At 39.6% G+C, this 144,179-nt stretch overlaps 2 protein-coding genes and 1 long non-coding RNA gene across 4 annotated transcripts; 2 read left to right on the top strand and 1 right to left on the bottom strand.

Moving 5' to 3' along the window:
* Positions 1 to 49,749: 49,749 nt before the first annotated feature.
* Positions 49,750 to 74,181, bottom strand: LOC109453090 (uncharacterized). Its single transcript, XR_012495459.1, has 9 exons — positions 73,573 to 74,181; positions 69,507 to 69,592; positions 68,530 to 68,663; positions 65,504 to 65,981; positions 65,250 to 65,364; positions 64,676 to 65,130; positions 52,708 to 53,452; positions 51,702 to 51,901; positions 49,750 to 50,044 (listed from the first exon to the last, which is right to left on the bottom strand). It is a non-coding gene; the product is annotated as an uncharacterized LOC109453090 (long non-coding RNA).
* On the top strand, positions 74,160 to 113,819 carry OBI1 (ORC ubiquitin ligase 1). 2 transcript variants are annotated; one of them, XM_019742584.2, is made up of 6 exons: positions 74,160 to 74,292; positions 84,251 to 84,386; positions 86,688 to 86,779; positions 89,637 to 89,885; positions 93,158 to 93,246; positions 111,102 to 113,819. In XM_019742584.2, exons 1-6 carry the CDS (start codon positions 74,221 to 74,223, stop codon positions 112,612 to 112,614), a joined length of 2,151 nt encoding a protein of 716 aa, XP_019598143.2. In that variant the 5' UTR covers positions 74,160 to 74,220; the 3' UTR covers positions 112,615 to 113,819. The 2 variants fall into 2 exon arrangements, with proteins under 2 accessions (XP_019598143.2, XP_074185518.1); XM_074329417.1 differs by having other exon boundaries at positions 74,167 to 74,292; positions 86,536 to 86,779.
* An 8,859-nt stretch (positions 113,820 to 122,678) lies between these two features.
* On the top strand, positions 122,679 to 128,278 carry POU4F1 (POU class 4 homeobox 1). The gene is given in 4 exon segments (XM_019742552.2): positions 122,679 to 123,204; positions 123,859 to 124,243; positions 124,246 to 124,341; positions 124,344 to 128,278. Coding segments are annotated over 4 exon segments (1,257 nt in total). The 5' UTR covers positions 122,679 to 123,081; the 3' UTR covers positions 124,997 to 128,278.
* Positions 128,279 to 144,179: the final 15,901 nt, after the last annotated feature.

Raw genomic sequence — 144,179 nt, 5'->3', positions numbered from 1 at the left:
TTGTAAGACCATGTCCTGAATGCTAAAGCTATTTGAATAAATGGGCTGCTCTGTCATGAGGAATGACACATGCAAATGTAACTGAGTTCAGACTGATTCTCAGAAAACACAGGAGCCAAGACAGTGTGCAGAGATCTTGGTGCGGAACAGTCTCCTACAGAGGCGGGTGTCAAAATTATTCTGCTGCAACCATCTTTTCTCTTGTATCACTCTGTTCAAGAAAAATCCCCAAAAGATGGGGTAGGGCTAAGCTTGGGACATGGACTCTTCCCTTGACCAAGGAGCAGGAATGGGAGGTAGGGGAGAAGAGAACTATTACTGACGTTTTCACTAGAATCACAGAGAATGAGCAAGGGTAGGTATCCATAAAGGAAAATAAGGTGCTATTATCAAGAGAGAGGGAGAGAGAGAGAGAGAGAGAGAGAGAGAGAGAGAGAGAGAGAGAGAGAGAATATAAAGGAACAGATGCTGAGCTGCCAAAAACACAAATTTCTACTTTGCCACATAAAAGATCACCTCTGATCAATTTAGTGGTCTCTCTGTTTCCTTAGAAAAATAAATTGATTTATTTATTTTCTAATTAGTTCCAATTATGATCTAACATATCTAAAATGCAGTGGGACTCATCTACCTTGTTTTGGCTTGGGCCTAAAATTGCATAAGCTTTTTTGACCGCCATTTTACATTATTTGTTCACAAAGTCAGCAGAAGCACCTAAGTCTTTTTCATATGAATTTTATTTAAGCCAGGACTTACTAGCATCCTTATATATGCACAACTGACCTTTAACTTGAATGTAGAATTTTACTTTTATCCGTTTTATTATGTTGCATCATTAGTTTCTGTCCACTAAGACCTTTTCAAAATCCTAACCCTGTTATTCAGTAATTTGCCACCTCTACAAATGTGGAACGATCGTGTGTAGATTTACAAGCTTCCATAGAGAGTGGTGGTTTAGAAAAGGCTGGGGAGGCAGATGGCCTTGATTTGTATCCACACTTCCGCCCTTACTAGCTGTTCAAACTTGGGCACGTTTCTTAATCCTTTTGTGTCTCAGTTTTCTCATCTGTAAATTAGCGAAATTACCTGCCTTGTAGAGTCTTTTTTAAAGAAGATTAAATGAGTTAATTCATGTAAAAAGCTAAGCACATAATTCATGTGTAGTAATTCTCAGTTACTATAATGTTGTCTATGTACACCTAAGTCAGTGATGAAAACGTACAGATTAGAATCCTGGCAGAGCCTTCCTTCTATAGGGAATATTCTTTGCTTATCACTGAAAATTATTGACACATCATCCTCTGCTTTGTCAACCCAAATCTGAAAACAGTATCAATATTCAGCCAAGTTTCCCCATGTCTTTTGAATAGGATACTGGTCTGTGTATCTGATTCCATTGCATCCAGGGCAATTTCTCCACAGGCTGTTTATAGACACAGTCAGAAGTGGCTGCTTCCAGCCCTCACCCTTCAACTCTTAGCTGAATGATTACAGGCCAGTCACCTAATCTCTCCAGACCCCATGGGCCTCACCTAAAAAAAAAATGGAGTCGTTGGATCAGATTTGATTTTTTTTCAAGGTTACTTCTTAAATTCTTCCTAAAATTCCTTCATATCTAAATGTAGCCCACAATACTCTTAAATCCCCGTGGCTGTGTGTCCCTGAGCAGGACGTCTCTGGCTAGCCTTCTGTGGGGTTTTCCCGTCATTTGTGTCACTGGTGGGGGCCACTGAGACTCATGTGGCCATTGTGATTGAGTGATTTTCAGTGATGAATTTGCACTGTCCGCACAGCACTTAAAACAGTGGTGTAAGGGAACCTAGGGTGTTTCTGAACATCTGGAGTGAGAATCCGATTCCTAAACATGACCCCAGATTTGCTGAATCAGTATTTCTGGGGACTGAATGGCAAAATTGGTGATTTCATCAGCTTCCAGATGATTCTCATGCACACCAAAGTTTGAGAACCACTGACTGACACAGGGTACATATCCCTCACAAATGCTTGTGAGATGAGCTTATCCTCTGCCTGTGAAAAGGAAGCCTGCCAGATATGTTGTTAGGAACTGGACATGATCACTTTGTGTCTGCTTACTCAGAGCCACACAAAGTGGATAACACATGAATATCCATTCACTCCTCAGACAATGCATCTGTGATATCTTCAGCAGAGACTCTCAAACCACAGAATCTACTCTTAGAAATTAGCCTTGGAAAACACTTTCCAAAATAGAGATGAACGTCCCCATCAGGGATTTCATAAGTCACTTCTGCTTTAGAAAATAGATTATCTTTTCCCCTCTGGCTCCTGAAGATACATTAGAGACCCTGCAACTAAAGCGAAACCATTTTCCAAAACCTCAGCCAAAGCACCACACAACAGTGAGTTAGTTACCCACATGCTGTACATGAAAGCAAGCACCCCAGGGGATGATGAAGGGGCTGAAGGAGAGACCCCTCCCAGGAAAGAACTGGTAGTTTGGGGAGGGGGGAGGAGAGGAAAGCATGGAGAGACTCTATAAAAGCCTAGTCAAAAGCTGAGAGTTGTAAAAACCATGTTGTTTATCCAATCCCTCATTTCCCCCACTTTGATGATCTGTTTCCTCACTTTATAATCAACACTCGAATATCATGAAAGGACGTTAAGTGTGCTACCTAATTGCTTTGAATGCTCAGTTCTACTGTACTTTTTTTTTTTGTACTTTTGAGACTGTTCTGTAGAGAGATGTCATATTTTCAGAGCTGTCAAAAGGACATTTCCATTCACATTACATTTCATTTTTTAAAAATTGCTTAGTAAAATTTTGTGAGCCTTTCCAATGGGTAAGAGAGGAAAAATGTTTATGAGTAGTTACTTCTTAATTCAGTCTGGGTAGGCAACCAATAAAGAAAATTGAACTCGGGACACTCTCTTTTAATGTTTTATTTTTTTAAATCATGCTAGTTAATCTTTACCAACACCCCCAAGTTCTTATATGCCTTTTCTCAAGACAGATTGCTCTCTACTCAAATTCTATTTTTTGCTAGCATGCAGTCATGCCACGGGACATAAAAAAGGGGCATTTTTTTAAAAGATGTTTGCATAATGAAACTTTGACTCTATATTGTTGAGTGGTATACAAAATTGAAATAATTGAGTGGATTACCTAACCATAATTGTTAAGTTTTTAGGAAAATATTTAGTTTTATTGCTTTCAAGTAGATATAATAGCTATATTTAACATGTAGGCATACTTCAATGAATAGATGTGAGATGTTTATCATGTCTTCCTCTCTTTTAATAGTTGTTTGTATTCTTAAAAGGGTTCTAAATGGCACTGTCTGATCCTGTTTATACTATCAATTTTCTCGTTAAACAATTCATTAGTAATATAAAGACAAATTTAACCCCATGTACAATTATCATAAGTTACAAATAATTGGAGGAAATTTTTGAGAGAAATTTTGGAGCTTTCTAAGCCTTATCATCTGCCTATGAGGATACATATTATAACAAATTATTAGGTAAAACGTGTCAAAAGTTTAGATGTAGAGTCTTCAAAAGCTCAGAGATGGAAAGAAACTTAGAAATCCACTAAACTGACTGTGCTTCTTCACAAATGAGAAAACGAAAGCTCAGACAGGTGAAACTAAGTGTACGAAGTATAATAAGCAGGTTCCAAGTGACAAAGGCCCAACTGAAACTATGGGGAGGTACAGCCTAGCATGGAAAGGTATGCCCAGAATGACCAACTCCAGGGATTCAAAGGTGTGTCAGCCAGATCTGCTTCTCTCCGGGCATTTCTCAGGTCAGCCTTCCTCTGGGTTGCCGTTATGTGGCAAAGATAGACATGAACGGCTATCACTTTTGATTACCCTTTCAATTCATAATCCCATTGAAAACAAGTGCCTCTTTGCTGATAGTTTCAGCAAAATCCCACTGAAGACCCTAACTGGTCTTGCTTGGTCATATGTTCATCTTTGAGTCAATCACTGAGGCCAGAGAGGTAAGACACTAACTCATGTGCCATACATTTGGAGCCCAGCCATAGTAGAGGTGGGGTTAGGGGGCTATTCCCTAAAAAATAGGTGCTGTCCAGGCAAAAAAGTAACAAACACCTATCACCCATGGTCACACGGTTAGCTAGTGACAGTCAACAGTCCACTGTGTCCCTGACTTCTGGACTTTCCTGCCACAAAGGTTTTGTTTTGTTTTGTTTTGTTTTGCTTTGCTTTAATTTTAGAGCTCATTTGGCTACTGTTTCTTTTGGCTTAATTTAGGGACTAGAAAAAGGGTACGTCTTAATATCCTCTTGTGCTTGGCAATATTTCTTATTTTTATTTTGAAAGAGTCAAACTGCCTCTCTCTGAGCCTTGCAGAAATAGATGCTCCTTTGAAGATGGAATGTCTCATGGGAGAGACATTCAAGAGAAGATTCTTAATGTCTGTTTTTCTGGTTTTCAACATATGGTCCAACATGTGGCCAAAGAAATGCTGAGGGTGTCTGGTTCCCGACCCTGGCCTGCTGCCTGAAGTGGGGGAAAACACTGATATATGTCCCAAGTGACCCAAACCTTTAGAACCTTTTAACTCTTCTTCCAAAAGCCTCTTACAAAAGAGTCCATATTTGCCCTAAATGGGGCCTGTTTGAAAAGGGCCACCTCTGAGATCTGGCTGGTTTTCCCTGAGGCTGGCACACCGACTATTCACTAAGAGTAAAAGGGAGTAAGTGCTCTCCATCAGCCTTCGTCTCTTTTCTATCAAATGGAAGTGGTGTTATAATATTGATATGATCAAGACTAATGAGCCATTAATTCTAATTCAAAAAAAATGAGGTAACTGAACATGATCTTTTACAGTGCATTGATCTGATACGCTAGACGAAGGCAAGGTTACATTTCCTCTTGGAAATATGCCTGCTCTTCACAAGCAATTTTGAAATGTTCCCCATATGGATGTGTTTTTCTGCATGCCAAAAATAACTCTAATAGAGGGAGACAAATATAATGTCTGAGGAGAAAATATGCCCACCTTTTAGCATTTCTTCATTCTTCTCCTCCTTCCTCCAAGGGTCAGGCCTTGTGGCAAGTCACTTTGTGAGTTACCAAAATGCGTTTGGGGGGAGGCACTGATTTCTTAATGAACAAAAGTACATGCAAAGGTCAGAAAACGTGTACACCTCTCCCCACCCCCACCCCCCATACATACAACAGTGAACATGGGAGAATTGAGTTTTAATTAGTGGCCGATAATATCATTTAGGGGATAACTTCACATGCATGTGAGTTAGGGTGGAGCTAACAAAAAAGACATTTTATTCTGCTGTGTTTAAGAGGTAATTTGCTATGCCAACTTGAGGCTGCAAAACAGATTTGGGCGGCATTTTCCTCTTTTGAAGGAACTAATAATTATTTTTTAAGGAAAAAATATTTTTTTAAGGAAAATGTTTTAAGGAAAACAACAAAATACAGTGTATAAATTTGAAGATATTAGTTCTAATAACTAAAACAAGTAGAATGCTGAATGTTAATCCCATAAAAAACAATATTTTAAATGACAGTCACACTCTGACCTCCAAGGCACTCTGATCAAACAACCTCACACATACTTGAATAGCAACTTGAATATGTATACGTTATGAGCTGAACCTTGTCTCCCAAAAATTCAAATGTTGAAGTCCCAACCCCCAATACTTCAGAATATGACTGTATTTGGAGATAGTGTCTTGAAAGAGGTAACTGAGTTAAAATGAGATCATTAGGGTGGGACCTAATCCAATTTAACTGGTGTTCTCATAAGAAGAGAAGATTAGGACACAGACGTGCACAGGGGAAAGGCCATGTGAAGAAAGGGAGAAAGTGGCCCTCTACAAGCCAAGGAGAGAGACCTCAGAAGAAATCAACCCTGCAGACACCTTGATCTTGGACTTCCAGCCTTCAGAACTGTGAGGAAATACATTTCTGTTGTTAAGCCACCCAGTGTGCAGTACTTTGTTATGGCAGTCCACGCAAACTAATACACTAACAGAACTTTAATGTAGCCCTAAATCTCTTACTGACTATCTTTAGAATGGGGATGAAACATTTTAAAAGAACCAAAAATGAATCATGTCAACAATACAGTGATTAGAATTATCTCTAAAAGTAGAAGAATCTAGTCTTCAAGTGTCAACTCTACTTTTAAGAGCAAAAAGTCATTTAAAATACAGAAATGGATTACCCATGAATGTTTGAAAGAAAAGTTTAGAGAACCAAAGCTTAACAGTAATACGGTCATCTACTAGACACTAATATTGGGGACATATAATTAACAACAAAATTTCCTAACCCAGAAATCCTTTCCACAAAGGTAGTAGAAAAAGAAACCGCTTCCATTATTGAATAAGCATAAAACCAGAAAGTGGTCAATATCACAGGCAATCTGCTAAGACACTGCAAAGGCAGAAAGAAATCTCACCCTTTTACATAGTTGCACAGATACAACCCATGACATACATGTTCACAGAATAAACAATAACTCGTCCTCAAATCAGAGGACTTGATAGCACCATTTGTCACATATAAACCATCCTAACTTTACCTGGTAATTCGGGTGACTATCTGTGTTAGCTCATTGGCTTTATCCATTGGAAAAATAAATTTCTTACATCTTTATGGCAGGAGGTAATTTTTTTATTAGTTTCAAGTGTACAAAACAATGTAACAGTTAGACACTTACACCCTCACAAAGTGATAGCCCTCTGCCCCCAATCTATTGCCCCACTGACATCGTGTATATCTATTACAATTCCATTGACTCCATTCCCTATGCTGTTCTCCATATCCCGTGACTATGGAGGTAATTTTTAAAGTTTGAGCAACGCCCCCACTAGAAGTTAGGCTCCTACCCTCCCACAGAAACCAAAGGATTGGGGCACTAGCTCTCCTGATGTTTACGTTTCAAAGAGATGGTTCTCAAGGCCTTGAAAAAGATATTCCCAAGTCAAAAAGCTGGGAAGACTTAATACCAATTAAGTCTTCAAAAGGATTTATAGACATTTTAAAAAGAGGAGAAAGCATGTACAATTATAAGTTTTCTAAAGTAAATGCTGGAAGAAAAAGGAAGGGGGTGGATATATTTTCCCATATCTTTTAGCAGGGAGAATAAAGCCTCTTGTTTTTAATTTGTATTTATCCTTACACTATCACTTGATAAATAAAATAGGAAGAAATAATTCATGTTTTCACTGTTTCCCAGAAAGCACAATTTTCAGTGCATAGAAATATTCAAACACTTATTTTAAAAATTCCACATGGATGTGGCTATCATTTTCCAAACCTAAACAAAGCTTGGATTTAGAGACTCCATAATTGAAAGAACCAAGAATTCAACTTGAAAACAAGAGAACCCTGTTATGGCAAAATCATCTTTACTCTGAAATTCTGCTAATTCAAAATGTTACATCAACAACATAGTAGAAGACACACTCTGGATCCATTAAACATGGTATGTATATATTATTCCATGTAAGGGATTCCTCAAAATTCATAGATGGGTCTCAGTCACTTAAGATGATTTTTTTTTTTAATCCTGGTGTTAACTATTCACACAGTTTCAGGAATCAGTAAATACTATCGCCTGATAGTAGAGCCAGAGATTGGTTTAAAAATAAATGAGTGAAATCGAACCAAATCAGCCTTGAGGGTAGGAGAGCCTCCCAAGACAGAACATCTAGGAGCCTGTCTCCACATCTTCTGGAAAGCAAGCTGGGTGAAGACCCTCATCAGGCCTGCATGACGTCCCCAGGACCTAACACTCTCTTGGAGATCTCACCGAACCCCAGAGCTTTAAATGCCCCCTGCTCAATGTATATCTCTAGGACAGACCTCGCCCCAAACTACAGACTTCTATATCTAATGGTTTGCTTGACATCTCCGCTGGCACACCTCATCTTTCAAATGCCCAAAATTGAACTCCTGATAGTCCCCCCAAAACTTCTCCATTTGCAGCTTTCCCCATCTCAGTTAATGGCAATCCCCAAATGTCCAATTGTTCAGGCCAGAAACTGGAATCCTTTTTTACTTCTATGTTCCTCCCACATCAAGATCGCCTTTGATCGTATCCAGATTCTGACCTCTTCTTATCACAGTTACCACATCATCCAAGCAACCTCTCTCTCAGATTATTGAGTAGCTTCTAAATGTTCTCCTTGTTGTGACTTTTAATCCTCTATTCTTAACACAGGAGACAGAGTGATCCCCTCAGAACATAACTACTTTTAAAACAAATAATTCCTCTACTCAATTCTCTATTCTTCATTTCACTCAGAGTTCAAGAGCCAAAATTCTCATAGTGCCTCATAAATGGGATCTTTTCCTTTTATTCTATTACTCCCTCTCTCTCACTTACTACAGTCTAGCCACACTAGCCTTTTGTTCTGTACACACTAAGTTTGTTCCTGCCACAGGGACTTTGCACTTGCTGTTCTGAGTACCTAGATGAGTTCTCCTAAATCTTCACATGGCTAGTTCCTTTCCCCCCTCAGATTTCACTCAAAAGGCATCTCTAAGAGAAAAATTCCCTAACCACCCTGTCTACATTTGTCCTCTACTCATCCTTTGTCACATCATCCTATTTTATTCTCTTTATAGCATATTTTTATTTAATGATTTACCTGGTTATGGTCATTTCACCCTCCTCACCTCACTCAACTAGAATTGAAGCTCCATGAGATTAGAGATCTTGCCTGTCTTTTTCACCACTGTACCCAACACATCACAGGCCCTCAGTGAATACTTCCTGAACTGCTTTGTGATGCCCTTTTGTGATACTAACCTGAAACACTGACCCATATAGCACAACTAGTCTGTGGTATCGTAAAAAAGAAAATCTGGTTGCCTAACTATATATGCAGGGTGTTATATGAGGCCTGACAATTAAGTTCGTGAACTTGTTGCAATGATGTTGCTAAACTTTTTTTGATATCAGAGGGATTATTCATTAGGAATTTGTACCTTTGGGACAAACAGTTAACCAAGTTTACTATGTGAAGTGTTGAAAAGGCTGTGTGATGAAGTTAGATGACCTGAACTTTTCACCAACAATTCATGGCTCTTGCATCATGACAATGCACCAGCTCACACGGCACTGTCTGTGAGGGAGTCTTTAGGCAGGAAACAAATAGCTGTATTGGAACACCCTCCCTACTCACCTGATCTGGCCTCCAATGACTTCTTTCTTTACCTGAAGATAAAGGAAATATTGAAAGGAAGATATTTTGGTGGCATTCAGGACATCAAGTGTAATACAATGACAGCTCTGATGGCCATTCCAGAAAAACAGTTCCAAAATTGCTTTGAAGGGTGGACTAGGTGCTGGCATTGGTGCATAGCTTCCCAAGGGGAGTACTTTGAAGATAATCATAGTGATATTCAGCAATGAGGTATGTAGCACATTTTCTAGGATAAGTTTGTGAACTTAATTGTCAGACCTCGTAGTTTCTTTAAGTTTTTACCTAATTCATGTGTCTTCTTCTCCTAATTATCAAACTTAGGAAAATTCCCAAGAAGTTCCGTCAATCCTCAATAAACACTCCTAAGAATAAAAATGTCAGTTCCCCCTGGATCTCACTTACAAAGAGGACATGGGTGAACACAGGGGTGTCAGCCTCACTACACAGCTTGTCAGATATTTCTTGCCTCTCCCACCAGCAGACCAGAAGCAAGTCACTGATCTACTTTCTCCAGGTTTCCCACTGGAGAAATTCAAATTAAAGCACCTGGCTCTGTTTCATGTATGTTTGGATAAATTACACACCCTAAATAGTTTTAACAATTCAATTAACAAAGAATTTAAGGGAAATCAGCATTGCTGGAATTTTTAACATGTTTTTGTTACCACTAGATTATAAACCTCTTAAAGGCAAAAACTGTTCATTACTCAGACACTACAGGTTCATGATACCTATATACTGACATGTTTGACTGGATTCCGGAAGTAACCTGATATTTTCAGACAACACACTGCTCTTAAGGTGGCAGGCATATTTTGCCTCAAAATCTTTACCGAGATCTGTGAAGGGCAATAGGACAATCCATCTCCCTGAGACAGAGTCTGATAAATGAAACTTAAATAGGACTGATAGTAATGCAGAAATCATCCCCAAGTCAAAAAATGAAAAGATAATTTCTATAAGTTCTAATTAATATATTTGGGACACTAGAGAGCTAAAACAAAAGAGGATAGCTCAACTATACTGGTTGTGGTAGCCAGAATCAAGGATATTTATCAGAGCAGCATACAATACATCCTTAATAGCATTTGAAAGACTTGAAGGCATGTCACTTGGTGAAGGGAAGCCTAGAGCATGCGATATACAAACAGTGGGAAAACATGGGTTTGGGAATGAAGTGCAGGTAGAAACTGTAGTTCTACCACTTACCAGCTGTGTGCATTGGCCAAATTATTTAATATCTCTGTTCCTCAAGTTTCTCATTCACATGAGGATAAGGACCCTGTGTTGATACCATGACTGAACAGAGTGAGGGAACTAGAGACACTAGGGCCCTTCACAAGTGACAAGTAGTAGATGTGTCAGGCTGGATTTGGCTGTCCTGGGAAGCAGGGTAATTAGATGATGGAGTTGGAGGATGTTTTGTACCCGAAGCTGGAAAATCTATTTTGATGGGACTGAAAGCTAAGGTAGAATCTTAGGAGTCACAATATCAAAGTAATAGCTTGAGAAGATAACGCCTTGCCCATAGGAGAGGCCGAGGTACCTAGAGGCTGCAGGAACGGGACTGACGTGGTGCGGAAGCCTGGATGCATAATGATAATGGTGATAATAGCCCATGACTAATAGGATATGGCTATTTATATTACAGTGTTTTAGAGCAGCCAACTCGTGTCAGTCCCAGGGAGTCTTGGCACAGACTTTTATTGATGTGCTCAAGTTTGGGCACTTATGAGACACCATTTGTCTTTAGCTTTTAGTGACTTTTCTCTCACTATAGGAAAACATCACATTTAATTGCCAAAATAAAATCCCTGGCTAACACAAAGTCTTACTCAAAAAAAAAAAAAGTCAGGATTTTCCATCAGGTAACCAATTTCAACCAGCTCCTAAGTGAGGCCAAGAATGGATACAAGCCCACCAGTCTCCCTCAGCCCTTGTCTTCATGCCGTTTCAAGCCAATACTTTTCTCATAAGATAAATTTCTCCTCAAAGGCACTAAGACTTTCCTCTGAAAGTTTGGTAATGCCTCATTATGCCTCAGACCTATTCTATATAAAACAACATCCCTTCATACAGTCCTTTATGGTTTAGAATTTCAAATAGAGATCCGACTTTTCCAGAGTTTGGAAAAACCTTCATGGGCATTCTCTTATATGGAGACCCACTTTTCCAGAGAGGAGGGATTTCAGAAAATACAAACATAATGATTAACTTTTGTCAACTGCTCACTATAAGCCCAACAGTTATATTAAATGGATTCGTTAAAGCGCCACACACACACACACACACACACACACACTGAAGTATATTCCCTATACCCTAGATGAGGAAGCTTCTCTTAGAACAGCAGCTCATCATTTTGGCTGCACAGTTTCTTACTAATAGCTCCAGGCCGGGCTGCTCCTCAGACCACTGATGGAGAATCTCTCAGGGAGAGACCTAGCCATCAGTTCCTTTTAAAACTCTGCAGTTGCTCCAGTCAAAGCTGAGCACCACTTTCATAATATTTCACCCAGGGTCATTCAGGTTGAAAGTTTTAGAGGACAGTCATTCTAGTCCAACGCCCATGACCCATACAATTATACTTGCCGTTCTTGAAACCCTGGCAGCACAATTAGAATCATATGGGGAGATTTGTAAAACTATCAGCAAAGATCCCCGGCCCCAGGGATTCTGAGTCTATTGGTATAGACTGGGCTCAGCCATGGTATTTTTTTAAAATCTTCCCAAACTATTTTAATATGTAGCCAGGTTTTAGAATCATTGCTTTATATTATTCCTATCGGTTTAATAAAAAACAAACAAACAAACAAACAAAAAAACCCTGTAATGTTTATTTTCCTACATACCTTGAAAGTTTTCCCAAACCAATCTATATTTCTACAAGTTCTCTCATTGGTCTTTTCTTGCCCTAAGGGAACGTATTTACAGTTTTTGACCTCTATCTGCTAATTAGTATGATCAATGACTTTAATAATTATTACCAATATATATTGAATATACCCAATGTAATGCATATATCTGAACATCAGAAAGTGCCTCAAAATGTGGATGCTTATAATAGAAATAGTTCACTTTTTTTTAAAATAATATACAGGTCTAAAAAAAAAAAAGTGAAAGAAATAGCCTAGGCCCAGTCTAAATTATTTCTGGAAATGAGCAGGCGAATGACCAGCATTAAAGAGAACACTCAAAACAGAAATGTAAATAAAAGACAAATGTCTCATATCTAGAGGGTCTCATAGAGGACCAGGCACTTGAGGTCATAAAGGCACTTTTATAAATGGAAAACATAACCGAAAGGAATCCTAAGATGGGGACAAGATTCTTAGTTGGAAAAATATGAATAAGCTTATAAAGTGCTAAACAACTGAAAATACTATGATATTTTTCAAAAAATTATTTTCCTGTTAATTTTTAGCCTTATTTATACTTTTGTTTGGGGAGGTTAATGACTTTATTGAGGTATTATTAACATATAATAAAGTGTACATAGTTAGAATTTATAACTTGATATAAATTTGATGTATCTATAGTCTGATGAAACCATAACCACAGTTAAATTTCCTCAAGAAACCCCCAGAAGTTTCCTCATGCCCTGTTATAATTCCCCTCAAGACAACTGTTGATCTGATTTCTATTAGTATAGTTTAAAAACTTCTAAAGTTTTAAATAAATGGAATCATATAGTATGTTCTATTGCATGGAGTCATTCAGCATGTACTCTTTTTGATGGGAGGTTTTATTTCACTCAACATAATTATTTTGAGGTTTACCCATTTTGCTGCATATATAAATAGTTTATTCCTATGCTTTGCTGAGTACTAGTCCATTATATGGCCATTACCATCACTTGTTTATCCATTCATCTGTTGATAGATATTTGGGTTGTTTCCAGGTTTTTGCTATTACAGATAAAGCTACTATGAATGTTTGTATAAAAGTCTTCATATAGTCATATTATTTTCTCTTAGGTAAATATATGAAAGGTAAATGGCTAGGTTATATGGAAAGCATGTGTTTCACTTTTTAAGAAACTGCCAGACTCTTTCAAATGGTTGTACCACTTTACATTCTCACCTGCAGTGTGTGGAAGTTTCTGTTCCTCCACATGATATGGTCAATTAACTTGACTTTTTAAAACATGGAATACAGCCACAAAAGTTTATTTTAATGTCCTTGTCTGTTATGCTAACATTTGTGTGAGTTCTGGGTTGGTTTTGATTCATTGACTTTTTTCTCCTCATTAATGGTTGTATTTTCTTGCCTCGCTGCATGCTTGGTGATCTTTGATTAGATGTCAGACATTGTGAATTTCCCCTTGTTGGATGTTGGATGTTTTGTTCTCTTATAAATATTAAATACTCTTGAACTTTGTTTTGGAATAAAACTAAATCACGTGGAAACTGTCTGATCTTTTCAGGTCTTGCTTTTTAACATTTGTTAGTTGAGATCAGAGCTCTGTTTAGTGTTAGGCTAATTTTTCCCCACTACTGAAGTAATCCCTTCTGAGTGGTCTACCGCCATCTCATGAATTATAATGTTTTCCAGTCTGGCTGATGGAAACAGGCACTATTTCTAGCCCTGTGGGTGTACAAAGCATTTTTCCCTCTAATCCTTTTAGATGGTCCTTTCCCACTTGTGGGTAGTGTCTTCATATGCATGCAATGGTCAGTAGTCAGCTGAACAGTCAAAGAGGACACTCTGCAGATCTCTGGGTCTTTCTCAAATACTCTGTCCTGTGAACTCCAGCTGCCTTGGTCTCCCCAGACTCACAGCTCTGGCTCAATTTGGGGAGTCTGTCAGTTACAATCTGAGTTCCTCTTTTCTGAACCATAGCTTGGAAACTCTCTCCAAGCAGTTAGCTGAAGCAATCACAGAACTCACCTAATTTGTTCCCTGTCTCATAGGAATTGTGTTGTCCTTTGTTATTTCAGACATTTTGTCTGGTTTATTTGGTTTCAGGTGGGAGGATAGAACTGATCCCTGTTACTCTATATTGGCTGAAATCAGAAGTATTATCTGGTTATATAAAATTCCCAATTCTAGATATTCTAAGCAATCATGGAGCTAGGACTGCACCGAGGAGATGGCAAATGTAAAATACCTAAATAGAAGCACAATTCCTCTTGCAGTATACGGCATCCACACTGAACACACATGGAGATGTGGTCTATGCGGCTGCCTTATAAGTACCGCAATGATAAAAATTTTGTCTTGCATTCTTCACGAATCCTTCCACTGTCCCTTGCCTGTACCCTGCAGAAGCAGGATAAATGGTGGTACTTACTAATTTGCATTCTCCTTTCACAGTTTAAGTCTGTTTCTTTTGCCTTAGCTAAGACAATGACCATCACAGATGTTCACTAATGTGCCTTACTACATATATTTTGAAAAAATTTCTTCTTTAGCATTTCTTAATAGGAAAAAGCAAATCTTAATAAAAGACCCCATGTTTGGCTCCTTTTCAACCCATATGAAAGGATAGGAGCTAACTCAAATGCCTTTAAAATTCTCACTGTTGATCTGAGAAATGTTATATATATAGGTTGATTGGAGGACTCAAACATTGGTAATACATTGTGAGGTTTCTTTTGGAAGACAGTGGAAAGGACATTGAGGCACCGTGGAGTTTCAGTGCCGCCTTGGGAGGAGGTGTGCCTCCGTTCCAATCCTGGTACCACAAACTGTGGCATTGAGCAAGGCTCTGAACCCCACTAAGCTTTGCTTGGATCGTCTCTAAATGAAAAGAGCAACACTACCTTGCAGAATTGGTGTGAGACTCAGAGAATTTCATAAAACACTTAGCAATGGCCCTGCCCCTAGTAGGACACATTTCAGAATTTGGAATCAGCTTCTGTTGTTAATGAGCTATGGGGTGAATAGTCTTTTCAACGTGAGGTTTAGTTCCTACTCATAGAGCTGGTGTGAGGATGATATAGGATAATAAGGTGAAAAGCACTTCGTAAATTGTCTGTAATAAATACTTGTTGATTAATCTCTGACTAGTACCAAGCACTTCGACAACCCATAAAACCTCTGTGGGATTCTTGAAGAAAATTAAAACACTTGGGGGTGAGAGGAGGTGACAGCTGATATTTCAGTCTCCAACCAAGTCTTCATTTCTCCCAAATCAACAGTACATTCTCCCCAGAACCAAAACACAGTTATTCAAGGACTGTCAAGATGAACACCCCAGTATTCATCAGACCTAATTAATTTTTGCATTATTATTTTTTAAATATTTTATTTATTTTCAATACAAATTGATACAATAAAAACCAAGCAAGCATACAGCATTTTGCATTATTATTTTATCAGGTCTCATGTTTTGGCATTAAATAATGATATAAATCAACCAGAAAACAGCATGAAAACACCAATAAAGACAAATATTATCTTAACTTTTTCATATTGTTCTCTTATAATGTCTTGTGTTAGAAATGGTTAGGAGGAAAAGAAAAATACTTCTTAAAATGATCCCTACCATAAATATTTAAATTTTGATGCTCTTCACACTAGACCAAAAAAAAAAAAAAAATCTAGGAAAGGAAAATGCAATACTGTCTTCACCAGTGATGTAGAGATAAACAGGAATAACAGCAGTGAGGCACCACATAATACATAGAGAAATAAAATTGATAAAGAATCAGAAAATAAAAGTCCCTCAAGAAACCTTTTCATAGAGTACATATAAACAGAGATTCTGGAACAGTTAGAAATCTTCTTTTATTTAATCCCATGGTGACTATACTCAGAACTGTCGTGAATGTGAAAGAACAAATCGTTTTTTTCTCTCACAATAGCAGTCACAGAATAAAATAACCCAAATATACTAAGTATTACAAATACCAATTTCAAAATGTAATTTTAAGGTATTAAGATAGTCTGCTACTAATTCTTGCGAAAGAGCCTCTGACACAGCCAAACCTAGGTACAGAGAGCTAAATGCATTCAGAGATTTTAAACCAAAAAGAAATCACTTGATAATTTTCCAATAATTTACAAAAAAATTGAAAAAATTTGTGTTAAAAATACGACTGACACACTCACCAGCATTTCTACTTCTTATTCTTTGAGTGTTGACGCTGTGCCGGGGTGGAGGGGAGGGAATGTCAGAATTCTTGGGGGAACGGGATGGTCAGTGTGTAGAAAAAGCAAACAAACAAAAAACTTATTTGAAAGATCCTAATTTCCACCTACCTAATTCTGGGCTGTTTCTAAGTAACTGTTAATATAATTGCTTTAGTCAAGTTAATTATTTACACTTTGACTTTGAAATGTTCCATATTAAAGAATGACCCCCCTCCCTTCCAAGAAAAAAGCTCTGTGCGTGGGCTGGAGGGAGGTGGGGGGACGGGTGGCGAGCAGCGTGAGCTGAAATCCTGGGCAAGCACAACTTCAGAGTAAAAACAAGACAGTGATGCTCAGATCCTGAGTGTCTTGAAGCAGAAAAGGAATACTGAAGTGAGAGGAGGGTGACGGGGAAAGCGAGGAGGACCGGTTACACGGGACTGTCCATGCTTAGGTACCAGAACTATGACGAAGAGTTCTCAGCCTCCCTCCTTCTCTTCCTTCCCTCAACATATTCTCCCATCTCCAAAAAACTAGCATTTCCTAATAGGACAGAATCTATTCCGGTTCTAAAAGAGACTCTGTATTATTAAAATGACTACTATTGGGTCAGTCTTTAAACAACAGATAGAGAGGAAGAAAGGGAACTATCAAAGAATATTCTGCCCTAGAAGGCAGGAAAACAAGGATGACATAGCCTGATAGTCAACATACATTTTTGCGGATCTGCTATGTCCAGACACTGAGCCTGATTTTTTTTTCTTAACACGAATAACATTTATGGAACATGCTGGCATGTTCCATAAAAGTTCCTAAAAGTTCTTGAACCATCTCATTTATCTTCGCAACCCTATAAGGATGACTCTATCATTATTCCCATTTTATAGATTGAGAAACTAAGGCTCAGGAAACAAAAGCAACGCACCTGATATCACACAGCTGTTAGTGATGGAAGGCAAATTTATACCCATATAATCTGACTCCGGAGCTCTGTCTTTATCCACTATGGTATAGTGCAAACTAATGCTTTATTACAGAGCTTGATAAGGTTTGGGAGGATTGGATGGGTAATACTGACATCTTCCTCCATGTATGTGCTTTACTGTGGCCCTTGTTCTGCCCTTCTGATTTTCTATAGCTTCATAGACTAGATGTAGGTTAAGTTTCAATGTCCTTCATGTGGTGTTTCTCTGTATGTATCTGTTGCACACACATACTCAACTTTCACATAGCTATGCTAATGAAGCAGAGGTGATTCGAAAGAAGGGATCTGAGTGTATTGTGCAGGTTAGCATCAGTAGTTTCCCTCCTAATTAGGTATTCTTTATGGTATTGCTAAAAAGAACTTGATTCCCTAAGGCCATAGCAACTGATTATCGAGGAAGCCGCATGAGCACCCCACTAGGCAGCAGAGAGAAACCAGCATAGGGCACCATGCAGGGAGCTGGGGTGTAGTGGTTTGAATCTCAATTCTGTCACTTAATTCCTGGGTGACCTCCAGACAGTCACAAACCTCTCTGAGGTTATTCGCCCATGCATAATAGGAAAGGAAGACACCTGCTCCCCTAAAAGTGGGGACTAAGTGGAACAATATATATAAAAGAACCTTAATGATGCTATGAGCCTGTTAGCCTGATTATTTCTTTTCCTCTTAAATTAAATGCAAAGACTGTTTGCAATGTGAAAATTCTATACTGGTATATCTCATATTTTATTGTACATAAGTATCAACTAGGGATATTGTTAAAAGATTCACTAAGCTCTACTCAGAGATTCTGATTCAGAAAGTCTATGATGGCAACCAGGAATTTGCATGTTTGGCAAGTCTGCTTAGAAAAATATACTTTGAACATTTACGGGTATATCAACATATATTATATATCATCTATATCTTTAAAGTCCTCCATAAGACGTTATTTATTCAGTGTGCACTGGTGCTGCTGTTGCTGCTAAGCCTCTTGTTGAGACTCTATCTTTAATTTCTTGATGACAGTTGAGAAGGAAGGCCACAGAGCCCATTAAAATGCAAACTATACTAACAAAGGATTTCAGAAACTTAATCTTGAAATAAGATATGATGAAATGTGGACAGTATCGTTGGGAATCTATCAATGTATAGGAAAGTATCAAAAAGTAGCTACCTAGATTATCACAGCATTTTTTTCCTTGAATGTGCTTTGGAAAAGGAACATAGGTAAACAGTTAACTCCGAAGGAAGTTTACACAGAGGGAAAGCCTTCATTCATAAAAGATGTCAATGCAATTATAAAAGGAAGGCCAAGGAACCAGTCACTCGAAAGAAATTCTCAGCCCTTAACTATGTTTGGAAGTCTCTAAAAACACTTAGGTATGATCCTTCATTTTCAACAAGTATTGGCAGAATTTTGTTGGCATTTCCGTTATAGTTTTTCTGGACAGCTTTAGCGTTCTGCAGTTTTCCTTGGACTATGCAAAGATGCGTCTGTGTGGAAGTCACCAGCATTCATTAGAAAAAGATTTTACTTGTGTCAAAGGAAATTATATTGAATAAATGATGAAAAAAGTATCAAGTTCTACTAAACAAACCTGTCCACATGGAGCCAAGTGCATGAGCAATACTTACAGAAGGTTTGGCCATAGATAGAAACTCTCCCAAGAGTTTAAAAATTTGAAATTTAAGTGGAGCCAATACAAGAGTGTTAATTTCCTAGGCACAGAAAATCAGCCTTCAACCCATCAGTACCCATTCCAGTATTCCTACAGACATGATGTTCTGAGAGAATCCCCACTAAAATGTATCACTAAATTGTCCCATAAATTACAGAATAGACAGAGATTCATTATGTAACGCTGAGAAACTCTGCACTAAAATGTTTGCATTACATCCCCACTTCAGTCCCTTGATTTGCATCATTCACTCTCCCCCCAGAGTTGTCATTCCTGTCCAGCTCTTCCATCGGAAACCTGGCCTGATATGCCAGCCCATGGAGACCACCCTGGTGTCCTGTAACCCTGGATATCTGTGCCTCTCATTCAGAATTTGGTAATTTAGCTTAGACTTTACCCTTATTTATCTCCCTAACAAAATAGTACGGCCCTCTGAGGGCAGAAACTGTATCTTCCCTCTCTTCTGAATCCCCCATAATGCCTAGCCCACATTTTGCACATAACAGGCACTCAATAAAGATCTGTTGACAGGAATTGAACATGCTTAATATGAGTATCCCCCAAAGCGGCATGCTATTCCTGAAAGCCACCAGCCCCATTTGCTGGTACTGAGAGCCACCATGACTATCTAAGCTCAGTAGAGTGGTTTGGCAATATTGGAATCCTGCATTTTGTATGATGGAAATCCAGACCTGAGTCTGGACCCAATTTTATCCACATGTATCTGTAGGTAGTAGGGGAAAGAGAGAAAAATATCCTGCAGCCACTGTTGGTCTTTATTTTCCTTGGCTTGGCTCCCACGAAGTATAGGCTAGTTCTGCTGCCAGGCAGACAAACACCTGTATTTGTAATACATAAAAAATATGACCCAAAAAAGCAATCTTCCATATTATTAAAACTTTAAAGTAAAAATAAGTAGAGTCTATCAAATGTGGAATATCATTTCACCCACTCATCATTAATAAAGCACAAGAACCAGTAGATCAAAGAAATAGGGAAGCAAGCCTCTCCTTTCTCAGGGCTTCATGGTACCTACATTCTCTCACCAGTAAAATCACAAGAGAAATTCATATTACCACCACTCATTGTAGCATGACATTATGTATAGAGGTGTGTGTGTGTGTGTGTGTGTGTGTGCGCGCGCACGCGCGCATGTGTTGGCCTCATTCAAAAGTATTGGTTGCTTAACAGTTGACTGGGCTTATTATAAAATTCTTTTGCCTACAAACACTCTCCTACACCAAGAAAGCACAGGAAGAAATCATTGAGAAAAGTACTTGTTTTCTAAAATCAAAAGTTGCTTTTTGTTCAGTATCTCAGACATTCAAAGAAACAAACTTGAAAAAAAAAAAAAAAAGAAACAAACTTGCTTGAGCCCATGTGACAAGAAGAATTAAAAGGACAGTAACACAGCGCTGTCCTGCATCAAGCAGTAGAGGCTTGAAACAGACAAATAAAAAGTTCCCTAGTAACATCAATCAAGTTGAGTATTTGTTTTCTTTTTGACTAAACAATGAGACAGTGATTGCAATAATGAGAAACAACGCTGAAAAACAATAGAGAATTGCTGGCTCCCACCCCCACCCCCCTCACTGCCACTTCCAAATAATCGCTATAATTCAGTAAAGATCATAGAGGCTGGCATTTATGTTGAACATCACTTCCTACCAGCCTTTTATTTACTAAACTCCTCCTAAATGAATATCTAGCTGAGGGGAGTAAATTGTATGTGAAGGTCCCTATCAATAGCAAGCTAAAATACATTGGCACGATATCGGATAAATATATTAGTCTGGTACAGGACTGCACATGGTGAGCTGCCTTATAGGTTTGTGGCAAAGGACTAGAAGACGTATTACAAATAAATGTATTGTCCTTAATTTTACTGTCTCATGTGAGAAGGCTCAATCTCACTAAACCAAATAAGAATGTAAAGGAACGATTTGAGCCATAGTCCTAAATTTTTGAATCAGAAGGTAGCCCTCTTTCTAAGGAGGCAGGATTTCACATGTGAACGAAGAAGTTCAGTTGACACCGGCTGAAATAATGAAAGCTGAATCCAAAAGAAAGAGTTGTAGATTCTCTACAGAGAGACGTGGAAATGTTTGCTGATGAATAAATTTAAATTCATTATTGAAAACTAAAACAGCACAAAGCTGTTAACAAATAGCATTTATTAAAATTAGCCTACATCTTTGAATTGGTGGAGAAACTTTGTGCTCTATTAGGGGAAAAGTGCTAATTTGTGAATTATTGGCATTTTAACTCTCTCTTTACATGGTATGTCTTCAAAAATCCGCAATAGATGTAGAAATATGAGTCGTTTTTTGTTATTAATGTTTCCAGAAAGGAAGTCAGACAGAAGGAAAACATTTTTTCCTCAATTCAGAAGGCTTTTAAGTCTTCTTGCCTGAATTTCACCAATGCCTCATTTTGCCAAATCAATCATGTTGCTCTAGTATTGTATTAAAATATACTTCAATAACAAATGTTTGAAATCAGAAGTGACATTTTTCCTAAGATGCATTACTAATAAAGTAACACGCATTTTCATCCTGCGTGAAACAGCTGGACCATGACGAGATCACATTAGCACTAATTAAAATGATATTTTTTGTGCAGTTTTTGCTAACCCAGCTTCATTGGACTCAAAAGGATTTTTGAAATCCATAATAAAGGCTATTATGTAATCTTACCATGATTCTCTTGAATCAGGCTACTGTCTAATTTCTCTTTAACGATATTTTCTTAAAACTCTCAATAAAATCAATATTAAGTTTTTACTCTTATAGCTCTTTTTTCAATATATGATCCTCATTTAATTAAAAAAAATTAAAGCTTTAATTTATTTTGCTTGATGAACAAGAAAAATATAATATTAAAGGCAACATTTTGCAATGTTTCTCTTTTTCCTCACTTTACTGGGTCCCTGTTGTTCCCAACGTATAATTTGCAAAACATATTGCTTCAATACTTACAATGAGAGAGGCGGCCCAGCTGTGGGAGGGAGAGGACAGCAGCCTCCAATATTACCATAATAATCTGCCTAGAGTCCCATGAGCCCTCTGGTATATACAATTCTCTGTACTGCAGGCCCCAGCTGGAGAACATTCTCTTGACATGTATGCCAACCTTTGCCTGCAGGCAAAATAAAAAAAGGCAGAGAAGTAATCATGAAAATAAAAAATCTTGTCAACTGCATTAGGATGCCGTTGCCATGTTTTTGCTCACGTAGGCAGGCATTGTGCTAACAAAATGATAGGAGACTTTAAAAGACTGCAGCTGGTATGTATTTAGATCTTTTTTAAAAATGGGCTATGTTAATTCTGCAATCCTAAAACTGAGGGGGGGAGGGGCTTGTGGGCAGTGAGAGTTTAGTTATTACTGTCAATGTATATGACAACTTTATTTACCAACTATTACTCAGAAGATTGCTTATTACAGAAATTGAACAAGAAGCAGTAGCATTCCGGTATTGAGGTTAACCATGGATGAAACTTTCAAACAATTATTATTTATACTCCTTGGCAAACGAATAGAAGAGGAACTTAAGCAGTTGCTGATTAATATCCTTTATAAATAATCCCACAAAAATGAATGCTATTATGTCTGCCCCTAAAAATTCAATCTCAAGCCAAAGAAATTATATTCACCTTTAAAATCATAAGGTAAAACAATCCAAAGAACATCTTGAAGAAAATGTGTATGTTTTGAAACTGAAAATTCAGATTGGGTTGTTAAATTTTACTTTAAAAAGCCAATAAAACTTACTGGCCTTAAAATAGTCCACAGTTAACATTGAAAGATCTGATATCCTTGTTATAGCACTAAAAGTTCCCAAACTTATTTGTTGAAATAAGCAAGACCTCTGAAAACAAATTAATCCAGAATATTTCTGTGGTCACACACATGCTATGCACTTTAATCTGGGTGACATCTCACTGAATAAATATTCTGAACAGGTAAGAAAATGCTTTTATAAATATAGGATCTTACCCTCTTTGTCAAATCCATTTTTCCAAATAGTAGACATATTAAGAGAGGGTAGTATAATGTTCTATTAGCTCTTAAACATGTCTGTTTGTCAGGAAATGTTCAATTTTATTGTTTTTACCAATATAGTTTTGATAAGTCTCTTTACTTTGCAGATTAAGAGACAGATTTAGACAATTAAGAGTTTAAAGGGTAAAGTGGGCTGTTAGTATTTGTTGATCACTTACAAGGACAGGATACAGGCATAGGGTTTGTAATCACATATTTATGTGACTCTTTGATTAATTTAATCAAATGTAAACTCACTTCAAATATGAACTACATGAGGGCAGGATCATGGAAATTTTATCCACCATTTCATCCCTAGTGAATGGCACTACTACCGTGTTGCCCCGAAAATAAGCCCTAGCATGAATTTTCAGGACATTCCCCTGAACATAAGCCCTAATGTGTCTTTTGGAGCAAAAATTAATATAAGACCCGGTCTTATTTTTGGGGAAATATGGTAAGTATTTGTTGAAAGAATGAGTGCAAGCATTTAATTATTCATTCATTCATTCAACAAATATTTACTGAGAGACGGGATACAGCAATGAATAAAGCTAACAAAAATCCCTGCCTTCAACGCATAGGCAAAGAGAGATAATAGTTAAGAAAAATAAGTAAAATATATACTGTGTTTGATGATGATGAATATTAAAAAGAAAATTTAGCTGAGAAAGAGAGCAGAGAGTGCATCTGGGTGGGAAGCTGTTATTTTAGAAATAGTAGCCAGGGCATGCTTCCCCTAGAATGAAAGTGTGAAATGAATTCGTTCTCTCCACTGGGTGAAATTCAATAGGTTCCAGGTAAAAATCCAGGAAAAAAGCAAAGAAAGCAAAAACTCAAAATGCTGACCCTTTCATCATTTATGTAAATACCTGTAGTTTGAGATATTTACCCTCAAAAGGCTGTATAACCCTCAAAATTAAAGCCCTCAAAACAAAGAGAGCAACTCTTTTTTGATCTTGTCTATAGCACTTGGTACAGTGTCATACATATGTGTGTGTGTGTATATATATATATATATATATATATATATATATATATAGAGAGAGAGAGAGAGAGAGAGAGAGAGAGAGTAACTTCTCTACCAATTATGCTGAATTGACTTGGATTCCTATTAGAATAAAAGGACAACAGTAGAAACGTCTTCTCTGCCCCAGGAAGTGGTAAAACAGCCAAGAATGGAGGAGAACCACCCAGCACATTCTGGGGGGCTACAGAGCAGTAGAATGAGGCTGAGCAAGCACCATTGTGAGGTGTTTAGTTTGATGCTGCCTAAAGCTTTCTACACTCAGCTGCCCAGACCAGAGATGACCACCTTTGATCCCAAGAAAAAAATGCAAGTTTATAAAGAGTTTTGCACCTGTACCATTACAACTAGGAAAAATTATTCAATGCCCTTGCCCTACTATTGAGGGCTCACATTGGGTTCATTTTCATCTAAGAAAGAGAGCACACCTACATGTGCTACGTGAAAACAAGTAACAGTAAGAAACAGATGCAAGAAGCACTGGCATAAAAAGAGGACGACACAAGTACAGGTCAACGTTGTAGAAGAACGTGCAGATGGCCAAGCAAGAAAAAGTTACGACTAATACAATACAATGGAAGAAAGTTGTAATATCATGCTCTTCCTTCACCTCTCGCTGAATGCACAGGTTTTTCCTCACCTCCAGCTCATTGCATATGTTCCCATTGTCTCCTATTGTCTAGTACTGAAGGTGGAGGCTTTTCCATCACAGTGCTGGGGTTCAAAGGTCTTTACCATTGAATCCCACAATCCTGGAAAGTGTCTGGAAAATGTAGCAACTCAACAAATATGTGTTGCTGGGAAGAAAGTCTTTGATTACATTGACCATTGACCTGGGTCTTTATCAAGTCACAATACTCACATGTATTAAGGGTAGGAAAAAACACACATCCAATAAGTAACTTTTAAAAGTAGATGTTGGTTAACAGTGAAGATAAACCATTAAGCTAATTCAGTAATATGTGCTTTGTTATTACCAGGAAAGTATAGATTGGCAGGTCACATCATTGCAGAGAATAATGCAAAACAGGGTAAGTGCATATAGTAAGTATAGTGAACAAGAAGTGAGTTAATTTAATTACTAGTTAGAAAATTGTTTGTTATTCTAATGGGACTAAAATATTCACACATGCCCCAAGGCTCCATTCCTAGTGAATTACCACATAGGATGTAACCTGATGTGCATATCGGTGTTGTTACTGCTCTTGATTTTCCTCTACTCTTTCTGGGTGTCCCAACCACACCCATGGTTATAAACAGCTTCTCTCTGCTGAGGTCCCCCATCTCCTTCCTGCTCACATGACTCTTCTGAGCGCCACATAGACTGCTTCCTGGACAGCTCCAGTTCTGATCCCTAGACCTTCAAATTCAACATACTCATTATCCTCCGCCAAAACCTTTCTCTCTGTTCTTATCTTAGTAATGGGACGGCTGATTACCCAAGCCAGAAACATGGAATTGATCTTTGACTTTACTGTCTCTTAAATTCTCTCCCTACAATATCATCAGCCCCCAAGTCCTAAAGAATTTTCCTCCTAAGTAACTTACACCTATCCCGTTATGGGCAACTCATTATTAGTACCTCGTCTCAAAAACTCTTTCTATCTCAGCTGGATTGCTACACATCTGACTGATATTATCAAAGGAAGAACTTCCTTCCAACCGAATCAACACACCCTCCTCAGCCGTACCCGAGTGACCTTTGGAAAATGCAAATATCTCCTCACTCACCTACTTAAAATGCTTCCATGCCCGCTAGTTTGGGTTAAAGTCCTCCTTCCTTTGGATTAAGTCCATTCTCATCATGCAAGGCCAAGATGATGATTCTTTTCCACCTCATCTTCCCTGACCTCATGTCCCGCCAATGCACAGCCATACATAATGACCTTCCCTCATGTCACCTGCCTCTACCCCTTTGCTGATGTTCCACTGCTGACCTAAAATATGCTGTCCAGTCTTCTCCACCTTCACTAAATCTCCCTCATCCTTTAAGACTTCAGCTGAATTATGACCTCTTTCTTTCCTGATCCCCTCCCTCCCTTGGCTAAGTTATATGGCTCTTTCTTTATGTTCATGAAGCACTCGGTACATGCATCGGGCATAGTACTTAACACACTGAATTGAGATTTCTGGTTTCTTGTCATCGGCCCCATTTGACTATGGTTTCCATGAGCAACAGAGAGCATTTTTCATGTCTATACTTGCTATGTGTAGCACAATGCTTATTGTATTGTAGATGTTCAATCAATGTTTGTTTAGCATATGAATAAGAGAATGAGTTTCCAGGGATAGGACTAGATGAGTGAAAGGAAAATACACCACCTACATCTACATTAAAAATAATTTGTGAGAAAAGTTAAGTATATTAATATTTCCTGTGTAAAAAAAAATCTATACAAGTGGACACTTTGGTCAATGTTGCTCAAGCAGTAGTTCGCAGTAATCAGAAGTGTCTAGATGCTGATGGTAACCACTTTGAGCACCTCTTGTAATTGCAGAAGTCAAATGTGACTTGTATTCACCTTTAGTTATCAGTATATATTGAGTATTACAATTGAGTGTACAATTGTACAATTGAGTGTACAACTGAGTGTACAATTACAATTGAGTGTACAATTGAGTGTTCCTTACTTAAACTGTGTATACATTTTTCTGGCATCCTCTGTGTTTATATCCAGCACTGGATCTATTGGTTAGGAACTCAGGTGAGAGAAAGAGATAGAGAGATAGAGAAATAGATAGATGATAGATAGATAGATAGATAGATAGATAGATAGATAGATAGATAGATAGATAGATAGAAGATAGATAGATCTATTTGTACCTCATCATTTGTTTACATGTTCCAGAAGTCTCGTGTACAAGACAAGATGGTTAAGAACAAATCCAGTGGAAAAGGGCTTCATGGAGTGAGTACTGCTTAGAATCCAAAATCAGCAGATTTTAAAGTGGAGCAGAAATCCGTGATTAAAAAGGAAACCGAACTGGGTACCAAAACAAATTCTCTAAAGGCCAATATACACTTGCTAAAACTACCTGGTGTTAAGTGACATATTTTCAAGGTTCTATTTTAGAAAAATAATTCAGATTTAGCCTATGATAAAGTATGTAACTTTGCCAATTTTTTAAAGGAAAAATAGAAACCAAACTAAAATATTGCTTGTTTAGTCAAAGGAACATATCACATACGAGTATGTGTTGAAACCAAGAGTGGTTCTAAAGCATTTGCAGAGCCTAATTGCAGAGCTAAAATTGTTCGAGTCAAACATTTTTAAATAAAAACAATTCAGTCCCATCCCCAGAATCCCTTGCAGAATCCCTGCCCTTTTTGAAGTCCACCGGACAGACCCTTATGCTTATATGCCGCCAATCGCTTTTCATGAAGATACAGCATTCAGTCCTGCCTTCCTGAATAGAATCTCCTAATTCAGATCGCAGTCACACTGTCGAAACGGACCAGTTTTGTGTTCCATTGCCTCAGGCTGTTCTAACTAATGGCTTCTAAGAAAAATTCAGTGGACTTCAAATCATAATTTGTAAGTAGCAGCTCTCTCTACCCTGTTTAATTTCTTAATGATTATGCTAACTTTGCTCTTTCATCTTTTTCCACAGCCATTCTCTTCTAACCAAACTCATTCTCAATTTAGCCACGCAGGCATTTGAAAGAGCATGTTAGTCCTCTGTCCACTGAGCTTGTTCCTAGGCACTCTTCCTAACCTGAGCTACTCATGTGTTCACACGACTGTATTCATATTTCTGTTTGATCAGACCTAGGTGAACCCAGCAAGGGTAGACGAAAATAGCAGAATAAGACAGTCTTAAAGAGCAAGCCAATTAATTAAGTCTGACTTCATATTTGGAAACTATTTGGGGTACTTTAACAAGTGGCCCCAGACTTCACAGTAGCAATATGCCTCTAGACAGTTAACTGTTTTCCCAATGTTAATCTTTAGATCATGTTATCTCTCAAATATATCAAATAACTGGAAATTACAAAAGCTACATGATATTTACAAGCTGAAGTTTTACTATCTGTAGCTTTCCTCCACTTTCTCAGAATAATGAATGTTGTTTTTCTCTTGTTTTGCCTTTCGAGTAAAGAAAGGCAAATATTTCCTGTCACTCTTCTTTCTGATCACTTCACTCTCCTAAGAAATCTTTAAGAAGCTACTATTACAATACACCAGGCAAACTTGTCTTGGTTTTATAAGTTGACTTTTTAAAAAAACTGTGAGGACTTCTTTTTTAAATTTTTCCAGAAGCAAAAGATCATCAGTAGAGTTGGAACACAAGAACAATCATTTGCCTAAGGAAACGAAAGGTCCAAACTCTATTTGAAATTATAACATCCTAGTTTCCAAGTATCTCAGGCCCAGAAGGTTGGCAGCTCATGGACTCAGCCTGCAGACTTTGGAAGAAAAATTACACTTACAAGCCCTGAATAAGATAAAAATTTTAAATAAAAAAAAAGGAAGAATACCATAAAATGCTTTCAGTGTCAACTTAGAGTTTTTTCTTAAGAAATATTGCCTACATTTTTGTCATGTTAATTTTTGTGTTCATGGTTTGAACAATTAGTTTCATTTTCAGTTTTATTTAAATATTATTATATTTATATGAATCACGTATTCACATTTCAGTATCCATAGAGAAAGTGGTCAATAAATATTTGTTGAATTAAATGGGCTCATATTATAATGTTACTGAGGAATAAACTTGACCTAAATTAGGCTAAATTATCTATACCAGTCTTTCGTTATAAAGAGAGATACTTCATATTATTTCTGAGTAAGAATTTAAAAATTGTAACAAATAATTTTTCCATGTTTTCTGCATTCCTTCCTTTTCTACCAAAAAAAAAAAGTGACTTAAAATGATAGAGGAAATATGTGAAAGGAAAACTAAGTAAAAGCTGATAAAGATGAGTACCTAGGAATCTACATGGCCTTCAGTATGACCCATCTTCTTCCAATTCAAAAGAAAAAAAAGGTAGGTTTATCCTCTATATGGGTCCCCTCTTTAACTTGTGTCCTTCTGAAGACATGGGCAGTGTCTGCATTATAATGCTAAAATCTAAATAATCCTAGTGGCTCTGGCAGCCAGTGCCAGCACTACCCCTCGGTTTCCCTATGGGCAACAATCTCTCAGCACGTTTCTTGGCTGCACAGCTTTGGAAGCTGGCAGAGTCCCCATGGGTGAACAGCTGCAAAGGGAAGTTTAAGCGGAGGAAGACTCACTCTCTCTGCACTGGGAACAAAAAAAAGAGATACGTGGGAGCTCTTTTTCTGCTCAATTTCTTAGTTTATCTTAGTCTTTTTGTACATTCTTTGGAAAATATATTTACATGTTCAGATTATTATACTGCAAGAATAGCATGTATTCATAACATGATGATCTGATTGAATACTGAGAGGGAAGTGCTAGTGATTCTGCAAAAAAAAAAAAATCGTTGAAGCCAATCACTCAATTAACACTGACTCATTCATACATAGATCATGAGTTGTCCAAATGCTTGGTTATGTGCTGAGGGTATAGTTTTGAATAAGACAAAGAGCTTATGGTCTAATGGGGGAAATGAACAATTATGCAATTTAACATAAACATGTGACAAGATATTACAAAACGACCTTTAAAAATGTGGAAAGGGGAAGGAAAGAGACTAACAATATTATCATGAAAGAGGATACTAAATGAAAAATCAAGTGAAGCAAAGCAAAGAATCTCTCTTGGTGTTCTCAAAATCTGTTTAAGTGAAAGAGAGGACAAGAGTCTTACAAGAAACACTTCTCACTTGGATGTAGTTTTGCATCTACTGTAAATCACAGCCCCTGTCACTGGGCAACAGTAAACTTCCTGCTGTACTTGAATGTATGTTCTCTGCAAAGCTAACAGGTGATGCAGCAATAATATGTAAATTAACCAAGAGAAATGGAATACAAAGCTATATTTGAAATTCTATGTGCAGAGCTAGTTGCCCAGTGACCTAACTGAAAAAAAAAAAAGCAAACATTTCCTCCTCAGAGAAGGAGCAATGCACAAACCAAAATAATCCACGCTACTCCATCTTTTTTTGATCTGGAAGAAAGCCCTCAGAGGGAGCTAGACTATACAGTAAATGCTACATCAGAAAGTCAAAATGGCATCGTGAATAGGAACATCAAAACGTGCAATGTTGTGTAAAGATAAACTCCCTCACACATTTTAGATTATGCAAAATGAAGACTCTGAAATGCTTTTATCCTTTAATAAAGAAACTCCATTTGCTATTGTATGGAGCAAGCCAATCCCTTTTTTTTTTTCATTAAATAACTTTTCCAGGGGCCCAAACCTAGCTATTTTATGTTTCATATCACTTCTACATTTTTAACCAAGTTCTGAATTAGCTGTATGAGTTGAAGTGAAGAAAATGAGAGCCTCCGTTCTTTCCTCTACACAATGGCCAACATAACTTTTACAGCCCTAGCCAATGTACAAGTCAAGGAGAAAGAAATGGGCTTTGTAGTTAGATAGACATGGGTGTAAAGCCAACTTCTATTACTTATTACCATGTAATCTTGAGCATGATGCTTCAGTTTCTTAATCCATAAAATGGGATGGAAAATAACTACCTAATTCAGTAGTTGTGAGAATTAACTGAGATAACGCAGGGAATATACCACGCACAGTGCACGGCGTATGGTACACATTTAGTATGTGGTGGCGACACTTACACTGCTGGTGCTTCCACTTCTTTTTCTTTATTCCTTTTTGGGCTGCTTCTTCTTCCTCTTTTTAAGGCTGCTCTTATGATCATCATCCGATAATTGGATTTCATAATCTATTAATCTACTACTAATAATCTAATAAGTACCCAGACTACTTTTTTTTTAAGGTTGAGCTAAGTGCTTTAACATTTTATCAACGTTATTTTAAAAGGTCTTTCTACATTCTTTATGAATAAGGTTAAGAGAATGTTACTTAGAAGACTAAATTTAAATTTGGATTTCATCGAATTATAACAAAGTAAGAAATAAAATGGCTGCAGTTTTCCAGAAAAGAACACAACTAAAATGGCTCAGCAATTAATCAATCAATCATTTTAATACTCAGAAATTGTCTCTTCTATCAGGGATCAGGTGAGAGCGTGTTATAAATGGGGTTTATCAGATCCTTGGAAAGAGAACAAACTAAACAAGAAGCAGTCTGAATTTGGCAGTAGAAAGACATAGTGGGGCTCTGGGTAAATCCTACAATTTCCTGACAACAGCAGAAAGGAGGTATTCAGATAATATGATTGGCATTGAACTAGGCAACCTAGAATATATTCCTACAAATAAGTTTTGACCTTAAAAAAAGCAACCTGTGGAATTATAAACCTATAAATCTATATAAAGCAACAAGGATGTTATTATGTTTTACTCCCTGGTCATTGAGGCCAGTTCAAACCCAAATAAAAGTCTATTTCGTCACATCAGAATCACATCTCAATCATCATAAAAATCTAGGCATCTATTTTGTTACGAATTTTACCCAATAGATTTACTTGCCAAAAATGTTGGCTATTTCCAGAAATCAAAGCCATCCTAAAAGGTATAAGCTGAGACTCCACGGAAGAGATGTAGAATAATATAATGAAGGCGTGTTCTGAAAGAAAGCTCTCTAGAAAAGTTGTTAGAGTCACGTAAATTCTACATAGATGATTGACTATCTTCAACAGCACAACCCTTGGTTATATGCGTTCCAGGGTATTTGTTTAAAAAAAAAAAATAAAGCTGTCAGATAAACTTTGCTCCTGATGTTATCCTGCTCTCCTTCCGACACCTGTAGATGGGAAGGAATTTTACGTATCCTGTGATAGATGTCCCTTTCTGCTCTGCTCTGGGCTTGCTCTCATCAGCATCCTGGTTACACTGTAGTTTCTGTGGTTGTGGAGCCAAATCAGCTTTCTGAGGGAACAGCAGCCAGCTGAGGAACAGAGGTAGCCATCTGCAAAAGCTTATCTGTCTGGGGGAATGAATATTTATTGTCAGTCGAGTCGGGAATGAATCACAACATACATCAGTGGTGGTGGCAACGTTATTCATATAATATTTAATAAGTTTATGTAATTGGACTAAGTTTCATCAGGACTTGTTGCAATAAAACAACAAACATTTCTGAAAAAGCAGGGCATCCAGCTGGAGGATGTAGACTGTTTATTTAACGTTGGTGAATACATAGCCACAAGAGACTAGAAGGCAAAACAAAAATAAGCTAGAGCAGTAAAAAGTGCAGCAGCCAAAAGAGGGGCTGAGTGGGCAACAACAAAAACAGGAAACCTAGTAGAAACTCATCTTGCATTCATTTAATTCACAGAGGTCCACTGAGCAATCCCTGTTAGCAAAACAGTTGTGCTGATCTCTTTCACTGTTGTTTTTTTTTTTTTTTTTTTTTGCCCCCACCAAATATTCATTGTTTTTAAATTAATTGTATGTGTCTTTGACTTGGTTTTTCTCACAAAATATGTCTTGAATACAAAGACCAGTTCTCCCAATATTGCTTCTCTGTTATAACACCTGACACAGTGCTTTGTATTCCACTTCTTATCAGTTTTTTTTCAGGTCTTTGTCAAATGTTGGAAAGGTTCAAATGGAAAGAGTACTGTACCTTAAGTAAAAAGACATGGGTGCAAATCTTGTTCTTCTATTCCATTGTATAATTTGGGTAGGGTATCTAACAATTCCAACCCAAGTTTGTCAAATCGAATGTAAGGATAAATGTGCAAAGATAGACCAGCAATAACCAATTTGAAGATACAAGGGGGGGAAAAGCTATGAAAACTTTAAATAATCATTAGTTACCATGAAATAGTCCAAATAAAAATATGTGTGATTTATGTAGATAAAATCTGTAAGTATCTATTAAGAAATAAATATAAAGAACTAAAAGAAAATAAGATAATTACTTTTTCTGTTTGGGAATATCTGTTCTTTGTAAATTATTTTATGGATCATCAAAATTCTAAAAAACTCTCAATGAATTTTTAGGACAACTTAACAAAATATTTTATTTTATTTTTTTTTATTTATTTTTTAGATTTATTGGGGTGATAATTGTTAGTAAAATTACATAGATTTCAGGTGTACAATTCTGTAATATATCATCTATAAATCCCATTGTGTGCTCACCACCCAGAGTCAGTTCTCCTTCCATCACCATATATTTGATCCCTCTTACCCTCATCTCCTACCCCCCAACCCCCTTACCCTCTGGTAACCACTAAAAAATATTTTAAAGTTCACTCAAAAAATAAAGTAAAAATAGGTGGAAATTTTTATGAAAAAAAGGTGTTATGAGGAAGTTTCCCTACCAGTTATGATAAAATATTATAAAGCCAAAATCACTAAAATAATTTGTACCAATAATTTTGTAGTGGGAATATGAATATTATAATATTCTTTGGCTTTTTAATTTTAAATTTGCAAATATAATTTAAAGGAACTAAAAAAATGTATAATTATCATTTAGAAAATAAATGGATAAATCAATATAGATAGCCCATATGAAGCTTAGTATATTTAAAAATTTGATATGTGAAATATCATAAAACAATGGAGAAGAAAAGAAATATTCAAATTATATCCCTGAGAAAACTTAGTATTTAGAAACAGTTATTTAGATTCCTCATACCATGCACTGAAATACATTTTAAGTTGCTTTCCAAAATCTATGTAAAAATTAAACTATTTTAAAATATAAGAAAATTAAAAGGAATATCTCATTTCTGCAAGAAGAAATGCTTCCTAACCGTAAAACTAATGGGAGAACTAAAAAAAAATTTCAATATATTTTAAATAATTTTATATTTAGAACTTCTGTTTATCAAAAATATAAAGTTAAAAGACAAAGAACATATTCAGAAAAATATATGCCATGATATTGTAAAGAAGGAGTATTCTCAAAATGTAAAGAATTCATGAAAATTGAATAAGGAAATCATTCTCTAAGAATCAACAATAACATGAGAAGTGAATATTGTGAAGTAATTAAATAAGGCCATTAAACTGAGGTGGCTCGAATGCCTTGGCAGCCTACTAAGCAAACTGAATGAAAACTAAGTTAGAGTCAATTCCTATAAATGCCTCAAGGTCAAGAAATCAAAACTTAAGAGCAACCAATCGCAAACAGCCAAACAGGTTTTCCCAGATGAGGTAACCTTAAGCTAGAGCCAATTAAGTCATTTTCTTGCTTTGTTTCCATGTCATCTCTAGCCTTTCCCTTATCTCTTGCTGGTGGGGCATTCCTAACACTTTCTGTTTGGCATTGCCCAATTTGAATCAATGTTTGCTCAAATAAACTCTTCAAAATTTAATGTGCCTCAGTTTATCTTTTAACAATACAAATAGCCAATTTATGGAAGAAGAATTTCATGTGTCTGATAAAAATGAGAAAAATGATTCCATCTCATTAGTCATTTTTAAAAATGCAAATTGAAATAACAATATATTATTTTTGCATAGTGAATAACAAATGTTAATTATCTTGGTAAGGGGGCAGGAACACACATTTTCATACAGTGTCTGTGGACATATAATTAATATAACTTCATGGAAGCAATTTGTCAGTTTTAAGAACCTTATACTCCTGCTCAAATAATAACTTATTCTAGTAATCCATTCCTAAAGAAAAGGTCAGAAATGTGGTGAAAGATTTATATACAAAGATGTTCACTGCAGTACTACCTACCATAGCAAAAACCATTCAACAGTGAGAAAATGGCAAATTAAATCATGATAAAGGTATAACGGAATACTAGTCATTATTTTGAAATGTAATCATAGATGTACATCTTTTGACAAAGAAAGGCAATCACATACAAAAGTGAAAATAAGAGTATAATCTCAACCATATAAAGATATCCATATAGAAAAATGATGCAAAGTGCTGTCCCAAAATATGAATAGTGCTTATCTCTTGATTGGCAGAGTCACAGGTGAGGATACAAGTTCAACTTCTGCATAAAGCCCCAAAACTGAGCATAAACAGTTTTTGGCTGGTATAGTGGCTTTACACTTCAGGGAACCCAGCTCCTTACATCTGTTTCTCCAATATCCCTACCATTGCTCACATCTTCTTGACGTGAATGAAAAGTGTTGCCTCCATTCACATCAAAATGGGCTCAGCCCCACAATCACATTCCAAATAGCAGGAAGAAAAACAGGGGAAACATGATGGTGACACTCCTTCCTTTAAGGGTACAACTCCAAGATTCCATACATCACATTCACTTTTATCTTATTGGCCAAAGCTTAACCACAAGGCCATATTTAGGCGCAAGTGAGACTGCAAAATAAAGTCATAAATTGGATGATTTTGTGACTAAATTGAAAAATCTTATTGTTGTGTAAAAAGGAATAACTGAATACTAGGAGACAATTTCTGCCATGGCCCACCTCTTTGGCCACTCAAAGATCCAGGTGCTCCTTTCTTCACATACATAGAACATGTTCACCCACTTATCAAAAAAGACAACCCCAAAATTTCATCTAGTTTTTAAATGTAGTGTAAACTCCAGAAATTCTGGGATATTCCCAGTTCTTTCCATCACATTGATATGAAGTTCCTCTTAGTCTGACATCCTATAAATAAAACATAAGCTCTCTGCCCCCTCCACCCAACACACATAATATACAATGACGGGATAGAAACACGATAACTTCACTAAAAAATCCTGTTCATACAATTTCTCCAAAGAAAGTAAAATACTTTGGTATAAATTTAACAATACATGTATACAATCTGCAAGCCAAAAATGACATGTTCATGACAGAAATAAAAGGAGATGTAAATAAATAGACTGTGTTCATGGATTGAAAGACTCAACATAACAAAGATGTCAACTCTCCCTGGATAGATGTATAAGCTTAATGCTCCTATCAAAATTCCAGCAAGGGGATTTTGTCTATGTTTTCATGGACATAGACAAGCTTTTTCTAACATTTATATGAAAAGGAACAGGCACTAGAATAGCTAATACGAGTCAGACAATTAAGTTTGTACACTCATCCTAGAAAAAGTGCTACATACCTCATTGCTGAATATCACTATGGTCACCTTCGAAGCATTCCCCTTGGGAAGCTATGCACCAATGCCAGTGCCCAGTCCACCCTTCAAAGCAATTTTGGAACTCTTTATCTGGAATGGCCATCACACCTGTCGTCATATTACCCTTGATGTCCCGAATATCATCAAAATGTGTTCCTTTCAATATTTCCTTTATCTTCTGGGTAAAGGAAGAAGTCATAGGGGGCCAGATCAGGTGAGTAGGGAGGGTGTTCCAATACAGTTATTTGTTTACTGGTTAAAAACTCCCTCAGGGACGGTCCCGTGAGAGCTGGGGCATTGTCGTGATGCAAGAGCCATGAATTGTTGACAAAAAGTTCAGGTCATCTAACTTTTTCACGCAGCCTTTTCAGCACTTCCAAATAATAAATTAGTTAACTAATTTGCCCAGTTGGTACAAGTTCACAATGAATAATCCCTCTAGTAACAAAAAACGGTAGCAACAGCCTTGCAACAAGTTTGTGAAATTAATTGTCAGACCTCATACATTCTTAAAAAATGAGAATAAAATGGGAAGAATCACTCTGTGCAATATTATGGCTGACAATATAGCCATATCATCAATTTATGTGGTGTTGGTGGAGGGATGGACACATAGATCAATGGAAGAGAATAGAGAACTTAGAAATAAACCCACACAAATATGCCCAATTCATTATTGACAAAGACACAAAAGCAACTCAGTGAAAGAAAGGGTATCCTTTCAACAAATGGTGCTAGAGCAACTGGACGTCCATAGACAAAGGGGGAAAAAAAGAAAGAAAGAGCTTTGACTTAAACCTCACACTTTACACAAAAACTAACTAAAAAATAGATCATGAGCACATCCACTGGCCATGTGGGCTGTTTAAAAACACAACAGAGATTCTGCACAGGATGCCCAGGCTGGAGAAGAATGCCAAAGATACCCAGTCTCGCAGAAACACAGAATGAAGTTTTCAAAAGCTTCTTTGCCTCTTCTCTCCCTCTTTTATTTTCCTTTCATTGTTCGCTTTTGATTTTTTTCCCCCTTTACAAAACAATTTTGCTCCCAGCCTCTCATTTCCTGCTTTGAATTTAAAACATTTTAAATATCATAAAATAGAAGATGGTGGATTAGGTCAATGCTATGCCTACTACATCCCAGGATCACACCAAAATTACAAATAAATTATAGAACAATCAACCTCAAGAATCATCTGGAGACAAACTGAACAGAGCCCCTATAACTAAGGACATAAAGAAGAGGCTACATCGAGACTGAAAATAAAATAAATAAATAAATAAATAAATAAATAAATAAATATCATAAAATAGAAAAATTTTTTAAAGTTGTAAATGTCCTTTACACGGCTTTACTCCTCTAAAAGGAAGCACTGGTATCTGAACACATATTCTTAGTAAATACAACCATATAAGAAGGGTCTCAACATGAAAAGAAAGCACAAAATACAAATTTTGACAATAAGACAAATTGGGGAAAGTATAGGTGAGGAGAAATGGTGACTTTCTGTCAAAGCTTAAAAATGAGAAGTTAAAAGGGGTAAACTAAGCAAGGCCTTCGATAGCTCAGTTGGTAGAGCGGAGGACTGTAGTGGGTAAAAGGATAAAACTATTAACATCATTGCAAACAATAAGTCACGTTCTGGAACTGTAGCAACAATGACACATTACATTAAATGTAATAATACTAAGTTTTAAAAGCAGAGGTAATATTTAACAACAACAAAAGGCCAATGAAAACTATGAGCCTAATATTATCAGTAATTTCAATAGGTAGATGTAAAATCAGATATAATTAAGTTTCAGGAAACAAATTTCAGGGGGAAAAAACATGCCAAGACATTGCTATAAATAGTAATTTCTTAATACTTGGCTTATTTGCATATTTGGAAGGTAAGCATTCCCATATAAAATGGCACAGGGTCTTAATGACTTGCTTTAATGGTTAGACAATAAGTGAATCATAAATAGAACCTAGACTTTCCAGCTCTTGGTGTAGTGGCCTGGCTGCAAACCAAAGAAATATACCTGGTACTTTAAAAGATACTTTTGTATTTAAGAGTTCTCCAAATTATTTCATGGATCACCTCTAGCTAAGAGCAATTTAAATATCACTTCCCATTGTATCAAACTAGCAGCTCTTCTAAGCAATACACGTTTAATAGTTGTTGCTTATTTCTCATTTGACTCAAAGGAGATCATTTAATATTGAATTTTAAAAATAATTTTGTGCTGTTAGGATCCCTGTCATGAATTCAAGAAAGATAAATCAGCACATTATTTTTGAAAAAAATCAGAAGCTTGTGTTTTAATATGTAGAATACAATAAAGCCATTCTCAGATCATAATATCAGTATTGATTTATGGATTAGTTGTTGTAGATAATCATCCAAAGAGCTCAGAGACCTCCAAATCATTCTATAGGAGGCAAACTGTCGGTTTCTTTAGAATCCACTCGTTCCTGCCCAGCAGGAAATCATGCCCTAAATAGGGACAGAAAGCTTCCCTTAATAAACGCAATATTTCATATAAGCCAAAGATGGGATTATTTAATTTAACAGGAAACAAGCGTTACAATAATATAGGAAGCTAGCACAACCTGCGATATTGAGTGTGTGACCATTCATATTAATAAACAGAATTTTGGTCCACGTCAAACAGTGCCAGCCTGTAACAATGGTGGCATAATTTTGAAACTGATATACAATGGAAGACACCACTTCATGGGAAGGCTTGCCCAGGTGAATTTCATCTGTCCCTAAGGGTTTTTATTTTTCTCTCTTATCTGGAAACACAGTAAGTATTAAGAACTGTCATCCAGAAGTTGGTTTACTAGCATTTCTGAGAGAAATCCACATAATTATCAATAAAGTACATAAATCCATCAAAGGTGTTGATGTGGGTAACTTAGGAAGAAAGAAGGAGCTATAAGTATCATTCACATAGATGTGAATCTGTTCTATGCTATCCCATTTTGCCTTAAGAGTGAATAAACTACTTTTATTATTAGGGAATAATCTATTTTTTAGTAATTTTCTACTTTAAAAGTCCATATTTTGTAAAGTTTTAATAAGAATTGAAAAATATGGCTACATAAGAATGGCCAGAAATTGAAAGTGCTTTTTTACATCCATAATTTCAGAAAAATGAATATACTGCAGCTTTGTTAGTAAATTAGCATGGACACTCTACAAGGCAGAAGATAGAATAACGACATTGCCAGGCAGAGGAGGGCAACGGTAACACATATAAGATGCTTAAAATACCCTGTCCAAGAAGTCTTCCTGGACTAACTCTAACTCAGGTTAATTTTTCTAGAATCCCATCAAGATTTACATATTAGTCTATAAAAGCTGTGACTATGACAAAATGTCTAAATGTACTCGTATGCTTTCTTTCTAATGGAAAAGGTTTTGATACAAGAGACCTGAGTTTGAATCCTGGTTTGCCTCTAATAAGCTACGCAATTTTGAATGACTTTTATGAGGTGCAGCTTTTCCATCTATAAACAGAAATAACAATTCCTACTTCAGAGGCTTGTTGTATGGCTTATTTGGGATAACATGAATATAACCTAGTGCTAAGTGGAAAGTAGATAATTCATAAATGGTAGTTCTCTTTTTCCCTCAGGCTAGGCATCAAGGCTTCTTTAACTTTTATGATTCCTCCACAACTTAAAGAATTCTACATACAATGGACACTCAATAGTTACTAATGACTAATTACTCATCAAAATATCTCAGCAAGACTATGAATACACAGGTTTTAATCACCACTTCCTCCATGTAAACTGGTTTTCTACCTGATTGCAACTATCCACATAAAAGATTAACAATCAAATTAAAGAGCAGTAGATATTTATGGCTTATATTGAAATAAAGTTTAATGGTTCTAGAAAAAAAATCTCTGAATTGGTTATATAAGATCAAGAGCTCTCTTCCCATTATATCTAAGTTAAATAATGTCCAAATATACAAGCATACAGTCGACTAACAATAGAATTCCATATTGATTTGTTTGTCCAAAACACATGAAAAGCAAATCTTATGGAGAGCTTTATGATGTTAATAGTTTGCCTAATCACATCATTTGGAATACAACACTTTCTCTCTCTACTTTAAAATGAGTGTTAAAAAAAAAAATCAATATTGTCTCCCTGCACTATCTGTATGCTGCCACCACAGGATGCGCTCATAATTTTCTAACAGTAAATTCAAATAAAAATTGCGCCAAAGTGCCACCTACATTGGCTTCAATTTGGACCTGCCATGAGATTATTGTTACAATATGAACTATATTTGCATACGTTAAAATACAGCAGAAAAAGTTGCCACTAATGCATGCTAAACAGTTGTTTCTCCTAAACTTAAATATCTCAGGTGGCTCACTGTTATTCCCCAAGCCCCTAAGGGCATTTTTCTACATTAAAAATTGCCTGCATCGAGGCAATTATTTGCAAAAACTCAAATCAACAATACCTTTGCTTATTTGTGATATTGTCTCTATTTTTCTATGTCTGTTTTCAAGCTGCAAGGCTGCCATGAAAGCTGAATCTTTATGAGTTCATACTCTCCTGCTGTTTCCCTTTCACCTCAAGTCAGCCTCCCCTGTTGCAAAGGGCATGTGTTAATGATCCAAGTCACATGTGAGTATATAAAAGAAAAATATGAAAAGGCTGTTATCACATTAATGAAATGAACTAGGGAGGTTTTAGACAGGAAATCTACCAGGCTTTGAGCAGTAGCCGTTATTCTTCACAGTAGCTCTTCTGCTCCTTACCTCTACCTGTCTTCTATCTGCAGCCTGGTTGATTCACGACCACAAGCTTGTAGATGCTGCTAGCCTGAGAGAGCACCAAAACTCACATGTGGAAGTTGTTATTCATAAAATACGCAGTTCTATTTTAAACCACACCTCTGACTGGAGGCGGGTATTTGCCTGAAGGTAGGTCATTGAGAGTCAGTGCAAATGAAGGCAGTTCACCAGCAGGGGAAAAAAAAAATTAACTTAGGGATCTTTGTGGACATAGGTCTTTCCCAAAGCAGCACCAATGGTGCTCTTCATGATGGAGCCCCATCAGCCGCGTGCTGAGCCAACGCCTCCACACTGATTACTGAGAGCGGAGGTTCTCAGTAGACAGTTCACCTGATGCCTTCCACTGACTCTGGGCTGCCATCCTTGTAAATGAAAATAAGGGTTACAGTGAGAGACACAGGATACACTGTACAATGTGGTAATTGCATTGCTAGTTACCCTTCTACCTACAGTAACATTCACTAAAAACTCTCAAACACAAATCACATTAGAGGAGATACCATCTCTAACTTACCCTATCATGAGTATTTTAAAATCATGGAAAATACTTTAAAATCACAGAAAGGGTTGAATGCCTGAGTCTCTGGGGAACCTGGGTCTTAAGTTCCATAGAGAATGGCACCTCTTTTCTCTAGTCTTGGTGGCTTCCAGCTAAGATACTGCCCTTGCTCATAAACTCCAACTTGAAAATGGTGGTGGCAGGGGGTGGGGGTTAGGGAGTGTTTCCCTTTGAAGATTTCTCAGCTGGCTCTAGACCACTGGTTCTCAAACTCTGCTGGAATCACATAAGGAGTTTTCAAAAATACAGAGGTCTTGGGTTCCACCTTCAGAGAATCTGGTTTACTTGGTATGGGGTTGGCTGGGCAAAGACTTACTAGACGATTCGATTGTACAGAAAAGTTGTTCAAGAGCCATTGCACTAAACCAGTGGTTCTCAAAATGTAATGCACATGTGACTCACCTGGGGGTCTTGTTAAAATGCAGGTTTGATTCAGTAGGTTTTGGTAGGGGTCTGAGACTCCACTTTACTGTTGAGATCCCAAGTAATGACAATATTCCTGATATGCAGACCAAGCTTTAAGTAGCAAGACTTTAGACCTATTGGTAATGCAGGCAATATCATAAATCAATAACCTGAGACTATACCTTTAATCACAGCAGCAACCCATTCTGGTGAATGCATAGTAATGGATATGCAAATTATATGTATTGACATTTGCATGCACTTGAAAAAGATACTGGATCATCATTGCGAGTCACTACATCTGGCACTGGGTGTCATCTGACACTAAATATGATTCTGTTCTTCATCCAACTTGACATATAAAAGAAAAGTATTTATTATGATATCAGGCAATCAAGAACTGTCCCTCTAGGTACAAGAGTTTTACATATATATATATATATATATATATATATATATATATATATATAAAATCAAATTGTGTGGCTGCTTCCCCACCTCCGGGTTTTCTAATTCCTATAGAACCCTTCAATTCCAAGTGGAGAGGAATCAGAGAAGATTTAGCTGGCTACAGGATTTCTAAAACAGTTGGTATCAGCATTTCCCAGATTACTGGGAGTGGGAAGAGGAGTGGCCCTTGGGCCCTGAAAAGCAATAGAATAATTGTTCTCAGAGATTCTTAATCCAAGGGAAGGGAAGAGAGTCAAGGCAGGAGTACTTGGTTCTCAGGTGTTCTGCCAAATGATAGAAATAGTAGAAGCCTCTGATAATTGAGGGACTTCATTTTCTCTGGAGCCTCTGGTGAATGTAGAATTTTCAGCAGCTAAAGTCTGGATTGATTTTTGTGGTCTGGATATACTGCTGAAGAGTACAGAAATACCAGATAGAGATGCCAAGTTAATGGCTGCTTCCAGCAAGAATTCGAAGACATGCTTAGAAAATTAAACTTAATGCTTGAAGACCTATCCTGGTATCTAGGTGCTGAAATTTATCAGAATCAAAGATTAGTGGTATTCCTATTCAAATCAGGAAACAGCCATTCCGAACAATAATTCACTGTAACCTACAAATAGAAAGAAGCACTCTCACTGAGTTAAAAGTTTATTTTAGGAGCTAAGGATAAAGATCATTCTAAATGATAAAACACTAGACCCTTGGTAATTAAACACAAACTAGAGAAATGCTAACTATCATTGCTATTTTTAACAGTGTTCTGGAAATCTTAGCTAACATAAAAACATAATAAAAAACAAGATGTGTACACACATTGCAAGGGAAAGAAATAGGGAAAGCGAAAACTGTCCTCATTTGAAGATGACAAGATGATGAGAAGGAATCTACAAATCAATAGAAAAACTCTTGAAACTATTCAGAGATTTCAGTAAATGATAATATTTACTAAATAAAATGTTAAAATCTGTTTATGCTGCATACTATACAAATAGCAGATTAGAGGAAAACAGACAAACAGGTATTATAAGCCTTAATATATAAAAAGCTTTTACAAATGAATAACACAAATAAAAGCATTTTGATAGCATAGACCAAGTAAATAAACACAAACAATACAATTGAGTATATAAGAATCTCTTAAATAGAAATAAAAATGTGAATTTTAAAATAGGAAACAGATTTCTGGTCAGGATGACAAAGTAGTTCAACGATGTGCTCATCTCCTTTCAGGACCACATCAATTACAACTAAACTACAGAACAACCATCATTGAGAATCAGCTGAAGTCTAGCTGAACCGAAGCCCTACATCTATGGACATACAAAAGGAGCCACCTCGAGACTGGTAGAAGGGGCAGGGACTCAGAACAAGCTGGTCCCACACCTGCATGTGACCATTAAAAATTGGGAGGGATATCTTGGCTGAGGAGTTCCCCCCCTTGAAGAACAAGGGGTCCCAGCCCCACACCAGAATCCCTAGACTAGGGTTACAGTGCCAGAAAGAGAAGTTCCCATAACTTCTGGCTATGAAAACCAGCAGAGGCTGTGGCTGAGGGAGACAGAGGAGGGCTGTATTCCTATGCACTTCTCTTTAAAAGCCCACAAGCAGATTTACTCACCCGCTATGAGCTCCAGCGCTGGGGCAGCAGCTCGAAAGTCGCCAGGGACAGACAGGGAGGAGTTGAATTATCTAGCTTCAGATTGAGGGTTAGAGAGGCAGTTTTTTCTGGGATGGAGGAGCTGGTGGAATCCATTATTTCTTTGTTGAGCCCTTCCCCTCCTAGTGTGCAGATGCACGCAGACGCTAATCTGAGTCTCCATCAAACTGGCTATCACCTTTCATCTGCCCCATCCTACGGATTTCCTGAGACCCCTCCCCACCCAACTTTTGGGAACACCCAAGCTGCTTCCAGTGGCTTTTCTATATAAAAAGTCTGTCTTAGCTCATAAAATCTCTCCAAAGTTCACAAAACCAAAACAAGCAGCATCTGGCTCCAACATGTCCCATACGTCTGGCTCAACAGCCCTAAGCCCAGCACTAGTGACAGCTGGCCTTGATTCACAGATTGGCCTCTTGAGGCAACTCCAAGCCCAGTGCAGGTGGTGGTCATCTGTGAATTGCTTTACAGCTCATACCAGCTGGCCCCACGCAGGACACAGATTGTGGCTAAACTTGACCTTCAATGTGGCCCCTCTCAGCTGGCTCCAGGGCTTGCATGCCTGGTGGCCAGTTTTGGACCAAGCTGGAGCATTACCAAGCCACCTCCAAGGACTAGATATCCAAGTACAGATGGGGCAGGTACCAGAGCCCCAGGAAATTGAACCCTGCTCTACAGGGTCAGCCCCTGCACCACAGATCCTCCACTGTAGTCACAGCCAGTCCTCAAACAAATCAGCATTAGGGTCAATCCCTCCCATTGATGCGCAAACAGCTACCAAAACTGAACTACAATAGGAGGGCACACACAAGGAACACACTTGGAGCACCTGATTCTGGTGACCAGGGAGACTGCACCCCTGGGTTGCACAGAACACTTACTACATAAGTCTACTCTACTAAGACGGGGAGGTATAGCAGCCCTACCTAATACATAGAAACAAACACAGGGAGGCAGCCAAAACAGGGAGACAAAGAAATACGTCCCAAATAAGAAAACAAAACTCCAGAAAAAGGACTAAACAAAATGAAGACAAACAACCTACCAGATGCAGAGTTCCAAACACTGGTTATAAGGATGCTCAGTGATCTCAGGGAGAACTTCAACAAAGAGATAGGAAACATAAAAATGAAGATAGACAACCCAAAAAAGAAGCAGTCAGAAATGAAAAATATAATAACTGAAATGAAGAATACATTAGAGGGAATCAACAGTAGATTAGATGAAGGAGAGGATTGAATCAGCAATTTAGAAGATAAGGTAGCAAAAAGCACCCAATCAGAACAGCAAAAAGAAAAAAGAATACAAAAAAATGAGATTAGTTTAAGGGGTTTGTGGGACAACATCAAGCATGTCAACATTCATATTGTGGGGATACGAGAAGGATAAGAGAGAGAACAAGCAATTGAAAACCTATTTGAAGAAATAATGACTCAAAACTTCCCTAATCTGGTGAAAGAAATAGATACAAGCCCAGGAAGAACAGAGTCCCAAAAAAGATGAATCCAAACAGGCCCACACCAAGACACATAATAATTAAAATGCCAAAGGTTAAAGACAAAGAAAGAATCCTAAAAGCAGCAAGAGAAAAGCAGCTGGTTATCTATAGGGGAGCTCCTCTAAGACTGTCAGCTGATTTCTCAACAGAAATTTGGAGACCAGAAAGGATTGTCAGGAAATATTCGATCAAAGCGATGAAAAGCAAGAACCTACAACCAAGATTACCCAGCAAAACTATCATTTAGAATCGAAGAACACACAAAGAGCTTCCCAGACAAGAAAAAGCTAAAGGAGTTCCTCACCACCAAACCAGTATTATAAAGAATATTAGAGGATCTTCTTTAAGACGAAAATAAAAATAATAAAAAATATGAATAATAAAATGGCAATAACTACATATCTATCAACAATTACTCTACATGTAAATGGATTAAACGCTCAAATCAAAAGACACAGTGTAGCTGATGGATAAAGAAAACAAGATTCTTACATATGCTGCCTACAAGAAGCACACAAGGACGGAAAGTAAAGAGATGGGAAAAGGATATTTCATGAAAATGGAAACAAACAAACAAGCAAAGCTGAAGTAGCAATACTTACACCAGACAAAATAGACTTTAAAACAAAGGCTATAACAAGAGACAAAGAAGGGCTCAGTAATCCCACTTCAGGGTATTTACCCAAAGAAACTGAAAAAGCTACTTGGAGAGGACCTGTGCATCCATATGTTCATTGCCGCATTGTTTACAATGGCCAATATGTAGAAGCAGCCTGGGTGTCCTTTGATGGATGAATGGATAAAGAGGAAATGGTACATTTACAGAATGGGATATTGCTTGGCCATGGATGGGAGGGAGTTCTTGCCATCAGCGATGGCATGGATGGATTTGGAAGTATTGTACTAAGTGGAGTATATCAGACAGAGAAAGACAGATGCAATGTGACTTCGCTTATGTGTGGAATTTAAAGAACAAAATAAACAAACGAAATAGAAACAAATTCATACAGAAAATATTTTAATGGATGCCAGATGGGAGGGGGGTGGGGAGGGTGAGTGAAAAGTGGGAGGGAATTAAGAAGTACAAATTGATTCTTACAAAGTAATCATGGGGGCGTAGGGTATAGCATAAGAAATATAGTCAATAATTTGTAATAACTATGTATGATGTCAAATGGGTACTAGATTTATCAGGGTGATAGATGGGATGGGGGTTGGGTGACAGGGTGAAAAAGGTGAAAGAATTAAGTACAAATTGGTAATTATAAATTAGTCATGGGAATGTAAAGTAAAGCAGAGAGAATATAGTCAATAAAATGGTAATAAATATGCATAGTGCTAGGTGGGTACTAGAGTAGTCAGGGAGATCACTTAAATTATATAAATATCTAACCACTATGTTGTACACTTGAAATTAATAAAAAATAATATTGAATGTCAAAATAAATAAATAAAGTATAAAAATAGGAGACAGTAATACCAATTTGATACAAAAATATTTTTTAAAATATAACATTTGTCAACATCTATAGACTGTACAGCACTAAGAGTACACCTTAACATAAACTATGCACTTTGGTGATAATTATGATTCAATACATGTTCATTGATTGCAACAAATGTACCACTGTGATGCAGGATGTTGACAGTGGAGGAGATTATGGGTGTATGAGGACAAGGGGCATGTGAGAACTCTGTGCTTTCCCTGCTTCCCACTCAATTTTCATGTGAACTTAAAAGTGCTCTAAGAAAAGTTTACTGATTAAAAGAAGAGATCATGACAAAAACACTCTTATACACTGATAAAGTTATTTGGCATCAGCAATTTGAAAGATATTAATACACTAGGATACTACAATTTGCTTCTAGGAATGAATTTAATTTGTTAAGAATTAGCAAACACTTATGTATGAGAATGTTTAATATGACTTAAAAATAAACAACAAACAAACAAAACAAAACAGAACCTAATTGCCAATGAGTATTCCAAACTAAAGGAAGTGCAAAGTCGCTGAGGCAATAGCATGCCTGGAATATTTAACAATTTAAAATGGTCAAGGTAAAATATAACATAAAAAAAGGATGATGATATGGTTTTAATCTTAACTCTATAAAAATATAAATATATAAACTCTTCTTAAAATGGATGGAAGACCCTCAAAAAATTAAAAATGGAACCACCATATTAGTCAGTAATTCCACTTCTGGGAATATCCAAAGGAAACAAAAACACTAACTCAAAAAGATATCTGCACCCCTATGCTCATAGCAGCATTGTTTACAATAGCCAATATATGAAAACAACCTAAGTGTCCATCAATGGATGAATTGATAAAGGAATTACGATATATATACCTTGACCATTTTAAATATATATAATATTATATATTATATATATAATAATATATTATATATATATATGTTTCCCTTGAAGGCACTACACTAAGTGAAATAAGTCAGACAGAAAAAGACAAATACTGTATGATCTCATTTACATGTGGAATCTTAAAAAAAAAAAAAAAAAAAAAAAACCATAAAGAAGGAGATCAGACTAGTGATTACCAGAGGTGGAGGGTGGAGGAAGGGGAGGAAGGTGGTCCAAAGTACAAGCTTCCGGTATAAGATAAATAAGTACTAAAGATGCAATATAGCTAATAGTGCTGTATGATATATAGGAAAGTTGTTAAGAGAATAAATCCTAAGAGTTCTCATCACAAGGAGAATATGTTTCTCCTTTTGAATTTTCTTATTTTTTTTTCTTTTTATTGGGCCCGTATGAGAAGATGAAAGTTAGCTGAACCTGTTGTAGTAATATCCTCGTATGTTAATCAAACTATCATGTTGTATGCTTTAAATCTGCACAGTAATGTATGTCAATTATTTCTCAATAAAACAGGGGGGTGGGGTAGGGAATAGAGTCCTGGACAGGTGCTATAAAAAAAATGTATAGCATTGTACAAATATAGTAACAATACTATTTCTGGGTGGTGAGATTTTGAGTGATTTTTACATTTTTTTTTCTTTTTTCTATTTTCCAAATGTTCTTCAATAAACATATATTACATACAGAATTTAAACACAAAATAAATATTATTAAAAATGATTACTCAAGGCTAGCTCAATATTTTTAAAGTTGATCAATCTAATTATCATATTAGCAGTCCATAAAAAAAGAAAAAAAATAACTGCATGCTTATATCAATTCACGTAGAAAAAGTATTTGACAAAATTCAGCATTTCTTCATCGTTAAAACTCTCAGCAAACTATGAATAGAAGGGAACTTCTTTAACTTAATAAAAGGTATTTACAAAATAACTACAGCTAACATCATACTTCATGGTGGAAGACTGAATACTTCCCCCTAAGTTCAGGAAGAAGGCAACTTAAGACTTCTACCATATTTGTTAAGGGAAGCAACGTAATACCTTGCTACTCAAAGTGTGTTCCAGGAAGCAATATTATGGGCAACACCTGGAAGTATGTCAGAAGTGCAGAATTTCAGGCCAAGTCCAAGACTTACTGAACCAGACTTTATAGCTTCAAAGTACCCAGACAGTCCATATGCACATTACAGTGGGAGAAACCCTGTGTGTACCAGAACAAGCTTTGGAGCTAGACAACCTTGGGTTTCAACCTCATCTCCACTAGTGTGTGGCTTTGGGCAGGTCACCTAATCTATCTGGGTTTCAGATTCCTTCCTCCTCTAAAAAAATGGAGAAAACATCTGTCCTGCCAGGTTGTCATAAGGGTAAAGATAATGGACCTGATGAAATGCTCAAAATATGCTAGTGTTATCAAGAATGTTCCTTTAAGAAGCCTGAGACATATCTGCTACTCCTTTATAATAACCATAGGTTGCTAGTGAATAACAAGTATAGAGATGTAAAGGCAGAGACAGAAAGCTATCATTGTCCAAACTGATAGGAAAAGCAAAAACAAGAACTCAGCTCTCCTGAGTGCCAGACTATCTATCACACACTGTGTTTGACTTGGCTGGGCCCTTATCATGAAACTCACACTTCCCGCTCCCCCAAGCTGTTTCCAGAATTGCTGAGTTGTATATTCCTATGATATATAATATCACAGTCATAGGTAATATTAGCCTGTGTGTATAGAGACGTAGTATTGCTGTCATTTCTAAAGGCCAAATTGAGACGTAGGTAGGACATCTCCCTTCTCAATCTACCGTGTGTTTCCAAACTTTAAAAAAGGAAGTTCCTTATTTCAATCTTATAGATAGCTTGTTTGGTTTGCAAACTGGCCTCCTTATACACAGAGGGCAAGGAGAGACTGAAGAAAGAGGCAGACCACTCCAGATTGGTAAGATGACAGTTTAAATAAGCAAGGGAACTTATGAGGATTGTCTTCTGGCCCCCACTGCCAGAACCTTCAATGTTTATATAGTGGCTCAGTCATATACATAGTCCAAATGGTTGCAAAAACACCTTACTCTCTCAAGGCTAAGTCTTTAAAACAGCTCCTAGTGTGGGAATGGTGGGCAGAATGTGCATTCCAAGAATGGGGACGAGGTGAGAAGCTTCCAGTTACCCGGGTCCAGCTCTCGAATCAACCAGTGGTCAGATCCCCTTGATGACCTCTTCCAACAATAGCTCTGGAAAAAAACGTAAAAATATTCTATCGGAGTGAAAAATGCAAAGTGGAAGTGTTAAAGACATGTGCTAGAACTCGTTTTAGCTCTAAATAGCAATGAGAAGATCAGAAAAATGAATTCCATCCTTCATATTGGTCAACAGCAAAGAGTTAATGAGGCTGAGTCAGAACAGGGCTTCTTACTCCTAATTCCAATATTTCAGAACCTTACTGTCATCATGTGCTCATGTCTGATTTATTGCCTTCCTGCTGCTATTTTAGCCAATGTCCCCTTTTTGTCCTTAATGAGGATATAGAACATTTGGTCACCAGTTATCTTTGCAAAAAGTTCCCGTGTCCTTATTCAATCATCCCTCACGTTTGTCTTCATCAGCTTTGCTAAATTTTATCTCATGAACAAACCATTTTTCCTGTTGCCTTTCACTCAAACAAGATGTCAAATCCATCTCTTCTCTTCGTAGTTGCTTTAAATCCCTTTCATCCCTTGCCGTCTGTGCTCTGGGCGTTTGAATAATGGTGGTTCTAGGAAGAGCTGTATAGTTCTCATCAGCTACTCAAATTCTGTGTCTGTCTATAATCCTGGAGCATGTCCTCCTGTAGGGCCTGACCTCACATCCTGAGCAGGGCCAGTAGGTACCAGGGCTCTTTATCCCTTCTCAGAACTGCCATGTTGCCACACAGCAATCCCAGACCCACGCACATCAGACACCACCCACCGTGACAGGAGAAAAATGAGGGCACTACAGAGAGTTTTCATAAAACTGCATTTATGTCCATGGAAATAGTTGCCCTATATTCTAAGATTACAGCTGTCTGATTTCTGGTTTTTTTTTTTCCAAATATCTTTCTTTTGTTGTAATAACATTGCCCTTCTTTTCAGTCTTACTTTGCAAAACTAAGTTTGTGGCAGCCCTCAGTCAAGCTCTTCATCTCTGCTATTGTTGTTGTTGTTTATAAGGTTGTGAAGAGCACACACCTCCGTCTCTATGGTCAGAGCTGGATTCTTTCTGCCCTGCTTTCTGTTAATGAAGTAACCATAGACAAGTTGCTAAAGCTCTCTAAGCTTTTGTTTATTCGTATTACAATGGAGATAACAGTACCTACATTGTCAAAAAGGTAATAAATAAGATAGTATATGTTAAGTGCATAACATAGTACCTCGCTCAGAGTAATGAATCAATAAATAGTAAGTATGATAATTATTATAATACTCCCTTGAGGGTTATTTGGCCAAACATTTAAAATAAGCTCCCATCTGTTGTCAAGATCTCACTTTTTCTTCTGAGAGAAAGACCAACATCCAACCAACCTCAAAACCTCACCTTGCATTGCAGGTCAGACCTACAGAACAGAGCTGTATGACTGAAGCAGAGCCAGTGTATTAATCATGATTTTTATTTTCTATATTTTAAGATCCCTTGCCATCTGGGAGGCTTTGTGGACCAGAGAAGGGCCTACCTTTTGCAGAATCCGCCAATTCTTATGCAAACCAACCAATTCAAAACCCATAACTCCAACCACCTCCTTTAACTAACTCTCCAACACCAAGCCAATATTTGCCCTGAATCACCCCGGGGCCAGGTACCTGAACACTAGACCACCCTTACAGCCTCAAGCACACTGAAAGTATTCAAAGTAGCCAAACTTAAACTGCTTACCTTGCCCTGCCTTGTCATTCTTGCAGAAACCACAATAAATGCTTGTGGTCATGCTCACCCTTTGCTCCTTCAGGCTCCTGACAGACACAGGTGCTTCCACATGTGGTCCTGTGGGCTACACCTCCTTTTTCTAGGGAATTGTTGAGTAAAAGCTTCTTCCTTCTTGACAGCTGTCTCCTGATCTGTTGGCCTCATCATACCTGATTAAAACCAATCGAGGGTATATTTTAATGCAGTCAGCAAATCAGACCTGTCCCAGATGATTTGGGGTGGTGGTAAATAAACACCCCCTTAAATATGTATAAACCAAGGTATCACTATCAGAGTGCTACTATATTCCTTACTGATAGATCCCTCCCATCTCCATTCTAAATCCACTTGGTACTAGATGTGAATATCCAGAATGGCTAGAGAATTGATTTGGCTTCCCAAGATGACTTCCAGGATTGAATATCATCCACGTGATATGTGAGGCCAGGTTCAGACCCACTTCTGATTGCAGGAATAGGGTATTCACTTCAGAGAATTTTTAAAAACCAGGCCTCAGTTATCTTACAACTGTCCCTTTATTTTCTTGGAATCAATAACAGGGCAGAACAAGCAGCATATAATTAAGAAGAAGCCTGGCCACTGTTTTAAATACAAGCTACAATGGAGCAAAAATCATGTTTTGCTTGTTTCCTGGGAAGAAATTAATTTCTTATTATTTACTTTCTATGCTTTGATGATAGTAAAGGTTCCTTTCTTTGAGTTCTTAAGTTATATGATTTCATATCTATTCCCATCATTTTATTTTCTCACCAATTTTGATATAGTTCACTGAGATACTAGGACACATGAATTATTATTGCTAACTAACAGATGGGACTAAACAAAGTATGTGTATTTGTTCCATACAAGAAATAACTCTGTGAAGTTCAGAAACTTAAAGCTTTGTTTCTTCTTATACCACCGACTCCCCTAGAAAAACGTCTTCTTGGCCAAAAAAAAAGTTCCTCGCAATCACCTAAGAAATTGCTCATTCTCCAGAGGGTCAAATCTCCCCACCCTGCATCGCCATTGAGGATGATAAAATGGAGCACAGACTTTCAGTGGCTCTGAATTCCTCACTTTCTTGATTCATTCTGGACATTGGCCAGAATAACCTGCTGGGAGACCCCAATAAAAAGACTGCCTTTACAAACACTTTGCCTTTCCCTTCATTTATAATTGAGGTTGAGCTTGTCAATAAAGCTTTCCAAAGGCCATTCACCACAATACTCTTAGACAAGTATTTACATTCTTTCCTCCTCCCCTATCGAAAGCAAGACGATTTCTGCTACCTTAAAAAAAAAAAAAAAAAGAATAAGAGTAGAAGGCAATTGGAAGCAGAGCTTAGCTTTTCTATCCTGGTGTTGGCTTTTAAAGATTCCCACTACAACAGAAATACATCTTGGACAATGAGAACTTGTCCCACTTTTTATCCCTACTGTAGCTCTTAGGATGTGGTCTAAAGGAATTTCTAAAACGGGGTCCTGAAGTCCTTTGCTCCTTGCTTCTCCTGCTGTGGCTATTCTGTTGAGCATTCCACGGCTTTCTTGCTCTTCTTCTTTTTTCTTCTTCTTTTTCTTTTCTTTCTTTCTTTTTTTTTTTTTGTAACAAATGCAATGAGAAATTACTGGACATAGACCAGCTATGTTCCAAACATCCGTTTTTCTTATTCAGTTTCTGTGCTTGTGTTTACATTTCTGAAAATGATCCTTTGTAGACGCCTGTAAAAAAAAAAAAAAAAAAAAAAAAAGTAAAGTAAAAGAGAAAACAGCTACACTAATGAGAACATTCCTGTCCCCATCTTGTCGGTCATTATCACCATTTCCCACTGCACGCCTACTCACCACATACTGAAAGTAGCTCTTTTCTCTACTTGTAATATTTACTTTATTTTACCTCACAACTTATGCAAATAAAGATTAATTGTACCCAGACTATGTAGATCATTTTTTAATTAGCAGAGTTCACTGTGCTTAGAGAATATGGTGATTAAATTGGACAGCAAAATGGTTAATTCATCATAAAATTTATAAGTTCCTCACCCCCCAAAATTTCAACTTAAGATGCTTTTATTCATTTGAACAACTCAGCCTTGCAGTAAAAGACACGAAGGCAACTAATGTGAGCTAAAGCTGCATATTTGCATTAGCATCAGTCAATGGAAGAAAACAACACAACCTATGTTTAATTACATCCAAGGTGTTTGTCCTATTAATCTGAACATTAAACATGCAAAAGTAAATTTCATTGATGAAATATTACTTTCCAGTATATTAGAAAAAGAAATAAAATCACTCTGGATATAAAGCAATGTGTGGTGAACCCTTCTTACAAACTCTTGCATGGTGGTTTCCCGGGAAACCAAAACTCTGCAGATGTACAAACTAAAATACAGAGGTGCGCGTTTCAAAGAACTAAATCCAGTTTTCATTCCTAATGAAGCAATTCATTTTCCGTTTTATACAGAATACTGTGTCCCTCAAAATTAGAGTAAGACTCTGATCTCCTAAGTATGAACATTGATGCTGTTTGAAGATTAACATTTATTCAATCAAACTTGATTTTTAAACCCATATAATATATGGGTTAATGTATTATCTATGTAATATATAATATATGATCTCCATAGACTGGCAACTAGTGAAGCACTAGGTAACCTTGCTCTTTCGTATCTCACCAGGGGCCCTGCTGAATCATCACCTTACAGGTTGTGTGCCAACTCTGGCACAAACACAAATGTGTATTTCCCCTCCAAATGCTCCACTTATGCCAGGAATCTAACAGATGCACCAACAAATGTTGCAAGTCTGCCTATTAAACGTGGAGCTCATTGAATTTCTATTGCATTTCTCCAGCACAAGTGCATTTGGAGCAAAGAAAGAAATTAAAATGAAGTCAGGTGTCATTCAAGAAAATTACAGTCCCACGGAGGATAGTTTTGAGTTGCAGCTTTGAGTTGCCATGCTGTGCCTTTCACAGCTGCCTACCGTTCTTGTCATTAATAATCAGTAAATAAGATCTGCAGGTGGGCCTGGAAGGCACCCCAGCCAAGAAGATGATAGTTAGGGCTTCTGTCTCTAAGATGGGTGGCCAGACTCATTTGCACAATCCAGCTTATGTTTCCACACAAAAGTGCAACCCTACTTAGCATAGCTTCAGGGAAGCTGCCACAATATAGGGAATGCTAATTACTGTAACCAACTGGCAACGATGCATCCAAAATTAAATGGCCTGTGACTGAGCAGATGAACAATTTTTATGGCCCAAAGATCAGGGAACAGGGATAGTTTGTTAAATTAACTGACAGCCTCTTTGGTCTAAGTAGGTGAGTTGAAGTCATTTGAAAGCTGTGTTTGCATGCAGTTACATACCAGAGTCTCTCCTGTGTAAGTACAGTTCCCCCTGCAGTTTTATGTGGGAGTATGGCTACATTGAGTACATAAAATTCAAAAAGTTCCCCAGTTCAATTCATAACTGACCAGGAGAAGCCATTCTGAATCTCTGTGGGATTGATTTTTTACACACAAAGGCTTGATCTTTTAAAATTTACCTGAAACGAATTCAAATAGTTGCAGAGAGAGGTTTTTAGTAAGCCTACAGAACCCTGCATGAACAAAAGCTTTTAACTTCTAATTTCCAACATTGATCACACTTAGGAACCAAGCCGTTTCACTAGCATATCAGAAGTTGCTGTTATTATAAGTTCATTCCCAACTGTTAATGCATATCTAAGTCTTCCTGAACAAATAAATCACAGAGATGAGAGCATAGCCTTGAAAATTTCCAAAGCATTGCTTTTAGCAAATAATACTTCTCTGTACCACAATTTAAGCCAATATTTCTCAACTTCAGCATTATCAACATTTTGAAGTGGATAATTATTTGTTCTGAGATGCGGGTGGGCGGGGGGAGGGGTGGGAGACTGTCCAGTGCATTATAAAGTGTTTCTCAGCATCCCCGACCTCTACCCACTAGATACCAGTAGCAACCCCCTCCCCCAAGTTGGGACAATCAAAAATCTTTTCAAGCACTGTTAAATGAACCCTGAAGAACAAAATCACCCCCTGGCTAAAACAGAAGTATGGACAGGGTGCTCTGGAAACACAGAGGAGAGGCAACTCAACTCCTACTGGTTGTGATGAAATTTCCTAGAGGAAACTGTGAGCTGGAGCTTGAAGAATGAATTGATGTTGGCCAAGTCATGAAAGAAAGAGCATTCCAGAGGGCACTGCATGAGCGAAAACACAGACATGTGAAACAGCAGGGTGTATGTGAGGTACCACATCCTGTTCTAAGCAGTTCCATCCACTGACACTAGTTTCAAAAGCAGGATGAAAAACAGAAGGAAAAGAATGTTCAGAGGTAGGAATGGAGCATATCATGTTTTCTTGATGCTATAAGAAAGTTCCTAATCATTAATTCAGCAAACATTAATTCACTGCCAACTAGAAATTCAAAGATATATGTGAGACTCTTTGCCCTCTAGATGCTCACCATCTGGTGAGATATGAGAAGCACAGGTATGACTCAAGTATGTTCTACATTGCAGATTAGAATATAAATCTGTGTGTAACTCCAGCCTCTAGAACCTTCTCTTCATATATTTAATTTCACTAGGAAACATTAGAATTGCCAGATTTCTATGACAGCCTTATGGGGTAATGTGAAGAAGTAGAAGACATATAACCTGCAAGAAGCTTACAATTTGGTTGGGAAGATAAAGCTCATGAAAAGATAATGAACCATGTAAATTATGGAAAATTCCAAAGAAGAGGTACAGACTCCTACAGTTGCAGAAGAGGCAGATAACGGTAGACTTCCATGGTCAGGCAAGAACTTGAGAAAGACATGAGATTTATTCTGGATCTTAAAATATAGGTTGTATTAAAATAGCAGAAGAGGGAAAAACCATTTTAGATAATGGGAAAAATAGCAAATCTAAGAAAACAGATGTTGGCCTCTGCCTGGCATTATAAGGACAGCGACGAGACATACCTGGGCAAAGCAATGAGTTCCCACAGGAAGAAAGAGTTCAAAGTAGACAGTAACAAGCTGTGGAGAATCTTTAAGCTGGAGGATGGAGGAGGGGAATAGGGATGAGGTTAGACAGTACCTGGTACTTATGACTACCATTGAAAGATGAATAGAATGTCCCTAAGAGTTAGAGGAAAATACACAGACAAGGGCAAAGAGTTGGAGAATTACAGTGTATCTCCAATATGGCTGCAAAATTCCACTGACTTTGGATGGTCTCACGTGGTGGACGAAAGGGATGTCTTACTTGCCCACAGTTTTTCGTATTTCATGGTAAACATTTCTTTTTGAGCATTGTGCTAACATACTAATTACCACAAACAATTACAAGGTTTGTATTTTGTTAGGGAAAAAAATGTAAAAGTCATGCTTCAATATGTGTTATACCTCTGCAACCCAATGCCAAACCTCTCGGAAATGACTTCTGCCATTCTCCCCCCCACATTCGGACTTCAATAAAATGACATCCACTTTTCTCAGCCCCACAGAATAGGCAGTAAATAATGCCTCCCAACCACAGATGCCTCGGTCCCACGCCCCTTAGGGACTCCGTTGCCTGCAGCCAATAGACTTAGGTGCGTTCCTGCCTAGAGCAGGTAATAATCTAGCCCTGCTACTTAGCATTCTGCAAGTTAACTCCTCCTCTCCCAGAGGCAGGCATGTTTTCCTGACGTGTTGTTTGGAAGCACCTAATTTTGATTGTAAAAGGCCAGAGATGTGCTATAAATTCTGCCTTCCTATGACCCTTTGGCCCCAGCACGGAGACCAGCATTAGTATTATATAACTGATTGAACATATAAAACAGACATTTCTGGCCATGGTTCTCAAATGTGGGTGTACATAAGAATCACATAGAGACTCGCTGCTAGAAATTGTGATTCAGTAAGCACGGGGTTGGAAACAAATATCTGTTTTTACTTAGTTGGTTCTGACACAGGAACACATTTTTATTATTAGAAGAGCATGAAGTATACTTTTTTAAAGGATATTTCAGATATCTTTCTGGAAATTAAGGCCAGTTGCTCTTAGCTTTGAATTTTTATCACAAGGCTCAGAATCAAATCCTCCATTTCTATATTAGTCACGTTTTTCAAGAGGTACAAGAGACTCCAAAAAGACACTTGTCAAGAAATCTGCTTTCGTTGAATAGAAAATCCTCAAAATCTTTTGGAGTGGGTTGAGCACCAGTCTTAGGTAAACTTAAGATCTGATGATAGTTCCCATAAAACCTCCACCTTACCCAATCGTCTTTTACTCTATCTCTCCATTCTTTGCCACAGAAACCATGGAGTTACCAACCATAGAAAATGGAATATTGAACTAAACTTGGAAACAAGTTGGCATGGCCCTGCTTGAACATCAGCCAAGGTGGGCCAAAAGAATCTGCCTCACTCCTGGACTTGAAAGCATCAAAGAGATCAGGGAAGGAGAAAGCAAAATCTTCATGAAAATTAAAAATGTTTCTTCTTAAAAGATAGTTATAAAACTAAAAAGAGAAATCACGAACTAGGGGGACAAAAAATATTTGCGAAGCATATGTCTGACCACAGACTTGTATCTAGAATATATAAAAACTCTTACAGCTAAAAAAAAGAAGACACTTCTAAATATGGGCAAGAGATTTGAGCAGATACTTCACCAAAAAAGATGTATGATGGCAAATAAGCACATGAAATGATCCCTTAGGGAAATGCAAATTAACACCATAACAGATACCCCAACATACCTATTAGAATGACTACACTTATAAAAGCTTAACCATACCAACTGCTGGAGAGCATATGGAGCAACTGGAATTCCAACACACTGCTGGTGGGAATGTAAAATGATAAACCACCATGGACAACATTGTGGCAATTTCGTAAACACAAGCATTAACAAACCAAAGACTGTGCATTGCAGGAGGGTGGCCGCGTACATAGCAAGGGCATATAAGACCTAAGAAACTCAAAACAGAGCCTCCTAATCTTCTTTTGAAGTAAGAAGGATAATCTGCTGGCATTGTTCCTTCCTGGGCAAGTGAGATACAATGAGTCAACCAGCAGAGTCTGCCTCTCATGTGTGTCTCGGGATTGGCCTGCAAGGCTCAGTGCCCCGGTGCTTAGCCTTGCAGATTTCATGTCACTTCTGCTGGTACTGAGCAGGCCTGTCACTAGCAGCAGCATGCCAGCGGGGGCTGTCAGTTGCAGCTGCTTCGCAGCTGTTTACAGCCGATCTACATTGCTTCAGGCAGAGCGTCTGTGCTTTGTCCAGCCACCTGGTCTGATTTCTTCCACCTATTCTCTATACATCTAATGATGATTGTTTAAGTTTCGATGCTATTGGGAACACCATAAAGTCTGATGTTCTCATTAAGAGTTGAATGACAGTGTCGCGGTCCCAGACTGGTGCTAGGCATCCCCCTTGGCTTAAACTTACCCTAAGATTCAGTCTTGCAGCCCAGGAAGCATACCTGGCCCCTAACTCTGCATCCTGGGTTGATTGCAGAGCTTTCTGAACCCTTGGATTCACTCTGGGGCACTCCTGTTTATTCACTTTGCTGTTCAAAGAGTATAAATCTTTTTATTCCTAAAATGACCAGAGCCTTGATGAGAGTGAATGCTAAAATCTCACTCAGCTTCATCCTCATCTACCAAAACCTCCGTTTAGCAAATTTGACCATTCTTCCAAGCCCAGACCAAGTCATGCCTGCTCTAAGGAATCTTTCAATATTCTAGCCTATAAAGATTCCTCTCTCTTATTCCTGCTGTATGCAGCATGCATAATATTCTGCCCTTCTTATTCCACAATCCAGTCCAGTTTATATACGGTTGATAGGTCAGATTTTCTGAAGCATAACTGATCACGCACACCCTTGGTCAGAAATTTCCATTGGCTCCCAAGAGCTTACAGAGCAAAGTTCAACAGCCTGGGGAACTCGACCACTGGCCTCAGCCCACCTGACTGACACGTCTGCACGGCTGCCCTTACCCAGCTAAACTGAGCTGCGGGCTGTTTCTGAGTGCTTCCCTGTTGGTATAATTTAGCGTGTGCTATCACTTCCACCTAGAATTCCCTTCCTCCTACTCCATGCATCTATATATGACAAGCTCAAATGGTGTTTTCCTATGAAGTCTTCCCTTTTATGCCCATTTAAAATAACCTTTTCCACTAACCGCTTCCCATTGTCACATATTTGAATCTCTCTTAAGACTCTTACCATTTTCTCTCTTTTTAGGAGTTCTCTGTCCCCCTGCTGATCTGCAAGTGCTGTAGGAACAGTTGGACCCACGTTCCATGTGTCTTTGTTCATAGTGTCTTGAATATAGTAAGAGGTTAATAAACAACTCTTTCCAAGACAAGCTCAACCGTGTCCTCCAAATAGAGACAGCTGGGCCAGAATTTGTGAGAATTTGAGTCTTTGTCCCAATGTGTGTAGTTCTGTGTCCTAGCGCAGCCCCTTAGCCTGTGTCTTCAAATGTAAAACTGAAATAATAGCATCTCTTCAGTCTGCTCACTGGGTCCTGATGATGAGCTAATCAGATAATATGTTGACAGAGCTGTGAAAACTATAAAATTCTGCACAAGGCTTACGTTCCCTAAAGTCAGCATCTGGTATATGCTTTTGGAGTGCATGCATTTTTATACACTGCATCTTAAAGTTTTAGGCACATAAAACTATTATGACATTAGAGTGACTCAGTGACATCTTATCCAGTAGCTGTAAGGCGAGAGAAGCCTGGGAACTCGCCCCTACATAGCGTCAGAGACACAACTAAAGGTTGCCTAACTCTCAGTCTTGTGCTAGTTCCATGCACAATAGACACCCAGACACTTACTGAACCATAAATTCTGAAACATAAATTCTGTGACATTTTGACTTAAAAGCTCAAAAGGCACTGTAGGTTGAAGTTCTCCTTAGAACTTCCATGACTGAGAAAATAATGCCGGAACAGTAGTTAGGAGCACATGCTCTACGTCCCACCCCACGATAAATGTCCTATTTTTGAACAAGGTCTCAAAACCTCTCTGAGCCTCCACCGGAACATACTCGTAAACTCTAAGAGGACGGGGACTTTAGGTCTATTTTATGCGTTGCTCTGTACTCAAACCTAGATCAGGGCCTGGCACATAATATGTGTTTGGTCTATATTTGTAAAATGAATGAATGAATCTCCATTTTCTCAAAAGTAAAAGAGTAACAATCTCACTGGGTTGTACTACGGTGAATTAAGTGAACAGAAGCACTTATGGCTCTTAACAGTGACTGGAGTCCAGTAAGTGGAATCCAGTAAACTGATCATTTATTACCCTCCTGAAAACAAATCTCTTATCATTCCTTCCAATTGGGGGTGGGAAAAAGGAGAGGGCTCCAAAAGAAGGGGTTCTCTAATCTGAACACTCAATCTTGGTTACTAGGGATGGCAAATCTAGAGAGAATTAAAAAGCACATTCTGGCAAATGTTGATTGCCTAGAGATGCCTCTACCAAACCAAGCATGATCACTGAAGGTCAGAACTTGGAACAGCTAGAGACACACAGAGTCACAGAACAAAATCTAGAGAACGAAACTCTACACTGGAGAATGAAAAGGGCTCACTGATGCCCTACGCTAACAGTCTACGTCAACTTTTTTCATAAAGCAAAAAAAAAATCTTTTTTCTACCAAATACCTCAAAAATTAAATGTAGAAGCAAACATACAAACGAGGCAGCAGTGGGGCATGTAGATTATGTTGTTTTTATATTAAAGAGACATTTTATTAAATGCCACATTTGTACTGACAGCTAAAGACCAGTTATGAAATCAAATGTGCATGTTAACTCACTTTTTCACAAATAGTCACATACAGAAAATTAAAACATAGTCAATTAACCGTTTAGGTCAAATGATAGCAACAATGTATCACACAGAGGGATAACCAATATCCAAATCATAAAGAAAAATTGAATTAACAATAATATTGACCTTGACATAATTTAATATACCCTTCAGGATGCCACAAGCATCTCAAGATCCTTCAGAGTCACAGAATCATCATTAAAAATTTCAATTATAATCATGTAATATAGATTCTGGTTATCCAAGCTTTCTAGTTATTTGAATTTTGTACAATAGATATTTGTTATACGGGTATATAAAAGCAGGCATGTGGATGGGAAGGGGGTGTATACACATACAGCATAATACAGTGTGAATACAGAATGTGTACATTTCCCTAATGCCTTGCTTTCCTTTTGTAGAACATTGCCTCCATTTTTCCATAAAAAGCCCAACATATTCTAAATAAAACATTTTCATCAGTTTAAAAGAGGACTTTAGGTAATACTTCAAAAGTTTCCCATTTAGCACATGCTTTGATTCTTAAAAACTTGTGGCTTTCATACTTCTTTTTAAAAGTTTACTTTAAAACAATGATGTTTTATCCTTTGTAGATCCATCCAAATAATGGTTAAAAATGACAAAATAATGACTGAGCTACAGAAAGATCAATGAATTCAAAATGTACTTTTAACAGTATCCTGTTATCTCTCAACAAGATTGCATTTTCTGGTGATCACCTATACACTATCCACACACTGCATTGGTTTCTCATATCTATATAAACATTCTAAACCTGAACTCTCCTATTTCATTAATTTTTAGGTATAGATTTTAAATCGAGTCCTTCATGAAAAGATTTGCATATTGAAGTATACTGAGATATATTCTGTTTTTCCAAGATAAATTCCTGCAAAAAAAAATACCTGATTTTAATTCAGTCAGCTTTTCCCACAACTTAGTCATTTATGACAAATCCAAACAGTTTAGGAAGTGTTCATTCTTCCAGACAGAAAGTATCTATGTTAACATCACAATTCTGAATCTTGAGTGAACTTATAAAATTCGGTCATTGCCTGTCTATTCCATACCACCCCCTTGTTGTCCAAGCTACAAATTCTGGAATATTTCTGTCTCCCTTTCCCCCCTTCCATAGCCAAACTCTTGCACCCATCCTGATAACAAAAGACTCTCTTTCACCCAGTCGGTTCCTCTGCACACACACCACTGATCTAAGGGGCTGTGCTCTCCCTTCTGGTTGCTGAATATTCTAACTATCCTTTCTCCATGATGGAAAAACCTAGCTGATCCCTGCCTGAAAGCAACTTTCTCCTTCGGGTCCCCATAGAACAGTGCAGACCTCACACCTCGCCCAGAATAAGTGCTCCATCAGTGGTGGCTGTTATGGCTGTATTGTCTTGCTATATGATCACGTTTTAAATGTATCTCTAGCCCCAGAGTGATTCAAGCTCCTTGAGAACAGACACCATGTCTTGTTCACTTTAATATCCTCCAGGTATAATACATATTTTCTGGAACATAGTGTAGTCTTGACAAATGATTGTTGAATGAACAGCCACTGGAACACAAGTTAGAAAATCCATTACAGCATCTAATAGCTGTGTAGTTTTGCTGTCTCTCTGACCCTCAACTTTCTAACTATAAAACAGGAAGAATGGCAGGCTACAGGGTTTGTTATAAGGAACACATAGTACACACTCCAGAAAAGTCTGCTGAGCTGATTACTATTCTTATTGGGTTACTTTTTACAGCTCTGCTAGAGTTACGTGTCTGAGAAAGAAATTTCCATAAAAGTTAGACCCTTCCCTTTCGCTTCCCCTTAGTTTTTGCAAAGCCAGAACTATGTTGATATTATTTTTTGAAAACATAAGATATTTAACTGTATGCTTCGGTGAATGGGGTAAGAAGAGGAGGGAATGAGGGCAGACAAGAAAAGCATTCATCAAAGCCCCTTTGGGTTGGTAACATCCCTTCTGGCTTAGCGTGGGTGACTGGGGGAGGACCAGAAGACTCTTTTGGCCCAAGTCTTAAGTTTATCATATGACTGAAATATTGACTATTCACATTATCTCAGAAAGAATGTAAATATTTCATCATAGACACACTGATGATATTAAAAGGAGACATCCATCATTCAGCCTAAGCATGTATATTAGGATACTAGTTCTCAAACTTTTTAATATAAACCTCTGGAAAATATCTATCTTACATCACAATCCAGCACAAAATAATATTTATCATTACCATATGCAATGTATTGCGTATTTGTGTTCAGTTGAAAATTTCTTAAAGTGTTGGTTGCAACCAGGACAGATGGAGGTGAAGGTGAAGGGATGGGAAAAGAGAAGAGTCAGTATAAATTACCAAGACCCTGTGGGTTAGAAGTGGGCAAACACAAATCCCACAGAAAGACGTTTCTCCAATTCAACCTGGAGGGAGAAAGAGAAGGTGCAGGAGTTTTTCACACCTTGGTTGCCCTGCTCGTCACCCACTAATTGGTTTCATGACACACTAATGGTGACGAGACCCATGGATCAAAAACAAAAACAGAAAACAAAAGTTTTATACGACAACATTGCCTATAGTGCCAGGAATTAATATTCTATAATGAATTCTATAATTATTTTGGGTAGTGAAAGTAATTGTATTGTATTTGTGTGCTAAAGGAATTAATGTGTTAAATGTAAATTTTCAAAATATACCACAGTATTTGTGAGACTCTATTGGCATTTTTTCATTTTTTTAATATACTGAAAAATGTTAAAAAGAAATAAAAAGAAACACAAACAAAGTGGTCTAGCCTCTTGACCTCTGAAAGTTCTTTCTTATACCAGTGATTTTAAATGAAAAAAACTAGGTCACCCCGTGAAAAGTTAAACTTGCACATTTGACATATCCACTGGAAAAAGGCAGACGTCTCTGAGGCCCACAAGAGCGAAGTCTGACTACAGCTACTTGGCATTAATGGCATATTGACTGAACAAAACGAGGAATGGGAGAAGACACCAAGGCACAGCGAGCCATTGGCAGTGTATACGAGGTCAGACAATTATGTTTGCGAACTCATCCTAGAAAAAGTGCTACATACCTCATTGCTGAATATCACCACGGTCACCTTTGAAGTACTCCCCTTGGGAAGCTACGTATTGATGCCAGTGCCTAGTCCACCCTTCAAAGCAATTTTGGAACTCTTTTTCTGGAATGGCCATCAGAGCTGTCATCTTATTACCCTTGATGTCCTGAATGTCATCAAAATATCTTCCTTTCAATATTCCCTTTATCTTCGGGTAAAGAAAGAAGCCATTGGGGGCCAGATCAGGTGAGTAAGGAGGGTGTTCCAATATAGTTACTTGTTTACTGGCTAAAAACTCCCTCATAGACAGTGTTGTGTGAGCTGCTGCATTGTCATGATGGAAGAGCCATGAATCATTGGCGAAAAGTTCAGGTCGTCTAACTTTTTCATGCAGTCTTTTCAGCACTTCCAAATAGTAAACTTGGTTAACTGTTTGTCCAGTTGGTACAAATTCATAATGAATAATCCACCTGTTGTAAAAAAAAAGGTTAGCAACAGTGTTCCAACAAGGTCGCAAACTTAATTGTCAGAACTTATAAGTGCGCGTGTACACACACACACACACACACACACACACACACACACACACCTTATTTTTTTTAAAGATAGACATGTTGCTGCAGGCTGGGTTCTGTGGCTAGAAGCCTCTGAAACAGAGTTGAGCATGTAGGAGGTTTGTCAGGAAGTGCTCTTGTGACCAACACCTGTAGAGGGGAAGGGAGGAAGTAGGGCTGGTCATAGGAAGAAGTCAAGCTAGATGCAGGCCCGTCAACACCTCAGCAGATCCCATGGGGAGCTCTAGAGCTGAATGGCCACCCTCAGTGTCGTCCTTTATATCCCTACCTCCATCAGTAAACAAATGAGGGCCAGCCTTGGAAGACAGGACCTCGGTTGAAACAGTTGTCTCTCTGTAGCTGAGGCAAACCCTGAAGGGACTGAGCGCTGAAGGATGTCTGCTGACAATACTCTCAACAACGAGGACTGAAGATCCCTCTGAAAGGGAGAACAGAGAGGGTTCTCTCTGTGTCTATCACACATGTAGTCCCACGAAAGGGTTAGCCTGTGCTGTGTGCACAGACAGACACCGCAGAGTCTCACACAAAGTGAGCCCTTAGAGAGCAGGGCTGTTGTATCTGTGAGGAAGGGCTAGGATTTGCAGCTATAAAAAAATACTCCAAAATCTCAGTGGCTTATAACAACAAAAACTTATTTCTAGCTCACGTTTCAAGTCTATTGTACATGACCTGAGGCTCTGCTCTGTGTTGTCTTCACTGCAGGACCAAGGCTTAGAGAGCAGTTGCCTCTGCAAGACGTCCAGTAGCTACGGCAAAGGAAAAAGAGGCGTGAGGAAGCAGGGACAGCTTCAGCATGGAAACAGGCTATGTTACTCCTGCTCACATTTCATTGGCCAAAGAAAGTCACCTGATCAAGCCCAACATCAATACAACTCTAAAATACAATCTTCTCCCAGGAAGTGGAGGGGACATTGATTTTGGTGAATAGTCACACAAATTACCACAGTTAATCACCAGTGAAGTTCATGAAGTACAGAAATGATATGTACTATCATTAAAAGTCTAACTGCAGAAAGGGAAGTAGGAGGTCTGTGCGAGATCCTTAAAATAGTGGCCGAGAGAGCAATGGATGGACACTCAAAACTTTTCTATGAAATTGAATTGAACTGAGATTTTTCCTTTGAATTTAGTTCATTATAAAGACAACCTGGGTAACACATCCACTAAAATATACGGTATAATGATGCATGTTTTGAAGGATATTTTTTAATGTTAAAACTTTTATGGTTATAAAAGTATTACGTTTTATAGTATAAAAAAACATAAATAAGAAAACTCATAAGAAAGTCATCTAAATAAGTATAAGTAAGAAAATATAAGCATTAATTTTTTTAAAAGTGTCTTAGTCTGCAGGTTGCCATAACAAAATGCCATAGACTGCATGGCTTAAATAACAGAAGTTTATGTAATCACTGTTCTGAGACTAGAAGTCCTAGATCGGGGTGCTAGGTCTAGTTGGGTTCTCTTCCTGACTTGTAGGTAGCCACTGTCTTGCTGTGTCCCCCACATGTGGTGTCTGTGGGGAGAGAGACAGAGAGAGGGAGTGAGAATCTTCTCTTTACAAAGCCACACTCCTATCAGATTGGGGTCCCACCTTTATGACCTCATTTAACCTTAATTGCCTCCTAAAGACTCTCTCTAGATACAGTCACATTGAGGGGTTGGGGCTTCAACATGCAAATTTTAGGAGACACAATTCAGTCCATGGCAAAAAGTATAAACAAAATAAAAATAAATCATATCACCCAAAGTTATATCAGGGGAAACTAAATTATGCTATGATAACATCCCTTAATCACATATAATAATAAAGGTTTAGTTCCCTTTCAGGCTATTTGCCTATCAAGAGTCAAGCAGGGGCTTTGCCTCATATTGATTCACTCTGGAACTGAAACTAAATAGTGAAGCATGAACTGTCTTAAATGTTACTGGTCACCACGGCAGACGAAGAGAGCTCTCAACAACCTCCAACAGGCAACAAAATGCTTCCGCCAAAAGGTAACCAGATTATTTCTATTGCATCTTATTTGCCAAACTACCAGCTTGTAGAACCAGAGCCCTGCCACAGACAAGAGGGCCAGGCAGGACAGACCAACCACGTGCTCAGGAGGTGGGACTTGGACATCACTATAAACAGGATTAGTGGCTACTGTTATAGGTTGAATTGTGTCCCCGCTCCCCAATTCATATTCAAGTCCTAACCCCCTAACCCCCAAAATGCGACCTTTTTTCAGAAATAAAATCATCACATATGTAATTAATTAAAATGAGGCCATACTGAAGTAGGGCAGACCCCTAATCAAATATGACTGTTATCCTTATAAACAGGGGAAATCTGGAAACAGACAGGCACACAAGGAGAACACAGTGTGAAAATGAAGACAGGGATCGGAGTGATGCTTCTATAAGCCAAGAAACACCAAAGATTGCCAACAAAGCAAGAAGAAGGTTCAGTTAGGAACACTGAGAAAGTTTTCGTGAAGAGGTGACCTTTAAGATGGAGATTTAAGGGTGGATAAAATTTCTACTGCTATAGATTAGGGAAGGCATTTTATGCAGAGGAAATAGCATGAACTCAAGTTTACAGGTAAGAAAACACAAAGCTAGGAGAGAAGCATGGAACTGATTCTTCCTCACAGCCCTCAGAAGGAACCAAACCTGCCGACACCTTAATCTCAGACTTCCAGCCCCCAGAAATGTGAGACAATACATTACGATTGTTTAGATCACCCAGTTTCCGGTCATCTGTTATGGAAGCCCTTGCAAACAAATACAGCTCTCATTAAGTTCAGTCTCGGTGAACAGTAATACTTGTTCACTGCAAAATGACCTTCAATTACACTATTAATTTATGGTGGATTAGAGTGTGTATTTGTTCATGCCTTTGCCCCCACTGGATATCATCTTCTCTAGTCACACAAGTTGAACTCTAATAAAATGGCCAGACCTTCACTATTAAGCCATGCCGAAGAAGGAGAGAACTCTAAGTTCTCCTAGATACTATGATTTGACCACCAAACTACCACAGCTTCAGAATTGTTTTGTGTATGTGATAGTTCTAAAGTGATCACATAATATCATGCCTTCTTTGAATGGCAATCAGACTCAGCTACTTAGAAGGAGTCCACTGGCCTTGTGGAGGCCACTTCTAGCCACTTTCTGGGGCTAGAAGGCCAGCACTCTCTAAGGCAGGGGAATGGAGACAGTGGAAGCAGTTGGTGGAGCAAGGGTGAAGGAAAGGTGTTTTGATGCTACAATCCTCCCAACTGTTTCTGAGGAAACATCGCTCATTACCTGTTTTTTGATGTGGATGCACCTTTTCCTCTAAGTTGAATTTAAATGCTGTACAGCAGAAGAGGCCATTCCCCTAGCTTACCCCACAGGGCTCTTGACCATCGCCTTGCTATTCTGGACACATCCTCCTATTTCTTGCAAAGAAACATAAAATTGTTTGATGGGTTGAAAATATCATTCTTAAGTAAGAATACACACACACACACACACACACACACACACACACTTGTTCTCTCTAATCCTAAAAACTGCTCAAATTAATGAATATACATTCTAAAATGATGATATGGCAATAGAGATAGAAAGACCTAGAGACAGAGCTAAAGAAGGGATAGATTGCCAAACAGTCAGTCATTATTTGCTGAGATCCCCTGTGCGCTCAGCACTATGCCACCCATGGACCTTCTGTCTGGTCAGGGAAAGATTTTTCAGACATGGAGAGCCCAGTAGAGGTGTCTGTGCCTCTGTGCATGGCGGAGGTAGGTGCTTTCCCTCCTACTCCTGCACGAATTAACTCACGACATAATTGGTGACTTTCTCATATTTTTGTTTTCCTGCATTTAGACTATAAACTTCACCAGGACAGGGCTGGACCTTCCTTTCAACTTTTTAGCTTTAGCATTTGTCACAGTGCTTGACCCACAGTAGATGTTAAATAAGGGTTTGTAGCATAAATGCATAAGGTAAAAAAAAAAATTAGTTCATATAGAGCCTACATGATAAAGAATTTGAAAGGCAAGGGGATTAAGAGGAGGCTGGAGTGGACAGGAAAAGTATCATGAAAGAGATGAAACTTGAGACTTGGTCATAATAAATTGTGTGAGGTGGGAAAGAAAGAAAAGTCATAGATCAAAGTGTTGAGGATAGTGATGTGAGGAAATGAAGCCATATCTTACATAACACTTGTAATAAATGATTCAGCTGCTAAAACAATGACTGGGGGTGTCGAGCGTATAAAGGAGGTGTCGATGTCTTACCTAAAAGAGGTAATGCAACTTGGCAAGACTCCAGCCAGCTGCCATAGACATGGTCAAGTGTAGGAAGTCTTCCTGGGAGAGGTGCCCTGAGAGAGAAGGCAAATATTTACAGGGTTTCAGTAAATAGGATGCAAACAGGGGCCTGACTTTAAGATCCTACGAGAGGATCTTACTTTGGAAGGTCTGCTCTCACCTACACTAAGAGCAGGAAGAAGTGCTCTGTCAGCAATTTAAAGACAAAAACAGTCAGGATCTCAGCGCTGGGTTCCCTATTCTGCTACTCTGGAAAATCCCAGCCCCTCTCTGTTTAAGTGGTTCCTGTTATGATATTCCAGGAGGAGATATTTGCTTCATTTATTCTCTAGCAATCAACAAACATTTGTAAAGTACCACTTAGCCTTAGGCGGAACTAAAATATTCTTTCAAAAATTACCTAATTTAAAACAATCATCCAATTTCAACATTTTTAAATATTTAAAATTATAACTTGCTGTGTCACAGTCCCAGGGGCTAACCAACAATAAGAGCATCCAGAAGAAAAATTACTGTAGAAATAGACATTTTATGGTGGAAGAGAAGAGTTGGGTCATTTATAAGGTGGCTCATTAATAGTACAGTGGCTGGCACATCATTGGTCGTCAATAAAATATTTTTTGAATGAATAAATGCAGGCAGTGACCCTGTTTGTCTTATCCACAGCTGTATATAACCAACCATTAGACCAGTGCTTAGCACATAAAAAATATTTATATTTTGGTGGAATAACAAATAACTAATTACATGCATTTATTTCTTCTGCAATCACTTATATTGTGATCACATACAAAGCTGATGTGCAAATTCAGTATTAAAACCGTAAGTGCTACTCAGGAGGCTGGGATTTGGTGCCAAGCCAGTGCAGCATAACTTTTCTACTAGAATGTATCCTCCATGAGACAGAACTTTGCCTGAGTTAGTTGTTCCTTATTGCTTTTAATAAAAATACATTAAATGAATGAATGCTAACTTTTGGCAGTATATTAAAAAGAAAAACTGTGCAAGAAAAAGTCAAGCTACTCTGCTATAGTAACAAGCATCTTTCATGCCATGATCTTCAGACATTTTAGCTCAGAATTTACAGCCTGTGAGAAGATGGTACCATGCCTGATGTCCATGCAACTGGACCAGAACCTCTGATTAATTTTTAATACAACTTTTATGAGTTTTCTCAGTGTTAACCACAATCCAAGTGGGGGTGTATAAATTCAAAACAAACAAACAAAAAAAGATTGTCTTTCAGGAATGAAAAATAAATGTAATCTGAAATCAATATTTATGAAGTTGTGATTAATTGACTGATGACCAAATGATTACAAAATGTCTGTCTGAAACATCTACTCAAATTTATTAGCTTTGACCAAAAAAAAATTAAAAAAACAATCTGAACTGGGTCAATGAAAGAATAATGCATTCCTAATCAATTTTTAATAGCACTTAAGATTTTATATTTTTTTAAGCTTGCTTTTAAATAATTTATCATAAAAATGAATCTGATTTAAACAAGGGGTAAAAGGTGTTCCATAGCTATTTGATGGTTTTCTTAGGAAAGAAATTCAATTATGACTGACTTTTTTATTACTGAATTACTTTATTAATAACAATACATCTTGCACTTACATGAAGGCATTGGGCCAACTATCTCAGAGAGCACAAGCAAGATCAAGGATTTAGCTCTAATTCCACCATTATCTGGCGGTTTGCCTTATCTATGCCTCAGTTTCCTCATATGTAAAATGAAAGTCCCACATAAAAACCCCCAAGATCCTTTCTAGTTCTAAAAGTTCGTAATTCTAAGGATTTAGGTGGGTTTAGCCCATTCCAGGTGCAATATCTGCTGGAACTCCACAGGTCACAGGACTCCCGCTAAAGCTACTAACAAGTTGAGAAAGAAATGAAGCAGAAAGTTAGGGAACCATGTAATCTTTGTTTTCCTTTTAGAGTAATGGCAACATTATTTAACAGTTTTGGCCAAATAATGACTAAATGAACATGATTTGTCAAAAGAGCAAATGCCCTTCATAGAGCAGAGGGAAAACATAGTTCCCGGGCTTAAACCATCTGCATTATTCAAAGCAAAGCCTGGGAATTGCCTTGGAATCAGTCTGGATCTAGAGAGAGTCCTAACCAGCTGGTATTGCTAACAATATCATTTAGGGGTGTGTGTGTGTGTGTGTGTGTGTGTGTGTGTGTGTGTGTGTGTGTGTCTGTGTGTGTGCTTATCTATAAAGCATTAGTGAACAAAGCAAGTATGCTATTGTATGATCCTATTTGTGCTTAGGCACACAGTATTGTATCAATTAAAATGTTTGTAAGGATATGCTCTAGAATGTTAATAGTGATTACCGTGCAGGACAGAGAGTTGAGGCATAAGTGTAGAGGAACTTCTACTTACTATTTTATATATGTATAAATGGCTTAATTTTCTTAAGATGAGCCTTATTATTTTTACAATTAGCAAAAAGCAATACAGTCTTCCATTCTGAAGTAAAAAAAAAACAAGTAAAGACAATCAATGTTTAAAACAGCCTGGGTCTGTAACAAAGGTACTTTATAGCTAAAGAACATATTATGGTTTGCGGAATAGTCACTTGATACCAGATACTAGATAAATCAGATACAATCCCTGACCTCAAGAAACAGACAGGTCTGTTGTAGGGACAAACAGATAAACAATAAACTCTAATACAATGTAATCAGCACAGAAATATATGGATCAGGTAGCTGTATGGACAGAGCATTAAAACAGCTCTGAGAAGCTGTGACAATGACAGTAAATGTGGAAAGAGATGCTGGAAATAGTCTAGATTTTAATATTCTACTTAAAGTGTTGGTTATGATTTTTAAAATTTATCTTTGTGACTGAGAACACCAATCACCAGAATGGTTAACAAGAAACGAACTTGCCTCAGTAGCAATGGATAAGTCTTTCAAAGGAAAATTGTCTTCAACGTGTCTTCCTCTGCACCATTTCCAGGGATGGATGTGAGAGGCAGGACATCCTCAATCCTACATCCTATTCAGAGGATGGGAATGACAGGCCCTAAAATACGACCTTAGGAATAAGCAAGGTGAGAACAGGGAATGGGCAAGATGAGAATAGGGGAGAACACACTGAGATGGGGAAATCTGAATGGCACTAGAGTTTTCTCCTTCTGAAGCCTGAGTTCTACAGCCAGGAAATGTGAAAGACGCATTAGCAAACATGTGTATTCTAGTCCCCATATAAATATGACTTCAAACAGCCAGGAAATAGCCAAACCAGATGACTTTTATGCCAGGCATTCTGAAAAAAAGTGACCATTAAACAATCAATATGACTATTTTGCTCAGTTCTCCAATTCCAAGCACATGATAGTCTCCAATTCCTAGGAAATGAAGTTATTGAGCTACGTGGAAGAATTGTTACTGTCGCCGGTGAGGACTTGGACTTCTTCAAGTGAACTACTAGATGCTCCAATCTTACTGTCTGTTCCTTTTATAGACATGGTAGTAAGCATGCATTGACTTCATTTAACACACGCATGTTTTACCAAGGAGCAAGCTAAAAAGCAGAGAGGTTAAACAAATTGTCTGAAGCCCGGAGAGCCAGAAAATTGTTCCGACAGGGATTTCTACCCTCACAGTCCAGGTGCAGACCCTATTTCTTTTAACCAGGAGGCTGCTCCTGTGATAATGCTGCCTCTTTTCCCAGAAAGATTAGTAAAAATAGTTCCGTTGGTTTTGTTTCTAAATCTCCCTACTCCTAGATTGTATTTGTTTGCATAAAGTGATCACATTGGCTCTTCCTCACTTAAAAGGTGCAGTTAAATTCCTAATCTGTTATACTCAAGATTCATTTAGGAACTTTTATTAGAGTTTTCCTTTTTCATTGGTAGGACATGGGAACTTACAACCTCATATATTCCCCTTCGGAGTTCAGCAGCACAGTGGTACATTTCATATCCAACCTTGCACCTTATGAAATAAGAGCTTTAAACTCGAGTGCTTTCGGGGAGTGTGGAAGACTCACTATTTGCAGCTTCCTCACCTGTGGGTGTTAATCAGTCTGTGGTCCCGTCCCTTAAACCTCATCTTGGATGGAAACCACAGACGGGCCAACAGCGAAAGCGTGTCTTCAGGGAAAGCTGCGAGGAGTGTCCACAACGTCTCCTGAACAGATAAAGGGGGACAATCACAATGTGTTGTTTTTAAATGACATTACATCACTGAAGGTTACGAAGAGAGCTGAGAGTGGCCAAGTTGTTTTGAAAAAATAAAATGTAGAGATCGTCTTTTCTCTTCCTGTTTTGACGGCACTGTGTGTCTGCAGTGTGTGTAGGGAGAGATTCGGGAATTTAAAAACCAGCTTTCCTTCTCTTCCTGTCCCCTCACCACTACGACGCTTTCATTTAAAGTTTGAAGATGCTCCACGGCTGTAGTGAACCGCCTTCCCTTTCACTCTCAGGAGGCTTGCAGCTCCCGAACAGCAGAAAGTTTTGTTTTTTGTTTGTTTGTTTTTAATGAAAAGAACGCAGAGCGGGAGAGCCCCGGGCGACCGCGCGCCCCGAAAGCGCGTTTCCGTGTCGGCCCGAGGCCGTGGCCCCGCCGGGTTGCCGTAGCCGCCCTCGCGCGCCCCCGTCGCAGCCGGATCGGCCGGCGGCGGGACTTCCGTGTTGGCGGGCTTCTGAACGCTGCCATGGCTCAGGCGGTGCAGAACGTTACATTGTCGCTCACTCTGCCCATCACGTGCCACATTTGCCTGGGGAAGGTAATGGGTGATGCCGGGCACCGCTGCGCAGCGGGATCGGGTCGGAAGGAGCTCGCCGGAGCCGAGGGCGGGCTCGGGGTGGAGCGGGGACGCGGCGTGCGGCGCGGACATGGGCGAAGACGCCGCACCCGTGTTCTCCCCGGGCGACGGGAGGCCGCATCCCGGGTGGGGGCTGGAGGCAGCGCGCAGGGATGAGTGGGCTCCTCTGTGCGCCTCTCGGAGGAGGATGACAGCGGCCTGGGCTTTGCAGGGAGGCTGCCGAGGCGGCTCTGCCACGTCCAGCGCCCCCGCTCCCGCCCGCGGCGTCAGCCGGCCCGCGCCGACCTCCGAGGTGGCCTCGTCAGGCACGAATCGCGACGATATTTTACGCCTCTGGCGCAACCCCGTATGGCATGTAGTGAAGCCCATGAAAGCACGTTTCCCAGGGACCTCACCGAAGGTTCTTTCGTCCCCTGCACAACTAGGAGGGTCATGGTATTGGGCCTGCAGTGCTAGGCAGGGAATCTTCCAGGTCCCGGATCCTTCTTTTTGCTTCCCCCGACCTTGAATGGCCTTTGCTCTGGGTGCAGAATTTGAAAAGTAAATAGAACGTGTCCCTGAGTGGTGGTTAGCATGAGAGGTGTGGTCTTGGATTCCAAGAACGGATGAGTCACGCGATGGAATACCCTCTCTTTGTGATGCAAGAGGTGCCTAAAATGGGTGTGAAACAAGGTGGGGAAAGTTTTGAATTAGAAATGGGAGTTTGGAGTGTTCTGCTGCATTCCTCTCTCCTTTCCGTTTGTGCCTCCCATTCGGTTTTCAAAAGAGCATTTCTTTACCATGTGCATCAAGAATGGAGAAGATACTGTGAACAACCAGATTTTTTTTTCCACTAAATTTTTCTTACGTTTGGGGTGTGTCAGTGTCCCCCCCCCCCCCGCCCCCCAATTGCAGACTGAACCTACAGCCGCAGGCTTAGCATTGAGAAATACAAACTTCATAGAGCAAATGTTTGAGTGCCAGCCAATACGATCAACTGCCTTAGGTGTTTGGGGTTCTGTGTGAATTTACTAAGTTCAAGAAGTAGTAGGAAGTCAGGCATGAAAGCAGCTAATAACGCTTGATACCAATCAGAATGAAACGCCAACAAAATGTGCTGTGAGAGCATATAGGGAATGGCTTGATCAATTCCGACTGGAGAGATCAAGGAGGGCCTGGGGGAGGGTGGTATTTGAGCTGGCATTTGCTACCACTGCCTGTGTACATGGCTGGGAGCAGGAGGAGATGATATATCTATTTGCTACAATCTACATTTGGCCCTTGCCATGAGTACCCACACGTATGTGTTAAATTCTGAGTGAATTTCCTAAAGGCTGATAAAAATATCCTTGAGAAATAAATTTCATTCGGTCTTAGAGTGTACCTTATCTCTAGTTTCCATTAGTTAATAGGCTGCTTTTTTCAGTTGTGTTGAAAATGTGTTCTCTCTGGTTGATTTTCCACACCTATGCTTTTTGTGTTTAACAAAAAAATGATACCTAATAGAATATAGTGATTTGCAGATTACAGAATGCTTTTGTATGCATTTCATTATTCTTTCACTCCTGTCACCAGTGCTATAAGATAGAGGGGGCTGATTTCCCCATTTTTAAAATAAGACTAAGACTTAGTTGCCGCCATTTGAACCTCTATTGCTACCATTGTCTTGAGTAGATTACGTCTCAAAAACTCACTTGAGCTCATCCATGACAGCAGACCCTTTTGGGGTCCTATTTTTTTCTTCCTATATTAGTTATCTGTATTGTCAAATTAAATATGATAATAAAAGATGAACAAATTGTAACCAGGCATTTTTATCTGTCTACTATGAAGGCAGAATGGTGTTGTGGTTGAGGGCCGGCCTGAGTTCTGTGTTCGTACTGCATGAATTCTAATCTAGGCTCTTCCACCTGTTAGTTGTATGACCTTACATAGGACAAGTTACTGATCTCTCTCAGAGCATTTTCCTTATCCATAAAATGGGAATGGCAATAGTATCAATACCCATCCTTGTGTTTGGAGGAAGATTAAGTGAAGTAATTGGTATGTAGTGCTTCGCATAAAGTCTGGCACATAACAGTGTTCAATCAATGTTAACCTTTACTACGGGCACTGAGGCAGGCCCTCAAACTGAGGGAACCAGCCTCTTCTAGTAACTGTTCTTCCCCTTTGCTTTGTGAGGCCATTGCACTGACTGGATGACTTGCATTCCTGACAGTGGGAGACCTGGTTTGTTTGGGAATTGCCACAGTGCAACCCGGGGTTCTCACTGGTTCCATATGACTGTTGCCTGTGGTACAGTTGAAGCAAATCTGATTTGCTTGTGCCCCTCACCCTCCCACACACACACAGCTGTAGGGTACTGGAGACGCCATGGCCTGGAGTAGCGCCATGTTCCAATGTCACTTCCACTTCTCTGACGTACAGCATCTCCAGCCACCTCTGAGGTCTGCTGTAAGGTCCTTCTTGCCTGTCCCCCTTCCAGATAATTGTTGTACTGCCCTCAAGATTTTGCTGTCCCCAGATCTTGCCATCAGCAATCTTCACTTTTGGTTGTTCAACAGAATTAGGGGCCATTATTTCTGGAGGGTCACTATGGAGGCGGGAAGGTGTATATTACAGTAAAAGAGATGGGGGTGGGGGGCACTGAATCTGAAGAGATCATCTAGATACTGATGGGATAGGGGGTGGGGGAAGAATGAAGAGGAGGTAGTGGAGATAGCAAGTATGCATTTGGTCACTGCTTTGTTTTTTGAATACAAATGTAGGACTTAAAATTGGAAAGTTGAAACATTTTGCATTTACTACTTCTGTCTCTACCTTAGTCATAAAGGTGAATTCTCTCTGCCCATTAATGTTTATCAATCTTGCCAGTGTTGTAAGAGCTCTATGTGGCCTGAAGAAGTTAGACACAGATCCTATGGGATGATTTCTGTATGACATTGTCTTGCCTCTTTCTCCTTAATTTTTTCCCATACTTTGCATTAGTGAGCCAGCAGAAATAAAGGAATGGTCTAGCCCAGGATATCTGTTAAGGGACATTTTGGTACTGCCACCAGAATGCTGGCAGACCAGTTTATCTCTAGATAATTCCAGGCACTTATCGCTTCAATTAGGATTCAAGCTGAAACCAAATTGTTGTTACATGGAATACTTTAATTGACCATGTCTGTGTTTTGCCATGACAACCAAATGTGGGCCAGTTTTATGAAAGGATGAATTACAGATTATAGGGTTAATCTTTCTGCACCTAGGACTGCCCCCCTCAGGCCCATTCCAGTGAGAAGAGCCCACTTTCGTACCTGGCTTTCTCTTCTCTCACAGTCCTGCTCCTTCCCTCCCCCACTCCCTCCCTCACTCCCTCCCTCCTCCTCCTCCTCACTGGCCTCAGGGGTCATTACCTAGGATATCATTTCAGCCTGCTTACTCCAGATGAGTTTGGAATTGTACATGTCGCTTACCCTTGCCATTGTCATCTTGCATTTTTATTTCGTAAGAGTACTGTTTTATTACCACAGCTCATCTGAGATTAAATTAGATATAAAGTCTAATAACATAGGCAAATGATGACTATTTCCGCTATAATTAGATCTTATTAAAATTATGTGTGTATTTTGGTGTTGTATACAGCAGAATCTGGGTCGAGGGAGATGGGTGGACAGCAATTGAGGGAGGGCTAGATTTTTTGTATTTTGCTCCTAGAGTCAAATAAATAACAAGTGCTGTAATTTGGTTTAATAGTTCTTTCTCCTTTATAGGTTTCTGTTCTCCTAAGCTAAATTTAAACCTAAAAATCATCATCTGATAAGTACTTGGTCCAAAGAAATGAATTAGTCAAGTGTTTTAGAAATCTGATACAATGACAATACCAGATACTGAACAGTGAAAATCATTCTCCTGTAGGTGGCATTGCCAGTGGCTGTTCGATTCACGTAGTCTGTCTGTGGTGGTTCTTCTGTATCATTGTGACAGATTAAAGGGAAAGGTTCAACTTTTGCTTTTTCAGTTTCACAGTGGCCGTTGACCTTTTGCTTCTTGAAGTGCTTTCAGGAGCATTATCTTAGCCTTTCATTTTAAAACATCAGAATTCACTTTTATTAATGTTAGAAAATGTGCAAGGCATGGTACCAGGAGCTGTAGGTGGATACAAAGCTGCGCAGGACACTGCCACTGCCCCCAAGGAGCCGGAAATCCAGTAGGGAAGGTGGGATGTAAACTGTTTTCTAAGCCCAGCACAACACAGAAAGCAGTGAACGTTACGTTGGTACAGAAGGAGTATCCTTATGAGGATCAGACAAAGACCCAGTCGCCTCTAAAAAGCATCAGTAAGGCCTTGCAGAGGAGATAGCATTTGATTTTCATCTTAAAATGTAGGAGAGATTTTGTTTTGATTGGGGAAGCTGGAGATAAGCAGAACAAATCAAGCTAAGTCTCCACTATTCATATTCTTTTTGGTGAACATCAACTAGGCCTGTGCGGTTGCTCTAGGTTATGTCAAGTATTGAAATAGCAGATCAAGGGAAATAGCTATTTAAGAACAAGAGTATGTTGCTCTTTGAGTGCTATACTTAAAACTGTGAGTAGGGAAAACCATTGCTGTTTTGCAGGAGAGCGATGAGAGCTGCTTATCTATATTTTAGGACGATAGCTCTGGCATCAGTATGAAAGGCGACCGGAAGTGAACATTTGGAAGCAAGGAAGCTTGGGAAGGGGTCATTATAATAGATGAGAGATAAAAGAATGAGAACCTGAACTCACTGAGGTTAAGATGGAAAAGAAGGCATTGATGATAGGTAAAAGAGCATTTAGAGGTAGATTTGCCATATTTCAACTCTTCTGGGATGTACTTTTTCCACATTGTAACATCTCTGAAGTCTGGTTGTATGCTACAAGTGATAGCATCTTACACTTCTAATTGGCAGCATTTTACATTCATTGTACTTAGTGATACATAAGATACTGTCCTATCTTAAAATCTCTTGATGGATGATACCAGGATTTGTTGACAGATTGGATGGTGAGAAGTAAAAAGGGTCAGAGACAGCTCTGAGTATTCTAGCCCAAGTGGTAAGTGGGCGGTGGTGCCATTAACCAGACAGGAGGGAGTATAGGAAGAGGAGCGACCATGTGGAGGCGGCTTTGGTTTTGGACATGTGGTGGCTAAGGCAGTTACGGGATCCTCCTAAGGAGGATCAGACCTACTCTCCAGCAATATTTCAGCCTCACCCAGACCCATCTTTGACTCTGTGACTCTCTCACTTTTTCACTGTCATTACTATTCAAGTGCTCATTTCCCTTATTAGCCATGGTCATTTATTATCATCAGTCCCTTATCTCTTTCTTCCTCCGTGGCAAAACCCCAACTCTGGGTAAACCCAGCTACTCATTTACTTCCTGTCTGAACCTGAGCCCCTAAAAGTTGGTAAGAAAAATATACACCTATGTTACTGTGTTTCCCCGAAAACAAGACCTTGCCGGACAATCAGCTCTAATCTGTCTTTTGGAGCAAAAATTAATATAAGACCCAGTATTATATTATATTATATTATATTATATTATATTATATTATATTATATTATACCTGGTATCATAGTAAAATAAGACCGGGTCTTATATTAATTTCGCTCCACAAGACGCATTAGAGCTGATTGCCCGGCTAGGTCTTATTTTTGGGGCAACACAGTAATTGGTCTTATTTTACCGTCAAAACCGCAGACCTCAAATAGGAACTCATCAGTGTTTGGCAATCCTGCTACATATCTCTAGTAGGTTTATTTTCTCACTTTTCAAAATAACTGCTTTATTCTCCTATTTTTTTCAAGTTGATATCCCTGTCCACTTCTCACTTTCACCTGGTAACCTCACCTCATATTTAATGAGAAAATATAAGCAATTGAAACAGCTGCAACATGAGTTCACTAATCTTTCCATCAGCAGATCTTCCAGCTCCTCCCTTTGTGTTAATTATCATTCCCTGCGTCTTCCCTTCTGTTACAATGGAAAACAGACCCTCATCCCTGTACAAACCAAAATCTCCCCTTGTGCTTTACACATCATTCCACCTCTTGACTTAGGAACTTGGCTGTGTGGCTCTCATCCCTCCCCTCCTTCTTTCTCCATCATTAATAGCCTCTCTTTACTGTATCATTCCCATTGGCATTCCTTAACATGGCCTCATTTTTATGTTTTCTCCTTTACAGCAAAACATGACAGAATTGTCTATATTCTCTGTCTTCATCTCCAATCACGTTTCCATCTCTGCCATTCACTAAAACACTGCTTGTCAGTGAGCGATCACAGTGACTTCCATGCTGTTAAGTCCCATGGCCACTTCTCTGTCCGCATCACCCTCAGTCCGTCCTCAATCTTTGACATTCTTGGCCACTGTCTGCCTCGTAAATTTTCTTTTCTCTCAGCTTCTGTGAGACCGTACTCTCCTGTCCTCCACCACAGGCCCCGCCTTAGTTCCTTTCCCTGCTGGCTCCTCCTCTTCCTCTGCTTGCTGGAATGCCCTGTCTCAGCTTTCTGCCCATGCAGGGGCTTTCCTCCCGTCCTGTGGTTTAAATGCCATCATTTTTTATGCCATTGATTTTCAGAACCCGCCTTGTCCACTTGAAAGTCAGCGTGGCCTCACAAATTTAACATGGCCAAGACAGAATTTTGAGTTTCACCATGTGTCTTTCTCACCTTAGTTAATGATGGCACCAACCACAGAGTTGTTCCAAAAACCATGTTTTTTTTCAGACTGAGAGATATTTAACCTTTGTTGTGGGCGCAGTTACATAGAAAATACTGATTGCCTTTAAATGAGAGCTTCTCATAAGGGAATCCTGCATGGGGTGGTAGAGCATCTTGAATCCCCTTAAATAATATGCACAGTTTTAGGTTTTCAGCATTGACTTTCATCCATTTTCAGATGGGTTCGTGACTTAAAAAAAGAAATTAAATCACTACTCTAATAGTCCAAGGAGATAAGTCTTCTTCCTTTAGCTCAGCTTCTTAATTTTGGGAGTATATGTACTTCTAAGAGTATTGTGGGAATTTGGTGTGTGCTTGTGGGGATACATGCACGTATTTGGGGAAGCTATGGGACAGACACAACAATATCTTCTTGGTACTCAGTTTGAGACTTTGTTCTTAAAACATCTCATGACTTAAAGATGAAATTAAAACACACATGGATATATATGGTCTAGACTTTCGAATCACATGAATTTTTAGGGGAAAAAAACAGAATCTGCAATGAAAATTCAAGCTTTCTGCCTCTTGAGACTCTGACTAGGAATACCTCCCTGAAAGTTCCCAGACCTAATTCCAGCTTCCAGCCTGTGTGTGTGCGCGCACATGTGTGCTTCCCCACACCAACAAGCCCTTCTCAGAAGCCAGTAGGTTGTCTGAGAAATCAACTCTCTTCTGGCACTATCTACCCAGAGATAAAATCAGATGCCCCAGGTAAAGGGCTTTAGTCCCACAAAACCACCATCCACTTTTTAGAAGCCAGCCCCAAGCCTGGGCTGTTCCCTGCACTTCTGACTGACTGACTGTAAATCAGAGGTTGCCATGACCCCCTCCTAGGGGTTCGATTAATTTGTTCGAACAGCTTACAGAACTAAAGAAAACCCATTTATCCACTAGATTACCAATGTATTACATGGAATATTAAAGAATACGAATCAGTAGCCAGGTAAAGAGACACATAGGATGAGGGCTCAAACAAAGGAGCTTCTGTCCTCTTGGAGCTTGGGGCCTGGCACAGTGGCACGTGGAAACGTTCTGTTTCTCTGATGTGGAAACTCTCCAAAAGAGGCCAACAGGCTATCCTTTGGGGTTTTTATGGAGGCTTCATTACTAAGTAAGTCATGACTGACTGAGTCATTGACCATTGGTGATTAACTCAACCTCAAGCCCCTCTCCCCTGCCTGGAAATCAGCGGGTAGGACTGACACCTCTAACCATAAAGTTGGCTTCTACCAGCAGCCAGCCCCCACCATTGGGTGGAATCCGAAAGTCTCTTCATTAATAGAGACGCCATTGTTGCTCTCATCACTTAGAAAATTCCAAGGATTTTGGGAGCTGTGAGCCAGGGCCTCTGGATGAAGACCAAATATATCTGAGGAATATGGTACTTAGGTCATCTGAATGACTATATATATATTTGGTATATACACGCACACATGACACACACAGACACATATGTATTTCTTATAAATCACACTCCATTCACTTCTGGCTGTTGGTAGGAATACTTTAGAAGAAGAGTTTGAGAAGTTGTGCTTCCTGATCTGTCTTATTTATTTATTTACTTACTTCAGTCCTATCAAGTCAGTTGAACTGAACGGATTAGAATTGGTTTCTCCAAGAGGAAGTTTAAATCCATGTTGAATTACCTTCTTTGTTTAGTTTCTTGTTAGAGTTCGTAATCCAGGAAGCATCTAAATGTTTGGAAAGGCAGACCAAGACCAAAAGCACTTTGTAGTGAGACGTGAACTGCTTACGTGCCTGACATGGGCCGCCATATGTCTGCGATTTCTGTGAGGGTAGGGACCTCTTTAACATTAATGACTACTCATATTCTGAGTGTTCACATACTGAGGTGGGCATACAGCAGCACGAGTGTTTTCATGTGGAAAGCAGTCTGTGGTGGTTCTGTCTCTTCCTCCTCCCTTTGCTTCCTCTGCTTTCCTGTGATCGTCCAGTCGATAGTATTATTACCATTAGGACAGCAAAATACTGAAAATTCCTATAAACGTTTTTAAGTCCTACAGTAAAACTACCATAAATCAAGTGAAAGCCTAAGCATTTCTGTCTTTTTTTTGCTTGTTTTTATTGTTAAATTTGTGCTATGCGAAGAACGTTAAGTCATTATTCCCTCTGTCAAGTTCCCCAACTAACTGAATGTTAAGTACTGTCTTAATCGCAAATTACTTCATTCACCAAACCTTTATTGAGTACCTACCGTGTATTAGGCTGTCTTCTAGGCACCAGGAATTGAGGAATGAATGAAACTAAGGAAGGTCTTGCCCTCATGGAGCTTTCATTCTAATAGGGGAGATAGAGAACAAATATGTAAATAAATATATATCAGGTAGAAAACTAAAACAACTTTTCTATTTTCCTTCGGGGGAGATAGATAATAACTATATAAACAACCACAGCATAATATCAGGTACAGAACCCAAGCAACTTCTTTTCTGTTTTCTACCTAGATAACACTGAGCGAGCCACTATTTAAAAACAACACACAGAGAGAGAGAGAGAGAGAGAGAGAGAGAGAGAGAAAATGCATGTGAAGGCCCTTTGTAAAATATAAGACTATATACACATAAAGTATTACTAATTTGTACTTGGTTAAATGGAGTCAAAGATTTGTGTATTTGATGTATGTCAATATTTCTGTCAGCATTGTTTGCTGTTTAGATTATATACCACTTGAGAGTGGGACTCATGTCTTTTAGGGTTGTTTTAGCTTTCATGCCTCTGGTTTGGGGGATTTTCTGGTAAGATGTGAATGCTAGTAAGATGTAATTTGCTGTTGCTCTGTAACATACTAGTAGAATGAATTGAGGGAAAGATTCAAGCATCAGAAGGTGTTAAAAGACCCTTCCAATCCTCATTCGTAATTCTAAAATAGAATAGTTAAAGGAAAATTGTCCCAGCCTTAATGGAACAAAATGTATTTTCTTTTTGGCTATGAGTATGGTTGGAATAAAATAAAACCATTTCATAATATGTCAAGAGTTTCAGTCTCTATGACGGTATCTCAGGTAGTATCTCTGTTAAACATAGGTAAGAAACAATGTGGTAGCAGAAGCAGCTACTCTGCTTCTAAACTTACTCTGCTGTACTCTAGAGAAGCAATTCGTTTGCTCTTAACTAAACCTACTGGGATTCTAGTTACGACTGTTGCTCTGTATTAAAAATAATGTTCCTTTTTTCAAAGGTGCGCCAGCCTGTCATATGCATCAACAACCATGTATTTTGTTCAATTTGTATCGATCTGTGGTTGAAGAATAATAGCCAGTGTCCAGCTTGCAGAGTCCCCATCACTCCGGAAAATCCTTGCAAAGAGATTATCGGTAAGGGCCTATTTTATAAACACATAGAAATAGATGTGAAACAGTCTGTAAATAGTGTGTATTTAGAAGAAGACCAAAATAGACAACTTTCAATGATGTTATTTTGCAATATCATACTGGATGGATTGGTCATTTATATCATCCGTAAGTGGAAGAACTGAGGAGCACGAGTCAGTATGAGAAATCTTAGAGCTTCTTGGAACTTACATTCTGGTAGAGGTTGTGCACGCAGACCAAAATATTAATAGTTTAAAACAGCAAATGTTTAAAGGCCAAGAAAAGACCCACAGAGTTCAGGCAAGCAGGTTCAATTAGGAACATCGAGAAAAACTTCATGAAGAGGTGGCCTTTAAGATAGAGATTTAAGGATGGATAAAATTTCAACTTCTAAAGATTAGGGAAGGCATTTTATGCAGAGGAAATAGTGTGAACTAAAGTTTAGAGGTAGGAAAACATAAAGCATGTTGTTGGAAATGATCAGTATAGTTTGGGTCTGACTACTGAAATAAGACTGAAAAGGTAAATTAAGACTTCAGTGCAGAGAATCTTGAGTGACAAATTCAATCGGGGACTTGCTCTATGGGTGAGAAGGATGAGGTGGGCATGATGGTTTTGAGCAAGGAAGTGACATGACCCAAAATATGCTTGAAGAACCTTACTCAGGTGATGGTATGTAGGTTGGGCTGTAGGGGAGAGACAGGATGCGAGCATTTCAGGGAGGAGGCTCTTGCCTCGGTGAGGGAGAATGTGAGTCTGGATTAAGGTAAACAAAGAACATTCAGGGCCATGCTGTATGGGTAAGGGGGGATAAGAATTGAACTAGAAGATCCTTGAAAAACATTGAAAGAGCTTTTTTAGTGTTGGATTTTTGTTCTGCTCATCTAAATTATTTTTCTTAGGTTGCAACAATTAAAATTATTTTTATTTGTTTTTGCTTTAGGAAAAATTGAAAGTAAATATATCATTAGCTATGTATAGAAAACACTTTTCTGAAAACTTAAATCATTGTAGTAGTCCCAAATTAGGGGAAATAGACTTAAATAAGATTTTCACAATGGAAAGGGAAAAGAAGATATAAACTAGAATAAAAGAACCAGTGGGACTTTGGAACTAAGAGCTCTGAAGGAGGACGCAGAGATAGCTCCGAGGTTTCTTTCTTGGGTGACGGGGTGAAGTCTGAGAGAGGAATATTTCTCTGTCTGCTGCATACTGCAGTGTTAACCTCTCTGCTGCGAGTTTTTTAAGTGATTTTTCATAAATTCTTTCAAGTAAAATAGTTCCTCTACCCTTGCATTTGGATAGAACATCCTGAAAAAGAACATCTGTAAAATGCCTTTGGTATGATGATGCTAAGAAGCATAAAGAAAGTCACCACAGCATAAGTGAAGAGCTCTCAGGAAAAACTCATTTTGAGTGTTTGTAATGAGTCATTACTGGTAGACGATAATGCAATAATTTATAATCCATTATAACTGAGTTGTTAGAATCAGTGAAAACACACATTAATCTGTTAGTGTGTTACCAGTACCTAGATATGTTTAAATGAATATATTGGTTATGATAATATATATATGTGAAATATATAGAAATATATATTGATACTATTGATAACATTATTTTTGTAATTATTGGTATATATAAACATATATACATATATACACATATAAATATATATACATATATACACATATAAATATATATATATATATATATATATATATATATATATATATATCATGTTTCCCTGAAAATAAGACCTAGCTGGACAATCAGCTCTAATGTGTCTTTTGGAGCAAAAAATAATATGAGACCTGGTCTTATATTGTGTTATAGTTTATAAGATCCGGTCTTATTTTACTATAAGACCGGGTGTTATATTAATTTTTGCTCTGAAAGACGTATTAGAGCTGATGGTCTGGCTACGTCGTATTTTCGGGGAAACACGGTATATACATATAATCATTGGTTTTATCATTATTTAACAATTATCTGGTATTAATATTTGCAGTAGTCTAAATGTGATAATTAATAAAATATAGTATTTGCCTTCATAAGTTTGCTATAATAAGATGCATAGGTAAGTAAATTCAACATGGTATTTGACTGAAGGTATTTCTCATGATGTTATTTGATATTTATCTTTTCTTAGGTTTGAGATAGAGAAAAGGCCAAGATGGCAGCCCGAAGTATGCATATAAGTAGAAATCAAGCTGGAGAACTGTATAAAACAATAAGAAAAGGGTTCATTTTTATTTTCATTCTGCCCAAATGAGAATGAAGTTAGATTTTTTTTTCCTGTAGGAGGGACCAGTGAAAGTGAACCTATGCTGAGCCACATAGTCCGGAAGCACCTTCGGAAAACTAGGCTTGAGTTACTCCACAAAGAATATGAGGTAAATAATAATGAAAATTTAAAATGATGACAACATTGAATTCAAGGTAAAACCGAGCTGTCTCAGTTCCTGGACTTCTTAAACATCCAATGAAATCTTATTTTAATGCCAATTTAAAAATGCCTTATTTGATAAATTCTTTTTCCCTTTTCTGTTTCAAATAGAGGAAAGAAACAGATAGAAGCATTTTCTTTTTTTCTTTCTTTTAATTTAAAATTTGTCCTCAACAGATAGATCATTTTGTAAGTATTTACTCCCTCAAGAAGTTGGGAGATAAAAGAAAACCTCTTATAAAAGTCCAAACCCCACAAGAAATTAGGAATGCTCTGGTAAATAATGACTACAGTGCTCATTCTGTTTTTGTTTTTGCCTATAAAGTCACTGGTAATTATAATCCACATCAGTTCTGAAAGTAAATATATTTATGTCAACTACCAGCAGAGAGAATTTTTTGTGTAAAGTACGGTATTTTCTAATTCTTTTTTTTTGCATGTAAAACTGTGTTTTTTAATAAAAATTGTATATTTTTAAGGTATATAACATGATGTTTTGCTATATATACACAGAGAAATTATTACATCAGTGAAGCCAATTAACATGTCCATCCCCTGACAAGGTTACTGTGCTTTTGTGGGTGTGCTTGTGCGCATGTGGTTAAGAGCACCTTAAATCTCTTAGCAAATTTCCAGTATACAACACCATATTGTTAACCACAGTCATCATGCTGGATATTACCTCTCCAGACTTATTTGTCCTACATAATTACAACATTGTACCCTTCAACCCCACCTCCCCATTTCCCCTCACCACCCCACCCCTGGTAACCAATGTATAACTCTCTGCTTCTATTTTAGACTTTCTTAGATTCCACGTATAAGTAAGATAATACAGTTTTCTTTCTCTGAAGGTGATATGACATGGTGATGGAATTTTTCCAAATTAGCCTCATGCTGGTAGAATACATATACTTTTGAATAGTAAACATTAAGCCCAGTTTTCATTTTATGTAGACTAAAAGGGGGACATTATTAATCTGTTCTTTTGATATTAAATATCTTTAAGTTAAACTACATACATGAAAACTACTTCAGGTGCCTCAAATTTTTTTTGAATAGAGTAGGGCATAAATAAATGACTGAATAAATGTTCATTCATATATGTGTTTTTCTGCTTGTGTTTGTTTATTCATTAATGTATTAATTCAAACGAATGAAGTGATTTTCTCATTTTATAATTGTATTTAACTTGAAATGAACTATGATTTAAATAGTAAGTAGTACTATCTGTGTTAATTCTAAAATGTATTCTTACAAACTTAATGAATATTTATCATACTTAGGTACTAATCAAATTAATTCTTTAGAAGATCACTGGCATATTGAGGTACTTGGAGTTTATTTTCTAACAACAGAATTATTCAGTCTTAGTTTAAGAAGAAGTATCCATTATAGATGAATAGGTGGTATCACAGAAAAAAATTCCAGTCCAAATGTGTAATAATTGGATTTAAGATAATATGCATCTACTGTATGGTGATGGAAAGAGAACCGACTGTGGGTGGTGAACACACAATGTGAGATATAGATAATGTATTACAGAATTGTACACCTGAAATCTATGTAACTTTACTAACTGTTGTCACCCCAGTAAACTTTAATTAAAAAAAAAAGATAATAAGCAGTTCCAGATGGGGAAATCTAATACTTGGAATAGTCACGGGAGTAATTGAAGAAGCAGAACATAGAAAGTTAAAAATTAACTACAGGTATTCTGAAATGGAAGATGGAAGGAAATGGTGTATGGTTTCAACTCGTCAACTATAGAAGCAAAAATACAAGCATGAAACAAAACTATAATATAATAGATCACCTTCCTCAGCACTGTATTTTTAAATTTCCCTCAATAAAGCAATTAAATACACCTCAGAATTTTTTTCTGAGGAATCTACTTCCTTGTTGAATTCATACAACTTTCGTTTCCTGGACATTTTAAATAGAATCAAAGAGTTGACAGCTTTATTTTTTTTATTTTTTTATTTTTTCCAAGTCAAGTTGTTGTCCTTTCAATCTCAGTAGTGGAGGGTGCTGTTCAGCTTCAAGTTGTTGTTCTTTCAATCTTAGTTGTGGAGGGCACAGCTCAGCTCCAGGTCCAGTTGTCGTTGCTAGTTGCAGGGGGCACAGCCCACCATCCCTTGCGGAAGTCGAACCAGCAACCTTGTGGTTGAGAGGACGCGCTCCAACCAACTGAGCCATCCGGGGAGCTCAGCGGCAGCTCAGCTCAAGGTGCTGTGTTCAATTTTAGTTGCAGGGGGCGCTGCCCACCATCCCTTGCGGGAGTCGAGGAATTGAACTGGCAACCTTGTGGTTGAGAGCCCGTGCTCCAACCAACTGAGCCATCCGGGAGGCAGCTCAGCTCAAGGTGCCATATTCAACCTTAGTTGCAGGGGGCAGAGCCCACCATCCCTTGCGGGACTCGAGGAGTTGAACTGGCAGCCTTGTGGTTGAGAGCCCACTGGCCCATGTGGGAATCGAACCGGCAGCGTTCGGAGTTAGGAGCACGGAGCTCTAACTGCCTGAGCCACCGGGCCGGCCCCGACAGCTTTATTTTTTAAAAACCACAAACTATCACTGAATCTAAATGAAAAAAGCAGTGGGAATGCCAGTTTTTCTCAGAGTCAAAATACATTTTGAGAATTTCAACTGTGTGTGACTTTCTACCTACAAAACTGTTCTAATGCATAAAGAATCTGTATCTACAGAATTTTGAGTATATAATTTAAAAACACATCGGCCTCGGATTAGCTTATGTATGTGCTTAATGTCTGTGTCTACCTAATGGCTTTGCAATGCTTTTTCAGGACGAAATAGATTGTCTGCAGAAAGAGGTAGAGGAACTCAAGAGTAAAAATCTCAGCTTGGAGTCACAGATCAAAACTATTCTGGATCCTTTAACCTTAATGCAGGGCAACCAAAATGAAGACAAACATCCAATTGCAAATAATCCAAGTAAAACTGATCCAGAAACTGTAGCAGAGTGGAAGAAAAAACTTAGAACAGCTAATGAAATCTATGAAAAAATGAAAGATGATGTAGATAAGTTAAAGGAGGTAAGTTGTGGTTGTTTATAAAATTCTATTATAATTTTAAAATTTCTATTATAGTTGTTTTTAAAATTCTGTAATATTGTAATTTCCTTCAAAAGTATAAATATCCATGTTATCTTGACTCTCATCATTAGATGATTTGTGGTGAAAGGACAGAATCTCTGGATGAGTATTTATAAGCAAGAGGAAAACGTTTTCTCCTTAAATGTCATTAGCCGCCAAGAAATATCAGGTGGTTCAATTTGTGACTATAATTGGAGACTCTATAGTGCTTCTGTATGAGTTTGCATCTTGTAGGAGAGTGACATCAATTTAAAGGATGTGTTTCTATTTCCCCTCTTTGTGGTTTACCTTAATTTTTTTTTAAGCTTTTCTCAGTGACTGCCCTGTATGCATAAAAACAAACACATATCCATTTCCCTACCTATAAAATGAAAGACTTGGACCGTATCTTTTCTAGCATTACCATTCTCTGATTTTTCAGATTGTAAGTAGTTAAAGGCTTAATGAAGAATTCCAAGAGAGCTGTGAGTAGCCTCTTTAGACTACTTCATACAAAAGGATATTGTGGCTTAAGAGGCGGGTTCATTTTTTTCAGTTATTCTTCCATCCATCCAACAAGATAGAGAAAGCATACCGTACGTGAAAAAGCCAAATCTCTAGAATTTTCCATTCTAGAAAAGGAGATAAGCTCCATGCAGTCAGCACTAGAGATTATAATCAAGTGCTGTATGTCTTTGTTTGCCAGAGGGACCAGCCTGTAGCTTGCCTTCAGGTTTATCTACAATGGAGTCCTGTTGTGCTGAGTGGAGATCATTTTGTGGTATCCAGGTCTACCACCACGCATTCAACCTATCTGCATTCCCTGAAAATACTGTACTGAACTGAAAATACTGCACTGAATTACTAAATCCTACCTGCTAAAATCATTAATGAGCTCCATATGATACTTTAAAGAAGTACCACCACATACTGGCCCTTTGATCCTCGTGTGGTTAAGTAGCAGAGAAGTAGCTGCAACTTAGTGTAAATACTAAGCCATTTTCAAATACCTACATATAAAAGAAATGCCATTTGGGCTCAGAAAAAAGAAAAAACAACTGCAGACATAATTGCACTGAGTTTGTTACAAGTTTAGGGGAATTGAATATTAATGGCCAACTTTAGCATGTTGGTTTGTCTAAGAAAAGGACGCAAAAAGGAAAGGCAGCTGGGAAATGACAGTATTTGTCTCTCTGCCATGTCCCAGTTAACTTCCCTTCCTCTTCTTGAGCCATCAGTAAGTTTTATATGGCCTCCTTTATAGTTATTAAACTTCATTTAAGTTTCTGGCATTACATGCTTATTACAGCATGTGGCTTGGTCTCATAAGAGTGGTGTAGGGGATGTATGTAAAGGGAAAGTACATAAAGCACAGTTTTTCTTCTCCCTTTTAAAGGTCACGTGTTAAATTCAATGTCCAAAACTACCCTGTGACCTCAGAATTATTTGGGATATTTAATAAGCCCATTTTGGGTGCCTAGTGATGGTATTAGGTAGTACTGGGCAATAAACTGGGGCACAAATGAATTAAAAAACATGGTTTGTAGGGCAAAATTTGAATGTGAAGGACAAAATAATAACATACTATAAATTAGATACAGGTGTTCAAAATTCAGACTAAAGGAGTACTTAGAATGAGAAAAATGGACCTTTTTTCTGATGTTTTCAGGGTTAAGTGAGTTTTGAACCATTATGAGGCCATACCCAACAGTGTTGAGAATGCAAAATAGCTGAAGACTTCATTACTCTTTTAGATGCAACAAATAGACAGAACTCTGCCCTTTGTAGTCTTTATGACCCTAACCCTCCTGAATTTGAAAATATCTCCTGATAGTTGAGGAATTAGCCAGCGCTTAAAGAGAATGTTAGAGAAACCCGGGCCTGGTGAGAGACCTTGAAATGCAGTGATATAGTTTAGAGGGGAAAAGAAATCTCAAATGAGTTTCTAATTTAAGCTTCTCATCATCAAAAAGTATTCACTAAGTGCCTCCTCTTACGGTGCTATGCTTGAGAGATTAATTCATTGTCTGTGTGTATGAGGAAGTAAATGACTCTTCTTATGTCTTCAGAGGGGCAGTAATGGTGTTTATCAGTCACTTAAAGAATTAACCCTCCACAGTCCAGGTTGTGTTGCAACCATGAAGATCAGCAGGTGCTCAGAGCCCAAAAGGAACCTGCATGAATCTAAGGGAGTCAGGCTTTGTTCTCTGCCTTGCTGCTCTTGCCATCCTCTTGGGCATTGTTGTGTGGATGGGCAAGAAATATAGTCAGAAGTTCTGGAAATTAGTCAAAAACATTGGTCAAATGTTTGAAATCTGTTTGTTTAAATCTTATTGGTTTAAACCTTTCAGTTGACAGTTCTTGTGACCCATTACTTTGAATGTTAATGTTCTAGTCAAACAATGAATTTCTCTTGCCAGGTTGGTGAGATTGGTTTCCATTCTAGAAAGTCTTACATTTCTTCAGAATTCAAAAAATGCAATGATGAGGCAATTTAAAGGTGGCAGCTTTTAAGAAAACTCTTAAAATTTATATACACTACTTTTCAGGCTGTCCAGAATCAATATTCAGTCTCTAGATTTTCCCGCAATTAATGTTTTGTTAGGTAATTTTTAAGTATCATACAATTAAAAAAATAAAGTCAATCTTGGGATTTTTTTTTTTAATCAAGAGAATCCATAGAATTTATTACAAAATATTAACTCAGTTTTGAGAGTCTCAGAAGTTGTGAGCCAGGGCATTTGGGAAAGCCTTTTGAAGAAAGCAAGCAAGTGGTTTAATCGTATTAGATTTGTTATCACTAAAAAAACTTTTTAAGTAGCAACCAAAAATCAGTCTCAAAGTCAAGAATTAACTCAGCATAAGTTTTGCAAATAATTGCATGTGGTATAATGTTATCATGCTTAGAATATTCAGTTATGTAAAAAAGGAAAAAAATGTCATTAGTATAGTCCCATAATGACTCTAAGCTAACTAACATAGCTCCTTTATTTCCCTGGATAGGAGATTTGCAGAGTGCTTGGGGAATACTGATTTCCAATGCTTGGTTGTATTCACAGTTTCACAAGTCATTCCCAGTGGTGATTTTAGGTTTCTGAAGGCCATGCTCTAGCATTCAGTTTTCTGATATTATTACTCTAAAAAAATACTGATGGCTCGTGTCATAGTTTTTACAAGGCACTTTCGTTTTAGCTTGTGCTTGATTATTTTCAACTCTTTTTTTTTTTTTTAAGGCAAATAAAAAATTGAAATTGGAAAATGGTGGCCTGGTGAGGGAGAATTTACGACTGAAGGCTGAACTTGATAACAGATCACCCCAGAAGTATGTATTTTGTTCACAGAGCAATGTTTCAGATTATGTCAGTGTTTTAGAATAAGTTGTTATTGTATGTGTTCTTCATTTGATTCTTTATTGCATGTAGGTTTAAGAAGAATGTCTTGCTTCTAAACGTCAAGTGTATAGCGATGGTATTGAGACTAAACTCTTAGTCTCAATTATGACTAATTTTGAAGAAAGGATTTCATTCTTATCGTTTTACCTTATCTGATTAGCAAGAGGATTGTTTTGTGACCTAAAACAGGTGAACTTTCACTTGGTTTTACATATAACTGTTTAATAGTACTAACAAACAGTAGGGAGACTGATATAATGAATGCCCTTTAGAAGTCTTCTGAAATAATCTTAATAATAGTTAATGTTCATATAGTGCTTTCTCTTTGTCCGGTATAACAACCTGTGATGTAGAACTATTTTCATTTACGGATGAGGAAATGGAGGCATAGAGAGAAATTAAGTTGACTTATCAAAATCTGCACAGCTAATAAGTAGTGGAAATAGGACTTGAACACAAGTAGTTCAGCCCCAGATTCCGTCTTCTGTGCCATTACACTGAAAATCATTACACTTTTACACTACCCATTAGACTAAAAAGCCTATCTGAAATAGAATTTAAGGCATTAGTTGTTCATTTTTACTGATCTGAACTATACAACTAAGTGATTTTATTCTTTTATGATGGGATAGTTTTAATTCAGTTCCAAAATGTAAGAGATTGCAGGTATTGACCCGCTTAACAATCTGTTTAAAATTCTAAGAAACAGTTGAGAGTTAAGAGTTGAATAGGGAGAAAAGATGGGATATGACACTTGAAATTTTTCTAGGGAAAAAAATGACAAGTGAGAAGAGAATATGGCCCCCATCCCTCTCTGAGGGGTGGCATGCCACACTTTCTTCCCATCCAACCAATAGATTTCATTCCTAGTGGAAAAAGACAAGGCAGGCATAAGCAAACAAGGGATATTTGTCCTACCTGAAATAGCTCTCTGCTTGTCATTTGAAAAGGAGAAAATGTTGCCTTCAGTAAAACCAAGTGTGGTAACAGGAAATGGTAGAAGTCAACCATAATTACTCAAAACAGAGATAACTAACCAATAGGAAAAGAAGCATAGCTTTTACTTTTCAATAGTTCCTTCCCCTGTCTTCTCTAACCTCATTTTGCTTTCACTCCAGATAATGTCCTTCTTTGACAAATTAGTGAAATAAGCTTAGGAAGTGTTGCTGTTATGTGGTGGTTTTGAATCTCTGCTCCTCTCATTTATTGGCAGCGCGCCTTGCCAGTCATAGTAATGCTTGTGCATTAGCCATTTCCCACAGCATGCTGAATGGAACTAAAGCTATTTTGTTTGTAGCTTTTATTTCTTGAAAAGTTGCCCACCACATTTCAGATTTAATGCCAGCTCCCAGAATGTGTGTTTTTAAATATCCATGGCTCCAGCCTGATAAGTAACTGATAAACCTCACCTGAAAAAACCTGGCCTCTGCCTATCCTAACAAGCAGCCACACTTCTGAATCCCATGTAACTTTAGGATTTGCTATCTTTAACTTCCATGCCTTCCCTTCAGGGGAAGGCGACAGTTTCACTTAAAAAAGTGGTATTAACTGACCCCTCTTCCAGATGAATTTGCAATGCACTGTGGTATTAAATGCACTGCATTTGATTTATAGCCTTGTTCACGCTGCATCACCAAACCCTAGTGGAATTCAGAGAGAAACTGACCACGATTGAAAATACCCAGATCTGGTTCACCTGAAGAGAGCCTCTATTTGTATTGAAAAGAATATGAAAATTCAGTTTAAAAGTACATGTAAGCAAGTAAAACCATTCTATTTTGTTCCCTTGATTAGGAAGCACCTTGACCAATTATTTTCTGTTGTCTACTTGGATGTCAAGGAATGCTTTTTATACGCATGGCCTTAGTTTCTGATGTATCCTTCAGATTATGCAGATATATTCTATAAATCATGCAGGAGAGGTTTAAAATTTAGACACTAGAGAATTTAAACTGGGAAGTCATATTTGCCACCTTGGGCTGCCATAACAAAATACTATCGATGGGGTGGCTTCAACAAAGGATATTTATTTTCTCACAGTTCTGGAAGCTAAAAGTCCAAAATCAAGGTTCGGCAGTTTGGGTTTCTGGCGAGGACTTTTGGCTCACAAACAGCCAGCCACCTTCTCACTACGCTAGCACATGTCAGAGAGAAAGAGATGTCTGGTCTCTCTTCCTCTTCTTATAAGGACACCAATCCTATCAGATTAGGGCCTCATCCTTGTGATCTAATGTAACCTTAATTACCTCCTAAAATTCCTCTTAAGTATGGTCCCATTGAGTGTTAAGGCTTCAGCATATGAATTTGGCAGATGGGGGTGAAGAGGTGGGAAAAACAAGTCAGTCCATACTAGAATTTATTTCTTTTCAAGATACTCAAACAAGTATCATGCTAGTGCCCCAAAATTAGACTTGACGTGTTTAGAAAGAGGGGAGCTTAAACGTTTACATTGTTCTCAAGTAGACAGTATTGTACAAAAGCAATACATTGTAAACAGTGCTCTAATCTTTTAAAATGAAGATCTGGATTATCATTTATCTCCTCTGTTACTGTTTTTCTATTCTATCTTTTACCCTCTATTATATCCAGTCTTAAAGTGTACCTGGATACTTTTCCTTCCTCGACTTTAACTTAAAATCCCTTTGGAGCAGTGTGGCAGATATCCTACAGAGTTTCAATATCCATTCTATTCCTCGTCAGAAATTCATTGTGCTAATATCTAAACTGGCAGTCAGGAAATTTGATCTTTTTCTTTGAGTTTATTTAGCCACTTCCTGAATTCTTCTTTCTGTTCTAAAATAAGTTATTTCATTTGGGAAAAACCATCTGTTTGCCCTTTCAGTTTTCTCCTAACATGGACTCCTAAGAGAATCAGATTTGATATTCAGAACTCAGGAAGTGGTGGTATATCCTTTAGTTGAAAGGTTGATATCTGAAGAAAACTCACATTCCCAGCCAACCCAGAAATGCTGAATGTTTATTTACTTAACACTGTATAAGATACTTTGAACTATACAAAATAAATACTCTTCCTGACCCCTAAATTAGGTTAATTTCCTTACTATATATAATTTCTCTTACTACTGTGTGCTTTCCCTTCTTAGCACATACCACACTTGCTAATAATTAATATTTTGTGTAATTATTTGTTTTATGGCTTTCTTCTGTTTGAGCTAGGGCTATCTGTAATTGTATTCACTGTTGTAGCCACTGTATTTCCTAGAGTTCTGGCTCATACTCTGCTCCTGATAACACATTTGTTGAGTAAATGAATGAAAAACATAGCCCCTAGGACTGTGAGGAAGCAGATAGACAAATCCAGAATGTGGGACACTCAGTGGGAAAAATGACTAGATTCATTCATTAAATCATTGGCACAGTGGGAGGGGGAGGCCTGCTTTACAATAAAAAAGAACTAAGAGACACGATAACCAAATGCAGTACAGTTGACCCTTGAAAAACATGGGTTTGAACTGCATGGATCCGCATACTGTGGACTTTTTTCAATAAATATACAGTTGGTTCTTCATACACCCCGGGGTTTCACATCTTGCGTTCAGCCAATCGCAGATTGAAAACAGCATTTTCGATGCACTGTTAGGAATCCCTGGATGTGGAGGGCTGACTGTGGGTTGTTCTGTGCCGTTTTATATAAGGAACCCATCTGCCACAGATACCAGTGGATGGCAATAGTTAAGTTTTGGGGGAGTCAAAAGTTTATATAAGGGAATTGAGTATCTACAGATTTTTCAACTGTGAGGGGGATGAACACCCCTAACCCCCACGTTGTTCAGGGGTCTACTGTATATGGATTATGTTTGGATATTGATTAATAACAAATGTCCAGACATTTTTGAGGTAATTATGTAAATTTAAATATGAATTAGATATTAGATTATACTAAGGAATTACTGTTAATTTTGCTTAGGTATTATGGTTGCTGAAGAAAATGTCTTTTTTTAAAGAAATGCATACTAAAATATGGACTATAAAATGTTTTAACAAAATAAAAAAGGGATATATATATATATATATATATACACACACACACACACACACACACACACACACACACACACAGATATATGAAATGAGTCAAAATCCTGATAAATGTTGAAAGTGGGTGATGAATATATGGGAGTTTGTTACATATTTCTCCCTACTTCTGTGAATGCTTGAACATTTTTATAATAAAAAATCAAAACCAACAAAACATGGTTCCTGCCTCCAAGAAGCTCATAATCTAATGAACATGAGAGACAAAAATATATGAAACAATGAAATACTAAACAGATACGAAGCCAAAAAGCAGAGACTGCAATATGAGTTCAGAGAATGGCAGGTGGGTTGTAGTGATGACAGTCTTTCTCAAAGAAGCAGGATTTGAGCCCAGCTTTGAAGCATGGAGATTTCAGTGAGGAAGAAGGCATTCTGAGCAACAGGAAGAATGTGAGCTGTTAGAAGTACTGTGGTCCCTTTAGCTCCAGTCCCTTCTCTCTGGTAACAGCCACAGGTCATGCTCAAGAAAGATGGTGGCTTCCCTCCCAAACTCATCAGAGCAGAAGTCCTCTGTGTAATTTGCACAGCTCTCTATTGTGACTGTCATCAATAACCCTAGTAAATAGCTGGTTGGCATGACTCCACTGTCTCCACTACTCTGCTCTCGGGAGAAAGGCCTGTTCCCGGTCCCCTGTTTAACAGTGGGGAATGCCAACAGTGTCACACCTCCATGTAGTAAGAAACAAGAACAGGAAGGAAAGACTTAAGTATTGCGTTTCTCATATTCATAAGTTCCCTTGGCTTCACTTACTATTCCTGAACTGTTCCAGGAAATGTGGATATATTTGTCCTTGATAGAATTAGGAGTTCTTTCGTGATATGTTAGCTTGAAGAAGTATGAAGAATTTACTTGTAAAACATTTGAAAGTTCCATACCCTCTCACCAAGTTCTCTCTCTTCAGTTGTGCCATTTTTTTGCTCTTGGCGTGCGTGATAAGCAGGGTTTGTTCCATGTTGTCAGCTATTATGAGGCTTTAGCAGAGCACTTCTTGCATTCAGCTACTAACTCACCTTAATAGCATAGGGTATAAAACTTCATAGGTCATTATATCAAACTTGGTTATAATTGGATTAATGGCCTTCCTTTCTATAAATATGTATTCAGGAATGTTATGTATTCTTGTGATTGTGTCGTTAGTGAGATCTATGGGTTTGGTAATTCTCCTTGCATGCAGCACCTCTTTTACTGCACAGCAACTCCAAGGCTTGTCATTATGGACCAGTCTTCACCGTTGCCCCAGCTTCTGGGGGAAGATAAAGGCTGCAGATACTCTCCGGACAGTCAGCAGTGTTTCCTGTTATGGCATATGAAAAGAAGTGCCCTGAGGAAGAAAGAATAGGCTTCATAGATTAGGGTCTGGCTTCCTTCCCTTTTTGCTGTTATTTGTGTTCCTTGAGCCATCTCATCTATTCCCATGGCTTTAATAATAATCTACCTGTATGTCAACGATGACAAAAGAAAATTTAAATCATTGGCCTCACCTTTTCTCCTGAACTATGGATTCACATTCCCATCTGTCTACTTTATACCTTCACCTGAGATCCTGTACCTTCGATTTAGAGCAAAGAGGTTAAATACTGTCTTGTGCTGCATAATGTTAAGTCAATGAACGACCACATATACAACAGTCGTCCCATAAAATTATAATGGAACCGAAAACTTCGTATCGCCCATGACGTCACAGCTGTTGTGACCTAGCACAGCACATTAATCACGTGTTTGTGGTGATGCTCGTGAAACAAACCTACTGCGCTGCCAGCTGTTTAAAAGTATTGTGCATACAATTAATTACAGTACTGGGTTATACCACCCAGGTTTGTGTAAGTACAGTATGATGTTCGCACAAAGATGAAATCTGCCTAACATCGTGTTTCTCAGAACATGTCCCCATCTTAAGTGGTGAATGACTGTACAGTAGCCCGCCACCTGCCCTTATCTGCAGTTTTGCTTTCCACGGTTTTAGTTACCTGTGGTTAACAGTTGTCTAAAAATATTAAATGGAAAATTCCAGAAATAAACAATTCATAAGTTTTAAATTGCACGCCATTCTTAGTAGCATGATGAACTCTCTCACGCTGTCCGCCTCCCTCTTCCCAGGAACTGAGTCATCCCTTTGTCCAGCATATTCAGCACGGATGTGCTCCCCGCCCCCCACTGACTTAGTAGCCATCTCAGGTATCAGTATGGCCGTGTGGCAGTGTAGCTGTACTGTGTCAATACAGCAGTGCTTGCACTCAAGGAACTGTTACTTAATGATGACCCCAAAGTCATTCCCATAAATTTTATTACAGTATATTTAGTATAGTTATTCTACTTTATTATTATTGTTAATCTTTTATTGTGCCTAATTTATACATTAACCTTTATCACAGGTATGTATGTATGGGGTAAAACATGGTATACATAGGGTTTGGTACTATCCGTGATTTCAGGCGCCCTCCAAGGGGCTTGGAACGTATGCCCTGCAGATGAGGGGGAACTACTGTAAATGCTTAGCTCTGGAGACAGAATATCTGGATTCAAATTTCCCTGCTTTTGCTTTGCCTCTTCTTCCCTTACCCAATTCATTCATTTTCACCATACTCAAAGTTCTCTTTTTATAACGTATAAATTAAGTTTAAATCTCCTCCCTGAAACTATCCAGTGTTTTCCTGAACTAAAGTTCAGGTCCTTCCCGAGCTAGTCTGCGCTTGCCAGTTCTTCTTCATCTCACTCCCATTCCCCTAGCTCACCCTGCTCTGGCCATACTGACTTTTTTCTGTGTCTGTTAGGTTGGTGCAAAAGTAACTGCAGTTTTAAAGGCTAAAAATAATTGCAAAAACCACAGTTACTGTTGCACCAACCTAATAAAACATGCTAGACTTTCCACCTCTGCTTAGAATGTTCTGCTTCCAGATCTTTATGTGGCTGTCTCCTATCATCAATGCAGAGAGGCCTTTCCTGATCATTCAATCAAAAGCAGCTCTCTGCTTTAGCACCTTCTACTTCCCCGCTCTGTCTTACAGTGACACCATCGTAACAAAATCATGGTGGGGTGAAGCCATGTGGTTAGTGTGGTTATGAGCTCTCCTAGGAGCCAGGCACCCTCGGACTGAACGCTGGCTTTGTTTACTTGCTATCTCTGATTTGGAGGAAGATGTTTTAACCTTTCTGCATCTCAGTTTCTGTCTTCTGTGAAATGGGGACAGTAGTACTACCTATCTAGTTGTAGTGAGAGTTAAGGGAATTAAAACTTGAACTGCACTTAGAGCCCATGGTTAATGCTCAGTGTTACAATATTACTGTCTTCTTAGCCCTTACCGCTGTCTTAAATTATCTTGTTCGTTTAATTGCTTGACTTATTTCTTGTCTGTCTCCTTCTTTCTAAACTTTAAGCTCCACAAGGGGAAGGACCTAGCTGTTATCTCCCTCACTTGCAAAACCCCAGCACCAAAAAGGCACCTGATAAATATTTGTTGAATAATTAAATTAATAGGTAAATAACATCCGATAAATAACCTCTTAGAGCCATTGTTTTCTTTGAGTAAAATGTCGATAATGTGGTATTGTAAGGTTTAAAGGAAATAATTTTGTCTTTGGCATGATACATAGCACAAAGAACTGGTAGACGTGTGTGTGGAAATAATTGTATCTGTATCTATCCCACGCGAAAGATTGTTTATCCTGTTGCTTTGTTCCTATTCTTAATGGCTTCACTGCTCATCTGGTTGCCTAAGATAAAAACCCCAGTCCTCCTATGTTTCTCCACCACTTCTCATCCCACACTTAATTGTTCACTATAGTCTATGTATCCTGCCTCTTAAATGCCTTTGAAATTCATCTTCTCCTCATTCCCACTGGTGTAGATCCACATGATTTCAGATGTCTATTTTAACAACCTTCCTGCTTGCTCTTCTTTTCCACTCTCAACCCTGAACATCTGCCTTATCGTTGCCTCAGTTCTAGAATATAAATTTGATCGTCTCACTCTTCTGCTTAATAACCTTTGGTGATTCCCCCTTGCCCATAAATTAAAACCCAGATTTCTTAGTACCGTATATGTGAGGCTCCTCACTAATAAATAGGGCTTAAGTTTGGCCTTGTCTCCTCTCCAGCCTCCCCTTGCTTGCACTGTGCTGTGGCCGTGCTGAATTTCTCACTGCGCCCAGATTCGCCATGTTGTGGCAGGTCTTTGTCTCTTTGCCTTTTCCTTTGCCTTCCCTGGTCCTCTCCATTATCCTCTCCTTTTTATTCTGCCTGGTGCATTCCTACCCGTCCTTTGAGATCTAGCCAGTTTGTGTCTTTATCTGTAAGGCCCTCCATGGTTTCCCGAGACAGAAGGAACACTGTCCTCTTGTTCCTCCCATTGCTCTCTCATGTTGTTTTAAGGATCACACTGTATACTGACCCGTTCCATGACTGTCACGCTCAGTTAATCTACCAGCTCCTTGGAGCTAAGATGTACCTCTAAAAATGCATGCATATGTGCATCTATATAAAAATACGTGCGCGTGGATGCATGTGCTTTCCCATGGCAGAAGGAAGGGGTCCTTATGCTCTAGTACTCTGTCCTGCCACTGGGAGGGAACTGACCAGGGAATTGAGGTTTTCAGCTTTCTTGAAACCCAAAGTACAAAAGGTTTAAGAGGGCAAGAAACCAGATTGCTGGCATTTTCTCCAAATGAGGAGAGCAGAAGGATTTCCTGAAGTTGTCCTAAGCTGTATTAGTGACTGGGAGTCAGAAAAGGGAAAGGAGGAGGTGCTGTTAGGGCTTGCCTGGCTCCCAGACAAGGTTTCTTGTCTGAGTCGCCCCATTTGAACTGGGTGTCCTGCCCTTAAGCTGTCTCCGCGCTGACTCTGTGCTGTGGCCCCTTCCCCGTCCATGGGTCTGCTCTTCCTAAGCTGTGTTTTAGGCCAGGCCTGTATCACTGGGACGACTCCTGGCTTTCGACTTCCTCGGCAGCACCTCTGGTCTTGCTGACCTTGCCTGTTGTCCCTTCTTGACCTATTCTGGCCCTTTTTGTTTCTCGTGATTCTGCTCTGACAAACGCCATGATTCCTGGTATTTGACCCCAGCCTGATCCAATGAGTGATTCTGTTGTGCCCTTTGGTTTTCCCGGAAGGGGAACTTGTAGACTGTCAGGGGAGCCTGATCATACCCTGGGGCCAGACTGTGACAGCCAGGTGTGCTCAGGCCCCTCGGCTGCCTGAGGGGCCCTTCTCTGGATATGCAGCTAATTGGGGGTGGACAGTTACTGCAGTTTTCTGTCAGCTTGTCTTTATTGTATTGATAAGATATTTCAAGAGCCTGCAGTGCATGCTAATGACTGAGCAACTGGGTTGCCAGAAAGATTATGAACTGCTTCAGAACAAGGATAATGTCTTTTACTCCTTTTGTTTCCCTTCCTCATAGCCCCTCAGCGTACATTAGTCCTCAGTAATTGTTATCTGAGTAATAATTACAGGGTGGTTGGATCACAGTTTTCAGTTTTGTTTTATTTTGTTTCAGATTGTTCCTTGTGCTGAGAGAGACTGATTTAACTATAGGGAAAAATATATTGATAGATACTAGTCCAGAGATTTTAAAGTGTGCTTTTTTCACCAAAGCATAGTTGTACTCTTACACTATTGAGATTTTGTTGTTGTTAAGGTTATTGTATTTTGGGGAAAAGTGTAAGTCCTTTATTCCTCTTGGAACTGTAAAAAGATATGAAATAGCATGTTTTAAGGTTCTCTCCTTCTATGAAAGATCAGGATCCCCACTGATGTCACGTAAACAAGGTTGATCTTTTTGGACAGAAAATGAGGGCATTTCTGAGATTGAAATGAAATATATTTATTAAATAGAATGAACTTTATTCTACAGTAAGTTAGCCCACCTTCACAGGCAGTATATACATATGGAGCAGCCCTTTTAAGAGACTGACCACAAATGGAAATCTGTTCTTCAATTTACACCTGCTGCCCAATACTCGGGTTGTTTTTAGTAAGAATTTCTGGGTATCTCAGCAAGAATTTTCGACACCACCATTTTTGACTACACATGCCTGGTAAGTTTAGTATAATAAGCATACACACATTTAAAATTTCCCTTAAAATTGTGTTATAAGCTACTATTTTTAAATGCTGCTCTCCATTTGAAAGCTTGCAAAGCAAACGCAACCTTAATTTTTAAACAGTGCTTTTAGAAGGCATAGGGAGGAGAAATGGCCGCAAAGGCCTCGATTCTTGATTCTTTGTCTAGTTCCACTGTCATGTGACCTTTGTCTTGAAGCGGAAAAGGTGTGGCTTTTTTTTTTTAATTCTTGCATATAATGAAACACTTTAGATTTTATGATTAAATTAAGATGCAACATAACATAGCTTGCATTTTTTCCCCCTTAATAGTAGATGCTGAAAGAAGTACCTATGTGATGTTTAGGCCTTAAAATATTGTTATTTAAATTTTTGCCTGTTTCACATAAGTAGCATTGTTTCCTCGTAGCTGAAGACACCTGCTGATTGTGCATGAGGGAGACAAGATGACCATGTGTACTTTCTATACTTAGCACACTTAAAGGTGGAGCTTTCAGTTCATAGCTCTGGGTCAGATTTAGTCTTCATATCTCTGGTTAAAGTAGCCACCCTCTTTGGGTTGTCATTTACCAGGGTGATCTGTTTGTGCTGTAGTTTTCTGCAAGACTGCTATTAAAAAAATGATCTTTGGAAGTTTCAAAATATTCTTGAGCTTGTGTCTAAAACATAGTAGGTGTTTGATAAATATTTATCAACTTTGTATTTATCAGCATACATACCTGTATGTCTTCCCACATCTTGTTTCCTTATTTTCTCTCCATGTTTCTATTAGCAGTGTACTAATAAATATTGCAACACTGCTAGTCCCTTGACTGTGTATGTAGACTTTGTACTCAGTAAATCTAGCTTGCATTTTATACCATTACATCGTATAAATAGGTGCTGATATTACTTATGAAGGAAACTCATGTTCAAACACTTCATATGAGTTCAAACATGATATTTGGACTGAAACAGACTTGAATTCAAATCCTTTCCTGCTGTTCACTTTCTGTATAACCTTGAACAAGAGACAACCTTTTTAAGCTTCTTGTTTCTCATCTTTAAAACAAAAATAACATATCTTGCTTGACATGACAATTGTTGTCGTGTCAACAATAAAGTTGACAATTAAATTAGATAATATATCAAGAATATAGTAATGTGCTTGACACGAGGAAACATCAATAAGTGTGGCTGCTGCTGTTATTACTGTCATCATTGTCAATTGTTGTCACTTAGGCTACTGTTAAGGATTTATCTGTTACCCATACTCTTGGTAAGTTCCATCCCAACAGTTCACTTTCCTTTTTTTTTTTTTTTTTTTTTTTTTTATTATGGGCCAAGGAACAAAAATTTTATCTTGAGTCTTCAGGGGGGGAGAATTTCTTCCTGTTCTCTCTCAGTCTGCCTCCTGTTATTTAATACATTTTTTTGTGGAACCAATTTGTGTGACTAAGATTGGCCATAGACAGAACATTTACGATTAACAGATTCTCTAGGAATGTAGCATGTTCATAACTGTTTAATTTTAAAAAGAGAAAACTCTCTTGAAGAAACATTGCGAGTCCGATGGCTCAACAGCAGATAAAGATGCATAGGCCACTTCCGTAGCTTCCCTAGTAGTTTAAAGACAGGCGCTCCCCCATCCTCCTGACACACACACAGGATGAGATGACGAGGGGTAATGCACGAACAACTCGTTGGGAGCAGGTGAGAGAAAAAGGCCCCACCACCAAATACAGTTTTGAGCTCCCCATAGACCTGGTTCTCCCTGTCCTCTTTCCCAAAAATTTGCACCCTGCCTACCTTGTACACAAAAGACATAGCAGAGCACAGCACTGGGACCTCTCCCTTTTCGTCCACTTCTAGCAAAACTCAGGTTTCTGAGGAGCTCATGTTACAAGCTACTCGCTTAAATCAAAACAAAGAGTTTGCAAACTGAAGGAAACTCTACCTAGTGGATTACGCTTTAGGAGAAAATAGGAAAGGGGAAGGAAAAATGGAAAGTTCTATCTGAAACTCTACCTCTCCTCCATGTTTAAAATAAAGAAGATACGGGGCAGCCAGATGGCTCAGTTGGTTAAAGCGCAAGCTCTGAACAACAGGGTTGCCGGTTCGATTCCCACATGGGCCAGTGAGCTGCTCCCTCCACAACTAGATTGAAGACAACGAGCTGCTGCTGAGCTACCAGAGGTTGCTTGTACAATTCCTACATGGGATGGTGGGCTGCGCCCCTGCAACTAAAGATTGAAAACCGCAACTGGACTTGGAGCTGAGCTGCGCCCTCCACAACTAGATTGAAGGACAATGACTTGGAGCTAATGGGCCCTGGAAAAACACACTGTTCCCCAATATTCCCCAATAAAATTTAAAAAAATAAAGAAGATACTTTTCTAACATCTCTGAGAGTCCAGGAATGAGAAGATACGCAACTACAGCTATGTAGAATGCAACTGTGCAATAAAATCCACTCTATATGAATGGGTCTTACAATAAAATCCACTCTATGTGAATGGGTCTTACAATAAAATCCACTCTATATGAATGAGTCATTCTTAGGGTAAGTATGGCAGTTCTTTAAAAAAAATGATTTTGACACCCACATAAGTTTACTTGGTTTTCTCACATACCAACCCTTAGGTAAGCCTGTGCTTGTTTCAGCAGCACATATGCTAAAATTGGTAATCCTCACTTTGCATGGTTCTATAGGACCATAAAAATGACCATTCAAACTAAAACCACACAAAACAGTCTTAATAATCAATGGGAAAAATCTAATTGTTCCATAACCTTTAACAATTTTTGTCAAAAACATTAAATCTCTCATTGTCAATTATAAGTATACGTGAAAATGAAAAAAAGCAATAAAAGTAATATGTATTTCGTATGCTAATATTTATGTAGTACAGTTGAAAACATTGAGAATTAAAGTGTTTTATTTCTTTGTAACAAACTTATGGAGACTAATCTGAATCGTGCTTGCCGTCCAATTGGATAACTTAGGAAGCGCTAGCATCTTTTCTAACGCCTTAACGAACTGTCACACTCCTGAGTTTGCATCTGCTTCCAGCATTTTGTCCTTTGTGCTTTCAGTGTTGTGAAATATCTCCATATTGCTTTAATGTGAAGTTTTTTACCAGCCTGTCACTTCCTCTAGACATCTTTCGCCTTTTCGTCACAGTCACGATCCTCATTTATGTCACTAAGTTGGCCTCTCCCAGATTCCTCTGGCATAATCTAGGGTCTCTCGAATGGTGGTAGTTTCATCTAGTCTTGTATAACTACATTTACATTTGATTCTAATTTCACTTCTAACATTAATCACTTCTCCTCTTTGCTGCACCTTCATCTCTGCTGGCTAATTATCCACCTTTGTAAAAGACCATGTGGCAGCACAACTCCATGTTTTACTGTGTATGAACTGAATAACAGACGAATAACACCAGCCACTTTCAGACTTTGAAAGACGTGATTGGGCCACTGATCACCATGAACATCTGTTTTGTGAACTGAAAAGCTAGCAGTGAAGTTTTTACCTATGCAGTTACTCACAGTTAATATAATGTGGTATATTTGAACCATGTTGTTAAGTGACTGGTGTTATTCAATTAAACTGTGGTAACTGAAATTTGTGTGTATCAGAACCATATACAGCAAGGATATCAACACTGAAAATCTGTCAGGCCAGATTCAAAGTTTGCTTTCATTTTGTTTCACTGTTACGTCAGCTAGTAAGTAAGGAGAAGATACAAAATCAAAGACACAATGGGAGGCAGATGGGCTCACTTCCCCAGTGTTCCCCTTGTACCTCAAGCGGATGTTTCTGAAGTTTGGTGGTCTCAGCAACCCACTGGGCTTCCAGCATTTATCCCTTATGTTGGGATGCCATTGAGAACTAGAGGCAAAATAAATTGCTCAGTGTTTCACCACTAGTTAACGGCAGCCTACCACTAGAGATTCGTTCTTTTGATACTTGGTTCTGACATTTATTCTTTTATCACGTTTGCTTTCTTCTGATCCCCTTCAAACACATTCTGTTCCTCCTATGTGATGGGCTATGAGAACATGTGATCTTGGGAACTTTTCTTCGTTGGAGACACCCTTACAATGGTCATAATATCTCAAAGGTGAAGCCAATAGGACTTTCATTTCTCTTACTTCTAGTAGGGACGGAAACAGTCTTGTACTCTGTAGCTTTTTTGGGCAAGGGGAGCCCTCAACCAGATTGTACACCTCAGTTAACATTCCAAGATCAAAAATCCTTTAAGCTTCTCCTAGATTCCAGCAGAACACACTTCCGATATCAGCTGCAGCTCCCATACTGCTCTACGATGTTTTCTCTGACATAATGAAGCCTTTGGCCATCACTGCTACTTTGAAAATCAAAGCCTTTTGGTCTCTAATGGAATGTTTATGAACGTACTCCATTGTGAAACTTGCTCTGGAAAAGGAAGCACGTATGGCAAATGATGTTAGAAGTCCCTCCAGCTTGCCGTGGCTCTGATTCATTTAGTGATATGTGCTCTGGAAATATCTGGCATTAGTGTGAATAAGTGTGTTGAGACCCAAAGTTAAATAAGTTCTCATCCTCCTTGTGTTCTTCCAGGGAAGTATAGCATCAGATACATGCATCTGTACTTGTTATTTCCATATGACCAAGTAAATTGCCCTTTGCCAAATTTAAATAGGTATCTCGGGTAAACTACAAATCCCTAATCCCTACGTCAAAAGGCTCATCTGTTTGCATTCTTTTGCTAAGATGAAAATGAAAGGTTTTTGGGTGGAGTAGAATGGCAATCCTGTATTTAAAAAACTGTGCTGTGTATCTGTCATTCTCTGTGGCTTCCCTTGGTGTCAGTGAAAAAAAAAGAAAACAGTCAAATATATGAAACATTTAATTTAGTAACATAGTGACTCGTAATGCTTGTGTGTAAAAGGAATCCTGTGGTGTTGGCTCTGCCTTAATGTAAGGCTTTGGTGTGCATGTTAAAGTAAGGAAACAATATTTATTCAAGAAATATTTAATGAGGGGCTGCTGTATACCAGCAATTGTTCTAGGGAGCTGGCACTAAATATAAGATGGTCAAACTCCTTACTTTCTTGGAGCTTATAGTCTAGTGGGGAAGACAGAGACGGAAAACAAATAAATTATGTGGGTTGATTAATTAATTGATCAGTTCCATGGCTTTCACTCTGTGTTTCTCTTCCTTTGCCCATCAGCCCAGGTCCCTTACTAGCGTGGTAAAAACATCTGATCACTCAAAGTATTAGAGACTTGCAAAGTATTGAAATGGAACTTGGGGGAATTGAGGGCAATGACCTTTTCGAAAAAGCCAGCCTCCATCAGTGACTTCTGCTTGCTTGTTCCTCTCAGATGTGCTGGCCTTTGTTGTTCGTTCTCATGGTACTTCAGCTGTCTCTCGGAAATAACACAAGAAATATGGTTAAGACTATCATTTTGACTTCAACTCAAGACCATTTGTTAATTTATGTCTTTTTAAAAAGAATTTTAAAAAACACATGGGGCAAACGTAGCATCTTTAAAGACGTTATGCTTGAAATTCTAGGCTAAAACCTGGAATAAGAGGCTGCTTGTATTTTGGGTAATGTTTCTTATTTGTCACTAGTCTTTCCTTATGTAAAGCTCTCAGCTCCCAAGGACATCCTTTGGTAACAGACTTACTATCTAGTGGACATTATTTGATTTTAAATTGTTTGATATTTTTCATCTGAAAATATCTTTATTAGAAAAATTGCTCTTAAGAAAAAACAAATTTTATCTTGGTAAACAAATTGAAGACTGTCACTTCTGCTGTGTGCGTTAAATAAACATACTACATAGTTTTTCCATTTAAAAATATGGGGGTTATTTGATTATACCAGGGTCGTTATAATCAAGAACTCACATTTTTGCTGAATGCGCTAAAGATCTTCGTCCACTTTTTAAAATTCTATTACAGAAACTACAGCTCTGTCAAATACTACATTTACAAACCAAAATATTTTTCTTTAACAAAGAAGGAAAAACTCCCATCTTTCATTTAACCAAATACTCATTCAACCAAAAATTTTGTCTTTAAAACAGGGAGGCTTGTTATTGTGGCTACTTTTGTTTTTGTTATATCTATGCTTTTTTTCTTTTGCCTTTTAGAGGTTGAAGGGAGTGTGCTTTTTTCCGAAAGTTCAGTTAATTGCAGTGAATAGATCAATATTTGGCAACAAGTCTTTGAAGGCCCTTTCTAAGTCTGGGATTTTCTGAATCTAATCTTGCCTTTGCCCCTGCTTTTCTCCCTTAGTGGCAAGAGCAGGGATCGTGTCAGGAGTAAGCTGGAGAGTGAATTGGGCTGTAATTTAGGAGGAGGTGATGGGCATTGTGTGGGACTCAGAGTATGCAGTGGTTGGCTCTGAGAGGTGCAGTTACTATTGGTCCCTTCTTTATAGTTTTTATTTGTTAAATACCTAGTCCATTTTATTAATTGTAATCATTTTTATTGTTGGGGGGGGGAGATAAAACTATTTTAAGAAGTGAACTTCTCAAGTACCTTCCCCCAAAGAGAAAACACCTGAATTCTTCAAGATGGAAAAAAAAAAAAAGATTTTAAAAAGCCTTTTTAAAAGAACTTGCATGGAAAGAAGTTATTTTTCATGGGGTTAGACTGTAAGGCTTGTGTTTACTGGCTCATAAGAAGCAGTTTCCTGAAAGATGGAATTTTCCTTGATAGATGGAATTTAATGTCCCTTGAAGCTGGATGAGTCTTTTTGATCTTTGTATCCCCAGTTCCAAGTATACTACCAGCCCGTACTAGGTGCTCAAAAATTGTTTTCTGAGCTAAACCCAATACCTATTCTTAAGGGAATAATGAAAACAAGATAATCCCGAGTAAAAAGAGTGAATTTTTGATGTGTTCTTTTTCAGTTTCTCTCCAAAATGTTCCTTTTCAGAAAATGTGAAAATGTTTGTATGTGTAAAATATTGGAACCACAAGCACTGACTTTGTATTTCAAAGTTGGAGGAAATGAGATTGATGTTTCACAGAGTTGTAAAATGCCAAAACTAAATAGGACTGAAATGAATTAAAGCCCAGTGTTCAGAAAGGCCAACTCAAAGCTTCAGATCAAGGGTAGCTGTAATGGAAAGGGTCCAAATAAGTATTTAAAACCACCCCTGCTGGGACTGCTAAGATTTCTGAATTTCAAATTGGCATTTTATGTTTGACAAGGTGACATTGTATAAGAAATGTATTATAAAACAGTACTGTACGATAGGAAAATGATTGAATGTAAATATTTCAAGATGTGGACCACTGTTCAAATGTTATCATAAATCTCTGCCATTGTTTTAGGGGATAACTCTCCATGCATATATGAGCTGAATTGATAGAGCTAGCTAGGTCTTGGAAGGGAAATCTTCAGTGAGTTTGTGCCTCTTTGCTACCACCAGTTTGATTTGACCACAAAAGTATTCTATTAGATCTTTGCCATTATTATCATATGCTTATTATTACATAAGTGAGAAAACCCTTTTTTGGAAGATACTACGTCTGGTTTAGCTCTTGTCCTATTCATCGAGTGGTCTGAAATGTCACTGTCATGTGAAATTAGAATGGGCTGAGACAATTGGCGTTAAATTTTGAAAAGGAAAGAAAAAAGCTTGAACTGTAAGGTTAACTATCCTTCCATTCCTTGCAGGTTTGGAAGGTTTACAGTAGCTGCTCTTCAGTCCAAAGTAGAACAGTATGAACGTGAAACCAATCGCCTCAAAAAAGCCCTGGAACGAAGTGATAAGTACATAGAGGAACTAGAATCTCAAATTGCACAGTTGAAAAATTCAAGTGAAGAGAAGGAATCTATGAATTCCATTTGCCAGAGAGCACTTCCTGCAGACGGCCAGGGGAGCGAGGGAAGTGGGGAGGATATGCCATCAAAGAATCAAGGTGATGGTGCCGGAAAGCAGCTTGGCTCATCCAGCTCCAGTGCTCACCTGGCACAGCCTTCTAACAGTTCTGCCCGGCAGGAAAGCACCAGCAGAGCAGAACCAAACTGTTGTAACAACAAAGACCTATATCAAAAACAGGTGGAAATAATGTTAGATGGGACAGATACAAGTATGGATACCTATCTGGAAAGAGAATGGGGTAATAAGTCAAGTGATTGTGTGCCCCACAAAGATGAAGAACTTTATGATCTCCCAGCTCCCTGTACCCCCTTGTCCCTTAGTTGCCTTCAGCTCAGTACTCCAGAAAATAGAGACAGCTCTGTGGTCAAAGCAGGAGGCTCCAAAATGCCCTCAAACCATCTCAGAAAATTGGTGTTTGATGATTTTTGTGATTCTCCGAATGTCTGTAGTAAAGATTCTTCAGAAGATGATAGAAGTGAAAATGAAAAGAAATCAGAATGTTTTCCTTCCCCAAAGACAGGGTTTTGGGGTTGTTCCACAAGCTATGCCCAAAGCTTGGATTTTGAAAACTCAGAGGGGAACACAATAGCAATTTCTGTTGGAGAAACTTCTTCAAAATTGAGTGAGAAATCAGGTTCATGTTTATCCAAGAGGTTGAATTCTATTCGCTCTTTTGAAATGAATCGGACAAGAACATCCAGCGAAGCTTCAATGGACGCGGCTTACCTTGACAAAATCTCTGAGCTGGATTCCATGATGTCAGAGTCTGACAACAGTAAGAGCCCTTGTAATAACGGTTTCAAGTCAGTGGATTTGGATGGGTTATCAAAGTCGTCTCAAGGCAGTGACTTTCTTGAGGAACCAGATAAGTTGGAAGAAAGAACTAAGCCAAATCTTTCCAAGGATTCTCTAACTACTGGTCAGTTAGTGAATGGAAATGAATGGAAACCCTCTTCATTTTTTCTCCTCTCTCCATCTGACCAAGGAATGGATGAAGATTTTTCACTCCATCCCTGTTCTGACTCAGGAACTAATGAAATCAAACCCCCAAGCTGTTTGTTTCAGACTGAGTTTTCCCAGGGTGTTCTGTTAAGCAGTTCACACCGGCTGTTTGAAGATCAAAGGTTTGGGTCATCTGTGTTTAAAATGTCCTCAGACATGCATGGTCTTCATAACCACCTTCAGTCTCCTTGGTCTGCTTCTTTTGTGCCTGAAAAGAAGAATAAAAATGTGAATCAATCGACCAAAAGAAAAATCCAGAGCAGCCTTTCCAATGCCAGCCCATCAAAAGCAACTAAAAGTTGACTCCTTAGGAAGATGTCATTTATGTTTTTGTCCTGAGAGGAATATAAGTTTTTAAAGTTACTTTTTTCCCCTCATAAAAGTTTTTTGAATTGATCATCCTTAGTCAGGTGTCAAGTCAGAATGGTGGATTGCCTGTACTTAGAATACTTTGTTCATTTTGAAGAGTTTGTTCTTTTTCATTTTCATTAGGGAATCTTTTTGACCAGAAAAGGTAGAGAGAGGGTTTCTTTTTAATGAATAGTGTATGTATCCGGTTTGGGTATATTCTGTTTTGAATCTCGATTAAACTGTTAGATACAATGGCCTATTAATGAGCTTCAGTTGTCTCGGAATGTGTATTTCTTAAATATTATAAAACTTTATGTTTTATCTACACACTGCTCGTAGGACACTTGAGTTTCTTTAAAGCTTTTCCTAGAGTGGTCGTTATTTTGCCTGCCCCCTTTTATTTATGTTTAGTGGTGGCCTTTTATGCAAGGCCATGATGGAGAAATAGCACTCGAACCTTCGACCAATCAATATTCATTTACCTTTTTTTAGGTTTTACATAGATGTTTGCATTTTTAATATGTTCAGTTTTTGTAAAAACGTTTTGCTAGTATGAAAGAATACATTTCTATATGTATGTTTTATGTCAGATAACTTTCATTTGTTCATCTTTTTGTTGTGTTGAAAATCAGAAATTGAGCCTACTTTGAAAAAAAAAAGGCATAGGACAGTTAGGGTTGGGGAACCTGAACATGGTAACGTCATACTGCCAGATGTACCCGTACAAAATCACTCACTGACAAGTTCTTGATCCACTGACATCCCAGGAGTGATGAAGTTCTTGTTTGCATGTCATTGTTCTTTGTGAAAACATTATGCATGGTAGCATTCTTGCTTGCACTGTTTTTTCTTAAGAAAAAGAAGTTTCAGTTCGCTAATAGAATTATCTTTTATGTAGGACAAAATTTTGTTTTGTTTTTCATCAAGAGTGTTGGGATGAGAACAGGTCAGCTAAGCACAATTTTTAATTTAAGCTCTGAAAAAGTATATTCTAAACATGTTTGGTAGGCCTGTATAGGCTTTTAAAAATGATTTGTATGCTAATGACTTGTTTATCTAATGCGCACTGAACATTTTACGTTAATACTGTACTGTTTTACATTACTACTGCATGCTTTTGTATGTGAATTGAATAAAGGATGTCATAAGCACTGTAATCTTGTTGTTTTCTCAGATATTGAATTAGCCTATAAAGATCAATCAAACTTACCATTTTTAATTGATCTTATGACATAGGGGTTGACACACTATGGCCCATGGACCAAAGCTGGCCAGCACCTGTTTTTTTGGGAAAGGCCAATGAACGAAAAATGGATTTTACACTTTTTAATGTTATTTTAAAATTCAAAGACTATTTCATAACACAGGGAAATATATGAAATTCAAATTTCAGTGTTTCTAAATAAAGTCTTATTGGAGCACAGCTATACTCATTTGTTGATTATCTATGGCTGCTTTTGCACTTGCAGTGGCAGAGTTGAATAGTGACAGAGACCATGTTGCCCGCATAGCCTAAAATATCTCACAGAAAATTTTGCTGACTCCTGTTACAAAAGACTCTAAGGATTCAACAAAACTATAGATGTATAACAAATCACTTTTGATGTGGAGAATCGTGTCCTCCACTTTCAGAAGTAATAAGAACCAAAATAAAGAGTTTTGAAAAGCTAATATAAAGCATATGTTTTTGGTTTTAGCATACGTTTTCCAATAAGTATTTGTGCATCATTGTATCTTTGTGATATGGAAAAAGCTAACGGATACTTTCAGAGGTATTAGCAGTTTAAATATCTTTGAGAGTGTTATATACTTGAAATTAAATGGAGAAATATAAAATTTTTCTGAACTAATAGAGTAAATCTGGGGGTAAGTCTCATTCTCATTCTGTGTGTAACTCTTCTTTACCACGAATTTATCAGTTTTCAATCCAAATGTATACTGACACTCTGCCGTGGAAATCCAGTGTGTAACCTGATTTACTAATGCCTACCCGGGGTGAGAGTGTCAGTATTGGACCAGGGTATTTCCTCTCTGCTTTAGAAACTGTTCCATCCTCCCCAAAACTGTGTTTCACATACTAAATTAATCAATCCTGTGACATTCCTTAGATGAAGGGAATAATCTATGCAGGATTTGATTTTAATCACACATTCTCATTTGTCCTTTTTACCATAATCTGGTATATCATGACAAATACGGTGGTCTCACATATTTTTAAATATATACACACACTGTAAAAAAAAAAAAAAACACTACCTTTTATTGAAACCAAGTACTTTGCTAACCTCTATCTCATCTAATCCCCTTTTCAAATTCTGTGAGCCAACTATGGTCCCTTTACAAATAAGTGAAGTGAGGATTAGTGGTCACACTGCTGGAATGGGATAGCACTGTGTCTTGGAACTGGGTCTCTGACTCCAGAGCTTGTAATCTTCATCCCCCATGCTTTGGAGCTCACATGTGTAGACCAAAGGACCAATGGATTTGAAATTTCCAAGGATTCTTTTTAAAGTACTGTTTTGCAAGTATTAGCATGTTTCTTTTTCAAGTAACATTTAATCCCTGCCTACGTTCCTGGATCTCACTCTACTACTAAGTGACAGCTCAATGATGGGAGTGTGTGTGTGTGTGCAACTTTTAAGTTTATAAAATTCACATTAACGCTGACATTTAGATGATTTTAAAAATAGCAGTAAGGCTATGTTAGAGAAAGATGCACTAGTGAAAGGAAGCAGACACTTATCCGTTCATGTCTTTATAAAAACAGCATCTATTGACTGTTCACCTTTCTAAAATGCTATAGCTAAGAGAATGTGACATAATGCTAGATTGTTTTTATGACAGGACCTGTAATGTTCATCTTTTAATTTTCAAAATCATCCCATCCAAAATGACAAGTCTTTTCCCTGTTTTAATGGATTCACTAAGACCAAAACTTGAAGATGTATAGCCCCTTAATTTCAAATTTGCTTTTTCTATAATCTCTCAATCTGTTTACTTTGGTTTGAAACGAAGGCACCACTGAACAAGGGAAGAAATTTGGTCTTGAACCCTAAGATGTTTCAGGAACTTGTTTCTATGTAGTTGAATGGTTTCGATTTTTCAAAGTAAGACATGCACTAGGTTTTCCCCCCACTCACTTTTGTACCTATGAATGATATTTGTAGAGAACATCAAACTGACATTAACAGTTTAACTTTATGGAATGTGATCTATTAGATTAGAAGGGTTTCCCAAGCCTCCTAAGGTCTTTCATTCCTATTTGTGGGAGTCCTGCAACACAGTCGGCCTGTCATGATGTAATCTGATGCTTCTAATAATACTTGGCAGAGAGAAAACCTTTTAAGCAATGATCTCAGTGCATAGTGAACATTTAGTGCCTAATTCTCGGAACCCCACTCCGAGGAGGAAGCATCTATTAAATGCAGATTTAAGAACTCATCTGGAGCTCAGGCTAGGGTGATCTTCAGTTTTTATGACAGAGGCAGTCTAGATAGAATACCTTGAATTCAAGCTCTTCGAAGACAGTAGATTCCTAGGTCTGCTGTGTCTTAACAGGGAGCAGACCCCCTCTAATAAATGTTAGTTGGAGTAACCAAATGTGTAGACCTGTGCGGCTTGTGTGACACTTATAATTTTGGGGTGTAAAGATACAGTCCCCAAGGACAAGGATTTGATAGGCATTTACTGAGACTTTCTGTGAGGAGGGAGGACCTAGTTCTGGTCCATTAAAATTCTTACAACATTGGTGAGTGGAAATGTGTCCGTGTTGAAGATAGCGTGGGGCAGAGAGGAAACCAGGTGGCCTCACGGAGGTACTATTTGTATTGGGTCTTTAAGGATGAATACGAGTTCAGTATGGAGGCGGACATTTCTTCTGTGTGTTCGCTATCCTGGAGGGGGCGCCTGTCATACAACGTCTTAGAAAAGGTGCAGAAGGAACCATTCCCTAACGTCGGGGCTTCTGATTTAAAAAGGTTTCCAGATTGCTCCAGCCTGAGATTGCGAGTTTGGCTTTGCCCCGCCTTCTCTCTCTCAGCGTCCCCCGAGACTCCAGGCTCGCTCAAGCTGGTAGGGCCGGCAGCCTGATGGCGAGACACTGACTCCCCAGGCGCTGGAAGGCTCAGGAGGTGGCAGGGCTGGCCCATCATCTGTCCATTAGGCCGAGGCTTTGCGCTTCAAAGGCCGGAAGGTGCGACCTCGTCCTACTCACTGGGTTATCTTTGTGCTGACGGTGGACGAGTGAGGTCTTGCCCGCTGGCCTCGGCTATGAGCCGTGTTTCCTCCTGATTCTAGCAAAACCAGCCTTCCGGGATTCCCGCAGCCGCTGCCTACCCCCCCCCCCAACCCCCCAGTCTACCAGGAGGACTGTCCCGCCCAGGCCCCACCCGAAGAAGCGACTAGCTCTGCGGTTTCCTTTCATTTTATTACCACTCACGAAACCTGGAGATTAAGACGCGAAACCAACAAAGAGTTTTCTTTCCACCTTAACCTTGCACACAATCCTTTAACAAATTAATTAATCCTAATGAATTAACACTTCATTTATTTAAACGCGCTACAGTCCATGAATTAAATTTTCATGCAGTGATTAAAGGCTGTTAAAATATGCATGATTTCGTTAAAATTTTATAATAAATCAGGGCAATGTGTTACATGACAAGGCAACTATTTCCCAGTCCCTCGCAAGGGGCTTTGATTTGTGCGGGTGGCGGGGAGGAGGGGCGGCTGGCGGCGGCGCCGGCGAGCGTTGCAGCCGGGCGACAGGACCCAGCTCCACACTGGCGTTTGGACTCGCGGATTCGCGCTTTCCTCCGCGGCTTCTGGACCCTTTTAGTGATCTGCTCCTGCAGGCAGAGCTGAGACTACCAAGGGCAACGGAGCTCGCCTCTCGGTGCTCCGAACTGCACTCGTGGGAGTGTGGGGGGGGGAGCTCCCTCCAACCAAGGCGTGCATGCATCTGGGTCGCAGCGGCGGGCAGGCGGCTATCTGGGGAGAAGGAAGGCGACAGAATTCCATCTCCTCGCGTGGGGTCACGGGCGGGCGTCTGTTGTAGAGTTGGTTTGTTCGTTGTTGTTTTTATCCCGGGGACCTCGAAGCCTCTTCTCTGACCAGCGCGCTCTTTGAAGGTGCCTGGGCAGGGCAGGGACGGCTCTGCTCCTCTTGGGACCTAAACCGCAGGGGACCGTGACCATATTTAGTGGCACAACATTGTCCCCTTGGACAACGAAACTGGTTCTGGCACTAGCCGGCGGGGGAGGCGTGCCCGTTAGCTTCGAGACGTAGTTATCTGGTATCACTCATAGGGCTTTCACAAGGTAGGTGGATTTTGAGTCCACAGAGATATTAGAGTGGAGATATGTACATAGATCTCTACATATGTAGCACCAAGAATGATAATGACCTGCAGTGAACCTTCCTGGGAAGCATCATTCGGGTCGCAAGGGTACCTGCGACCTTTCGGGGTGGGGTGGTCCACATCCAGGAAAATGATCCCAACGGAAGTTGCATTTGAATTAAACGTCCAGAAGAAAGAAAACTGGGTTTTCCTCCGGTTTATTCAAGAACCTCCTCGGCTGGTCCCAGCTGAAGCCCAGTCTGAAGCGGGGCTGAGAGGCTTTCAGATGGTTCCCGGCCCCAGTAACTCACCCACCTTGGCTTTGGGGATCGAGGGAGACGAGCGGCCCGGGGTACGGGCAGGGCGAGGTAGAAAGGAAGGACCCTGGCCCCCTGGAGATCCCCAAGACCCCGCCCCCAAGACCGTGGCTCAGGACGCAGTACCTTGGGCTGATCTGGGCCCTGGGGGAGGCAGAGGGCAGGGCTACCGCCCAGGACCCGAAGAGGTGGGCGCCGCGGCCTTGCGGGCTATTGGAGGAAGGTCCGAGGGCTCCTGGCAGGGCCCGCGAGGAGCCTGGTCTTTTCGCTTGGCGAAGGACAGGGCGGGGATGCGCGATAGGTAGCATTGAGAGAGGCGGAGGATCAAAGCAGTGTAAGCGTGGCCTGGGGAAGGCGGCCCCAAGGCAGAGCGCAAGAACCTCAACAGTCCTTCCTTTCGCTCACTCCTCGGACAGTGTCGGAGCTGGAGTTCACCGAGACCGACCTAGTGCAGCCGCTCTTCTGAGAACCGACTCCCCCCATCCCACCCCACCCCTGAACACATTAGTGGGCCTGTTCCTCCCTGCCTGCCCCTTCCCACTGCTTAAAACAACCCAAGCCGCTTCTAAAGCCGGCTGACTCAGGACTCAGGGGCTTCTCCTGCACGCGGTGAATGCCTAGTTTCAAACTGGGCAATTGCACCCAGGAAACCTGGCGCCCCAAGTCTGAGAGGGCAGAGCTCTTTCTTGGGCCTCCTGAACCCGAGGTGGCCCGGCTTACGGGTAGGGCCAGATTCCTGAGTTCAGGCAAGAACGTGTGGCCAGATCTTCTCCCCCTGTGCACACAAAACCTCCACACTTGAGTGGATGTTCCTCAGGGCCAAAACCCTGTCCCTGAATCCGGACAAATAACTCGATCCAATCCCAGGGTTGTGAGTGGGGGTGTTGGTGCGTGCAGGTAGCGGCTCCTGAGTCCAGCGCAAACTTTCCCGGAGCCCCTTTGGAAGGAGAAAGACAGCCTGATCCTGCAGCCGCTCCCGAACTCGGTGTGTGTGTGGGGGGGGGGGGGGTAAGGTGGTCAAAGGCTTGTAGGGTTCACCCGCAACGCTGCCGGCCCTTGCACAGCGCCTCTGTCGCGGGTCCTCCCTCCAACCAACGAATGTCTCCTCCCGGAGCTTGGGAAGCAGGAGCTGCCAAAGGAAATGTAAAGTGGGGCCTGCCAAAGGAGGAGGAGAAAATTAATTAATGAGGGAAAGAAATGTGTCTCTGATCCAGATGATAGACTCCTTATCCCTGGAGGCGGAAATTCCTTGGAAATCAATAGCTGTGCATTCATTATCCCCCTCTTGATAAAATGCAAAGCTATGAGATGGGGAGAGGAGGTCTGTGTTGGTCGTTAAACAAGGAGGAGGGGGGAAACCTGCCTAGGAATCTATGCCAAGGTTCAGACCCCATGTGGGCATCATTAGCACAGGCAGGGACCAACCAGTTACTGCACTTGCCAAACTGGGAAAACAAAGCAGTGACATATTGGTGGGCTGAGCCCTGGCCCGCCACCCTTTCCTTTCACTGCCTTGGGGTAAGTAGGGAGAGGCTAGATGTGGTCCAAGAAACTGCCTGCAGATCTACCTCTGCGCCTCACTCTCTAGCCTGGGGCTAAGGCCCAGCAGGGATGTGGCAGGACAATTCTCAAAGCATCAACCCCCACTCCCTCCCATATTTCTCTACACCTCCCTCTCGTTGCACCTGCCACACCTGTACCATAAACACCTCCACCTGTAGCTGCCTCAACCCCAGAGATTGCCACTTCCTGGAGGACAGGTACCCATATTTTAGACCTCATTTTATCTCCCGTGTCTTACCCTGGCCCAGACTTGTGCACAGCAAGCATTTGAGGAAGGAAGGTAAAGTAGAAAGTAAATGAGGGAGGGATGAAATGATCGACTTCCGAAATACCCCTCAGGTCCAGTCTCCATCTCCTTTTTTTTAGGGCGAGAAGAGACCACTCCAGTGACCTTCCTGCTTGCCGCCCATTAGCCCTGGCTTGTTGAACTCTCTGGCTTTGCTCCTGACTCTCCCCATCTGCCTTCTCTTCCTCCATAAAACATATATATTGTTTTATGAGGCATTTTTATTCTGTGACAAGCACCTTGTTAAGTGCCACGGTGGACACAGATATGCCCCAAATGGACTTCCAATCCATTGGTTGGGGGGGTTGTGTTGGAAATTGTACTCACAGCCATCATATTTCTAGCCCCAGGAAAAGCGAGATATTCTGGGCCAAGATGTGACCCCACCTTGAGGCAAGAAGGGACCTGGTGTCCAAAGAAAGGTAAGCTAAGAGTGTAGTCTCCGTGAGGCAGTGAACTCTTGACCTCAGGCTTCGTGACTGCCCCCTAGCTTTACTGGTGCCCTCCTAGTGTGGGAGGGTAAACCGAGATGAGCTTCAGGTACTCTGGAGTTCACCTCGCTCTCTGGAGGTCCACCTGGGCCCAAACCTGTGCTGTTTGCGTTTCTGCCCCCTGTACCAGGATCCCTGATGGCCATGGCTTCCCTGGGGGGAGGGCAGGATCCAGGCGCTCGCGCTCTGCAGGGCTCTTCCTTCACTCTAGGGAAAACTCAGGGAACCGCCCCGAAGGGTTTCAGGCAGGATTAGGTTAAGCCTGGACACCCGGCGCGACGACTACGTAGGACTCACTCGCTCCCTCCAGCGATGTCCTGCTCTTGGTCCGTTCCTCGTAGAGATAAAGTTGCATTTAGCACTCCCAGGGGAGCGCGTAATGGATGGAAAAGCGGCTCCTTCTCGCACCAGCAAATGAACATCCTTCTTATTCCCCTCTCGGGCTGCAAGGGGGGTCGGGGGTAGAGGGAAAAGAAAAGAAAGGAAAAGCCATGGTGACGCCTGTGGGCTCTTCTTGGAATTTTGAGTAATGAATGGGTATGCTAAACACTCGCGTTTGTCCAAAGCAAAGATAAAAATCAACACGAACACGAATTTAGGTTTATAGAAATGAGATCTGCTCTTTGGTGGAAATACAGACCTCTCTGGTGTGGAAGAGACCAGAAAAATTATTTGTCTGATCTCTGCCTCCCATAAGCAGCCCATCACAGCTCTCCAGCTCTCTCGCCGCAGATGTGATAACATCTGGGCTGTTATTATCACCCCAGGCAAGCGCTGCGTCCCTGGGGACTCAGGCACCTGAACTGTGGTCCCCGGGAGGCCCTTGATCTGCCTGCCACATAAGGGCCATATAATAGGTTGAGTAATTAATTTATTCTTCTTATTAGGTTTTGATTTTTACAATAATTAAAATAAATAAATAGTGTAAAGGCTGGACCAGCGCTTGGTTTGAATTAATATTTTAATCACCTTTTTAAATAAAATAACTTGATTTTATAAAATGACTTGATCCTCTTTCCTATTAAAGTAAAAACAATACATATATTCAGTAGAGATAAAGAGTCTAGAAAGCCAAAACTATGAAAGGGAAAATAAAGTTCTCTTTTCGACATCTTATTCCCTTTTCTCTGAAGCGATTTCCTTTTCCTGGAGTTTCCAGGATAAAGTGTGTGTGTGTGTGTGTGTGTGTGTGTGTGTGTGTGTGTGTGAGCTTGCGCGCGCGCGTACACATTGAGGAGAGGAAAGGACCCCAACTACACCCTGTTAACTATTTTTCCTTTTGTTTACTAGAAGCCTCAGATCACCCGGAGCTCGTTTGAAACGTGGGTTTGTACACAGTTAAAGGAGACAAACAATAAGAGAAATCCACAATTTCATTTCAACAGCCATTCCCTAGTAGAAAGCACACGTTTCTTGTGGCTCCTAAGTGGCTGTCACTGTCGGTGCCTGACAGTTATATTCACAACAATAACAACAACAACAACAAAGTAGGCGGGGGAAATTAAATTATAGGGAAATCAATAGCGTCTGACTGCTTCAAACAAATGTCTGTCACCGCGATTATTCTTCAAGAGCCTATTTATAAACCTTGAAAGAAACAGGTTCTCGCAGCAAAAGACAGCACCTCCTGCATTTTTGTGCTATTTATACTGTATACAAAGAAATGCACGGGCATAATTTAACATACAAATGCCCAGCTGTATACATTATATAACAGCTTGTTAGATGTCCCGGAGAGGAGGTGTGCCTAAGTAATGAGCATATATTCAGGGCTTGAGCTGGGGCGGGAGAAGAGGGGAAACTACAGAGCTGCGTGCGAACATCTTGTCTTTCCCTGCTTAAAAGATGCCTACCCTCAGACAATAGCTGGCCCTTTTGATCTTTCTAGACCCGCGGTGGGGAAGGTGAAGCGTGCAGTGCGCATGCCCCGGCAGCTACAGGTGCATCACCTGCGCTGTCCTTGCTGGTGGTCACTATAAGAGCGGCTCCCACGCGCGGGTAGCTGCTGGGCGAGCGCGCGCGCGCGCGCAGACGCACGGTGCCGCCGAAAGAGAGCGCGCGTCAGACAGACGAAGACGGCTGATGCCTGTCAGCGCGGCTGGGCCGCGAGCTCTCGCGAGAGCTCCCCGGGCCGGCCGCGAGAAGTAGGGCTCAGGTGTAAGAGGAGTGCATCCCGTCCGCGCGCGGGGCTAGAGCTCTTGGAGAACTGGGATCGCGAGGCCGGTGCGCGGCGCTCTGCGCGGTCAAAGCGAGCGCGGGGCGGCAGCGGCGGCAGCAGGAGCGCAGCAGCCCCCCGCGCGGCCGCCGACTCCGTGCCGCCAGCTGCCGCGGCTGCAGCCTGGGAAGCGAGGCCGGGAGAGCCGGCGTGCGCACTTTCCCGCGGACTTTCGGAGTGTTTGTGGATTTACATGCCAAGCCATCAAGATGATGTCCATGAACAGCAAGCAGCCTCACTTTGCCATGCATCCCACCCTCCCTGAGCACAAGTACCCGTCGTTGCACTCCAGCTCCGAGGCCATCCGGCGGGCCTGCCTGCCCACGCCGCCGGTAAGCGCCCCACACCCGCGGTTCCAGCCCGCGCACCCGCCCCCGCCCCGTTTCCGAGACGCTGCATGTCGGGTGCTGGTGTGTGCAAAAGTCCCGGTCCGGGGATTTGCGGGCAGGGATTTTTAGAGGAATCCCGCTGCTTGGCACGTTTTGTACAGTGGGGCTGAATGTCGTGTTTCTGTCGCCCCTGCCTCCGTGTCCGGCGCCTGCGATGAGTGGGGAGCGCTGGGGCCATGACTCTCGACTTTCCTCCACTTTCTCTGTTAATTTCATGCCTCAGAAAGGCGATCTCTGCGTGTGCGGGTGCGCGACACGGGTCCCCAGCTGCGAGTTACATCTCCATTTCTTCTTTCCTTCCTCCTTTTTCGTCTCCCACGCCCGTTCCCGGAATGTGTTCCTGTGTCCCTCTCCTTACATCTGTCCCCCTACCCACACTCCGGACCCTTCTCGTCTGTCTTCCCTGTCTCATCTCCAATGTGTCTCCCGTTCCGCCTTTCCCGGTCTCCACTCCCCCCACCCCCGTTGTTGTTATTTTGGTTGCTTTGTGTTTGTCCTTTGCTTGTTGTGCTTTCTGGCTTGTGTGTGGTTTTGTTTTGTGTTGTGTTTGCTTTTTTGGTTTTGTGGTTTTTTTGGTTTGGTTTGTGTCGCCTGCAGCTGCAGAGCAACCTCTTCGCCAGCCTAGACGAAACGCTGCTGGCGCGGGCCGAGGCGCTGGCGGCCGTGGACATCGCCGTGTCCCAGGGCAAGAGCCACCCGTTCAAGCCGGACGCCACGTACCACACGATGAACAGCGTGCCCTGCACGTCCACGTCCACCGTGCCGCTGGCGCACCACCACCACCACCACCACCATCACCAGGCGCTCGAGCCGGGCGACCTGCTGGACCACATCTCGTCGCCTTCCCTCGCGCTCATGGCTGGCGCGGGCGGCGCGGGCGCGGCGGGCGGTGGCGGTGGTGCCCACGACGGTCCGGGGGGAGGTGGCGGCCCAGGGGGCGGCGGCGGCCCAGGCGGCGGCGGCCCCGGGGGCGGCGGCGGCGGTGGCCCGGGGGCGGTGGCGGCGGCCCGGGCAGCGGGCTGCTGGGCGGCTCGGCGCACCCGCACCCGCACATGCACGGCCTGGGCCACCTGTCGCACCCGCGGCGGCGGCCGCCATGAACATGCCGTCGGGGCTGCCGCACCCAGGGCTGGTGGCGGCGGCGGCGCACCACGGCGCGGCGGCAGCGGCGGCAGCGGCAGCGGCCGGGCAGGTGGCGGCGGCGTCGGCGGCTGCGGCGGTGGTGGGCGCCGCGGGCCTGGCGTCCATCTGCGACTCGGACACGGACCCGCGCGAGCTTGAGGCGTTCGCGGAGCGCTTCAAGCAGCGGCGCATCAAGCTGGGCGTGACGCAGGCCGACGTGGGCTCGGCGCTGGCCAACCTCAAGATCCCGGGCGTGGGCTCGCTCAGCCAGAGCACCATCTGCAGGTTCGAGTCGCTCACGCTCTCGCACAACAACATGATCGCGCTCAAGCCCATCCTGCAGGCATGGCTCGAGGAGGCCGAGGGTGCGCAGCGCGAGAAAATGAACAAGCCAGAGCTCTTCAACGGCGGCGAGAAGAAGCGCAAGCGGACTTCCATCGCAGCGCCTGAGAAGCGCTCCCTCGAGGCCTACTTCGCGGTACAACCTCGGCCCTCGTCTGAGAAGATCGCCGCCATCGCCGAGAAACTGGACCTCAAAAAGAACGTAGTGCGGGTGTGGTTTTGCAACCAGAGACAGAAGCAGAAGCGGATGAAATTCTCCGCCACTTACTGAGGGGGGTAGGAGGTGCCGGGTGGGACAGAGCGGGGAGCTGAATGGGGCATTGAGAGGGCTTTTCCCGGGCCTGCTTCCCCACCACCCCATTTGGAGTGTCGGTTATCCTGCCTGCATTAGGAGACTTCTTCCTTTTGCGCTCTCTTCCGCCCCCTTTCTGCTCTCCCTGCCTTCATCCTCCCCTAGCCTAGAAGACTAGGGTGTTGGGTGTGGACACTGGAGAGGATGGAGGGGAGAAGAGGGAGCATTTGGGTGATCGGGGGAGTGGGGGAAAGGAAAGCGGAGACTGGAGGGTTTTGAGGAGCAGGATGGTTCTGGGGGTTAGGGTGGGGGGGAGACTCGGGAAGGGTAGGGAAATGGATTGTTTTGGACCAGAGACACCTATCAAAATCTCCTGGGGACCAAGGAACTATGTACAAAAACCTACCGACCACCAAAAACTAGGCAAATAAGGACAAACTAAAACAAAACAGAACAAAAGCAAATAAAAGATGCTTTAGAAATTTTAACTCCAGAGAGCCGTATTCTGCAGCTTCATTTCCCCCTAACGAAGAGAAAAAAAGAGCACCATCATTATTTACCACTGACCCCCCACACACACACGAACTGAGTCAAAAACCGAAAAAGAAAGGTGAAATTCTGGGTAGCGAAGCTAGTTGGTTCTGTGTGTTTAATATTAATTTTCCCTCTAAGTCTCACTTCCACCCCATCCGTGTTCTCTTTCATTTCTTCCTTCCAATGAGACTCCGATGGCTGCTCTCCATTGCCAGAAAGTGAGTGGGGGGAACTGTTGGGGGGGGGTGACTGCCACTTTAGTTGGAGTCTAAATTTTCCAGTGACCTGGCCTATACTACTGTGGCCTGGGCCTAATGGGGGTGCGGGGTGTTTAAGGAGAGAGAGGTAGTCTTTGAACTGATTGAAAAGCAGAATTTAGGAGCTCTGAAATAAATATTTTATTCTAGGAAAATAAATTTTAACAAGGTTTTTCTCTTTTTCAGTTTTGCTCTTATATCTAAGATCTAGAAACAGACTATTTCAAAATCAGCTCCCTCCCCCCACTCATAGAACTTGCTTGCCCTTTATTTTTCTGAGTGTGGTTTACTTTAAACTACCTACTGAATTGTATTTCCTATTGATTCAAATAGACTGATGGGATGGAAGACACTAGGAGAAATACTCTGTCTCCTTTTCTCCACAGAACAAAATCCATCTAGCTCTTCTAGGTCCGCTTTCCTTCTCTCTTGGAGAACATGAAATCAGTGAAATATTGAGAAGTTTCTGCTTTCAGTTGGAGTAGGACTTGGCTATGAGAAAAATCAACTAAATCCCAAATGAGAGGAAGGCAGGTTTAAAGTCCTCCATTTGTTTCAAAAGGGTCTGCATGTTGGGGGGGTAGGGGAAGCAGAACAACTGTGTTTCATTATTATTATTATTATTATTATTAAAAAGTAATTTATTGATGGAAATAAATGTTGGGTAGCAAGAACTTTAATTTGCACTATCAGTCTCCCAAATAGAAAATCATGTACAGTATTTCATAGTAATAATCAAGATATTTGATTGCAGATGAATTTTAAAAATGAGAAAGACAGTTGAAGGTGGTTAGGTAAAATGCCTGCTTGGTGCACAAGGTACTCTTTTGATCTTGTGTGTAGGGATGGCTTATTCTCATCCTTTAATAATAACTAAAAAATTGAAAACAGAAGAAATGAGAAAAGAAAAAAACCTGCCATTTAACAAGACTGAAATCATGCATGATCTAAAAGGTACAGAAAGAAACACAATTAGGTCTCACTCTGGTTAGGCATTATTTATTTAATTATGTTGTATATCATTGTTTGCAGCGCAAACATTCTATGCATTTGAAACTGAGCACTAAACTGGGCTAGCTTTCTGATAGACCGTTTTGTGGATAGAGTGATTTCACAGTCTACTGCCTGTTTTCACTGAAAACACAACATTCTTGTCATATTCTTGTATTTAGAGGAAAAGTAAAAAGGGAAGATTATTGTAAATATTTTCTTTAATACACACACTCACACAGTGGTTACAAACTGCCAGTGTTAATCCTGAAGTGTCTCACGGATTTATCTACCTGTCCATGTATGTTTGCTGAGCTTTCTCATTGGTTATGTCTTTGCTCTATTACCTTTTCCCCTCCCCACTTCTATCAGAACCATTTCTGTGCGCCAAAATACAACAGGGGGATGTGTCCCGGTACACTTACAAATAAAACATAACTGAAAGAAGAGCAGTTTTATGATTTGGGTGCATTTTTGTGTCTATGCTGGGCCAAGTCCTGGTAGAGCGGGTCAGCAAATGAGACTCATTTCAACCAAAAAAATAGGGGAGGATGACTCATGAGAAAAGTGGTGCTCTGAATAAAATGAATTCTATATTAGTTATCTGTGTTATCAAAGTTTTTGTTTTTTTAAACTGCAGAAACTCTTAAACCACAGCCCTAACTTCGGAGTGGTGGAAGCTAATAATAACCAGGCACCCCTAAAATATTTAAATTGAGGTTCAGGGACAGAGGCATTTGGAGATTTATGTGTGTTGTTCTAGCCTAAAAAACATTTATTTAAAAATATAACGAAATAACTTTATTTGGAGGATAATAAATGTAAAAAAATCCGCTAATCTGTCCTGCCACCATGTCAAATGCCTCTGTTCATTTGGAACATTTAGTGTGCCACCTACTGCTCCAGAGTGACCAGAGATTCTTTATTTTTTGGTGACTTGGGACTAGATCAGATGCCAAATGTACAAAGTTTCTTTATTAGCTGGGATTATATCTTCTGAAATCATCATACTTTAGCCAAATCTTTTTAATTTCACCGGCAAATCTGTGAAACAAAACACTTGATGTTCAACAATGAATAAGTACCTTTAAAAAGCTGTGATTTTAAACAGTTGTTAATGTTTTAAAAAAAAAAAAGCACTTAGAGGTATTTTTAAAAATAGATCTCTTCCATCAAAATTGATTTTTTTCTGTTGTTACAGACTTGAAATGTCATCAACGTTTTTAAATAAAATGCATTTGTAAAAAAAATCACGTTATTTTATAGAAAAGTATGACCGGATTTCATTGTTGGAGAACCAGGAATGAACAGAGGAAAGCCTGCTTTAAAAAAAATCTGCCCCAAACGAAGTGTTGCAGGCAAATGCATTTATGTTATATAATGATGACCGATGTATGTAATAGGAAGTTAAACATTTGTTTTGTATTAAGTAAAACGAAAAGAAGACAATATTATGCTAATAAAACAGATTATGAAAATACATGCTTTGCAGAGTTTCCTATTTTCTGTAGTAGGAAACTATGCAAAACAAGAAAATGCTTTGCTCTCTGGTGAGTGAATTTGTGTACCGCCACAAGGAATAATAAGACTATTCTAAGACACCTTTAACTGTCAATTCGTGAAGAAACAAACAACCAAGCAAACAAATGTCCTGGAGAGAATGCAAAGGCTTGTCACTCAGCGATAGTTGGCCTTGTCAAAGTTTTCTGGTTCAGAAGAGCAGAATTTCACTCTAAGCGGATTCACGGCACCAGTCAGTGTGTGGAAATCTTAAGATGTGTGGCTCCGGTTCTCTTAAAGAATATCTCAAAATAATTTGGAGAGAGTTGGGGGAAATTGGTCTCCGTTTGCATTTCAGCTTCTCAGGAAATCCTGGCGGTGGTGGAGTAGGAAAGGCAAAAGAAAAATAAGCATGAAATACACCTGCTACGTTTCTGCCATCCATTCGTTTTAAATTTTCTCTTTTCCCGAGTCCTAGCTCCAGGTCCTGCTCCTTCGGTAGGTCTAAGAAATGATGTCCTCAAGACACAGCAACTAACTTCTGAATAGATTTTTGTTTAATGCGTGTTCTGACATTGCTCTCAACTTCGACTACACTCTCATAAATAAACCGTAGGCATCCACTGCCATGATTGTATCGATTTTTACTTTCTCGTGAAGCACTACGTCGGTCCCGTTCCTACAGGTGTTCTCGCCCCAGGACTCACCTGGCCAGCTCCCTCCCGTGGCCCCAGGCCCTGTCGCCCCGGCCTTTCCCGCCAACCCTGCGAGAAGTATCCCTGCTCCATCTTTCACGTGGATGGGCTTTCATAGTCTAGCCTGTGAAGCTGGAATTGTGACTTCTGACCTTATCTAAAAACAGCGTTCCCCACCCCATTCAAACGACCTTGGTGGCCACCGGGATGGTAAAGGTGATGACAACAATTATCTGGTATGGTTCTAGTTATCGGTGTTATTGCCGCCGCAGTCTTACCCCACCATGAGAGCCACAGTCCTCGCGGGCGGTTTCAAAGGAGACCGCAAGCTTAATTGATTTTTTAAAAATAGCAGCCGAATTCTAATTCTCTCGGGGGACTCTTTTCCACCTGCTAGATAAGTCTTGTCGCAATAATTACGTTATTTAATATTTGATCAAACCTTCGCGCCACCGCGGCTGGCGGCACCCGGTGGGCTCACGTCCTCCGGAGCAGCGGCGAGCCGCGCGGCCGCAGCCGGACTGGGAACGTGCGGCGGGGGCGCGCGGCCGCCCCGCTCGGGTTGGCTTGCCTTGCCTTTTGAATAATTCATGGCCTGAGAGTTCTGGAAATTAACAAAATGAATGATAACAAGAAGCTCATTTAAAACTTTCCTAATTGTTTCCAAATCGGCTTGATGGGGGACATGCAACCCTCCCCCCCACACACACTCTCCGAAATCTGGTAGATCAACAGGGCTGGGCGCTGGCCAGGAAGGTCCTCGAAACTCGAGCGGCCAAACGCTCCTCGGGCTCGGGGAGCGATTTCGGAGGCAACCTCGAGTGGCTGCTGCCTCCCCTCCAGCCGCCGCCATCTGCAGCTCGCTCGACTCCCCAGCGTAACTTTGGACTTCGGGGCGGGTGGGTTGGCGGGTGCCATTTCAAACCGTAGGCAGAGCTGATTGGGTTAGAATTTGCAGCCAGGAGGGGATCCGCCCTCCCTCGACCCATGCTGGGTGCTCGCTCTGCCAAGGAAACACGCACCCTCCCCGGGCCGACCACGCGGGGAATCCCAGCGCCCCAGGAGTGTGAGCCGCGGCCAAACGACCGCGTTGCGTCTGGTTTGCGCCCCTCCGCCGCCCGCCAGGACACTCGCGGCCCGGAGGCTTCTAGTTGCTGGAGGCCGCAGCTCTTCACTGCTGGCGAGACAGCCATCGGCCTGTCGCCCCGGCCGGGACTCGGCCTGGCTGCGGAAAACCGGAGCTGGACAACAGCCCGAGGCCCTGGGTCCCGCGCGCCTGCGCAGGTGTCGCCGACGGGGCGCGGACCGCGGGGAACGCGGGCGGACGCGGCGCGCTCCGAGCGCGGAGAGCGCGCAGACCCTGCACATGCGCGTTACGTGCGCCGAGTCCCCTCAGAGGTAGCCCGGGTTCCGCGGCGGGTAATTGTGCGCTCCCGTAGGTGCCTTTAAGTGTGTCCTGAAAGGAAAGGGAAGGGACCAGTATCTCACAGAGGTTAAAAATGCTCCCCTCACCACTGTGTGCCTAAGTCAACGGACGTGGAAAACACCACAGAACTTTCAAAACTGGTTTACATTTTTTTGGAAAAGAATTGAGAGCAAAAAGACGTTGGCTTTTGTTAAGTGCACACCACCAAAGCCGGTTTGAATTTGTTAGGCAACGATTTATCCGCGGGGCGGGAGGAGCGCTGGCCACTGGGCCTTCGTCCCGCAGAACTCGGTAGAATACTGGATCGTAAAACGGAGGCTGAAACTGTCGGTCGGATAGAAGCCGGCAAAGCCCGAGTAGTGAGACCAGCGTCCTGTTCCTGCAAACCCAGGGATGGGGCGAAACGCGCCCGCGTTACTCCCCTCCCCTAAGCCCCTAAGCCCCGGAGGACGCTTCTCTCCGTAGAAAAGGAAGAGGATAGACCAGGAGGAGGGAGGCTGAAGGTGCGCAAAGACAGCCTGGAAAGAGACGTGGCTGCAGGGGGAATAGGGAGGAAGAGAGACAGACTGTTTGCATTGATTAGGTAAAACGAGTTACAAACAAAAGTTAGGTAACTCTGACTCCTGGCTTCCGTGCAGCATAACGCACACAAACTTTTGTAGGCACGGATCAGAATGAAACAAAATGTTGACAATTTCCAGCCGTGGAAATTCACTTACACCAGTCTCCCCCCTTCTTCGCCCCCGCCAAGTGTTGACAATAAACATTTAATGAAGGCAGGGACCTGGTTGTCTCCAGTCAGTGTCAGAATACTTTAAGCAGACCATTAGCACGGCTTCTTCCACTTCAAACGTCGCGCGCTACACTCTAACATTATATAAAATATACGAAGTGTGAGACAAATAATATGTTTATATAGATATCTTAAGTGGTCTGCAGTAGTTTGGATACCCCCTGTATTTAATAACAGAAACACACTCATTGCAGATTACTCGCGCTTAAAAAATGTTAAATACAGTTAATGCAATATTAATCGCCCTTTGGTGATATAAAATGCAATATTTTCAGGCAGCTATCGAGCTTTTCTGAAGGAAGAGCTGATGAAAAGAGTCACAGCTGAATAGTGGAGAGGAAAAGCCCGGTATTTATTGCTTTTGTTTGGCTTTTGGCTACAGAGACAGGAACCTTCTAATGGGGTAAGGACATTTATTTTATCTGCAATCTATTGCTGCGAGAGCAGGGGCGGCAGATGGGGCTGGTGCGATATTCACAGTGTAATTTAGAGCAAATCCTAATAACTAATAATGATTTATGTTAATTTTGACCACTTATGCGACTTTACCAAAGCTTTGTGATGAAAGAGAAGCAGAATGTGACAAGGAGCTCTGAGAGTGAGACTGGAGCTCGACAATCCTGTTTAAAATGTGTTTTATGAGTTAGCAATGGAAATACACGCATTTTTTAAAAGCAGGTAGGATTCATTTGACGCTGGGTAGAGGCATCTTCCCCGGGTTTGCATTTCTTATGAAAATATACCTAAATGAGAGAGGAACCGTGAAGCCTTTGAGCGGTAGACTGTTTTATCCAAGTTTTAAAGAAAACAGACCTATTTCAATTATTTCATTTGCTTATATTCAACCAAGGGTGTGTGTGGGGGGGTGGGGGGGAGGAGTGAGGCTGTGTGTGTGTGTGTGTGTGTGTGTGTGTGTGCGCGTGTGTGAGGTAATCAACCGTGTGCGGGGCAGGAGTGCGCGCCAGGGTCCTCCCTCCCAAAGGGTAACCTGAGCCTGAGGTTTGAAATCACCCTTAGCGCCTATGAGCTGGCTCCTGCGCACCGCCGCCACGCCTTATGCAAAAGTTTTACGACTGGCTGCTTAAACAACTTGCCGTTTCTGAATCTTCACTTCCCCTCTATTTGTTTGCCTAGAATCAACTTTTGGGAAGTTTTGCCTTCTCTACCTCCCGTCTTTCCCCTCCCCCAAGGGACCAGGGCTTTTCAACTTAAAAGTGCCTCCTCTCTCCTCATCTCCCTGGTAACGTGGCAAGGGTTCAGACCCCCAGGGGCTGCCAACCGGACGCAGTTCTGCACAGGAACAGGAGATTTTCGACCGCCACGCAGTGCACTCCAGAGGGTCGGAGAGATTTTGAAAGGGAGGGTGCGTGCTCCTTGCTCGTGGTAATTTACTTTTTTCACTTACCTCTTGCGAGTTTTAACGCCTCGAGGCTATAGTTTGAAAGTAAAACAGCATCAAAGCACCTCCTTATTACCTCTGTATTTCAGAAATCCGAAGATGAAACTACCTAAAAGGTTTAATAGGGCGGAACAGCATTTATTTGCCAAGCAAACAATCAGAGGACAGTTCAAAAAGGGGGTACAGTGGTTTATCAGCAGGAGGTTGGAAGGAGAAGAACGATGGGCAAAGCGAATTTCAAGCTTCAGTTACGTCAAAGTGAATTAAATAAGCTTCAAGTGGGATGTCTGCTTTTATTTTGAATATCGTCTCCCTCGTAAAAACTTTATACACTCACACTCATGCATATGTGTGCATCCAAAGGCTTTCCCCACCCTTCAGAATTGTTATCACTTTGCCTGTAAACTTTCAGGTTTTGTAGAATAAGAATAGTTACCTATCCAGGGATTTTATCTGCAAATGTGTGATCAAATCTTTCAAAGTTAAACTTTTCATTATTTTCTTCCTCTTATTTTTTATTGTAAGGTTGCAGATGTAAAAATGCACTTACTTTGTTTTGCTAGGGAACAACATTAAGCTACATGATTGAGAGCAGTTTCTTAAACGTTATACTGTATTTTGTTTTTGCTTTTGCATCATCTCTATCAATAGCTGTACTGTTATTGTACTGTTAGTATTCATGACATAAAGAAGACTTTAAACAAAATAAATCTTGAAACAAAATAAATCCCGGCAGCTGACGTTAGCTATTTACCGATAATACTTAGGAGCTGGTGGGTTTGTGAGCTTGAAGCTTCACCGCCACGTGTGTATCTATCTACACACAGATGTAAGCACAGTTTTTACTGTTGTTGGTGAATGTAACTGAGTCTCATTTCTCAACTTTATTCCGATTCTGTCCCAGTGTTTCAGCACTAGAAGCAACTCCCTTAAAATTGCATTATTGAAACTCTCTATCAAACAGCTCTGGGGTGCAGCCTTTCTGAAAACACCCGCTCTCGATGAGGTCTGACTGTCTGACTGCACATAAGCCCCTAATATGTTAATGGCCGTAGGGGATGCCTAAGGTACTATCTCAAGCTGCTTCGCACACCATATGTCAGGCCGTTAGCCACATGGATCTATTAATCAAAAAGAGCCGGAGAGGGAAAAGAGGGTCTTCGAAAGAGGGAAGAATGAGAGTGATGGGGGAGGGGAAGAGAAAGAAAGCGTTTTAAACCTATATCATTCTCATTTCTTTTATTTAAAAAATGAATAAAAATGCCTAAAGAAGACTCAACCAAGACAGATTTCCTTTCTGTCAAGTTAAAGACTTCATAAATCCCTACTAAAATAATTGAAATAGTACCTGGTTCTATTAAAATAGAAGGAAATTTTACCTGGAGGGTCCTGTTTAGAGTTCCTTTATTGCAAAACTTTTATAAGCAAGACTCTTTGATACAAAAAAGTTGTTTTTGTAATGTAGGTTGTAAATGAGCTTTATTAAAAGTAGTGGGGGAGGGGGAGAGGGGCAAAGGTATTTTTAGAGGATGTAGGGGGAGCAGGGAGGGAGGCGCCTGGAGGATTTGTAATGAATATATAATTTATTAAAATGTATCTGCATAGACAGTAGAGTTTTCAGCACTTTAAGTTCTGATAGTAAATATAAATTGTTTACACTTTTATCCCTTCCTTTAAGCTGGTTTTATGATAAATGAGACTGCAGAGTCTCTGGGGTGCAAAAAGTATTTAATTCTTTTAGGATGAGAGGAAATGAGAAAACACTTTAAACCCCTATCTTTCTCATTTCTGCTTTGTTAATAAGTATCTCTTGCTCTTCTCTGAATGTTTAAAAAATATCCCATTAGATAAATAGTTTACAAAGTTTGCACAGCCTTAGATGTGATTATATACTCAACATAGAGATGGTATAAATAAGTACATTGAGTCTATAAAAACTTAGATTCTTTCTTGAAATGATGACTATATTTATGTACCTTAAACTTGCTACGTTTAGGAAATCAAATGAAAGTACTGATTTTAAAATGTCAGAAACTCTCAGAAACAGGGCAATGAAATGAACATATAAAGGCACTTAGATATAATAGTTGCGGTTTTTTCATGTGTGATGCTACCTGGGGATACAGAAAATACGAAATCAATGTCAACTCAGATTCAGATCATTGTTTTAATTGGTAGTCAGTGATGATGAACCATATGAATACTTAATTTCTGTATTACAATTTTCAGTTTTAAAATCTATAATTAATGGTAACATTTAGGAAATTTGAAAATAATTTTTAATCTCACGATTAGTAGGCATGATTTTTAATAGTTTCATGATTATACTACAGTAGGCTTATACTACAGTAGTTAATTTATAGGATAAAAGGATGACTGACAAGTTTATTGATGTTAGGTTTTTAAAAATATATATGCAAATGATTCACTACTTATATATATATATTTGAAAGCACAGATTATTCAACTACACCACAAACCCTCTGTCATTAACATAGATTCATGGTATTCTATTATGTTGGACTTGTAAAAGAGAGAGGAAGTAGAATGTTCTTATTTATGATTTAAAAATACATTAAAGAAAAAATTGTGAAACTGTAATCAATGATAAACAAAAATTATATAACTGACCCATTACATTATTTATATGATATAAGCGGAGTACTTTGTACTCTATATTAGATTGGATTTATTAAATAGTCTTTATTTTCACAAAGGCATATATTTGTGTTTATATAGAAGTTCTCAGTTAAAGGAAAGGTTAACATTGGTAGGTGCCTATGATTACAAACACCAGCACATTAGATTATTTGGTTTGGGTGGAAAATCATCTGTAAATCTTTTAGTAAAACCAAGCAACCAACCAACCAACAAACAAAAAACATCTTTTAAAAAACAACTGTATTGTATTGTAGAGAACTGCAGTCACTGTAAACATGAGGGGTTCTAAAGCACTGCATTTTGTCCTACAGATGATGAATATATAAAGATAGCATCATTCTGAATTTCAAGAGTAGCTGGGTAGAGAAAAACACTTATCTTTAAATTTTGGTGCATGCTACACTAGGCTCCATTTCTTCCCCTGTAGTTAAAAGGTAGCCCATATATCTGTCGCTTTGGGTTTCCAAAGACTCGTAACTTAATTCCTTCAGGCTATTCATCAGCACAGTAATTAAACTAGCAAATGGATGTAAATAAAGTGAAATTGGTTTCATGACAGATGAGGTGAAGAGGCCTCTGACATGAAACAAGGCAGGACAATAATGATTTCAGCAGCGTTGGGCTGCGGAAGGAACCCCAGCTGGATTTATTAGGTGCTGCAAGTGATTTGCTGGAAGCGGGCAAGACCTGACCACTCTCTAATTTGACAGGAATTTTGCATCCTAAAGAGCATAATGAAACATAAATCCAGAAGCAAATTCAGGCAAACTGTAAACAGAGGTATTGTTTGACTGAAGATACTATTCAGTATTTAAAAAAGAGGAAAAATGGAGACTACACCCCCCCCACACACACACACCCTAGTAGAAGGGCTTCAGTTGCACAACTTATTATTTAATCCTGGATAGTGGCAAAATAATTATGAAACATTCCTTTCTACTTGTGAATTCTATTGCTATTTTAGGGTTAGCAAATTTGTATTACCAGGTTTATTTATTTGTGAAAACAACTAATACAATAAATGATTTAAAAACTTGCATGATGAAAACATCTATAGAAATTATTGGTATATGCATACGTGAGGGGAATATGAAAAACTGGGAGAGAAGCCAGGACGGGCAACTTATTTTACAGAGTGCAATTACTACTTCATTTAAATAAAATCTGGGATAAAAATCTAGTACAAGTTTATTGCCTCTAGCGGTGCCTGGATACCCAGAAAGCAAAATTCTAGCTCAAAGAGAAATTGTCTCAAGCCCTTGATCCGATGAAACCTTAAAATCAAATATAGATTTGTCCTTGTAAAATAAGCAGTTCTAGGAGGAACTAAACTGTAGCTGAAAATCGCGGAATAAGAGAAGAAAGATGGAAGGAATGAGTTCTTGGCTCGCTCAACAAGACTGAAGTGGAAACTGAGTCACCAATTCCACTACATTAAGGAAATTACACATAGACTAAATAAAGGCTATAGGGACAGGTTAGCCCTCTTTCTCCATGAAAAGATGAGAAATGAGCTCCTTTATGCTTAAATGTAATCTCAGTTATTTAAGCACCCATTTCACAAGTAGCAAAAGCCTCCATGAATGGGTGTGCTTCCTTCTCACAAGATTTACGCGGGATTTTCAGCACCGTGGCCAGCTCCCAGAGGGTGGATGGGGCGTCGGCAGAGGGGTTGGGGGAGGGTAGCCATTGACCTAGGAAAGGTGAAATCTAAATACTCTTGAAATTCTACGGGCAGTTTAATTAGTTAGCAGTGGATTCGGATCCCAGAGTGGGGTTCTAAGGTGGCCAAAGTCCTCAAATCTTTTAGAAAGTGGTGTTTTAAAGGGAAAGGGGGAAAGGTAGGAGAAGAGTTATCAAAAACTCTTAATGGAAGTAAGATCTTTGAAAATCAAAACTAAACTAAACACCCACTGTATGCTCCCTCCCTTTGTAATAGTGGATGAGTTGCAGGACACGACGGAATTTATAATGAAACTCAATTGGCTTTTTCCCTGAGCCTGTCCTTTTTTTTTTAACAGAAAAAATATGCCTAATTATTTTAAAGTTCTTTTCCAATCGCAAGTCATAGACGAGTCCTTTAATTACAATACAGTCTGAATAGGGGGAGCATATGGAAGAGAATGTCAAGAAGAGGGTGCCAGGGGCAGATCCTCAGAAATCTGTATTCATTTCTGGCTTTTATTTGTTCAGTAATCTCTACCATCATAACTAAATCTTGAAGCACTGATGTAGTTCGAGTTGTTGTTGACTTAACGTCAGAATTCAATCACTGGGGGTTTTGCATCAGCCGGGCTACTTATTTGTCTAATAAATCCGTCATTTTGTAAGAAAAATATTTGAGCAGCCGTACTTGACCTCTTGGTATCCACAAGTCACATTTATTTCTCCCAGTTTACAAATGCAAAATCGAGATGATCATCTAATGCCTAGAGGAACTGTGTTGATTTCTGATTGGATTTTAGATGGAAATGTCTATTTTAAATACCTTGTGATTAAATTGTACATATAATAGAATCCATGCATTTTAAGCTGATTCCTGCTTGGAAACTTAACAACCTGCACTGCTAGTCACACATTAAACACACACACACACACACACACACACACACACACACACACACGAAATACCAAACCCACACTTTCCAAACAAACTCTTAAATTCAGCATCAATTGTAAGACTTTATTAAAACCAGTCTTATTTTCTTAATCATAAAATAGTTCTTTAATGGATGGCTCCCTCCACCCCCCAAACACACACACACCACAAATGTTTTCGTTCCTGGAGGGTAGAGCTTTTTATCTCAATCCCAGAGACAACACACACAGGAGAAACCGTGGCTGACACTTCAATCTCAGGGATGCACTGTTGAGTCTACTGCCAAACTGTAATTCAAGTCCAAGGAAACCCATATCAGCACTCTGAGTATTATTAGTTAAGGAAAATAATGTGTTATGTTTGAGTGAATTAATTTGATTCTCTAGTATAGTAGTGTGTTTGAAGATTGCTTGAAACTCTTTGTTCTATACCTCTTGTACCCCTTCCGCTTTGAGCACTGTTTAGGGTTAAGATCCCTTCACAACTCGAGAATCTTTCTGAAATCTTTGGCTAAGGCACAACGTTCCTTTTGAGAGTTTCTCTATGTAGTGTTGGGGAGAGTGAGATACCACCAGGACCCCATGTCTGTGGCAAGTGCTTGACTAAAAAGAGACGTTTTCCAGAAGTCATACTGGAAAACTGATTTTGCCATTTGGTGATGACATTGGGCTGAGAGGCCTCGGAAACTTAAAAATCTGAACGCACGCATTTATCCTCGAGGTGTGTCCTATAGATACAGTCCCTCCCGCTTGCCGGGATGGGTGGCGTGTAGATAGGTAGCACCTTGGTGAGGGAGTAGCAGGGCCTGGCTATCCACGCAGGTTTGGACCCCTCCCCCCTTGCTTTTGCTTTCTTGCTGGAGGACACGCGCGCGCGAACTATTCAATAACTGGGGGATGCGTAGAGAAAGTGTTACCCAAGCTTGTTTGTATCTGAAACCATCGCGGTGGTTCGACCTCATTCATATACAGGAATTTTCAAGCTAAAGGTGGCCCATATAGGGAGAAGGAGGGTCCCTGAGCCTCCTCTGCCTCCGCCCTCGCTCTGCCCTGGGTTTCACCAGCTCGGAGACTCGCGTGGGTTTCACTTGAGTTTGGTTTTGCTACGTTTTCCCTCTCCTGCTCAGTTTACTCTCGGGATGCCCAAAATTTCGGCTTCTCTATGGTGGTGATGAGAGAGGTGTTCTTTCGACACGTCTCCTCACTCCCCTGCCGCCCGGGAGCTCGATCCCTGAGTGGGGCTCTGGCGCCACATCTAGGTAAGGCAGGGCTGGCGGGAGGCTTGCGGCGCTCGGTGGTGGGATGTCTGACTGGAGCGACCCTCCCAAAGGAGCTCGGATTCTCGCCCGGGGCGAATGTCCAGGGTCCACTCCTGCGTCAGCTTGTTTCCCCCTGAGACCTGCAGGGGTCGCTAGTGAGCATCTTCGCGCGCAGCAAAAAGCCACCGGAGGTATTAGGACTACCTGCCTCGACTTGCTGTGGGAGTGCACTCCCTAAATTTAGTAGGTGACTGTTTCTCATGAACATTTAACTTTCATTTCCTAGCTGGCTTTCCCAAATCTGATTACTTCATTTCCCCCTCATAGTATCTTAAGGCATTTAATACATTCAGAGCAAGAAAACAAACGAAAACCACCGTCAACTCTAGGCCCACCCTTCAGTATGAAAACAACAATCTGCACCACTCTACTTCCAGTTCCAAGGCTTGTGGAGTCTGGAAGGACAAGATTATGTCTCTTTGTGGTTTATGCCATGGATCTGGCTGGATTTCCAGTTCAAGTATGAGAAGGTGAAGGAGTAATTCTTTAGTATGTGACAAAACCAGTCAAACTGAACTGGCAAATTTGTCCAGTGTTTGTTTCTGTTAAACATACTGATGGAGCTTTCAGAGTCATTAATCCTTCCTGTTTTCTTGTTTCACTCCTCTCCTTCCAACTTTCCCTTCAGTTCTTAAGAGAAATAGGAAGGAAGATTCCGTGGACTTTCTACTAGTTGATTCTCTGTTTTGCCTTCAGATGGAGATTTCTGAGAGAACTTTATTCCTTGAATGTGGTTAGGAAGAGTAGAAAAGGAAAGTATCTGGAAAGACCCAATTCCATGCGCTTTGTTGCCGGACAAAGTTTGCTTGGGCCTCCCCTTGGCTTTGGGATTCTTCTTCACCCTCATGTAATGTTGAGGAAAGGACTTCTGAATTTACGTTGGTTTCCTTTGGTTTCCCAGAATTAGTCACTCAATCAGAAGCTGGTGTTATGTGCAAGGACTGCCCTAGCCAGCCTGGAAGGCAGTTGTGGTAGGTGGTATAGTTAGGAAAGGGAGGAAAGCAAGGTATTTCAGAGATATATTTTTAAACTCAGATGATCCTAAATTTACAAATGTATTAGACGTAATTTCTTGGAGAAACCTTATTTAAATTCTCAAAACTTCCACCTATAGGGTTCTGAAGTTAGCCTTCACCTGCATAAAGTAGTTACAAGTTCGTGAACTTTTAAATGAGAGCAAAATGAGTAAAACCAAGGAAGTGTTTTGGCAATTTAAAAATATTAATGTTGGTTTGTGGAAATAGATGTACTACACTGTAGTTATTAACAACTTATAACATCTTAAATCAATACAAATTAATTTAATTATGATTTGTAATTGCATTATGCATGATCAATTTGAAACACTACATTAAAGATAATTAGAGCTGGGCGCTATCATTCCTCACTCCCCTAATAGCCTAGTGAAAAGGAATGTCATGTACCACCTTTGGGTTAAACCTGTAAATTAGGATAAATGCTTGTTTTCCAATAAAAATGTGACAAAATAATTGTACACTTCGTAGACATTTTTATGACTCAGTTGTGAATATGTAATGGATTTTTTTTGGGGGGATTGTATTATTATTTTTTCCATGGATCTAGTTAAGTATTTATTAAGGTTGATTGAGCTGTCAGTGTTTTTTTCAGGATCAGACCTCAAGGATTTGAATGAAGACTAACTTTTATGTAAAAATATCATGCTGTCCTCGAAGCTTGTGCCAAGAGGTCACTGCAGATGGAGGTCCTAACTTAGCATAATGGGTTTAACATTTCCATGACATCATCAGGGAATCTGAAAGGAGTCTAAGGATAATCAGAGTGGTCATTCAGAAGAACAGTAAATATTTTATGAGGATATATAGAAGATAGGAAAGATGGTCAGAAAGGTGATTCTAAGCTCCTTGGAGTTCTGTGAAAGAGGCTTCTCAGTTACTCACAGTTAAAAGAGCCACTGCATATTCTTATATTAGTGAGACACATTCTAGGTGCTCAGAATAGGACCCAGATTAGGAATTAGTTTGTATTTGATCGTTTTTGTTTCCTGAACTCTTCATGCTTTCTTAAGGCACCTGTATTTATCCTTTGTGTACAGGAATACACATTCATTATTCCTGGGACTACTTTAGTATGCTGATTTCCCAATATTATCTAGTACTTCATGACCGGTTCTTTACTTTTAAGATGATAATTGAAATTACCAGAAGCACATCAGAAGTACTTGTGAATTAGATGAATTCAGGAAACTCTGTTAAATATTTGTTTTATTTTCTATCCTTTATTAAATAATATTTGAATTCTTATATTACTACAGGTTTTTGTTGAAATTCACTTTTATCCACTACCAAATTTCTATTTCCAACCCCAGGTCAGCATTGAATTATATATACATATAAACATCAATAAAAATTCACTGAAATACACAATTCAGAGTTTTAAACATGTTCAATAAATTGTGATCATTTTTTGTTTCCAGTCAGATTTTACGTGAATAAAAATAAACTTATTTTGCTATTTGAAAAGTAGACATCTTTTTTTTCAGAATTTGTTTACACTTGTTCAGGTTTATTGTTTTTGTTTTTATCTCACTTTGTATTAATTGCATTAAATATCTGAAATTAACTATTATAAATGGTTATTTAGGCTCCATTTCAGAAATGCTAACTAAATGAGCATTGCGCCTTCCTAAATTTATTTGTTTATTTTTATAAAAAATATTTTGACACTTCTGAAAATAAAATAACATTTATTGTTCTCTGCAGAGGATAAAGGATGCATTAAATATCGGGCAGGGCAGATAAGATATTTTAAACTGTCCAATTTAATCTTCCCTCTCCCATTCTTGACCTTTCAACACCTTACCCATCCTTACGAGCCTAGATGTTCTCATGCCATGAAGCCATCCTGCTCTCCCAGACAGGAGGAAATCTACTTGTGAAATCTTAGGCGTGTTCTCCCTTTTCTCTGTCACTTATCTTACATTGCCTTCGATTGTAAAGGTATATTGTACCCCTGCGTTTCTACCATAGGAAAGGCTTCTCAAGAGAAGAGATTTTATCTTCTCTGTCTTTATATTTCTCGAAATGTCTAACACAGTATTACATATAGAGAATAATAAAACTTCATGAATACATGAATGAAGGAATGCAAAAAGTACAGTTTTTTTACCCCCCAATTGCCATATCGAACACCTATGTAAATAATGCAGTTTCTTGCTCTTCTTTCATGTAATCCCATTTTACCCTGGTGATTTCACATGTAGCTGGACAAATGGCAACACTGAACTTTGCAAGCTGGCATTATTCTCATTTTTATATTTCATGTTAAAATTATGTTGTATCCATTAGAACTCAGTCCCAAACAAAAATTCATTACAGTTTTATTTTAGAGCAATTTAAAAGAAGTTATTATTTTAAATGTTGTAATTATCTTTATGTAATTTGTGGAAACAAAATTTTTGCAATTGCCTCATTTCAATGCAATTGGTTATGGACTCTTTCATGATCAAAAGTCCTGATCCTTTGCCTAAACCCCCAACAAACTCTATTATTTGCTGCATCATGGGCAGATCTTGTCTTAAAAATTTGGCATTTTATAGTTGCCAGTTATTAACTCGAGAATGTCTCGGCATGATTTATCCTTTCTTTCCCCTTTGCACAATCACTGAATATTGCAATGCAATGATTTCTGCAAGTTGACCAGTCAAAAGTCAAATAAATCATTCTTTTATAAGATGCAGAGTTTAAAGCACCAGTTAGCAAGTTTTGCTTCTTGGTAATGGGGCTCAGCAAATTTTACTTTCTGACACATTTTATTACTCTTTAGAGTAGGTACAATAATTACAAACGACTCCACCACCACCACACCACTGTTGGTGCCATACTCTGCATCTCTCTGAGCATGCTTTTGATTGCAACTGAGTAATGTTTAACTGATGCTGAGATTTGATCAGTGCATCAAATATTACAGTGTTATTTTATAGGACACTGATACCTATTGGTTTTCACTATTGGAAGGGATTATGAATGCACTTGACGAAGGGAAGGACACTAAAAGTGAGTCTTAGTAAAAAAACATAAATGAGGTTGACAATTTCTTTTTTTTAAATATCAAATCCATCTTGCATTTGAAAACACCAAAAGTATTTTATTTGCAATAACTGTTTTAATTCTAGCTCCTGAACTGAGAAAATGTCTCTCACGCTCCAAGTTTTTCTTTGTCTACAGAGGTAAGAAAACACAGTGTTTCTAGGTCCAATTCTTTTCACATTAAACAAACCCACATGTACTGGTTCTGGGCCCGTAAATTCCGTTTCATGAATTACCGCCTTAGAGAACAAATACTTTGTTAATCACAATCCTTCATGTTTTGAGCGGTTTGCCAAACAAAAAGAAGGCAAAACATCAGACTTATATGTTTCTACATTAAATGTAGAAACATTAAAAAAATTAGGTTAGGATTTAGATGAATATGATGACCTTACGCTCAATCATATGCTGCCAGCTAAGTGTTTGAGACTGAAAAATTGCACTAATGAAGCTATTTGAAGGCTTTTGTGGACAACTGCTTCCTCTTTGAAGATTAAATGAATGATGTTGATGTGATTAATCATAGTACAGAGAGTGATGCAGCAGCTAGAAAATACCTTGGTGATTTTCATAATTAAACTGAATCAACATTTCAAAGAAATGCCAGTGTTATCACTTGTATATTAGAATTACACTCATTAGACAGAAGAAACAAATAATTTGAGCAAACAAGATTTTCCTTTTGGTGTACTGAGACTTCTGTCATGTTTCAGAGTATCTTACTAGAAATCATCATTACTGTTTAATTTTGTCCTTGCTTTTTAGCTGTTTTTGTATCTCTGTGCATGTGTAGTGGTTAATGATTTAAAGCATCTTGCTTCTCCTTTACTTATTTTCAAACCTTTGAATTTCATCTTTTCATAATCCCATTTCTAAGGTAGTTGTCTGCTCCCTATGAACTTAGATATATAATATTTAAGAAA

This window comes from Rhinolophus sinicus, linkage group LG04 (genome assembly GCF_036562045.2).
Source record: "Rhinolophus sinicus isolate RSC01 linkage group LG04, ASM3656204v1, whole genome shotgun sequence".
Classification (NCBI taxonomy): domain Eukaryota; kingdom Metazoa; phylum Chordata; class Mammalia; order Chiroptera; family Rhinolophidae; genus Rhinolophus; species Rhinolophus sinicus.
This window is presented reverse-complemented; position numbering and strand designations above follow the sequence as displayed.

Excerpts from the sequence above, each read along its gene's own strand:
- OBI1 (XM_019742584.2), top strand. The coding sequence starts at position 74,221 with ATGGCTCAGGCGGTGCAGAACGTTACATTGTCGCTCACTCTGCCCATC. Across the intron at positions 84,387-86,687 it reads TCCTTGCAAAGAGATTATCG|GAGGGACCAGTGAAAGTGAA; the intron begins GTAAGGGCCTAT and ends TTTTTCCTGTAG. Across the intron at positions 93,247-111,101 it reads GATAACAGATCACCCCAGAA|GTTTGGAAGGTTTACAGTAG; the intron begins GTATGTATTTTG and ends CATTCCTTGCAG.